Here is a 144,179-nt window from a genome sequence, read left to right as displayed (position 1 = left end):
TAGAACTGGTCCAACAAATCATTGTCTTCAACTAGTCACTGGTTATATCCTTTCCATCTCTTTATTTATTGTTAGTCCTTGTGAAGTCATTGCCTCTTTGCATTATATTTTGTCTTCACTGAGTGACTGCCTGTTCTGATTGGCTCCATACTATCTTCCATCCTCATCTATACTGCCTAGCTGCTATTAGTCTTTGCGCCTTCATTTCATTGAATAGTTGACTATGGCTTGCTTAGTGTGGTCTACCTTCGCTGCATGGTAATAGGTTTATTTCTATCTTTTGTCTTCGAAACTTCCATGTTTTGAAGACTTTCATAAAAATCGCCTATTCACCCCCCTCTAGTCGATCACTAACACTTTCAATTGGTATTAGAGCAAGGTACTCCCTTGTTCTATCTGATTCTATTTAACCACCTGGAGTTTTAGCTATGTCGACTGCATGGATAATCAAAGTCTCCGCTGCGTGCCCCGTCTTTGATGGAACTGAATATCCCTACTGGAAGAATAAGATGCGCACACATCTTGAAGCCATTGATGTCGACCTCTGGTACGTCATCAAGAATGGCGTCCCCAAGGCTGGTGAAGGTGTCACCGCTGCTGATGTCAAGAAGTTCGTTCAACTAGACTACACTGCCAAGAACATCATCTATGGTCATCTGACCAAAGGGCAGTATGGCCGTGTGAGTGCTCTAGGAACATCTAAGCTAGTCTAGGACTGGCTCTCCAAGGTGAACAAAGGCGTCTCAACCCAGAGAGATCAAAGAATCAGTGTCCTTCGCAACCTCTTCAACCGCTTCAAGAGAAACGACAATGAGAATGTTCAGCTCACATTTGATCAACTCACTGACATCACAAATGAGCTTCAAGCTCTCGGCGCTACTGAGATCACCAAGCAAGAAATCGTCAAGACACTCCTAAGATCACTTGACAGCTCGTTTGACACCCTAGCCCTGATGATTCAAGAACGCCCTGACTTCAAGATACTCGATCCGTCTGACATACTTGAAAGGCTCAACACACATGAGTTTCAGCTTTCTGAGACAAGAGACATCTATGGTCCCAACTATGGGCGAACTCGTGCTTTGAAGGCAAAAGATGTTTCCTCATCTGAAGAAGAATCTGACTGTAGTTCTGATGATCCTGAAGACATTGGAAAGGAGCTTGCTATGCTTGTGAAGAAGTTCCAGAAATTCACCAAGAAGAAAGGCTTCAGAAAGTCCTCACGATCCATCTCAAGGAATGATGAAGCTTCTTCTCATGACTACAAGAAGAGAACATGCCACAAGTGCAAGAAACCTGGTCACTACATCTTTGAGTGTCCATAGTGGGACAATGAGAACAACAAGAAGAAGAAGAGCAAGGAATATGATTCTGACAACAACAAGAAGAAGAAATACTCAAAGTCTTCTTCCAAGTCTTCCTCAAAGTCTTCACCACACAAGAAGAGCTCATCTGGCAAGGCTTGTGCTTTTGTTGGCAAGGAAATGGATTCAGAGGAGGAGTCCCTTCCGAGGAGGCGGAGGTGGAGTCTGAGGAGGAGTCCGATTCTGGCGTTGCAAGTCTGGCTATAGCCTACGTTGCCAAGTCCATCCTCAACACTGAAGACAATGACTTCATCACCGACGCCGATGCTAATGACAAGGACAACTCCGCTCCCACTTACTACTTCATGGCACGCGGTGCCAAGATAAACTCATGCACTACTCACTATCAAACATCCAGTGAAGATGACTCTGATTGTGGTTCCAAACCCAGCTACAAAACACTTGCTAAAATTGCAATTGAACAACAGAACGCTATGGAACATATTCAAAAACTGTTAGACAAAAGCGATGACCTGTTAGACGCTGAAATGACTTGATCTCAGTCCTTAATTGAAGACATAAAAAATCTTCATGTTAAGTATGAGGAACTTGATAGTCATCATGAAATGCTCTCAACAACTCATGAAAAGCTTTCCTATGATTATCTTCAAAGGAAGCAAGATCTTGAGAAATTGAGAGCGGCTCATGAAGATCTTCAAAAGGAAAACGAGTCACTTCGCGCCAAATAGATCAGTTCCGCTCAAGAAGGATTTGAACCACCATGTATTAAATGCATTGAGTGTGACAACGCTACTTCTGTTGCTGGATGTTCTACTGCTGCTACTATTGCAATATCTTCAACTGTTGATGTGGTAACTAACCCCTTTGCTGAGGATACCACTGCTATTGCTGATGAAAATGCTAGGTTGAAGACATTGCTCGAATCAGGGATGTACAAAAGTCTCAAATGGCATCAGACACTATGTGATGTCCTCAAAAGGCAGATCCTGAACCGAAACCCTAGGAAAGAGGGTGTTGGGTTCGAAAGGAAAATGAATGCTGATGGCTCTTACTGGAAACCTGAGCAGTACCCCGAAACCACATGGGTTGCTGCAAAGGAACCTTCAGTGGATCCATCCACCCTATCTGGCTTCACTTGTACTAATCCCATTGTCATCGATAAATCCTTTGATGCAAACTATAAACTGTTTAAGAATCAGAATGGTGAAGTGTTTGCCAGATATATTGGTACTAACTGCAGGAATGGGCCACCTATGAAGAAAGTCTGGGTACCGAAAAAGTGTCTGGAGAATCTTCCTGTGAATGTCGTCATGACACCACAAGTGAAGAAGACAAACCCTAGACCATAGGCTTCATATGGTCTAAAGGCTTCATACAGACAGAGGACTCACCTGAGTCGCACAAACGCAAATGTTTTGCAGGGTAAACATACTCGGGCCTATGAATATGAGCGCGTTTCATCAAACCGCCATGTTCATAAGACCAAGAACTACTCTTCTTATTCTAATGAGTACTATTGTCCACCTGCAAGACTATTTTCTAGGGCTCCAAAGCCAAAGTTCTCAGATGCTGCACTTAGACTCATTGCTTCGAAGCCACCCTTGAAAATGTGGGTGGCTAAGAAAGCTTAACTCTTTTTGCAGGGAAGGGTCTCCAGCCGAAAATCAAACGCGTCTGAAGCTATTGCTGGGGACCTTAAACATCTTGTAGGGCGCAAGATCAAATGCCCAAATGGTCTTATTATGTACTTTGTTCCTGAGTCTCTTGCTACTTGCCCTATCAGTCCTAACCTCGATCTAAGCTTTCATAATCCACTTGCTCGTCAAATGTTTATGCTTCACAATTCTCTTCGTGAAGCCTATCCCCCTAACTGCACTTTAGGGTATGACACCAGCTGCTTCAGAATGGATTATTGACAGTGGATGTACTAATCACATGACTGGCAAGCGAAGTCTTCTCATGGACTCAACCTTACGTCCATCTGACAAGAGTCACATCACATTTGCTGATACTGGTAAAAGCAAGGTATTGGGTCTAGGTAGAGTTGCAATCTCAAGGGACCAGCACATGGATAAAGTGATGCTTGTTGAATCCCTTGGTTTCAACTTAATGTCTGTCTCAATGCTTTGCGATTTGAATATGATTGTGATGTTTGGAAAATATAATTGCCTTGTTCTAATGGCATTTGACAAATCTCTAGTCTTTGAAGGGTATCGGAAAGATGATTTGTACATGGTAGATTTCTCAGCAGGACCACAACTCGCTGTATGTCTTCTTGGAAAAGCTTCAGAATGCTGGCTCTGGCATCAGAGGCTAGGACATGCTAGCATGAGGAACTTGCATACTCTTGCAAAGAAGAAGCACGTCATAGGCATCGAGGGCGTCAAGTTCAAGAAGGATCATTTATGCGGTGCCTGTGAAGCAGGAAAGATGACGAGGGCCAAGCATCCCTCGAAGACAATCATGACAACGACTCAACCCTTCGAACTACTACACATGGACCTCTTCGGTCCCACTCACTACTCAACTGTTACTATCACTGCTTGTCTCTATGGCTTCGTCATTGTTGATGATTATTCAAGATATACATGGGTGCATATAATCCTCTACAAGACTGAAGTGCAGGATGTCTACAGACGCTTCGCCAATCGAGCCATGAACAACTACGGTGTCAAGATCAAGCACATCAGAAGTGAAAATGGCCCTGAATTCAATAACACCAGCCTCAACACTTATCTTGATACTTTGGGCATCACTCATGAGTTCTCAGCTCCGTACACGCCGCAGCAGAATGGCATCGTGGAACACGAGAACAGAACACTCATTGAGATGGCCTGGACGATGCTCGATAAATACAAGACTCCAAGAAAGTTCTGGCCTGAAGCCATTGATACTGCATGTCATGTCATCAACCGTGTTTATCTTCACAAGCTTTTGAACAAAACATCCTATGAGCTCCTAACTGGTAAGAAGCCAAATGTCAGTTACTTCAGAGTATTTGGTGCCAGGTGCTGGATCAAGGATCCACATCACACTTCAAAATTTGCACCGAAAGCACATGAAGGTTTTATGATTGGTTACGGAAAGGATTCGCACTCCTACAGAGTCTTCAACCTCTTTCACTATAAAGTGGTTGAAACTGTGGATGTGCGGTTCGATGAGACTAACGGCTCGCAAAGAGAGCACCTGTCAAATGTGCTAGATGAAGTTCCATCCAGTGAATCTGTCAAGCTTATGGGAACTAGAGAAATCATACCGTCTGAAGCACAACCTGAAGAGGAACTTATCATCTCTACACCTGATTAACCTGAAGACAATGCTCAGCCTGAAGACAATCCTTCAAATGATGACAATGATCAGCAAGAGAAAAATCTTCGTCCTGTTCATCCTCGTGTTGCAAATGAAGTACAGATTGAGAAAATAATTGATAGCATCAATGCACCTGGTCCACTCACTCGTTCAAGGGCAACACAACTAGCAAATTTCTGTGGGCACATTGCATTCGTCTCAATATCTGAACCCAAGAAAGTTGATGAAGCCTTCATGGAACCTGAATGTATTCAAGCTATGCAAGAAGAGCTTCAACAGTTTGAGCGGAATAATGTATGGGAACTGGTCAAGCGTCCTAATCCTCGTAAACACAATATCATAGGCACTAAATGGATATCTCGCAACAAGCAAGATGAGCATGGTCAAGTTGTCAGAAACAAGGCTCGTCTCATTGCTCAAGGATACACTCATGTTGAAGGAATTGACTTCGATGAAACATTTGCTCCTGTGGCTAGGCTTGAAGCCATACGCATACTGCTAGCCTATGCAAATCATCATAACATCATTTTGTATCAAATGGACGTGAAGAGTGTTTTTCTCAATGGCAAGATTGAAGAAGTGTATGTTGCACAACCGCCTGGCTTTGAAGATCCAAAACATCCTCACATGGTTTCACTACTAGGGAAAACCTTATACACAGAAATTTAGCAACGACGTGGGTTAAAAAAGGGCGCTAGTGCTAGATAGCAGTAGCGGTTCAGAATAAACCGCGCTGCAGATACGATCCTAGCAGTAGCGCGTGTGCCCGTAAAAGCGCTACTACTAATATTCCCATTGCTGGAACGATGGGCTACGCATAGCAGTAGCGGCCTTGCAGGAAGCGTGCTACCGCTAGGGCATGAGTAGCAGCGCGTCTCCCTGTAACAGCGCTATTGTTAATGGAAATAAAATAAAACGAAAAACATATAGAAAAGTAAATGAAAATGAAAGAAACAGAAAAAGGAGAAAGCAAAAAAATAAAATGTAAAGCAAAATAAATGAAAAAGCGAAAAAACAGAGAAAAGCTTAGCTGTAGCATGTGTTAGTAAGAGGCGATGTAGCTAACGCAGCTGCAACGCGTTTCCAGGACCCCCGCTATAGAAACAGAAAAGGAAATAATAAAGAGAGAAAATTACATATGTATAGCAGTAGCACGTTTTGGAAAAAGCGCTATAGCTACCTTAGCTATAGCACGTTCTGCGAAACGCACTACCGCTAGTTTTGACTTAACCAAAAAACTGTCCCCCCGGCCACCACTTCCCCCCAAATCTCTCGACCCACCCCGCCGCCGTCTCCCCGATTCGCCGTCGGCCCACTTCGCCGCCGTCTCCTGCCGACGTCGACGCCCCCGGAGCCACTAGAGCCGTGCGCCGTCGACGCCACCGGAGCCGCCCCCAACGCCACAGAGCCGCGCGGTCTCATCAACGCCACCGGAGCCGCCATCGACGCCACCGGATCCTCCCTCGCCAGTACTGCCTCCCTCGCCGTCATCGGAGACGCCCCTGCCTCCCTCGCCACCACTGCCTCCCTCGCCAACACCGGAGCCATCCTCTGTAAGCCCCCACCCCTCCTCTCTCTCTCATGCATAGGTTCGCTAGTTTAATTATGTTAATTATCTATGTTAGGGCAAAAATTTAGTTAGGGCTTTGACAAAGAAGTAGTTAGGTTAACTAGTTGAATTAGGTTAATTACCTAGGTTAGTGCAAAAATTTAGTTAGGGCTTTGACAGAGAACTAGTCAGGTTAACTAGTTTAATTAGGTTAATTATCTAGGTTATTTAGGCAAGTTTTATTTTAAAGATGATCCCTTCCTAGACTTTTATTGTTGATTATATCTTTTCATTGAAGTGGTCATGTTGTTTGTGCCCAAGCGGCTTTGTTGTTTGAATGAAGCTGAGTGGCCTATATATGTTTTGCCGGAATGTTGATTCATTTCCGTTCTGGCAAATTTTAGGTTCTCGATTTGTCCACTTTTTAGCAAAGGTCATGCCGAAATTTTCCGTGAATTTCGGCATGACTTGTGATACAAACTAGGACATATCGAGTGCCCGGGATTTGCCGCACAAGGAAGGAGTCAATGTTCCTACAAAACATAGGCCTTTTGTATGTCATTATTCATTTTATTAGGTCTAGAATTGATTTACTAGATTTAATCATAGGAAACATGGCTAGCAACAATGAAGGACAGGGTTCTGGTGATTGCGACGACGTCTACTGGGCGGCTGACGAACTTTTTAGCCTTACCGACGATCAACCGGTGGCATCGGGGACTGAGACCAACACGCAGACCGGTGCTGAGACTGAGACCGGTGCTGAGACTCAGACCGGCATCGAGACCGGCGCTGAGACTGAGACCGGTGCTGAGACTGAGACCGGCGCTGAGTCTTAGACCAGCATCGAGACCGGCGCTGAGACTGAGACCGGCGCTGCCTCAGGGAGCGGAGCCGGTGTAGAACAGAAAGCAAAGAGGCAACGACTTCCTAACAAACTCGAGACTACTAGACTGGTGGTCACGGAGGTGGACGACGGCAATTTTGAGCCAAAGGCGTCCGAGGAAGCGCGTTGATGCTACGGCAATCAAATAGGCTACATCGTACGGACAACCGCCACCATCAACGATGATAAACTACCGAAGATAGAAAATATGAGGAGCTCCCTCCTAAAGAAGTTTCACCAGATATTCTTGTTCCCGAGCCAGAATGAGAAGGATTATGAAGATCTAGATGAGGACCCGACAATGAAGAAGATAAACAAACACACCATGACCAAGTTTAGCAATGCGTTGGCCGCCTGGAAAAATCGAGTGAAAGCAAAGATCATCGACAAGAAGGAACCCTACTCCGAGATTGTAAAGGATAATCTGGCAATCACGGAAGAGTAGTTTCAAATATTCAAGGAGGCTTGCGAGGCCGAAGATGCCAAAAAAAGTCTCAGTACATGAAGGGGCTTCAAGAGAGGAACATTGGGAGCCACCACCTTGGAAGCCGTGGTTACGGCGGAAAGAGGTCCAAATGGGCCCAGGAGGGCGCGGAAGCCGCGAGTCTTGGCATCCCAGACCCCTTGGCGGATTTCACCGTCCCGCACGAGCGTGACGTCCTCAGGGCCCGGCACCGTTGGGACCCAGTGAACAAGGTTTACGAGACAACACCGGTTATTACGGAGTTCATGAGACTGCTGGTAGTTTTAGTTTCTTATCAATTTGACTGCACACATTAGTCATATTTGTAAACGATTCTTATGCCTTTTGCAGAGAGAGCAGCACTGAATTGCGGCCGAAAGCGACTCGCCGTCTGAGGCATTGGCGAGGCCCAAGTGGGACACTCCATTCAACCGGGCATTCAACATATTGAAACGACAACCAGTGAATACTTGACTGTCGTATGGACGTGTGCACGGTGTCGGAGACGGCGCCACGTGGAAGAAGTACTGCCGTGAGACCACGATGGAGAGAAAGGAAAGACGGAGGTTAACTGAAGAAAACATCGACAAGAAGGTTGAGATTGCGATTGAGAAGAAATCATCTCAAACAGCCGCAACAGCGGTAGCTGCCACAAAACAGGTAGTTGCAGATTTGTCTACTTCCTTGGTGACGGGCGTTATCACTTGGACAAGGCAAAATCCAGAAAAAATGCAGAGGACTTTCCCCTTGCCAACTTCTTGGGGAGTAGCTCGACTAGCGTTGCACCAGCACCGGCTCCCGCACCGGCTCCCGCACCGGCTCCTGCACCGGACGTGCTCGGTGGTGCTTCATCTTTGGCTGAGCTCGACGCCCTCACGGTATCTGTCACACCGGCCCCCTTCAATATAAATGTATAATCTCCTGTTTTCATTGCCTTTCGGATGTCTCACATTGCAGACTTTTCTTTGCAGGTCAACGAAACCCCGTGCACCATATTGTACACCATCGGCGACCAGAAGGTGGACGTGGGGAAGGCGACGATAATGAAGCCGAAGGAACCATTGTTCCATAGCCGGCCGATCCCCTCGAACGTCTTCAAGGTTTCCGTGGCCAGTGTCAAACCGGGCCACGAGAATTTGCCTCCTCCAATACTAGCGGGGGATGACGACAAGACACCGCGGCAGCTTGGTGATTATTGCAATGGGTGGGTGATGTTGTGTCCAAAGAGTCTGCTTCGTCTGGAGGCGGCCGGGAGCACACCCACGAGCACGCAGCCTCAGCAAGGTATGAACATCAACACCCCACCTACCCAATTAGCGTCGGTTGTCGGGTTGGGTGATAGCAGACGGGGTAAGGAGGAGGCTCCATTAGTCACTGATGACGTCGCCATGGATGACTATGAGGACGAGGATGGTGCTGAACAATATGTCTATACTAGCGCCTCCTCAGGGTTTGAGCATCATGAGTCGGTGCCTGAATTGCCGTCTCAACATATTATGGACGACCTTCTGGTAGTAAAGAAGTCTAGGAAGAGAGCGAGGAAAGGCAAAAAAGCTGATTCTATGATCCAGCCGCCTCAGCAGCCTCGGCTTCAGGACCGTATAGATATCCCCGATGCGGATAAATGGCATATCCTCGGTCAACCAATCCTACCTGCAATAGCGCTATGGGCCAGATTCGGTGATCTAAGGAGACTTCATGATGATGTGTTGTGGGTAGAGAAAGGCCTCATCGCCTCGAAAGATCCAGGATACCCACTCTACGTGGTTAACATTCCGCGACAAATGTCGTACGTGGACAGCTTCCCCGTGGATAAGTTCTTCCTCCGACTCGATTACATATTCGACAAATGTCCGTTTAGTCCATACTTTCTGTATGACAAAACTTTGAGTTATGCACGGTGAAACTTTATTTGTGACGTAATTAAACCGTCCTCCTCCTCGACTAGCGAAAATCACTCTAGTTAGGGCATTTTGGGGTACGATGAACTTTGTTATTTATGCTTATGATATGTTGTTTCTATTTTTGCCAAGTCTGTGTCTTTCTGTTGCTCAACTATATATGTTGCATATCATCGACTCATGTGACGATGCAGGTGCATAGATCATAGATGGCGAAGAAGTGCTACGCCAGGAGTATATATACGACAAGTGGCCAGAGTGTCAGGCCCAGGTATACCGGTTTCCGGTTTCCGAGCGACAGGCAGTAGTTAGTTTAGGTTCACGCTAATGTGAGAGAGGGATACGAACTCATGTACTCAAAGTGATAGCTCTTCTCACGTATATCATTGTTTAGATGGATGATGATGTATTTGCAAGTAATCGAGACTTGTATCGCTATTTTTGAGATGATGACGAGAGACCACTTTGTGTTGGATGATGATTATGATGAGACTATTTGTATGTATATGCTATGATTACATCTGTGGTCTCGCAGGCATTTGTATGTGTATCATGATGACATTTGTATGTGCTAAAGATTCTTCTATAAAGCCTGTTCAAATACAAAACAAATATGCCGAAAAAACAAAAAACTACTAAAATTAGCAGTAGCGAGTGGAGAAAAGTTAGCAGCAGCGCGGTAGTAGCAGTAGCGCGCACGGAAGAAGCGCGCTATAGCTATTAGCAGTAGCGAGCTTCCACTAAGCGCACTTCTGCTACACTTGTGTAGCAGTATTGCTGGTGAGCACGCGCTACTGCTATGTGTTAGTTGTAGCGCCTTATTAGTAGCGCCGGTCCGCGTGCTACTGATACACCTAAAACCCGCGCTGCTGCTAGCCTTTTCCCTAGTAGTGTTTACAAGCTCAACAAGGCACTGTATGGCCTCAAAAAAGCCCCTCGTGCTTGGTATGACACACTCAAGGACTTCCTGAAGAGCAAAGGCTTCAAACCTGGTTCCCTAGATCCCACGCTCTTCACGACGACATATGATGGTGAACTGTTTGTGTGCCAAATATATGTGGATGACATTATCTTCCGCTGCACTAATTAGAAATATAGTGATGAGTTTGGATACATGATGCAAGAGCAATATTAGATGTCCATGATGGGTGAGCTGAAGTTCTTCCTTGGTCTTCAAAGGTTACACGATGCCAATGCCTTCCAAGAGCCATCTAGATTCTGACGCGAATGGTAAAGAGTTCAATCAAAAGGTATACCGCTCCATGATTGGTTCCTTGCTTTACTTATGTGCATCTAGGCCAGATATCATGCTTAGTGTTTGCATGTGTGCCCGATTCCAAGCGGCACCAAATGAATCGCATCACTTAGCTATGAATAGAATTCTTCGATATTTGGCTCACACCCCAACACTAGGATTATGGTATCCAAAGGGCTCAGAGTTTGATCTAGTTGGATTCTCGGATGCTCATTATGCTGGTGACAAGGTGGATCGCAAGTCTACATCAGGCACAAGTCACTTTCTGGGACGATCACTTGTGTGTTGGTCTTCAAAGAAGCAGAACTTTGTATTTCTCTCCACTGCTGAATCTGAATACATTGCTGCTGGATCTTGCTGTGCTCGGCTTCTATGGATGAAGCAAACACTCAAAGACTATTGCATTTATCTAAAGCAAGTGCCACTCTACTGCAACAATGAAAGCGCCATCAAGATCGCCAACAACCGAGTTCAGCACTCGAAGACAAAGCACATTCAGATCCTTCATCACTTTCTCAGAGATCATTTCATGAAGGAAGATATTGATATCATTCACGTCAGCATAGAAGAGCAACTGGAAGATATCTTCACAAAGCCATTGGATGAGAAAAGGTTTTGCAAGTTGCGGTGTGAGGTAAATATCTTGGAATCCTCAAATGTCCTATGATCATGCACACATCCTAACACTTAGGCATGTTAATGACTTAGATGTGAAAACACACGAAGTAACGTATATCTTCAACAAATGAAGACTTACACTCTAAGTGTGAATACATTAACGCGGAATTTGACTTCGGAGCACCACAAAAATTGTGCACCGTGTCTAGGTCTAATACTTCCTATACGGTGGGTAACGCCACCACCAAACTTTTGTTTGGAATAATTTCTGTTGGCGTTGCATTTGCAAAGTCTTCGCATTTGGTTTGTCTTCATTGTTAACATGGCTTCATGTTTATCTTCAATATACTGATTTGGTTTCTGTCCTCTATAGCATTCACTTATAGCTATGTCCTCTAGTTGAATCTTTTGAACTAACTGAATGTGATCAGACCCTGACCTTTCTATGCCCCCATCTTAAGTCTATCTATCCAAATCATATGCATTCTATTGAAAATATTGAATGTCTTTGCTGCGTCCTTGTCAGCAGAAGATACAAAGATAAACATTAAATCTTTTTAAATGCTCAATCCTTTTTACCAGAACCCCGGAGAAGCGGGAACAACCACCCAACAATCCATGCGTGTGTGGGAATGTGGAACAACCTCCAATGTGTTGCATGATCGCCACGTGTCCTTCAGATGTGAACCGCCAGGGGTACCTATGTAATAACACTATGTCGTCCCTGTCCCTATAAATACACGCCGCACACTAGTCATTATCTCTTCTTCTACTCTCGCACAAACCCTAGCGCCACCGCTAGCCCTCGATGAGGCCGGCAACAAAGCGCTTAGCTGCCGCGACCTCACCGACGTTGTCATCACGCCGGCCGCGGACATCTTCTTCTCTGCCATCGCCTTAGGTATCCTCCGTCGCCAAGTTAGGGCACGGAAGATCAAACTGCTCGGCCTCCTCTCCCACTCCGTCTAGCAGTTCCTCGTGTGGTAAATAAAACCTCTTTTTATAGTCTTTTTGATCTGATAGATTCATCCTTTCCAACCACAAGTGGTTTCTGTTGCTACAAAATTGGATCTATCCTATTCTGCATCTCATAGCATGCCTAGTATGTTCACTTATGCTTCACAAAGTAGTTAGATTCCTCACTTGTACTTATTTGTGGGTTCGTACAAATCTGGAACCAACTCACTACATATGAGTGAATGTCTTCTAAACTAGTTTATCTTCAAAATCTTCTAAGAATGCATATGACCTCTTACCCTTCCCTCGCGTCTCTAATGCTGTCACAGGTACATGTCTGTGGGAGAATCCCTTGGTTCTCATAGTCTGCATTCATTTGTAGAGTTCTTACAGCATCACATAAATTCTCCTGAAGCCAGTTCCTGTCTGACTAGTAGACGGAAGACTTCAACAATGTTGAAGCCTTTCAGTCTAAACTTCATGACAACTCAAAAATTAGTCAGGAAGGGCGGCAGACAACACCGTGGAAACACTGCTAAGGACCTGCCACCGGATCTCTATGAGTTATACAAGTCAGATCCAGAAGAAACCTATGGAGAACACAAGAACCGAATCCAATGGATTCGAAGACATTGGCAGAGGAATGGTTCAAGTACAGATTCGTCACCAAGGAGTATCCTGAGAAGAATGCCTTAAAGGGCCCGTGGGGAGATATAATATACAAAGCTCTTCAGCCCAAGTTGAAGTCCGAAGCTATTGCTCAAGGCTTCTACCCCTCCATGATTCATGGACCTCAGCCTGCTAATGCCGACCCATCCTCTCTGTTATGGTGTCGTGAAGATAATCTGTTCAAGCGCAACTATCAGGCTGCAAAGAACTCGGCCAAGGAAAACAAGAAGTCTTTGGGATTAGAGTTCAACCCAGGCCCCTCTGCACCACGAGCTGACGGCACACGCGAAGCTGAACCCAATATTATTGGGCCCTTCTACAACTTAGAAGGTCTCATCACTCACATTCAGGTTCAAGGGGCAGCCGTGGACCACTCTGCAGATGACACTGATTTTGACGAAGCACCTGCACCACTGAAGGTTGTGAAGCAAAAGAAACCAAAGGCTTCAAAGCCCTCTTCTGCACCAGAGGTCTCGGAGGCGAATCCTCTAACCACTGCACCTCCTGAAGTCAGTGTGTAGTCTTAAGATCCCTCACGCATCTCCAAGTCTGACAAGTTGAAAAAGCCCATGCAACCCACTGGTCAAGCACTAATGTGGAGATCTTCAATGATCTTCCTCTCTTTGATGTGGAGATCCTGTACAAGTTTATTGATGAGTGGTTTGACAGCCCAGATGTCAGTTTTGATGATGTTCAGCTTCCAATTGGCCTCGGTGTCTCCTTCCACGGAGCCATTGCTCCTGAGCTGGCTCTTGCTCAGAAAATTGTTGAGCTGAAGCATAAGATCGATTATGAAAAGGCTCAGTTCAAGAAGCACATGGCCAAGCTCAATGTTGAAGACATTCAGAACTTCAAGGCCATGATGCATGAGCTCAGCGAGGCATTCCACAAGAAACGAGAAGAAGCAAAAGGTTCTCGTGACCACATGAAGAATCTTGCTGCCAAATGTGTTCAAGGCTACAATGAAGCTGAAAAGCGCAAGGCTTTGGGGCGACCAGGCATCGACCCCAGAATGGCTGCCAAGAAGAAGAAGAAGCCAGATGTGGCCGAACCATAAGCATCAAGGCCAGAAGAACCTCGCATTGTCTTCCCAGCTAGTATGACAGGCTCGAAGCCTAAGGTCCCCACAGTGGCTTCAGAATTCAAGAAAACTAGAGCAGCTGAAGCCGAAGCCAGAAAGCGCAAGACCAAAGCCACCACTGATGATGCTCCCCAACCAAGAAAAGAAAAACAAAGAAGAGACACCGGGTTTCTTCCACAGAGCCCCTTGTTGTCGAGCCAATTTCTGTTGCTCGTCCTTCCTCTGCACATCGAGAACATCATTTGGTAGTTCATGAGCCTGCTTTCACAAAGGCTCCTGAAGCTGAAGAGAATCCAGCTGTTGACCCCACCACAGCTGAAGACATTGGTCCTCACGACAATGTTGAAGATGATGAAGTCCTTCCGCAGATCGAGCACAATTTGGTATCATCGCCTATTCTCAGAAACAGCGAACTCATCAGCATTGGTCGTCCATTGACGCCAATTGCTCGAGATGACTCACGGGCTGATCACCCTCAAGAATCCCCTCGTGCTGAAGAAACACCAGTCACTCCCCCACCACAGGTCGCCACTCCGATGATTGACAATGAAGACTTTGAGGCCCAACCAACTCCATCTCCATAGGTGTCGCCAGCATTTCGGAGGCTTCGCAAAGGACCTAGGCCACAGGTCACATTGTCAAGTGTTCCCGAAGGAGAAGAGTGCCAATCCATCTCACGCGAAGTCTTTCCTGAACCCTCTCCTACTATGAACATTCCTGAATCTGAAGCCAAAGCGGCTGAAGATATTCCGGCTGCATCAGCCGATGAAGAAGAAGAACCACGTGATGAAGAAAGAGTTGCTACACCCCCGTCCAACCCTGAAGTTGTTCTCGAGGAGAACGTGTTTGACCCTCCAGCTCCTGAAGTGGAGGTTACCAATACTGAGGCGGCCACCAACATCAACACTGAAGCCAATGATGTTGTCATGGCTGAAGCTAATGTGGTGCCTGAAGCTAATGTGGTGCTAGATGACGCTGCACCTGAAGCCAATGCAGCACGAGAAGCAAATCCGCTGCTTGAAGCCAATGCCTCTGCTCCTGTACCTCCTCCAAGGCCACACACCATCAAGCAAGCATATGATCATGGACAGCTTGTTACCGTCCGCTGGCCAATCCTGGTTCCTCCGCCTGCTCCCGGACCTTAGTTTGCCTATCATGTGAAGCACAGGCCTCAGGTCCAGAAGCCAAAGCCAAGGCTACCACGGTTTCCAGGTACTGCAACTTCACCAGGATCATTTAATCTGAATGGATTCAAGGCTCACAACACATTCTTCAACAGTGCCAAGAACCCCTACACAAGGCCAAGAATCTCTTCGGACCGATTCTGGAGTTATCACCAGCGAAGCTATTATTCATGCATCTTGTACAATCAGGGACGCATCTTCCCTCACATGCATCTTGACTGTGAAGCCATTGCTGGACTGCCATGCCTTGAAGAAGCCCTTAACTGCTTCCGTGATGCGGGTCTGCTTAATTTTGTGACTGCAAAGGAACACTGGAATGAAGAACTTCTGCTTCAATTCTATGCTACCCTCCACATTCGTGGATACAACAGGGATCCGAAGACTTGGATCCTTTAGTGGATGACAGGAGATGTTCATCATGAAGCTAAAGCTCAAGACATCATTGAGCTCACAGCCCTGCCCACTCCTAATGAATACTATGAACCAGGTTGTCAACAACACCAGACTGCTTTGGAGAGCATTTTCCAGAAGCCAGAACCCAACATGAGTCAAATTCTGAGCATGATGAAGCCTTTGCCACATGATGTTGAATACCCAACCGAATTCTTTGTTGAAGACCTAGAGTATCTGCCCCGCACCATTTATCATATCATCAGAAAGACTCTATGGCCTGCCAAAGGACATTCATCTGCAGCAAAGCTTGAAGGAGCAATGAAGACTTTGGTTTTCTATATCTTCAATGGCATAAGCTTCAATGCTCAAGACTTCTTTATCAGCCAATTGGCTGCATCTGGCTCCGACATTTTTGGTCTGAAGTTCTACGCTCCATGGGTAATGCGCCTTATCAAGATTCACTCTGCCTTCAACTATCAGCCGTCTACGCGCAATCATCTTGTATTCTTGCCAGAGGTTGATCTATCTGTTGAAGCTATTTACCCAGAGCTTGCTAAGGATCCAATCTATCTTCACAATGTTGGTCGTCAAAGCTTCATCCAGCCCATTGAAGGAGTTCATGCAGTCTCTCGTGTTTATCCCTTGGCTGGTAACACACGTGCCCCTCGCGCCCAAACTGACGCCACTGGAAGCACCATTGCCCAAAGGCCTCGGAAGCGATCTCGTGTTCTCAATGACCGAGAGCTTCTCGTCGCACTACATCAGAAACAGGATAAGCATCATGACTGGCTTAAGCGTCAAATGCAAAGCCTCTTGGTGGACATCAATCGCATTCGCGATCTTACCACCAAGAATGCCTTTGTTACACATGAAACCTGTCGAAGGTCCTGGAAGAGTTTGACTTTGCTCACTGCTAAAGAAGATCTTCAAGACGATGGCTTCACAGAAAGATTCAAGTTTGACTCCACTCCTCCAAGGAATGCTCACTTGCATCGGACTCCCTCCCTTGAAGACTCTGACTATTCTTCCTCAGCTGCCATGGTGAATGCCAGAGTTATCTATGATCAAGATGGTGCCACTTCACCACCTCCACCTTCAGAGCGTCTCGACACTGCACCAAGTTCTTCTGCCCACCGGACCTCAACAACGACCCTGCTGCTTCGCCTGCACCTCATGGGAACGAGTAGAAGCTCTATGTCTTCAAACCTTTTTGGTCATTACCGACAAAAGGGGGAGAAGCATACGAGTTGATAGTCTTCAAGCGGGTCCATATGGGTGGTTGCTTTACTTTTTGCTACTTTTGCCAAGTGCTTACAACTCTCGCTTTTGAAACATTTGGTTCGTTTTGAGTTGTAACACTTAAACTTGATGGTCATCTGCTACCTTTTTCAACACTATGTGATGCGATGATAAATTCCGCATGTGCGAAGATAAATTCCGCACGAAGTCATTTTGCAGATGTCCATTTTTCATTATGCATGTCAATATCTTCATTATATAATTTCATGCATGATGAATTGTCTTCATAAGTAGAAGTGGAGCTCCGCAAGTACAACCTGCTATGTGCATTTGCATTCAAAAGCAAAATACTTATATACAGATCTTCTGGGGGAGCCTTTCTGCTACTTACAAAGACAATACTTAAAACCTTTAAAATTTCACATATTTCTATCCCGTTGAAAACTTCAACCAATTTGTCATCAATCACCAAAAAGGGGGAGATTGTAAGTGCATCTAGTGCCACCCCTAGTTGGTTTTGGAGTATTGACGACAAACCTGGTTGAGGGACTAATGTGTTTGTGAGAATTGCAGGATAACACAGGTAGAAGTCCCTCATTAATTCTGTTTCCCTACCGCAGATGACCCCTAAAAATGTATGAAGACATTGAAGTCAAAGGTGGTATGTGAAGACATTCACATTGAAGACTATGACAAGAGAAGACATCACGTGAAGACTATGGAGCGCGAAGACTTAGTTGTTTCGTCGTTCTTTTTCTTCTTTGTTCAGTTATAGGAACCACCGTACTGTTAAGTGGGGTCCAAGTGAACCAGTCAGAATGATTGAAGTGATGCTTAACCAAAATCCTATGTCTTCAAGCGAAGACAATGAGAGCAAATCTTATCCAGAGCTGGATAAGTCATCTTTTCTTGTAGCTCAAGTAAAGTTGCCGTGTGTGTTTGAAATCTGACCGTTAGAACACATGTCAGTTCCTTAGTGACCCAGGGTCATTTCGGACAAATCAGGTCGGGTTGGCTAGTGGCTATGAATAGCCCACCCCCTACACCATAAATTGGTTGGCTGCTCAGAGTTAGTGCACGGCTTTTGTCGTTTGAGAGCAACCCACCTCGATGCCATTGAGAGAGAAATCCTTGCAAGGACAAAGCCCTAAACACCCAGAGCCAAAGAGTGTTAGGCATCACTTAAGTCTTCTTGTCTGTGTGATCTGAAGACTTATTACACTTGAGGACTATGAATCCTCCAGCCGGTTAGGCGTCGCGTTCTGAGCATCCAAGAGTCATTGTGGATCGCCGATGAACGAAGTCTGTGAAGGTTTGGAAGTCTACCTTGAAGACTTACCAGAGTAATTGGGCGAGGACTGGGTGTCCTTAGCTCAAGGGGAATAAGGTGAAGATGCGGTCTTCTGAGTTGAATCTCAGCCTCGCTAACCAGACGTACGGTTGTCACAGCAACTAGAACTGGTCCAACAAATATTGTCTTCAACAAGCCACTGGTTCTATCTTTTGCATCTCTTTATTTACTGTTTGTCCTTGTGAAGTCATTGCCTGTTGGCATTATCTTTTGTTTTCACTGAGTGACTGCTTGTTCTGATTGGCTTCATACTATCTTCCATCCTGATCTATACTGCCTAGCTGCTATTGGTCTTTGTGCCTTCATTTCATTGAATACTTGACTATGGCTTGCTTAGTGTAGCCTACCTTCCGCTTCATGGTAATAGGTTTATTTCTATCGTTTGTCTTCGAAACTTCCATGTTATGAAGACTTCCATAAAAATCACCTATTCACCCCCCCTCTAGTCTATCACTAGCACTTTCACAAAGTCCTATGGCTAGTCCGATTGCCTGGTTCGCTGTACGGTCACCTCCTTTATGGACCAAGACATTGGGTGAAGTGTGGTCATGTGCTATTTTGAACACCCCCGTAGTATCTACGTGGGGGCTGAAGCCGACGACTGGCAAGCTTTCAGATATAAAAATGGCCACACAGGAGGAAAATAATTTCAGATAAAGGCACAAATATATTATAAAAGCCTTGTTTCATAACACAAAGTCCGGGTAGCACGGATACATTCATTCAAAAATAATATCCTTCGAGCATTGACCCTCTATTAAATGGGCACCCTCTAGGACATCTTCGAAATATCGCTCCAGCTTGCGATAGTCCTTGCCTTCAGGTGGGCCCTCAACTGCCACGACGACAACCTTCATCTTCGCCCAATGCATCCTGACACAGGCAAAGGCCATCCGAGCACCCTCAATGCATGAAAAGCGCTTCACAGCTTCAATTCGGGGTAGGGCGTCGGCGAGCCACTTGACCAGGCCAAAGGAGCTGCTAGGAATAGGTTCGGTTGGCCATAGCCGGACTATGATGTCCTTCATAGCCAGGCCGGACATCCTATGCAGCTCCGCCAGCTGCATCATCTGGTCTCTCAACAGCGCTGGACGCTCCGGCGCCAGGTACTGCGACCAGAAGAGTTTCTCCGTCGTGTTACCCTCTTGAGCCTGGAAAAACTTCGCAGCATTGGTGGCGCTCTTTGGAAGATCCGCAAATGCATCTGGAGAACTCCATAGTCGAGTAAGCAGGGCATATTTTGACTGCCGAATTTACTCCGCAAAAGAAAGGGCTTACCAGCCGCTATCTGTTCAGCCTGCTTGATCTCCTCGCGAGCCGCCCCGGACTCAATCCGCGCCTCCTTGGCCTCTTGGAGAGCCTTGGAGAGTTCAACTGCTTGGGCCTTATTCTTCTCCTCCAAGGCCTGACACTTACCAACAGCGTTCTTGAGCTCTTGCTCGACTTCGGTCACCCTCTCCTCATACTGGCAGGTGGCCTGATCGGCCTTTAAGTCTGCAGCCTCTTTATCATCAGCCGCTTTACTCACCCTCATGAGCTCTTTGGCTTGCGACAGGGTTCCCTTGAGGGTCTCGACCTCGGCCGCACTGCCTGCAATCATTTACATGAAAAAGTGTGTGAGCTTAAACTCCGCATTCGCATATTATTTCAGTCGTACAAAACAACCTTTAAAAAACATACCTTGTGCCTCATCGAACCGCTTGTTAATGCGGTCGAGGTCATCATCGGCCAGCTTCAGCTTCCGCTTGAGTTCGCAAACTTCAGCGGCCTAGGCGGTCGCCGCCAACAGGGAAGCCTGTTCATTCACTAGATATCTACGTTACCTTCTGCGATAATCATTTGATCATCTGTTTGGCTTTTTTTCCAAAACCGAACAGAGTCACAGGGGCTACTATCTGTATAGAGACATATTTCCTTCATATGAAAAAGCGTCTTATGTCGCATACCTCAAAACCCGCCAGTAGGCTGGTGAAGGCTTCGTTCAGCCCGCTCTTGGTGGACTAAATCTTCTCAACCATCGTACCCATCAAGGTATGGTGCTCCTCCACGGTGGAAGCACGTCGATGTGCTTCCACCAAAGTGTCTGGCGCCTCCGGATTGATGGAGGTCGTCGGTGGAGTCGATGCTCCCCCTCCTTCAAAGGGGGTTGCTCGCTCGATTCCAGAGCTGATGTGGGTCTCCGGAATGGTGTTCGGTTGGGGGCCGGATTGGTCATGGCCCCCGTCGTCAGTCTCCATAGGGGTTGGTTCCCCCATGTTCTTGGCAGCTGAGGTGTTACCCTCTGGCGCCATCTTGGCGGCCTCCCACACCTCTCCATGGCCTGGAGAGGCTCTTCGGGACAACACTTCGGTGTCGTCCATAGCGGTTGGCGGGGAGGCTCGCTGAGGCGTCTCGCTCTCCACCATCCCCGGCTCCAGTGAGTTCCCCGAAGGTGATGATAATTGGGGGAGATCGCGGGCTGGACTAAAGCACACAATACAAATGTGTTAGAATTACAATCATAAAAACCGGGTATGCGTACAGTATCCTTGGATACTTACGATGCGGCCAGGGGCTTCAACCTGGGGCGCCACTCGGGGATGGCTTCAGCATCAGAATTCGAGTCGTCCGAGAGGAATATGTTCCCCCTCTTGGACTCCCCTGCCTCTAGGTCTATAGAGGCCGCCCTTTTCTTCTTCCTCCCGTTAAGGGGAGAATTGCTCTCTTCTTCCTCCTCCACTTCGTCTTCATCTACCTCGTGGGAGGAGAGAGAGCTTCGGTATCTCCGTACATAGCATTCGAAGTGCCTTTTAGGCGGAGGCCACCTTTGGCCTGCTTGCCCTTCTTCTTGGCCTTCTTCTTCGGCGCCTGATAAGGCGTCGGGACCAGCATCCTTGTTGATAGAGGAGTGGCTGGGTTTTCGGGTAGCGGCGCCGGACACCTGATCCGCTCCGCCTTCGCTGTCCAGCCCTGAATAAGGAATGGGCATCTCAGTATACCCTTTGACTTATGGACCGAAATTATGTTCGGAAGTAAGACGCTTACCTTAGTAGCCGGATTCGCGCTATCGAGATTGATGTCATCGGTCATCTCCGACCATGGCTTCTGGGCCTTAAAAAGTAGTTTGCAGATCTCTTCATGCGTTGTATCGAAGAAGCGCTGCAGGGTCCAGGGGCCATCCGGATTAATCTCCCACATGCGAAGAGGCCGACGTTGGCATGGGAGGATCCGGCGGAAGGGCATCACCTGAATCACGTCAGTGAGATGGTGTGCTTATTTATCATACTATTGATGCACTTTTGTAGCGTCATCACTTCGTCGGTCGACCCCCAGTCCAGACCCTTGTTGGTCCAAGACGTGAGCCGCATACGGGGCCCAAATCTAAATCCAGGAGCGGCCGCCCATTTAGTACCGCGGGGTTCGGTGATGTAGAACCACCCCTGCTGCCACACCTTCATGGTCTCCATGAAGGCTCCTTTGTGCCAAGTGGTGTTGGGGAGTTTGCTCACCATGGCGCCGCCGCAGTCGGCGTGCTGCCCGTCAACCACCTTCGGCTTCACATTGAAGACTTTGAGCCATAGGCCAAAATCGGGTGGAATGCGGAGGAGATCCTCGCCCATGACGATAAATGCCGAGATGTGGAGGAACGAGTTTGGGGCTAGATCTTGGAAATATAGCCCGTAATAGAACATGAGGCCGCGGACAAAAGGGTGAAGTGGAAACCCTTGTCCGCAGCGAAAGTGAGGGATGAACACAATGCTCTCGCCGGGATCTGGAGTGGGGATTACTTGCTCTTTGGCCGGGAGCCTGTGTGCGATTTTTGCGGTCAAGTGGTTCGCCTCCCGGAGGTCCTTAATGTCCTTCTCCGTGACGGAGGAGGCCATCCACTTGCCCTATGAGCCGGATCCGGACATGGCTAGAAAGGTTGGGCGATGGAAAAGATTGATGCTTGCGGGCTGGGGCTAGAGGATGGGAAGGCTGAGGATGGAAGAAGGCATGGGGTAAACAGATGGATCTTTATCCACTTATATAGGTAGTGAATATCAAGCGCCCCCCACAAGCTTTAAAACCCGCCTGTTCCCAAGGGGTTGTGCGAATGGCACAGTTGGATTACCCAAACCCGTATTGATGAAAATCCCGCAATAAAGGGACACGGTCTCTGCTTTGACAAGACGTGTCAATGAAGGCTTCGCCTCGAAACACGAAGCGGGAGGCCAAAAAACGGTTTAAAATAATAAAAAGGCCAGACATGACGTTTCGCCGAAAAAGCTGTTAGTAGACATACCTTATTTTTATTAAGTATTGTACCCCTGTGGTTGAGGGTTGTAACTATTATACAGAGCCGGACACAGTTCTCTTGCTCAGAAGACTGCTTTGTATGCAGAGAAGGAACCCGCCTTGCAATGCCAAAGACAATCTACGAGACAAACACATCATCATGGAAGACTGGTTCAGGGGCTACTGAGCGAGTGCTGGACGAAGGGGTCCTCAAGAGTCTGACCCGTGTGCTGTGAGACAGACTGATGGGCTATGAAGATACAAGGTAGATGGCGTTCCCCCGTGTCTGCATGGGACACTCCTTTGCGTGGATGGGAAGCTTAACGTCCGGATGTGTAGTTTCCTTTCTCTGTAAACCGAGTCTGTACAACCCTAGGCCCCTTCGGTGTCTATATAAACCAGAGGGTTTAGTCCGTAAAGGCTATCAGAATTCATACAGGCTAGACATCTAGGGTTTATCCATTACGATCTCGAGGTAGATCAACTCTTGTAACCCCTATACTCAGCAAATACAATCAAGCAGGACGTAGGGTTTTACCTCCATTAAGAGGGACCGAACCTGGGTAAACATTGTGTCCCCCTTTTCTCCTGTTACCTTCGATCCTCAAACACATAGTTTTCAGGACCCCTAGCCGAGATCGGCCGGTTTTGACATCGACAGTCTCTTAATCAACCCCCCCCCGGGCCAATGCTCCTCATGAGTGTTTGTCCAAACCGGGCGATGTCCGGCGCACCCTGGGCAACCAGGGTCTCAGCCAACCCGATGTCTGGCCCATTCGGTGTACCCTGAGAATGAGATACATGCGGCTCCTATCAGGCTAGGTCGGTGCATCGGGAGGTCTTACTGGTTTTGTTTTACCATTGTCGAAATGTCTTGTGAACCGGGATTCCAAGCTTGATCGGGTTGTTTCGAGAGGAGGATTTCCCTCCGTTGATCGTGAGAGCTTGTCATGGGCTAAGTTGGGACACCCCTGCAGGGTTTAAACTTTTGATAGCCATGCCCGCGGTTATGTGGCAGATGTGAGTTTTTAATATCAAGTTGTAGAGAAGTTGACACCAGATTCGAATTAAAATACATCAACCGCGTGTGTAACCGTGATTGTCACTTTTCGGTGAAGTTCGGTAAGAGAACACGGTTGGGTTATGCTTGAACGTAAGTAGTTCAGGATCACTTCTTGATCGTTACTAGTTTGCGACCGTCTGTGTAGTTTCTCATCTTATTCTTGTACACGTAGGTTAGCCACCATACAATGCTTAGTCGCTTGCTTCAACCTCACCAGTTATCCTTTCCATACCCATTAAGCTTTGCTAGTCTTGATACCCATTGTAATGGGATTGATGAGTCCTTGTGGCTCACAGTTTACTACAACAATAGTTGCAGGTACAGGTAATGCGATGGTCTAACGTGAGTGCGATGCTTACTTGTTTGGAGTTCTCCTTCTTCGTTCAAGGGATAGGTTCCGGGTCGGGGAGCCTGGGATTAGCAGGGTGGATGTCGTTCTTCTTTTTTGTTTGATTTCATCTGTTGTTGGATCATGCTCTTCTGGATGATGATTGCTATGTACTGATGAATTGTTGTATTCATGTTGTAGCTTGTGGCGAGTGTAAGCCTTTATCTTGTATTCTAATACATTCAGTAAATGGTATGTTGTAATGATATCCACCTTGATATGCGCTCGAAATGTGGTTGTGCCCCAATCATGAATTCATCATGTGATTGGGATAGAATCGCATCTTGGGCGCTATAGTTTGGCCCCTCACGGTGGAGGTGAAAGCCTACATCCTGCTTCACTGGTATTGATCATGGTGTTCACGATTACAAGGGTGCTCTTTGGCTACCTCTCTCTCGAGAGCTATTGACTTGTCTGTCTAAACTTGTAAGACTTGTCCAACCTGTCCCTCTTGGGGTGCCCTGTCCCTCCTTATATAAGTTGGAGGGGCGGGTTACATGTGGAGTCCTAGTAGGATTAGGATGTGGAATCCTAGTCTTGCTTCCTTTGTAAGGGAATATTCCTTATGCTCTCCTCTTAAGCTGGCCCATCGGACATGCACCTTGAGCCGGTCTTCTCATAAGCCACCTACTAGGCTTGGGCCTTGTTATTCCTCTGACCCGCTTGCTGGGTCACCAATGAGTCACCAGGCCCAGCCGGGTCATTAGTGAGTGGAGAGATCCGGGTGGGTCACTTTAGTGAATCGCCAGTCTTCGGGCAGGTCACTAGTGAGTCGCCAAGTCCGGCCGGGTCATACCGCGGGGTATATCCCCGACATTAGTCCCCAGTTTAATTTGGATTTATCCATGTTAAACTCACTGTGCAAAATAAACACAAGAACAATTTTGATAGGTTGTGCTCCAGGTTAAAGTTTTTCTGAACCGGCACCTGATCATCCTTAAGTCCTTATCATTTCCTTCTTGATATGTGTCCATGACTTCATAGAAAATCTCCTTTAGCAGATATGTTCAAACTTTGCCAATGCCAGAAAATCAAGGTACTTCTTCTGAAAAAGTCTGGGTCAATTGGCCAGCTTAAAAAATAATTTGCTGACACTAGTTTCTTGCAGAAAAATATTATAAAGAATAATCCATTTGATTCAGCTTTCAATGCTCCAGTTCGACAAAAATATTCGTCTTGAAATACTCATTTGATGTTCAAAACTTAGAATTTGAAGATGTTCCTCCCTTATATGCATATCACCTGTAGCCCCCAAGTCTTAAGAGGATAACGTAGTGATTGCTTTAAGACTTGCTTCAATATAAATACTGCAACTTTGGAGAAACCCGGATTGTTCATGTAAGTCGCCAATCATAAACTGCACCTTTTGAACCTCCCATGTGTAGCCCCCAAGTGCCGGGTCCTTATGTAATAATGAGCAGGCACTTTGTAGATTTGATTATGTAAACTTAAGCAGCAATGTGTAACCCTCAAGGGCCGGATCAGTAAGATAATATTGAGCTAGGACTTTACTTGTATTTCAAAAAATAACATCATATGATGTAGCTCCCAAGTTATGGGTTACCTTTGACAAGAGCAATTAGTAGCCCCCAAGGGCCGGCTAATCACTATGTGATGGGTCGGGTCTTCAATGAGGCGAGTTAAAATGGCTTTGCATTAGCCCCCAAGTGCCATGGTTCATGCTTGCGGTGACATGGGACTTGCATACTCAATGTAATCTTGATTTGAATAATGTAGCCCTCAAGTGCCGGGTCGTATGCCTGCAGCGAATCGGGACTAAAATCATATCCATTAGCCGGATGATGTTGCTCAAAGCCTTTGCATATCAATATTGAACCATGCTCTTGTTGTGAACTGGTACTCTGGATGAAGAAATAATAGCCATTGCTTTGAAGCGGCTTTGAAAACCTCAATCAAAAAAGTGGTTATTGATAACCATAATAAAAATCCAGCCATGTTGGCTATGCAATATTTGAATAATATAATCCGGTATGAAAACCTCAATCATTCAATGTCATAATGGAAATCCAGCCAAGTTTGGCTATTAAAGATTTGAATACTTTATTTGTTGACAAGTCAATCCGGAGTTAAATACCTGGCAGCTCTTGGCCGATGGTGACTTAATACGCATCCATTGAAACCCAAGATTTTTGTAACCTGGCAGCTTATGGCCTTTGTAAAAATCAAGAACTGATAACCCTTTTGAAACACCAATTTTAATCTTTGATGATGGGCTTGGACTTCATCATTTATGTAAGCCATAGCTCTGCATGTTCTGCACAAAGTTTAGACAACATATGCCCTGGCGACTTATCGTCAAAAGCCAGGGCGGGTAACAACCCAAACATAATATAGTCTTATGCAATTATGGAAAATACTAGAATTAAGTTCATTCATGCCTAAACTACGACTTAAAGTCAAAAGCCAGGGCAGGCTATCAAACCTCGCATATTTATATAACTAGGAAAAACATACCTATAGAATTGGCTCATACTGTCGGCTTACATCACAATATGTAGTGAGAGTGATAATCCAAAGATTAATAAGCACATTATTCCAATGGCGCAATCCAAAGTATACTGAAGACTTATCGTCCAAAGCCAGGGCGGGTTATCAGCCTCGCATATTTGAAAACATACCTGGAACATTGGCTCAAATTGCCGACTTACATCGCCACATCCAATGAGGGTGACAACCCAAGTACTCATAAGCGCATAATTTCCAATTGCGCAATCAACATATACTGGCGACTTAATGTCCAAAGCCAGGACGGGTTATCAAAACCCTAAATATGCTTAAATATGAGTCGTAGAAGTTAAGGCTACATGGCCTCAATTTGTTCGCACACGAACACGTCACCGTGTACCTCCAACACCGAGGGTGACGCATCGCAGCTCACGCCGAAGGATACTCATCCAGAAGCGCGGTACGCAAGCAATCCGGTGGGTGCTTTTCAGGACCCAAAACCCCACGCGCCCGGGAGGGACCCCGTCTGGACGTGCGGTGCTATGGGCTGCCCTAGGTCGGTTTGCCCGCCCCTAGAGCCTCGAGGATCGCTGCCCTTCTACATGAATAACGAACGAAGAACGAGAGAGAAAGAACAAAGGAGGGATGTAAAACTACGGTAAAAAGTAGATGTGTTTTGCGATTGTGTGTTGTTATTCAATCGGCCATCACCCCTTACATATATATGAGGCGGCTGGACTTCCCATACGAGAAAAGGACTCAAATCCCGTCCAAAACATCAAAAGATAACCTAACTTGGACTACGAGGGCCGGAACTTCCGGTCAGCCCGGAACTTCCGGGCTGAAATTACATCGAGTAGCCCTCTTGCACTGAATCTGCAGGTCTCATACTACTTCGGATGACGATGGTCCGAAAAGCAAAGTTGTAGATCTTGCAATGGACAAAAACTCTTCAGTTGATCACTTTTTCATCCGAGGTCATCTTGATGTCGAAATCGGCCCCGCAAATCTGCAAATAATGTTAAAATTCCAGTATTCGGGGTGCACCGCGTGCAATCTTTCGGTTTAGCCCGGAACTCCCCGGAAGTTTGCCCGGAACTTCCGGGGCAAACTTATGCAGCACACTGTTTTGGCTCTAACGTTTGCATACGAACTCCGATTTAGACGTTTTTATATCAAAATCGGTCGTCTCGACGAGACGAAGACAATTCGTGTAGAAACATTACTCATATGAGTCCATCCTAGGGGCATAATCAGCCGAATAGTGTTCTGAATTCAAAATCTCGGTACTTCAAACACAACTTCGGCCTAAGAGATTAGCTCGGATGGCTACGGCCCAAATATCGAAGTTTCTCCTTTTGACGATACGGAACTTTCTCACTTTGAGCACTTTTCCATTTGAAGCCTTCTTAATTATGTTTTTGACCATGCCGAAATCTGGTGTCAACACATGCCCCCCTGTTTTTCGGCAAAACTTGTGTGCCGAAAAATAACATGCACGATGATTTTCCTAAGGACGATGTCAACACTACATCGGCCATTTTATGTGCTTAGGGCGATAATTTCTATATCAGCCATGTTTAACTTCTTGTTTACATCATACCCTGGAACCAATTACCACCAATCGGCTTTAAAGAGATGGAATGAACCCGTTCCTCGTAGCACTATGGAAATCAAACTCTGAGAGGTCACGCCCTGTTAAGCAAGTAACATCCGGATGATTCCAATCCACCTGTGCATCGGCCAAAGCAACACAAGCCGAATTATCCGCGTGAATGACTTCTACCTCATCACCGACCCACTGTACTAAGAATTGATGCATGGTAGATGGCACACATTGGTTAGCATGAACCCAATCGCGGCCTAATATAACATTATAGTTACCTTGCACCCCGGCGATGAAGAATGTGGTGGCCAAAGTTTTGCTTCCCACGGTGAGTTCCATGCACATCACACCTTTGGCCTCTGTCTTTTCTTTACCCTCAAATCCATTAAGTACCATATTGGTCTTCCTCAATGCATCATTTTCTAATCCCAACTTCTTGAAGACCGAGTAGGGCATAAGATTTACCACAACACCACCATCAACGAGCATCCTAGCAACCGGCGATCCGTTAATATGACCTTTGAGATACAATGGCTGCAAGTGTTTCACCGGTTCTTTTGGCTTCTCGAAGATAGCGTTCTTTGGAACAAAATCCAGATGAGCCACCTCCCCTTCTTCACCTATAGCACGAAACTCGGCAGGTAAGTAATACACCATATTAATATCCATACCTTCCTGAACCTGCGTAGAGTCGTAATCCACCATCTCATCTTCATCCCCCAATGTGTATATTGGGCTCAAAGTTTCCTCAATTGAAGTGGATTTTTCAGGTGGTGTGGACGATGTAATAGGGGTCACATCATCCTCTTTTGGTGGTGAAGGTGTTGCTGCAGCTAATGTAGAAGCATCTGTGTTTTGTTTTTTAGGCCTCCACACTTGTTTTGTGAGTGCCATGGGCCGAATTTCACTTAACAATTCGTCCCTTTGCCTCTCCTCTTTGTGCTCTACTTTCTCGTGGTTCCTGGTTCCTCATGCGTTGTAATCTCATTTTCATGATCTTGGTTAAACCGGGAGGACACCACTTAGGTTGAGTATATTTGGGATCCCTTGGTTTGGCCTTGCTTGTGCCCGCCTCATGATCACTAACCATGGAACCCTGCTGAACAATAACAATATCACCTTTAGAAGTAGCCAGATTACCAACAACCTGCTTTTCGATCTCCTTTTGCTCGTCGCATTCTGAAATTTCTGCATTAGATGACTTAACACGCCACACTTTTTTTGTTGGCCTTACTTGGAGAAATTTTTGTTGGCCGATTAGCACCATAGCTCAAACGACCTTGTGTGGGATAATAAAGCCTCTCGCGAGCAGGCCTTCTAGGTGCTGCCCACCCCATATGGAAAGCATAAGGAGCCATTGGGGGCTGCCCCCATCCCCCACTGAAGCCTCTCATGTAATATGGCGCATAGGAGGGATGATACATCCATGGTGTCAGTGCCCATGACCCATATGTCCTTGCATATCGTCGAAACTCTTGCTCCGGAGGCAATCTTGAACGCTTTGAATGTGATGGCCGATTAGAGCTAGAACCGGCCACTTGACATGCATATTTGGATAGTAACATATTAAAAGTTGGCTTGATTCTCTTGTTCTTAGTTTCATTCTTCTTCCACTTGCCAACTTCTGAATTCTTGGGCTTGATCAATTTAACATGAGCATCTTCTTGTACTTGTGGTTGCCCCCCGAGTGTAGCATTTTTTATAGTGATCTTCAACACTTCCTTACCATCGGGTTGCTTCTCAAGCACAATCTTTATTCCCAAGACCTTGTCACCCTCCTTGCTATTCCTGGGTTCACCAATAACAACATTATCTTTATTAGCGGATTTGGCTATGTTAGGACGAATTAACATTTTCTTCCCTTCCAAGTCTATGTTGTTTATGGGGAAGGGCTGCTTATCAACTTGCATCTCAGCAAAATTCAATCGTCCGTCATTAATGGCCGATTGTATCTGTCGTCGAAAAACATTGCAACCGTTAGTAGCATGAGAAAATGAATTATGGTACTTGCAATAAGCACGCCGTTTTAGCTCTTCAAACGGCGGTACGGTGTGTGATATTCTAATCATCTTATCTTGCAAGAGAGCATCAAATATTTTATCACACTTTGATATATCAAAAGTAAACCTCATCTCCTCATCACGATTCTTGTGAATCGGCTTAAGAGCATTGCACATATAGGGTTTGTCCTTTGAGGACCAAACAAATTCAGTAGTATAGACATCAACCTCATCGTCCGAATTATCATCACTATGTTCAATCATATGCATTCTAGGACGATCGGTTGTTGACCTATGGACCTCTTTATTTCGACTCTCTTGGGCCAAAGCTTTTTGTAAGACTTGATTAATGCTCAAAAACTCAACTTTCTAGCCTCTCTTTAATGTGAGTTTTCAAACCATTAAGAACAAGATCTGCCAAGTCTCTCTCAGTTATCACTAAGCTATAACATCGGTTTTTTATATCTCTAAATCTCTTGACATAATCGGTGACCGATTCATCATGTTTTTGCCTAACCGATGTAAGATGTGACAACTTAAGCTCATTATCGCTGCTATAAAAGTGATCATGAAACTTTTGCTCTAATTGCGACCGTAAGAGAACTGAACCATGTCGTAAAGCAGTAAACCATGAAAATGCGGTGCTAGTTAAAGACAGGGGAAATAAACGCACTTTCAACTCTTCTATGGAACCCGCTTCACCCAACTGTGCTAGATACTGACTCACATGCTCCCAAGTCGTTTTCGTACCCTCACTTCTAAATTTAACAAAATCAGGAACCTTATAACCTTGAGGGTAAGAAATTGCATCAAAGTGTTCAGGATAAGGCTTTTGGTACACACGACTCTTTACTTTCGGCTCATTTTTGAAATTTCTAGAAACATCTTATGCAAATCCTCCCTTAATTTAGCTAAAATTGGATCCGAGGTAGATGACGATGTTTGTGGCAATGACATAGGAGCAACCTGAGTACTGGCTATTGGTGCCACTTGTGAGATGGGCGCCGAACCATAATTCACCGGAAGACCAAACATGCTTGCACCTATGGGTGGTGTGACAAAGTGATTTGGCGTTGACGCCGAATTGGGCACACTCATAATAGGATTAGGGTATGTAGGTGTAGCCACAAGCTGGTTGGTTTGTGTAGGGTAAAAACTGAACGGCATATTATATTGTTGTTGCATAGATGGTGCCGATGAAATAGGTAAAATTGGACTAAGGTTTTCTGATATACCAATAATACCATTAGATGATGGAGACATATTTTTCTGAGCATTAGCACTAGCCACAAAAGAATTGTATGCCCTCACAATACCCTTACCAACAAGACTTTCAATCACGGCCACTTGCTCTGGAGAAAAAACTTTACTCACGGTGATCACATCTTGTTCGTCGATGAGGGGAGGAAAATTGACGTTTCTAGCCGGAGTGATGTTGCCTTGACGGTCCTTCTTGAAACTTGAAAGAAACGCTTCCAAATCCTCCTCCTCGCGCTTCTTCTTGAGCGCCTCAAAAGCCTCTTCACGCTGCTTCTTGCGTGCTTCGTAGGCTTGGCGATGTTCATCCGATAGTTCATCAAGACTGGGCTTAATGATGTTATCGGCGTCAACTTCTGAGGGCTTGGGGAGATTAGACATGGTTGATGATGATTTTTGATCTTTCTTCTGCAGCGGAGTCCCCAAAAAGTGTGTTCGCACACGAACACGTCACCATGTACCTCCAACGCCGAGGGTGATGCACCGCAGCTCACGCCGAAGGAGACCCGTCCGGAAGCGCGGTACGCAAGCAATCCGGCGGGTGCTTTTCAGGAGCCCACGCGCCCGGGAGGGACCCCGTCTGGACGTGCGGCGGCTATGGGCTGCCCTAGGTCGGTTCGCCCGCCCCTAGAGCCTCGAGGATCGCTGCCCTTCAACACGAAGAATGAACGAAGAACGAGAGAGAAAGAACAAAGGAGGGATGTAAAACTAGGGTAAAAAGTAGATGTGTTTTGCGATTGTGTGTTGTTATTCAATCGGCCGTCATCACTTACATATATATGAGGCGGCTGGACTTCCCGTACAAGAAAAGGACTCAAATCCCGTCCAAAACATCAAAAGATAACCTAACTCGGACTACGAGGGTCGGAACATCCGGTCAGCCCGAAACTTCCGGGATGAAATTACATTGAGTAGCCCTCTTGCACTGAATCTGCAGGTCGCATACTACTTCGGATGACGATGGTCCCAAAATCAAAGTTGTAGATCTTGCAATGGACAAAAACTCTTCAGTTGATCACTGTTTCATCCGAGGCACCTTGATGCCGAAATCGGCCACGCAAATCTGCAAATAATGTTAAAATTCCAGTTTTCGGGGCGCGCCACGTGCAAACTTTCGGTTTAGCCCGGAACCTCCCCGGAAGTTTGCCCAGAACTTCCGAGGCAAACTTATGTAGCACACTGTTTTGGCTCTAACGTTTGCATACGAACTCCGATTTAGACGTTTTTATATCGAAATCAATCGTCTCGACGAGACGAAGACAATTCGTGTAGAAACATTACTAATATGAGTCCATCTTGGGGGCATAATCAGTCGAATAGTGTTCTGAATGCAAAATCTCAGTACTTCAAACACAAATTCGGCCTTAGAGATTAGCTCGGATGGATACGGCCCAAATATCAAATTTTCTCCTTTTGACAATACGGAACTTTCTCACTTTAGGCACTTTTCCATTTGAAGCCTTCTTAATTATGTTTTTGACCATGCCAAAATCTGGTGTCAACATAATTGTTTCAAACCATATATTAATATGGAACAAGTTATGAATCCGAACAATGTTGAGAAAAATAACAAATCAGAGAAACATGGCTTTTCATAGGCCGCCCAGCCGAAATTTCAAGTGCTTTCATGGGCAGGACAACCACTAAGTTAATCCTTCATTCAACTCTGTAAGCCGACCGTCACATGACCAACCGCCGCTTTAACCTCGACAAGTTCAGGGTCTTTTACAAGATTGGCTGTTGAGAGTATGCCGGGTCATTCCAGGATTACCTAGGCGGAGTGACAAGGACATACATGTCGGATAACCCGGAATTTGGTGAATACACCTGGCATCCAAGCCGACCACGAGGGTAAAAAAAGCTATGTTCATTAAACAGGAAGCCCAATTAACCCATAATAAGCCATCAAGGCAGGATACCTATGTTTGAACTGCGCACTGCATCGAGTTCTCTTTGGTAACCTTTTAACTTGGGTAGGAAGACCCCAAGTCATTTGCAACAAGGCGCATAAGCGGGATCAAAAGGGTAGTTACAGTTATGCTCAGTGAGCAGGAAGCCCCCATGTAATTTGTATCAAGGCGTGTAAGTCGGATCAAGAGGGTAGTCATAGCTATGCTCAATGAGCAGGAAGCCCCCAAGTGATTTGCAACAAGGCGTGTAAGCCGGATCAAGAGGGTAAGCACAACTATGTTCATTGAACAGGAAGCCCCCAGGTGACCAATAATGTGATATGCCAATAAGGCAGGATACCCATGTTTGAACCGCGCATCATGGCAGCAAGTTCTTTTTGGCAACCTTTAATTTTTTCTGAGAACTTGAACTTGCGAGAGATGGATTCTTCTTGAACTGGATGTTAAACTGGATATTGAGAGCTTCAAAGCTTTCTGGGAGACATATTTCCCTTCAGCCGGATATTGAACCAGAATTTCTTCTTATAATCCGGAAACTTTCTTTTGAGCTAGAACTTTCTGATTGCTCGGCATTTTTTTAAGCCAGGAATTTTTTGACAGCCTTTTGAATTTTTCACCAATATGGTAATAGCCTCCAGGACCGGGTTATTTTCTCTCCAATGACCCGGGGTCATGAATTTTCTGAGTCATGTCATTGTAGCCTCCGAGTCTTAAGATGACTCAAGGAGTTGCCTTGAGATTCTCCGTACTTGACCGTGATATAAAATGGTATATAATTGAACAACAGGACGCTATAATATGTTGAAGCTGGAGGCAAGGTGGCAAGTTGATGATCTTCGCAACACTCATTATATATCCCGACATGAGTTATTCAACAAACTTCGTGATATGACGGTCACCTTTGCAGTAGACAATTTGTCCCGCACATGAAAATATATAGACCAAAGTAATTGTTTTTTGACAAAAACAATATGTGATAATAAAATAGACTTTAGATGGATATCACCTGATTTACTTTTCGGACAAAGTGATTACACAACAATTTTACCAAATGATGGCCTTCACATCCAAACAGATAACCACACATCCATCAAGTTTTTAAGTGAGTCATGCCTCTCGAGCAGCGCATCGAACTTGGGTGTGCTTGTCAACTTGGTTCTCATGTAAAGAGTACTCAAGGAGTACTAGTCTATAACCGGATTTGCTTCGCTCAATTAGTACGAGATGACCAAACCACATAGTTGATGTCTGTTGGTTTGCATATTTGAACCGTCATGGTGAAAATTCTTCTAGACTTTGAAATGAGCTGATCCTTGGCAACTTGCAACGCCGCACAGACGTCGGTAGCCCGATGCGCTACAGAGCGGGCGACGCTCAAGGCAGGGGCAATGCCAGCGGAGGAAACGGCGGGAGGCGCTCGTCGGAAACTGCGGCTCGAGGCTGGAGCGGTGACCCGGCGCGGCAACGACACGCGACAAAGGCGAGTTGAGGTAGCAGGGCGACACCGTGAAGGCGGGTCGATGAGGCCTCAGCGACAGAGAGGCGCATGCGGACTCCAAGCAGCAGTGGCTCGAGGTCGCGGCGGCTTGGCGCGGCCGCGGCTGAGGAAAACTGCAGCGAGACGACTCAAGGCTGGAGCAAGGCGGCTTGTAGTACAAACGAGCGGCTCAAAACCGGAGTGAGATGCGGCGACGACAGCGGGCGGCGTGGGCATGTCGAGCACCACGTAGGCAAACCGCATAGGTCAAAGCAACTCTGAGGCGACCTCCCTGAAAACTTTGGTATCTCACACGATCATCAATCAAAGCTAGCTCGACCCAAACTTAGCTAGTAGGGTGTTGGTCAACTTGATTGACCAATTCTGGCTAGCGACACCATTCTTTTTCACGTTGACAACACAATAGCCTGATTTGTTGACGTCAACTTGATTCGGGCCATTTTGTTAACCATAGTACTGCTTCTGTTGGCCTCATCTTTGAACAGATCGTATTGTGTAATACCTCCGTAAGCTTCTTCATCCTAAACCATGGAATATGTACCCAAATTACTTAACGTAAGTGTTAATAAATTTTAAGCCTTGTACTCTACATGAGATTTTTGTCTAGCCCTGTAGCCTCCACGTGATGAACATGAGTACCAATTGAAAATGCTTGATGATTGGGTTGACTTTGACTCTTGAGCAGAAAGTTTTGGATCAAACTGAACGTTTCTGCTCCGGTGCTCCCCTCTGGGCTGAACGCGAGGGGGGGGAAACACAAGGACGGCCAGGATGAACCAAAAATGATTCATCACGAGGGGCACGGTTGTCTTTGTTGCCCCCGCGTATAGCCATCGAGGAGCCCTGGGAGGCCCGTATGGGCCCGGTTAGATCATATGCCCGGCCCTATACATATTTGTATACGGCAGGCGTTTCATTTTTGCGTGCAGCTGCCCGCGACCGTGGGGTAGCACGTGTCCATGGCAACAAGCCAAAACTGTCCCATCATATAAATGTGGACGGCAACCACCTCCAGCCTCATCGCCCACCATTTCCCCATGCCACATCTTCTCCCTCTCCACTCCCTCTCCTCTCCCACCTCATCGTCTCCCTCTCCCCAACCGCATCCTCTCCATCACCTCCATCGCCATGGAGGATGCAGGAGGCGAGCGCCCTGATTGGGGCACAGATCTGGTGGCGCAGGCACAGCAGGTCGCGGCGGGCACATGGGTGAGGGGAGGTGCCGGCATCCAGGCCGGTGCAGCAGATGCTACAGATCTGGAGAAGGTGGAGGCGGGCTCGAGTAGTGCAGTCCAGGCAGATGCGCCCGCTTTGGCGATCTCCGGTGAGGCGCAGAAGGTGGAGGCGGGCTCTGACGAGGCGCACAAGGTGGAGAAGGTGGAGGTCAGCTCTGGTGAGGAACAGGTGGAGCGCAAGGTATGTGCTTATCTCGTTTAGTTGGTAGTTTTTAGATTCTAGGGTTTTTGGCCAGAAGTTTCTTGGGTTATATTAGTTGGATGGAGGGTTTGCTCTGCATTAGGGTTTTTCTGTTTTTGATTCGTGCAAGAATGGTGGACCACATATGATTATTAGATTAGGTTAGAAGTAGCCGGATTGAGGGATCGTTTTGTTAGATGCTTATTAGATTAGTAGTGGAATTTTTGCTTGTTAGATTTTAATTAGTATGCGGTTGAACACCTTATTTAAGAGGGAATTTAAGCACAGATAGACCATATATGATTATTAGATTTGTAGTTCAATGCCGCAGACATATATTATTATTTGATTTGGTCTGTGGTTCAATGCTACTGGATGGAAACATATTGAAATTGGAATGCATTAATTTTGATGTGCCAATGAATTGATTTAGATGATAAAAGATTCGTCTACAGTATAATTTTGTGTTGTTTAGGTAAGTAAGGAAATTTTAGATGTTTGTTGGAGATGTATGCATTTATAGTTGAAGTTGTACATAAGTAACTACTACATTATGTTAATATGTATAGGAGCTTTGTTGCATTATCCCAAAAAATGCTTAGGTACATTTTAATTATTATTTTGTGTAGGTCTAATGTAGTTAGAAAGTTTTGCAGAATATTAGTTATATTAGCTATGTTGTTCAGATTGTGTGCATGAAAATGGAAAATGCAAGTATGATCATAGTTTGGATAAGCTGATCAATGTGTCATGTGTGCATATTTAAATTTTTAGTTGGCTTCAATAATTAGTAGTAATGGATGTAATTTTTTATTTAGGTGGATGGTTCAGTGGATAAGAAGAGGAAGCTAGACAAGACCGACTTCGAAGACCCGTATGCTGAATGCTATGGTGACGATGAAGTGTTTGAGGTAGGCCCACCCTGAAAATTAGGGTCTGTTGGGTGGCCATTTTTTGCCAAATGTTGCCACACTTATGGTGGCCATTTTGTTAGACACACTTTTTGTGGCATCTTGGTTGACATGAGTAGTGAGAGAAAGTTAGTGAAGGCTCTTTTGTACAATAGTGTATTCAAATCTATATGATTATAAGGAGATATAGGTCAGTGTAGCACACACCCAGAATTTGATTTACTCCTGCGAGGTCTCGCTGATCAGAATTCCATGTTACCATGTTAGAATATATATTGAGTGATCCAATGTACTTTCTTTCCTACAAGAAGATGAAACCTTGAGTGGTCAAAATGAAACTGGTTGTTGTAAAATTTAGGTTCCAGTTTCCACTATGTAGGTTTGAAGCTGATTGTTCTCATCACTAATTGCTCTCTCAGTTTCTCTTCTTGGCACCATTGAAATACATGTCTCACCACTTTAGTTAGCTATACTCTCACTTCCCTTATCCTTAGGTCCAATGTATAACTTGCTTGCTTTCATGATTCAAAGAGTGACATTGTTTCCTTTAAGGTTTATATGCAACACATGGAAAGATGATTTCCAAACCTTGAATAGAATCAATGTTGAATGACTAGGCCTGATTATGCAAGTAATTGAGCTGATAGTTTAAACAAACATCTAAAGTGAGTTTATGGAAAATTTCAAAAAATTGAGTTTATGTGTATCCTCCTTTGCTCCACAACTTAAATTAAAATATTTTAATGCTCACTATACATTTTTCTAATAACATTTGGCATAACCTTGCTTTCCTAATTGTATGGTAGGCTGAAGCCTATATTGTATTATTGGCACTAGTTTTATATTAGTAATAATGGAATTCATTAATGTGTGTAGTATTGTTGGGGAACGTAGTAATTTCAAAAAAATTCCTATGCACACGCAAGATCATGGTGATAAATAGCAACGAGAGGGGAGAGTGTATTCTACGTACCCTCGTAGACCGGCAACGGAAGCATTGACGCAACGTAGAGGAAGTAGTCGTACGTCTTCCCGACCTGACCGATCCAAGTACCAAACGTACGGCACCTCCGAGTTCTACACACGTTCAACTCGGTGACGTCCCTCGAGCTCTGATCCAGCAAAACATTGAGGGAGAGTTTCGTCAGCACGACGGCGTGATGACGGTGATGATGTTCTACCGATGCAGGGCTTCGCCTAAGCACCGCTACGATATGACCGAGGTGGAATATGGTGGAAGGGGGCACCGCACACGGCTAAGGAACGATCACGAGGATCAACTTCTGTGTCATGGGGTGTCCCCTTCCCTCAGTATATAAAGGAGGGAGAGGGGGAGGTGCGGACGTCCCTATGGGTGCGCCTGGAGGAGTCCTACTCCAACTGGGAGTAGGACTCCCCCCTCTTGCCTTGTTGGAAAAGGAAGGAGGAAGGGAGAAAGAGGAAAGGGGGGCGCCGCCCCCCCACCTTCCTTGTCCTATTCGGACTAGGGGGGGGAGGGGGCGCGTGCCCTGCCCTGGCCGGCCCTCCTCTTCTCCCTTATGGCCCATGTAGGCCAAATAACCCCCGGGGGGGGGGTCCGGTAACCCCCCGGTACTCCGGTAAAATCCCGATTTCACCTGGAACATTTCCGATATCCAAATATAGGCTTCCAATTAATCAATCTTTATGTCTCGACCATTTCGAGACTCCTCGTCATGTCCGTGATCACATCCGGGACTCCGAACAACCTTCAGTACATCAAAACACAAAAACCCTAATTACGATCGTCACCGAACTTTAAGCGTGCGGACCCAATGGGTTTGAGAACTATGTAGACATGACCGAGACATGTCTCCAGTCAATAACCAATAGCAGAACCTGGATGCTCATATTGGCTCCTACATATTCTATGAAGATCTTTATCGGTCAGACCGCATAACAACATATGTTGTTCCCTTTGTCATCGGTATGTTACTTGCCCGAGATTCAATCGTCGGTATCTCAATACCTAGTTCAATCTCGTTACCGGCAAGTCTCTTTACTCGTTTCGTAATACATCATCCCGCGACTAACTTATTAGTTGCAACGCTTGCAAGGCTTGAGTGATGTGCATTACCGAGAGGGCCAAGAGATACCTCTCCGACAATTGGAGTGACAAATCCTAATCTCGAAATACGCCAACCCAACAAGTACCTTCGGAGACACCTGTAGAGCACCTTTATAATCACCCAGTTACGTTGTGACATTTAGTAGCACACAAAGTGTTCCTCCGGTAAATGGGAGTTGCATAATCTCATAGTCATAGGAACATGTATGAGTTATGAAGAAAGAAATAGCAACAAACTAAACGATCAAGTGCTAAGCTAACGGAATGGGTCAAGTCAATCACATCATTCTCCTAATGATGTGATCCCGTTAATCAAATGACAACTCATGTCTATGGTTAGGAAACATAACCATCTTTGATCAATGAGCTAGTCATGTAGAGGCATACTAGTGACACTCTGTTTTGTCTATGTATTCACACATGTATTATGTTTCCGGTTAATATAATTCTAGCATGAATAATAAACATTTATCATGATATAATGAAATAAATAATAGCTTTATTATTTCCTCTAGGGCATATTTCCTTCAGTCTCCCACTTGCACTAGAGTCAATAATCTAGATTACACAGTAATGATTCTAACACCCATGGAGCCTTTGTGCTGATCATGTTTTGCTCGTGGAAGAGGCTTAGTCAGCGGGTCTGCAACATTCAGACCTGTATGTATCTTGCAAATTTCTATGTCTCCCACTTGGACTAAATCCAGAATGGAACTGAAGCGTCTCTTGATGTGCTTGGTTCTCTATTGAAATCTGGATTCCTTTGCCAAGGCAACTGCACCAGTATTGTCACAAAAGATTTTCATTGGACCTGATTCACTAGGTATGACACCTAGATCGGATATGAACTCCTTCATCCAGACTCCTTCATTTGCTGCTTCCGAAGCAGCTATGTACTCCGCTTCACATGTAGATCCCGCCATGACGCTTTGTCTAGAACTGCACCAACTGACAGCTCCACCGTTCAGTAAAAACACGTATCCGGTTTGCGATTTAGAATCGTCTGGATCAGTGTCAAAGCTTGCATTAATTCAACCATTTACGATGAGGTCTTTGTCACCTCCATATACGAGAAACATATCCTTAGTCCTTTTTAGGTATTTCAGGATGTTCTTGACCGCTGTCCAGTGATCCACTCCTGGATTACTTTGGTACCTCCCTGCTAGACTTATAGCAAGGCACACATCAGGTCTGTTACACAGCATTGCATACATGATAGAGCCTATGGCTGAAGCATAGGGAACATCTTTCATTTTCTCTCTATCTTCTGCGGTGGTCGGACATTGAGTCTTACTCAACTTCACACCTTGTAACACAGGCAAGAACCCTTTCTTTGCTTGATCCATTTTGAACTTCTTCAAAAGCTTGTCAAGGTATGTGCTTTGTCAAAGTCCAATTAAGCGTCTTGATCTATCTCTATAGATCTTAATGCCCAATATGTAAGCAGCTTCACCGAGGTCTTTCATTGAAAAACTCTTATTCAAGTATCCCTTTATGCTATCCAGAAATTCTATATCATTTCCAATCAATAATATGTCATCCACATATAATATCAGAAATGCTATAGAGCTCCCACTCACTTTCTTGTAAATACAGGCTTCTCCAAAAGTCTGTACAAAACCAAATGCTTTGATCACACTATCAAAGAGTTTATTCCAACTCCGAGAGGCTTGCACCAGTCCATAAATGGATCGCTGGAGCTTGCACACTTTTTTAGCTCCATTTGGATCGACAAAACATTCTGGTTGCATCATATACAACTCTTCTTCCAGAAATCCATTCAGGAATGCAGTTTTGACATCCATTTGCCAAATTTCATAATCATAAAATGCGGCAATTGCTAACATGATTCGGAAAGACTTAAGCATCGCTACGGGTGAGAAGGTCTCATCATAGTCAATCCCTTGAACTTGTCGAAAACCTTTTGCAATAAGTCGAGCTTTGTAGACAGTAACATTACCATCAGCATCAGTCTTCTTCTTGAAGATCCATTTATTCTCAATTGCTTGCCGATCAGCGGGCAAGTCAACCAAAGTCCACACTTTGTTCTCATACATGGATCCCATCTCAGATTTCATGGCTTCTAGCCATTTCGCGGAATCTGGGCTCACCATTGCTTCTTCATAGTTCGTAGGTTCATCATGATCTAGTAGCATGACTTCCAGAACAGGATTACCATACCACTCTGGTGCGGATCTTACTCTGGTTGATCTACGAGGTTCGGTAGTAACTTGATCTGAAGTTTCATGATCATTATCATTAGCTTCATCACTAATTGGTGTAGGTATCACAGAAACCGGTTTCTGTGATGTATTACTTTCCAATAAGGGAGCAGGTACAATTACCTCATCAAGTTCTACTTTTCTCCCACTCACTTCTTTCGAGAGAAACTCCTTCTCTAGAAAAACTCCGAATTTAGCAACAAAAGTCTTGCCTTCGGATCTGTGATAGAAGTTGTACCCAACAGTCTCCTTTGGGTATCCTATGAAGACACATTTCTCCGATTTGGGTTCGATCTTATCAGGTTGAAGCTTTTTCACATAAGCATCGCAGCCCCAAACTTTCAGAAACGACAACTTTGGTTTCTTGACAAACCACAGTTCATAAGGCGTCGTCTCAATGGATTTTGATGGTGTCCTATTTAACGTGAATGCAGCTGTCTCTAAAGCATAACCCCAAAACGATAGCGGTAAATCAGTAAGAGACATCATAGATCGCACCATATCTAATAAAGTACGATTACGATGTTCGGACACACCATTATGCAGTGGTGTTCCGGGTGGCGTGAGTTGCGAAACTATTCCGCATTGTTTCAAATGTAGACCAAACTTGTAACTCAAATATTCTCCTCCACGATCAGATCATAGAAACTTTATATTCTTGTTACGATGATTTTCAACTTCAGTCTGAAATTCTTTGAACTTTTCAAATGTTTCATACTTATGTTTCATTAAGTAGATATACCCATATCTGCTTAAATCATCTGTGAAGGTGAGAAAATAACGATATCTGCCACGAGCCTCAACATTCATTGGACCACATACATCTGTATGTATGATTTCCAACAAATCCGTTGCTCTCTCCATAGTACCGGAGAACGGCGTTTTAGTCATCTTACCCATGAGGCACGGTTCGCAAGTACCAAGTGATTCATAATCAAGTGGTTCCAAAAGTCCATCAGTATGGAGTTTCTTCATGCGCTTTACACCGATATGACCGAAACGGCAGTGGCACAAATAAGTTGCACTATCATTATCAACTCTGCATCTTTTGATTTCAACATTATGAATATGTGTATCACTACTATCGAGATTCATCAAAAATAGACCACTCTTCAAGGGTGCATGACCATAAAAGATATTACTCATATAAATAGAACAGCCATTATTCTCTAATTTAAATGAATAATCATCTCGCATCAAACAAGATCCAGATATAATGTTCATGCTCAACGCTGGCACCAAATAACAATTATTTAGGTCTAATACTAATCCCAAAGGTAGATGTGGATGTAGCATGCCGACCGCGATCACATTGACTTTGGAACCATTTCCCACGCGCATCGTCACCTCGTCCTTAGCCAATCTTCGATTACTCCGTAGCCCCTGTTTCGAGTTGCAAATGTTAGCAACAGAACCTGTATCAAATACCCAGGTGCTACTGCGAGCATTAGTAAGGTACACATCAATAACATGTATATCACATATACCTTTGTTCACTTTGCCATCCTTCTTATCCGCCAAATACTTGGGGCAGTTCCGCTTCCAATGACCAGTCTGCTTACAGTAGAAGCACTCAGTCTCAGGCTTAGGTCCAGACTTGGGTTTCTTCTCCTGAGCAGCAACTTGTTTGCTGTTCTTCTTGAAGTTCCCTTTCTTGTTCCATTTGCCCTTTTTCTTGAAACTGGTGGTCTTATTGACCATCAACACTTGATGCTCCTTCTTGATTTCTACCTCCGCGGCTTTTAGCATCACGAAGAGCTCAGGAATAGTTTTATTCATCCCTTGCATATTATAGTTCATCACGAAGCTTTTGTAGCTTGGTGGCAGTGATTGAAGAACTCTGTCAATGACACTATCAACAGGAAGATTAACCCCCAGTTGAGTCAAGTGATTATGATACCCAGACATTTTGAGTATATGTTCACTGACAGAACTATTCTCCTCCATCTTGCAGCTATAGAACTTATTGGAGACCTCGTATCTCAATCCGGGCATTTGCTTGAAATATTAACTTCAACTCCTGGAACATCTTATATGCTCCATGACGTTCAAAACGTCGTTGAAGACCCGGTTCTAAGCCGTAAAGTAGTCATCAGCTTGGCTCTGCCAAATGTTCATAACATCTGGTGTTGCTCCTGCAGCAGGCTTGGCACTTAGCGGTGCTTCTAGGACGTAATTCTTCTGTGCAGCAATGAGGATAATCCTCAAGTTACGGACCCAGTCCGTGTAATTGCTACCATCATCTTTCAACTTTGCTTTCTCAAGGAACGCATTAAAATTCAATGGAACAACATCACGAGCCATCTATCTACAATCAAACATAGACAAGCAAGATACTATCAGGTACTAAGTTCATGATAAATTTAAGTTCAATTAATCATATTACTTAAGAACTCCCACTTAGAAAGATATCCCTCTAATCCTCTAAGTGATCACGTGATCCAAATCAACTAAACCATGTCCGATCATCACGTGAGATGGAGTAGTATCAATGGTGAACATCAATATGTTGATCATATCTACTTATATGATTCACACTCGACCTTTCAGTCTCCGTGTTCCGAGGCCATATCTGTTATATGCTAGGCTCTTCAAGTTAAACCTGAGTATTCCGCGTGTGCAACTGTTTTGCACCCGTTGTATTTGAACGTAGAGCCTATCACACCCGATCATCACGTGGTGTCTCAGCACGAAGAACTTTCACAACGGTGCATACTCAGGGAGAACACTTATACTTTGATAATTTAGTGAGGGATCATCTTATAATGCTACCGTCAATCAAAGCAAGATAAGATGCATAAAAGATAAACATCACATGCAATCAATATAAGTGATATGATATGGCCATCATCATCTTGTGCTTGTGATCTCCATCTCCGAAGCACCTTCATGATCACCATCGTCACCGGCGCGACACCTTGATCACCATCGTAGCATCATTGTCGTCTCGCCAATCTTATGCTTCCACGACTATCGCTACCGCTTAGTGATAAAGTAAAGCATTACAGCGCAATTGCATTGCATACAATAAAGCGACAACCATATGCCTCCTACCAGTTGCCGATAACTCGGTTACAAAACATGATCATCTCATACAATAAAATTTAGCATCATGTCTTGACCATATCACATCACAACATGCCCTGCAAAAACAAGTTAGACGTCCTCTAGTTTGTTGCTGCAAGTTTTACGTGGCTGCTACGGGCTTAGCAAGAACCGTTCTTACCTACGCATCAAAACCACAACGATAGTTTGTCAAGTTGGTGCTGTTTTAACCTTCGCAAGGACTAGGCGTAGCCACACGTGGTTCAACTAAAGTTGGAGAAACTGACACCCGCCAGCCACCTGTGTGCAAAGCACGTCGGTAGAACCAGTCTCGCGTAAGTGTACGCGTAATGTCGGTCCGGGCCGCTTCATCCAACAATAAAGCCAAACCAAAGTATGACATGCTGGTAAGCAGTATGACTTATATCGCCCATAACTCACTTGTGTTCTACTCGTGCACAACATCAACGCATAAAACCTAGGCTCGGATGCCACAGTTGGGGAACGTAGTAATTTCAAAAAAATTCCTACGCACACGCAAGATCATGGTGATGCATAGCAATGAGAGGGGAGAGTGTTGTCTACGTACCCTCGTAGACCGGCAATGGAAGCGTTGACACAACATAGAGGAAGTAGTCGTACGTCTTCTCGATCTGACCAATCCAAGTACCGAACGTACGGCACCTCCGAGTTCTGCACACGTTCAACTCGGTGACGTCCCTCAAGCTCCGGTCCAGCAAAACATTGAGGGAGAGTTTCGTCAGCACGATGGTGTGATGATGGTGATGACGTTCTACCGACGCAGGGCTTCGCCTAAGCACCACTACGATATGACCAAGGTGGAATATGGTGGAAGGGGGCATCGCACACGGCTAAGGAACGATCACGAGAATCAACTTCTGTGTCATGGGGTGCCCCCTTGCCTCAGTATATAAAGGAGGGAGAGGGGGAGGTGCGGCTGGCCCTATGGGTGCGCCTGGAGGAGTCCTACTCCAACCGGGAGTAGGACTCCCCCCTCTTTCCTTGTTGGAAAAGGAAGGAAGAAGGGAGAAACAGGAAAGGGGGGCGCCGCCCCCACCCTTTCTTGTCCTATTCGGACTAGGGGGGAGGGGGCGTGCGGCCTGCCCTGGCCGGCCCTCCTCTTCTCCCTTATGGCTCATGTAGGCCCAATAACCCCAGGGGGGTTCCGGTAACCCCCCAGTACTCCGGTAAAATCCCCATTTCACCCGGAATGTATCCGATACCCAAATATAGGCTTCCAATATATCAATCTTTATGTCTCGACCATTTCGAGACTCCTCATCATGTCCGTGATCACATCCGGGACTTCGAACAACCTTCGGTACATCAAAACACAAAAACCCTAATTACGATCATCACCGAACTTTAAGTGTGCGGACCCTACGGGTTCGAGAACTATGTAGACATGACCGAGACATGTCTCCGGTCAATAACCAATAGCGGAACCTGGATGCTCATATCGGCTCCTATATATTCTATGAAGATCTTTATCGGTCAGACCGCATAACAACATACATTGTTCCCTTTGTCATCGGTATGTTACTTGCCCGAGATTCGATCATCGGTATATCAATACCTAGTTCAATATCGTTACCGGCAAGTCTCTTTACTCATTTCATAATACATCATCCCGAAACTAACTTATTAGTTGCAATGCTTGCAACGCTTGAGTGATGTGCATTACCAAGAGGGCCGAGAGATACCTCTCCGACAATCGGAGTGGCAAATCCTAATCTCAAAATACGCCAACCCAACAAGTACCTTCGGAGACACCTATAGAGCACCTTTATAATCACCCAGTTACGTTGTGACATTTGGTAGCACACAAAGTGTTCCTCTGGTAAACGGAAGTTGCATAATCTCATAGTCATAGGAACTTGGATAAGTTATGAAGAAAGCAATAGCAACAAACTAAATGATCAAGTGCTAAGCTAACGGAATGGGTCAAGTCAATAACATCATTCTCCTAATGATGTGATCCCGTTAATCAAATGACAACTCATGTCTATGGTTAGGAAACATAACCATCTTTGATCAACGAGCTAGTCAAGCAGAGGCATACTAGTGACACTCTGTTTTGTCTATGTATTCACACATGTATTATGTTTCCGGTTAATACAATTCTAACATGAATAATAAACATTTATCATGATATAAGGAAATAAATAATAACTTTATTATTGCCTCTAGGGCATATTTCCTTCAAGTATGCCTCGGGTGATGAGGTTGACCACACCAACGTCGAATCATTCATCGAGAAGGAGCTGCAGAAGATCCGGGACTAGGGTCTTTCTTGCTACTACAAGGGGGGAGTTCAAATGCCCGTATTGCTAGAGGATAAAGCCCAGGGATGGGCTCTATGAGCATCTTCTGGATCATGCACGGGCTTCATCGGTCAGCCGTGGCGACCCGAAGATCAGGGCGCAACATGCTGCCCTCGTGAAGGACCTGTATCCAGTGTAGTTGCCCTACTTTGTGCTGAACATCAGAAGCTAGAAGCCCTACTCATCATCAGTAGATTTGATGATATTTTACTTTTGGAAAGGTCCATCTGGGTGTGAACTATTGGGAACTAGCTTTACTAATCTAGTATGCTTATATTAATGTAATGTACTATGTGTCTGAACTGGATCTGTTGTGAACAGGATGGTACCTGTGGTGGTAATCTAGAATGCTATCTATATTTGTGTGGCCTTAACTTTATTTGTGGTGAATGGTACCTTCTGTTTAGATGTTGTTTCAATGTGTAGTTTATGAGTTTCAATGGTGCAATGATCACAAAAGCTGCTTCAGTGTTGCTTCAGACATTCTACCAGACTTATGCATGCTGTGGGAAAATGCAACATGGTGTGCCCATGTGCAAATCGCACGAAATTTATAATCTGGCAATGTTCGAAATTAGCTGTGTCATGAATTATGGTAAATGGGGTTTAGTAAAGTTACTGATAATTGTTCATCCTCACACATTCCATCATTGCATAATTTGAGTAAGAAAAAAGATGAAATGTTCCATCATTTGAACAACTATTGCAATAATAGAGCAAATATTCCATCATCAAAGTGTGAAGGAATTAAAATATAAATTTAGAAGAATAATGTAATACTAGTTAAAAATAGTGTGTGCAAAAAACGGAATTTGAAATAAGATGTATTATATTTTTTAATAAAGGTATTATCATACTTATTAGAATTTTGAAAATGTCACTTATTTATAAGAAAAGAAAATATAAATATTTAAAAAGATGTCTTTCATAAAAATACCTTTTGAATTCATAGGAAATAAATAAAAATTAGGTAATATATATATATATATATATATATATATTATTTTTTGAGGGGTCAGGTAATTTTTATGTAAACAAAAGGAAAAGGAAAAATTAAACAAAAGGAAAAGCATGGGCCAGCCTAGCCATCTATACCCACGTGTGGTCCAGCATGCGGGTTAGGCTGGCCTGTGAAAGCCCATCTAATCTGGCCCATCGCATGGCCGCACTAGGGCAGAACAGACAGTGGTGAGAGTTTAGTCCCACCTCGCCTAGCGAGAGGGAGTTGCACCCACTTATATACCTGGATGCGAGTCCTCACTCAAACTCCTCTCATATGCAGGCAGTACATTTCATAATCATCTGCCCTCTGCCCCGTGGGGCCTACCAGCAACAGAGAAATATGCACCACGGGCCTGCATCCTGGCCCATGAACTGTTGGGTTCCTAGTCATATGCAGGGAGTGGTGTATTGAAATCTCCTGCCTCTAGTAGGTGGGCATATTTTTTGCATATTGAAATTAGTTTAGATCTTCTTCAAATCACCAACAAAATTTTAAACATGCTCACTCACTTACATGTAATGCACATTTGTTTTGCATATATGTCTGTGTTGAAATCTACTGCTAGTAAGGGTGCGTTTATTTTCCATCTATCACATGTTTTTCATCCCAAATCAATTACTACTAATTTTACACTGTCACATGTTTTTCAACCCAAATCAATTACTACTTTGTTTCATCTGTCACATGTTACTTCATCCCGAATCAATTACTACTATTTTTTTATAAAATACACTTGCATTTTTACATAGGTTGCAAACTTAATTACATGGAGTTGAGGTTTTCATAAATTTGCATAATTAGGTTTCTATTTTAAAAATAACATAAAATATTGAAATATATCAAATTTTCATGGTGACCAACATCTGCCAAACATGGCTATTAAAGAAAATTTGAAATAAATAGTATTTTACAATGCCCCCTTGAGGTATAGGCTGATGTTTTGATCAGTCAGTCTAGAGGCAGTATAAATTCAAAACAATTCAAAAAAACCTTGGAAACCTAGATTTGTTTGTGCAAGAGACCATGTGTGCAAAAATTGAGGTGATTTGGAGGTGATCAGAAAAATCACCGCATTCTGGAGGGACCATTTGGTCCAACTTAAGCCAGTTTTTGAACAAAGGTCATTTTTTACACCACCTCCAAATCACCCCAATTTTATTTTACATGGTGACCTATGTGTGACAAACATGTCTATGAAAGAAAATCTGAAAAAAAAGTATTTTACAATGCCCCTTCAAGTATAGACCGATGTTTTGATAAGTCAGTCTGGAGGGCAGTATAAATTCAAAAAAATTCAAAAAATATAAAACCTTATAACCTAGCTTTGTTTGTGCAAGAGATCATGTGTGAAAAATTGAGGTGATTTGGAGGTGGTCGAAAAAATCACCGCATTCCGGAGGGACCATTCGGTCCAATTTAAGCCAGTTTTTGAACAAAGGTGATCACTTAGATGATTAGAGGGATGTCTCTCTAAGTGGGAGTTCTTAAGTAATATGATTAAATTGAACTTTAATTTATCATGAACTTAGTCCTGATAGTATTCGCATATCTATGTTGTAGATCAATAGCTCGCGTATAGCTCCTGTGTTTTATTTTTGATATGTTCCTAGAGAAAACTGAGTTGAAAGATAATAGAAGCAATGATGCGGACTAGATCCGTGATCTGAGGATTATCCTCATTGTTGCACAGAAGAATTATGTCCTTGATGCACCTCTAGGTGACGGACCTTTTGCAGGAGCAAATGCAGACGTTATGTACGTTTGACAAGCTCGTTATGATGATTACTTGATAGTTTAGTGCACCATACTTTACGGCTTTGAACCGGGACTTCAAAAACATTTTGAACGCCACGAAGCATATGAGATGTTCCAAGAGCTGAAATTGGTATTTTAGACTCATGCCCGTGTTAAGAGGTATGAGACCTCTGACAAGTACTTTGCCTACAAGATGGAGGAGAATAGCTCAGCTAGTGAGCATGTGCTCAGAATGTTTGAGTACTACAATCACTTGAATCAAGTGGGAGTTAATCTTCCATATAACATACTGATTGACAGAGTTCTCTAGTCACTATCACCAAGTTACTAGAACTTCGTGATGAACTATAATATGCAAGGGATAATGGAAACGATTCCCAATCTCTTCGCGATGCTGAAATTGGCGAAGGTAAAAATCAAGAAAAAGCATCAAATGTTGATGGTTGACAAGACCACTAGTTTCAAGTAAAAGGGATAGGGAAACAAAGGGAACTTCAAGAAGCATGGCAAGCAAGTTGCCACTCCCGTGAAGAAGGCCAAAGCTAGAGCTAAGCCTAAAACTGAGTGCTTCTACTGCAAAGGGATTGGTCACTGGAACCGGAACTACCCCAAATACTTGGCGGATAAGAAGGATGGAAAAGTGAACGAAAGTATATTTGATATACATGTTATTGATGTGTACTTTACTAGTGTTCATAGTAACCCCAGGGTATTTGATATCAGTTCAGTTGCTAAGATTAGTAACTCGAAACAGGATTTGCAAAATAACAGAGAGTAGTTAAGGGCAAGGTGACGATGTGTGTTGGAAATGATTCCAAGATTGATAACATCACCATCACACACTCCTTTTACCTTTGGGATTAGTGTTGAACCTAAAATAATGTTATTTGGTGTTTGCGTTAAGCATGAATATGATTGGATCATGTTTATTGCAATACGGTTATTCATTAGAGATAGCTGCATTCACGTTAAATAGGGCACCGTCTAAAATCCGTTGAGACGACACCGTATGAACTGTGGTTTAGAAAGAAACCTAAGATGTCTTTTCTTGAAGTTTGGGGTTGCGATGATTATGTGAAAAAGTTTCAGCCTGATAATCTCAAATCCAAATCGGACAAGTGCGTCTTCATAGGATACCTAAAAGAAACTGTTGGGTACACCTTCTATCACAGATCCAAAGGCAAGATCTTTGTTGCTAAGAGTGGATCCTTTCTAGAGAAGGAGTTTCTCTCGAAAGACATGAGTGGAAGGAAAGTAGAACTTGATGAGGTAATTGTACCTTCTCCCGAATTGGAAAGTAGTTTAGCATAGAAATCAGTTCCAGTGATGCCTTGATATGTCTCCAACGTATCTATAATTTTTGATTGTTCCATGCTATTATATTTTCAACCTTGGATGTTTTATACGCATTTATATGCTATTTTATATGATTTTTGGGACTAACCTATTAACTTAGAGCCAGTGACAATTTCTGTTTTTCCTTGTTTTTGAGTTTTGCAGAAAAGGAATACCAAACGGAGTGCAATTGACGTGCCAATTTTTGATGATTTTTTATGGACCAAAAGAAGACCCCGGAGTAAAAGAGTTGGGCCAGAAGAGTCCCAGTCCTTCCACGAGGGTCCCCCCCCCCCGACGCTTGGTCCTACCTCATGGATGACTCGGGCACCTTCTTTATGTGAGACCTACGCCAAAAATTCCTATAAATACAGAAACCTCCAGAAAATAACCTAGATCGGGAGTTCCGCCGCTAGAAGCCTCCGTAGCCACCAAAGACCCGTTCCGGCACCCTGCCGGAGGGGTGGAATCCCTCTCTGGTGGCGATCTTTGTCATCCCAGCGCTCTCCATGACGAGAAGGGAGTATTTAACCCTCGGGGCTGAGGGTATGTACCAGTAGCTGTGTGTTTGATCTCTCTCTCTCTCGCTCTCTCTCTCTCTCGTGTTCTTGAGTCGGCACGATCTTGATGTATCGCGAGCTTTGCTATTATATTTGGATCTTATGATGTTTCTCCCCCTCTACTCTCTTGTGATAAATTGAGTTTTCCCTTTGAAGTAGTCTTATCGGATTGAGTCTTTAAGGATTTGAGAACACTTGATGTATGTCTTGCATGTGCTTATCTGTGGTGACAATGGGATATCACGTGATCCACTTGATGTATGTTTGGTGATCAACTTGCGAGTTCCGTGACCCCGTGAACTTATGCATAGGGGTTGGCACACGTTTTCGTCTTGACTCTCCAGTAGAAACTTTGGGGCACTCTTTGAAGTTCTTTGTCTTGGTTGAATAGATGAATCTGAGATTGCGTGATGCATATCGTATAATCATACCCATGGATCTTGAGGTGGCATTGGATTATCTAGGTGACATTAGGGTTTTGGTTGATTTGTGTCTTAAGGTGTTATTTTACTACGAACTCTAGGGCTGTTTGTGACACTTATAGTAATAGCCCAACGGATTGATCGGTAAGAATAACTTTGAGGTGGTTTCGTACCCTACCATAATCTCTTCGTTTGTTCTCCACTATTAGTGACTTTGGAGTGACTCTTTGTTGCATGTTGAGGGATAGTTATATGATCCAATTATGTTATTATTGTTGAGAGAACTTGCACTGTAGAAAGTATGAACCCTAGGCCTTGTATCCTAGCATTGCAATACCGTTTATGCTCACTTTTACCACTTGCTACCTTGCTGTTTTTATATTTTCAGATTACAAAAACCAATATCTACCATCCATATTGCGCTTGTATCACCATCTCTTCGCCGAACTAGTGCACATATACAATTTACCATTGTATTGGGTGTGTTGGGGACACAAGAGACTCTTTGTTGTTTGGTTGCAAGGTTGTTTGAGAGAGACCATCTTCATCCTACGCCTCCCACAGATTGATAAACCTTAGGTCATCCACTTGAGGGAAATTTGCTACTATCCTACAAACCTCTGCACTTTGAGGCCCAACAACGTCTACAAGAAGAAGGTTGTGTAGTAGACATCAAGCTCTTTTCTGGTGCCGTTACCGGGGAGGTTAGCGCTTGAAGGTATACCTTTAGATCTTGCAATCGAATCTTTTAGTTTGTTGTTTTATCACTAGTTTAGTTTATAAAATAAAATTACAAAAAATGGAATTGAGGCTATCTCATATGCTTCATCTTTTTAATGTCTTCCATGAAACTAAGGATTCCGATAATTGTGCCAAAGTGTTAGAAGAAGAATGCATTAAAATGTTTGGCACTAAATCTTTGAATGATGAGCATGATTGCAATGTTGTTAGTATGAACTCTTTTTATATCCATAGTACAATTTATGATTGCACTCGTCATGATTAAAATATCTCATTATAAGCATGTCAATTTTTGTGGAGTGCATAGAGTTTGCAAGTACACACCAAATAAGGAATATAGATTTTGCAACAGGCATAAGTATTTAGAAACTAAATGGTTGCAAGAAAGGCTAGATGCTTGTGTTGAAGATTTAAAATTTCTTTGCCATCCTTGTGAACTTTGCAATGAACGTGATCATTTAAATATCCAATGAAAATTGTTTCATGATTGAATTGTGTCCAAAAATTGTGATGACTTGATTTCCCTTGCGCATCATAATGAACTTAGTTTGCTTCTGGGTTATGAAGAAATGAAACATATAACTAAGGATATTCCAGAATTTGCCCTTGATAAAGTTCTTGATTTTGATCTAGAGGAAATTTATGTGTATTGTGCGGTGAATTGCGTTGAAAATCCTTATATTACCAATTACATAAAGAGAAGAAAACAAATAGAAAATGAAGGGAATACTAATGAAAGGGAAGATACTTCCCCATATGCACCTATTATTTCTTATGATGAATCAGGTAATGAGGAGCCTTCTATCCAACCAATCTCATTAATAACAAGCTCCAAAAAGAGGACTAAACCCACACATGATGTGAAGAAGAAAAAGAAAATACAGAGAAGCAAAGGTAATAAGGTAATACTCCCAAATGATGTTGCTCCTATTACTCATTGTGATGATGATAATTGTTATACTATTGGTGCTATCCATACTATTAATGATGAGAGTGATTATGCCTATGATATGAAAAGGCCCAAGCTTGGGGATGCTATGTTTGATAAGAATGACATGTTTGAAAATGTATTTTTGCTGCAATTAATATTATTCCCAAGCTTGGGTATGATATGTTTAATGAAGATGATATTTGTAGGCTCCCATGTTTTGACATGCAAATTTATTATGATAATAGCATGCCTCCTGCTTATGATGATTATATTGATGAAAGTGGGTTTGGAAGAGTGTCAACTTTAGTAAGTAATGATCCAACTATTTTGGAGGATGTTGAATCTTATTGTGATAATTATGAAAGTGGATTTGGAGAGGTCATGTCTTTATTTAGTAATGATTCCACTATCTTGGAAGAGGTTTCAATTGGTCATGATGAGAACAAAGTTGCTACCTATGATGATTATTGTGATGACACTTATGCTATAAAAAGTAGTGATGATTATATTTATAAAACTTGTCATGATTATGATTACACTTTTTCTGAACATTACTCTTTTAATGTGGAAACAATTTATAGTATTCGAGTCTCTTATGATACTCCCACTATTCCGAATGAGAAGAATTTTGCTTATGTGGAGAGTAATAAAATTCCTATGCTTGTAGATCATGAAAAGAATGCTTTAGGTGCTGGTTATATTTTTGAACTCATTCATGATCCTACATGTAATTATTATGAGGGAGGAACATATGCTTGTAGGAATTGCAATAATATCAAGTTTCCTCTCTATGTGCTTAAAATCTTGAAGCTATGCTTGTTTTGCCTTCCTATGCTAGTTGATTATTGTTCCCATAAGTTGATTGCTCACAAAATCCCTATGCATAGGAAGTTGGTTAGACTTAAATGTGCTAATCATATTATTCATGCTTCTCTCTTTATGTTTGAATTCTTATCTTTTATGTGAGCATCATTGAAATCATCATGCCTAGCTAGGGGCGTTAAACGATAGCGCTTGTTGGGAGGCAACCCAATTTTATTTTTGTTCCTTGATTTTTGGTTCTGTTTAGTAATAAATAATTCATCTAGCCTCTGTTTAGATGTGGTTTTATTCTTTTACTTAGTGTTTGTGCCAAGTAGAACCTTTGGGAAGACTTGGGGAAAGTCTTTGCGATCTTTCTGTAAAAAACAGAAACTTTAGCGCTCACGAGATTTGATGCCATTATTTACTGGAGAGTGATATTTAGTTAATTCTTTTTGCAGATGATTAATAGATAAATTCCTCACGTCCAGAAATTTATTTTAGAATTTTTGGGGTTCCAGAAGTATTCAAAATCTACAGATTACTACAGACTGTTCTGTTTTTGACAGATTCTGTTTTTCGTGTGTTGTTTACTTATTTTGATGAACTATGGCTTGTAATAGTTTATGAACCATAGAAAAGTTGGAATAAGTAGGTTTAACACCAATATAAATAAATAATGAGTTCATTACAATACCTTGAAGTGGTGGTTTGTTTTCTTATACTAACGGAGCTTACGAGTTTTCTGTTAAGTTTTGTGTTGTGAAGTTTTCAAGTTTTGGGTAAAGATTCGATGGACTATGGAATAAGGAGTGGCAAGATCCTAAGCTTGGGGATGCCCAAGGCACCCCAAGGTAATATTCAAGGGCAACCAAGAGCCTAAGCTTGGGGATGCCCCGGAAGGCATCCCCTCTTTCGTCTTCGTCCATAGGTAACTTTACTTGGAGCTATATTTTTATTCACCACATGATATGTGTTTTGCTTGGAGCGTCATTTTATTTTATTTTATTTTTCTTTCTATTTGAATAAAATACTAAGATCTGAAATTATTAAATGTTATAGAGTCTTCACATAGTTGCATAATTATTCGACTACTCATTGATCTTCACTTATATCTTTCAGAGTAGTTTATCATTTGCTCTAGTGCTTCGCTTATATCTTTTAGAGCACGGCGATGGTTCTATTTTATAGAAATAATTGATCTCCCATGCTTCACTTATATCATTTTGAGAGTCCTTTAGAACAGCATGGTAATTTACTTTGGTTATAAATTTTAAATGCTAAGAGAAGTTGGATGCTTGATAGTTGTTTTGAGATATAAAGGTGGTAATATTAGAGGTGTGCTAGTTGAGTAATTGTGAAATTGATAAATACTTGTGTTGAAGTTGGCATGTCCCGCATGCACGTATGGTAAACATTGTGTGAAAATTTGAAGCATGGGGTGTTCTTTGATTGCTTTCCTTATGAGTGGCAGTCGGAGACGAGCGATGGTCTTTTCCTACCAAACTATCCCCCCTAGGAGCATGCGCATAGTGCTTGGTTTTGATGACTTGTAGATTTTTGCAATAAGTATGTGAGTTCTTTATGACTAATGTTGAGTCCATGGATTATACGCACTCTCATCCTTCCATCATTGCTAGCCTCTTCGGTACCATGCATTGCCCTTTCTCACCTTGAGAGTTGGTGCAAACTTTGCCAGTGCAGCCAAACCCCATGATATGACACGCTATATCACACATAAGCCTCCTTATATCTTCCTCAAAACAACCACCATACCTACCTATTATGGCATTTCCATAGCCATTTCGAGATATATTGCCATGCAACTTTCCACCGTTCCGTTTATTTTGACACGCTCCATCATTGTCATATTGCTTTGCATGATCATGTAGTTGACATCGTAGTTGTGGCAAAGCCACCATTCATAATTCTTTCATACATGTCACTCTCGATTCATTGCACATCCCGGTACACCGCCGGAGGCATTCACATAGAGTCGTATTTTGTTCTAAGTATCGAGTTGTAATTCTTGAGTTGTAAGTAAATAAAAGTGTGATGATCATCATTATTAGAGCATTGTCCCATGTGAGCAAAGGATGATGGAGACTATGATTCCCCCACAAGTCGGGATGAGACTCCGGACGAAAAAAAGAGGCCATCAAAAAATACCTAAAGAAAAAAAAGTAGAGAGAAAAAGAGAGAAGGGACAATGTTACTATCCTTTTTCCACACTTGTGCTTCAAAGTAGCACCATGATCTTCATGATAGAGAGTCTCTTATTTGGTCACTTTCATATACTAGTGGGACTTTTTCATTATAGAACTTGGCTTGTATATTCCAATGACGGGCTTCCTCAGATGCCCTAGGTCTTCGTGAGAAAGCAAGTTGGATGCACACCCACTTAGTTTCTTTGATGAGCTTTCATATATTTATAGCTCTAGTGCATCCGTTGCATGGCAATCCCTAGTCCTTGCATTGACATCAATCGGTGGGCATCTCCATGGCCCATTGATTAGCCGCGTCAATGTGAGACTTTCTCCATTTTTGTCTTCTCACACAACCTCAATCATCATATTCTATTCCACCCATAGTGCTATGTCCATGACTCGCGCTCATATATTGCATAAAAGTTGAAAGAGTTTGAAAAGGCTAAGTATGAAACAATTGCTTGGCTTGTCATCGGGGTGTGCATGATGAGAGCATTTTGTGTGACAAAAATGAAGCAGGGACAAACTATATGATTTTGTAGGGATAAGTTTTCTTTGGCTATTTTATTTTGATAAGACATAATTCCTTGATTAGCATACTTCGAGTATTACTATTTTTATGCGAAGAATAAACTTTTATCTTAAATCTTTCGGATCTGAACATTCTTACCACAATAGAGAAAAATACATTGAAGAACATGCTAGAAAGCATTCCACATCAAGAATTCTGTTTTTATCATTTACCTACTCGAGGACGAGCAGGAATTAAACTTGGGGATGCTTGATACGTCTCCAACGTATCTATAATTTTTTATTGTTCCATGCTATTATATTATCAACCTTGGATGTTTTATATGCATTTGCTATTTTATATGATTTTTGGGACTAACCTATTAACTTAGAGTCCAGTGCCAGTTTCTCTTTTTCCTTGTTTTTGAGTTTTGCAGAAAAGGAATACCAAACGGAGTCCAATTGTCGTCCCAATTTTTGATGATTTTTTGTGGACCAAAAGAAGACCCCGGAGTAAAAGAGTTGGGCCAGAAGAGTCCCGGGCCATCCACGAGGGTGCCCCCCCCCCCGGGCGCGTGGGCCTACCTCGTGGGTGACTCGGGCACCTTCTTGACATGAGACCTACACCAAAAATTCCTATAAATACAGAAACCTCCAGAAAATAACCTAGATCGGGAGTTCCACCACCAGAAGCTTCCGTAGGCACCAAAGACCCGTTCCGGCACCCTGCCGAAGGGGGGGGGATCCTTCTCCGGTGGCCATCTTTATCATCCCGGCTCTCTCCATGACGAGAAGGAGTAGTTAACCCTCGGGGCTCAGGGTATGTACCAGTAGCTGTGTGTTTGATCTCTCTCTCTCTCTCTCTCTCTCTCTCTCGTGTTCTTGAGTCGGCACGATCTTGATGTATTGCGAGATTTGCTATTATATTTGGATCTTATGATGTTTCTCCCCCTCTACTCTCTTGTGATGAATTGAGTTTTCCCTTTGAAGTTATATTATTGGATTGAGTCTTTAAGGATTTGAGAACACTTGATGTATGTCTTGCATGTGCTTATCTGTGGTGACAATGGGATATCACGTGATCCACTTGATGTATGTTTTGGTGATCAACTTGCGAGTTCCGTGACCTCGTGAACTTATGAATAGGGGTTGGCACACGTTTTCGTCTTGACTCTCCGGTAGAAACTTTGGGGCACTCTTTGAAGTTCTTTGTGTTGGTTGAATAGATGAATCTGAGATTGTGTGATGCATATCGTTTAATCATACCTATGGATACTTGAGGTGGCATTGGAGTATCCAGGTGACATTAGGGTTTTGGTTAATTTGCGTCTTAAGGTTTTATTTTACTACGAACTCTAGGGCTGTTTGTGACACTTGTAGGAATAGCCCAACGGATTGATCGGAAAGAATAACTTTGAGGTGGTTTCGTACCCTACCATAATCTCTTCGTTTGTTCTCCGCTATTAGTGACTTTGGAGTGACTCTTTGTTGCATGTTGAGGGATAGTTATATGATCCAATTATGTTATTATTGTTGAGAGAACTTGCACTATTGAAAGTATGTACCCTGGGCCTTGTTTCCTAGCATTGCAATACCGTTTATGCTCACTTTTACCACTTGCTACCTTGCTGTTTTTATATTTTCAGATTACAAAAACCTATATCTACCATCCATATTGCGCTTGTATCACCATCTCTTCGCCGAACTAGTGCACCTATACAATTTACCATTGTATTGGGTGTGTTGGGGACACAAGAGACTCTTTGTTATTTGGTTGCAAGGTTGTTTAAGAGAGACCATCTTCATCCTATGCCTCCCACGGATTAATAAACCTTAGGTCATCCACTTGAGGGAAATTTTCTACTATCCTAGAAACCACTACACTTGGAGGCCCAACAACGTCTTCAAGAAGAAGGTTCTGTAGTAGACATCATGCCTACACCAATTAGTGAGGAAGTTAATGATGATGATCATGGAACTTCAGATCAAGTTACTACCGAACTTTGGAGGTCAACCAGAGTATGTTCCGCACTAGAGTGGTACGGTAATCCTGTTCTGGAAGTCATGTTACTAGATCATGACAAACCTACGAACTATGAGGAAGCGATGATGAGCCAATATTCCGCGAAATGACTTAAGGCCATGAAATCTGAGATGGGATCCATGTATGTGAACAAAGTATGGACTTTGATTGACTTGCCCGATGATCGGTGAGCCATTCAGAATAAATGGATCTTCAAGAGGAAGATGGACGCTGATAGTAGTGTTACTATCTACGAAGCTCGAATTGTCCCAAAAGGTTTTCGACAAGTTCAAGGTGTTGACTACAATGAGATTTTCTCACTCGTATCGATGCTTAAAAGTCTGTCTGAATCATGTTAATAGTTGCTGCATTTTATGAAATCGGGCAAATGGATATCAAAACTACATTCCTTAATGGACTTATTAATGAAGAGTTGTATATGATGCAACCAGAAGGTCTTGTCAATCCTAAAGATGCTAACAATGTGTGCAAGCTCCAGCAATCCATCTATGGACTGGTGCAAGTATCTCAGAGTTGGAATATACGCTTTGATGAGTCGATCAAAGCATATAGTTTTATACAGACTTGCGGTGAAGCTTGTATTTACAAGAAAGTGAGTGGGGGCACTACAGCCTTTCTAATAAGTATATGTGAATGACATATTGTTGATCAGAAATGATGTAGAATCTTTTGGACAGCATAAAGGAGTGTTTGAAAGGATTTTTTCAAGGAAAGACCTCGGTAAAGCTACTTACATATTGAGCATCAATATTTATATATATAGATCAAGACACTTGATAAGTTGTTTCAATGAGTACATACATTGACAAGATTTCGAAGGAGTTCAAAATGGATCAGTCAAAGAAGGAGTTCTTGCCTGTGTTGCAAGGTGTGAAGTTGAGTAAAGACTCAAAAACCCGACCATGGTAGGAAATAGAAAGAGAATGAAAAGTCATTCCCTATGGTTGAGTCATAGCTTCTATAAAGTATGCTATGATGTATACCAGTCCTATTGTATACCTTAGCATGCTTTTGGCAAGGGAGTACAATAGTGATCTAGGAGTAGATCACTGGACAGTGGTCAAAATTATCCTTAGAGGACTCAAGAAATGTTTCTTGGTTATGGAGGTGATAAAAGAGTTCATCACAAAAAGTTACATCGATGCAAGATTTTGACACCTATCTAGATGACTCTAAGTCTCGATCTAGATACATATTGAAACTGGGAACAATTAGCTAGAGTAGGTCCGTGCAGAGTATTGTAGACATAGATATTTTCAAAATACATATGGATCTGAGTGTTACAGACCCGTAGACTAAAACTTCTCTCACAAGCAAAACATGATCACTCTTTGGGTGTTAATCACATAGTGACGTGAACTAGATTATTGACTCTAGTAAACCCTTTTGGGTATTAGTCACATGAAGATGTGAACTAATCACATGAAGATGTGAACTAATCGCATAAAGATGTGAACTATTGGTGTGAAATCACATGATGATGTGAACTAGATTATTGACTCTAGTGCAAATGGGAGACTGAAGGAAATATGCCCTAGAGGCAATAATAAAGTTGTTATTTATATTTCCTTATATCATGATAAATGTTTATTATTCATGCTAGAATTATATTAGCCGAAAACTTAGTACATGTGTGAATAAATAGACAAACAAAGTGCCCTAGTATGCCTCTACTTGACTAGCTCGTTAATCAAAGATGGTTAAGTTGGTTAAGTTTCCTACCCGTAGACAAGTGTTGTCATTTGATGAATGGGATCACATCATTAGAGAATGATGTGATGGACAAGACCCATCCGTTAGCTTAGCACTATGGTTGTTTAGTTTATTGCTATTGCTTTCTTCATGACTTATACATGTTCCTCAGACTGTGAGATTATGCAACTCCCGAATACCGGAGGAACACCTTGTGTGCTATCAAACATCACAACATAACTGGGTGATTGTAAAGATGCTCTATAGGTGTTTCGCATGGTGTTTGTTGAGTTGGCATAGATCAAGATTAGGATTTGTCACTCCGTGTATCGGAGAGGTATCTTTGGGCCCTCTCAATAATACTCATCACTATAAGCCTTGCAAGCAATGTGACTAATGAGTTAGTTGAGGAATGATACTGACGATCGAATCTCAGGCAAGTAACATACCGATGACAAAGGGAACAACATATGTTGTTATGTGGTTTTGACCGATAAAGATCTTCGTAGAATATGTAGGAACAAATATGAGCATCCAGGTTCCTCTATTGGTTATTGACCAGAAGTGAGTCTCGGTCATGTCTACATAGTTCTCGAACCCGTAGGCTCCGCACGCTTAATGTTCGATGACGATCGATATTATGAGTTTATGTGTTTTGATGTACCGACGGTATTTTGGAGTCCTAGATGTGATCACGGACATGAAGAGGAGGCTCGAAATGGTTGAGAGATAAAGATCGATATATTGGAAGGCTATGTTTGGACATCGGAATTGTCTCGGATGAGTTCGGGCATTTACCAGAGTACCGGGAGGTTACCGGAACCCCCCGGGGGCTTAATGGGCCTACATGGGCTTTAGAGGAAGAGAGAGGAGAAGGACAAGAGGAGGCGCGCCCCCCAAGCCCAATCCGAATTGGGAGGGGGCGGGCCTCCTTTCCTTCCTCCCCTCTCTCCCTTCCTGCCCCCTCCTAGTAGGACTAGGAAAGGGGGAACCTACTCCTAGGGGGTGCGCCCTAGCCGGCCGGCCCCCTCCTCTACCCCTTTATATACGGGGGAGGGGGGCACCCCATAGACACACAAGTTGATTGTTTAGCCGTGTGCGGTGCCCCCCTCCACAGCATTCCACTTCGGTCATATCGTTGTAGTGCTTAGGCGAAGCCCTGCGTCGGTAACTTCATCATCATCGTCATCACGCCGTCATGCTGATGAAAATATCTCTCGGCCTCAACTGGATCAAGAGTACAAGGGACGTCACCGAGCTGAACGTGTGCAGATCGCGGAGGTGTCGTGCGTCCGGTACTTGATCGGTTGGATCGCAAAGACGTTCGACTACATCGACCGTGTTTCATAACGCTTCCACTTTCAGTCTACGAGGGTACATAGACATACTCTCCCCTCTCCTTGCTATGCATCTCCTAGATAGATCTTGCGTGATCGTAGGAATTTTTTTGAAATACTGTGTTCCCCAACAGTGGCATCCGAGCCAGGTCTATGCGTAGATGTTATACGCTCGAGTAGAAGACAAAGGAGTTGTGGGAGTGGGTATATACATATTGCTTATCGTCACTAGTTGATTCTTGATTCAGCGGTATTGCTGGATGAAGCGGCTCAGACCGACATTACGCGTACGCTTACGGGAGACTGGTTCTACCGACGTGCTTCGCACACAGGTGGCTAGTGGGTGTTTGTTTCTCCAACTTTAGTTGAATCAGATTTAATGAACAGGATTCTTTCTATAGATCAAAAAGCAATCACTATACCGCGTTGTGGTTTTTGATGCGTAGGTAAGAACGGTTCTAGCTAAGCCCGTAGCAGCCACGTAAAACTTGCAATAACAAAGTAGAGGACGTCTAACTTGTTTTTGCAGGGCATGTTGTGATGTGATATGGTCAAGACGTGATTATATAAATTGTTCTATGAGATGATCATGTTTTGTAACACGGTTATCGGCAAATGGCAGGAGCCATATGGTTGTCGCTTTATTGTATGAAATGCAATCGCCATGTAATTACTTTACTTTATCACTAAGCGGTAGCGATATTCGTTGAAGCAATAGTTGGCGAGACGACAACGATGCTCCGAGATCAAGATGTCAAGCCGATGACGATGGTGATCATGATGGTGCTATGGAGATGGATATCAAAGGCACAAGATGATGATGGCCATATCATATCACTTATTTGATTGCATGTGATGCTTATCCTTTATGCATGTTATTTTGCTTAGTACGGTGGTAGCATTATAAGATGATCCCTCACTAAATTTCAAGGTACAATCCCTCACTAAATTTCAAGGTACAAGTGTTCTCCCTGAGTATGCACCGCTGCTACAGTTCGTCGTGCCGAGACACCACGTGATGATTGGCTGTGATAAGCTCTACGTTCACATACAACGGGTGCAAGCCAGTTTTGCATAAGCAGAATACTCAGGTTAAACTTGACGAGCCTAGCATATGCAGATATGGCCTCGGAACACTGAGACCGAAAGGTCAAGCATGAATCATATAGTAGATATGATCAACATAGTGATGTTCACCATTTAAAACTACTCCATCTCATGTGATGACCGGACATGGTTTAGTTGATATGGATCACGTGATCACTTAGATGATTAGAGGGATGTCTATCTAAGTGGGAGTTCTTAAGTAATATGATTAAATTGAACTTTAATTTATCATGAACTTAGTCCTGATAGTATTTGCATATCTATGTTGTAGATCAATAGCTCGCGTATAGCTCGCCTATTTTATTTTTGATATGTTCCTTGAGAAAACTGAGTTAAAAGATAATAGTAGCAAGGATGCGGACTAGATCCGTGATCTGAGGATTATCCTCATTGCTGCATAGAAGAATTATGTCCTTGATGCATCGCTAGGTGACAGACCTTTTACAGGAGCAGATGCAGACGTTATGAACGTTTGACAAGATCGGTATGATGACTACTTGATAGTTTAGTGCACCATACTTTACGGCTTAGAACCGGGACTTCAAAAACATTTTGAACGCCACTAAGCATATGAGATGTTCCAAGAGCTAAAATTGGTATTTCAAACTCATGCCCGTGTTAAGAGGTATGAGACATTTGACAAGTACTTTGCCTACAATATGGAGGAGAATAGCTCAGCTAGTGAGCATGTGCTCAGAATGTCTGAGTACTACAATCACTTGAATCAAGTGGGAGTTAATCTTCCATATAACATAGTGATTGACAGAGTTCTCTAGTCACTATCACCAAGTTACTAGAACTTCGTGATGAACTATAATATGCAAGAGATAACGGAAACGATTCCCCAGCTCTTCGTGATGCTGAAATTGGCGAAGGTAGAAATCAAGAAAAAGCATCAAGTGTTGATGATTGACAAGACCACTAGTTTCAAGTAAAAGGGCAAGGGAAAGAAAGGGAACTTCAAGAAGAATGGCAAGCAAGTTGCCACTCCCGTGAAGAAGCCCAAAGCTAGACCTAAGCCTAAAACTGAGTGCTTCTAATGCAAAGGGAATGGTCACTGGAACCGGAACTACCTGAAATACTTGGAGGATAAGAAGGATGGCAAAGTGAACAAAAGTATATTTGATATACATGTTATTGATGTGTACTTTACTAGTGTTCATAGTAACCCAGGGTATTTGATATCGGTTCAGTTGCTAAGATTAGCAACTCGAAACAGGAGTTGCAAAATGAACAGAGACTAGTTAAGGGCAAGGTGACGATGTGTGTTGGAAATGATTCCAAGATTGATAAGATCACCATCGCACGCTCCTTTTACCTTTGGGATTAGTGTTGAACCTAAAATAAATGTTATTTGGTGTTTGCGTTGAGCATGAATTTGATTGGATCATGTTTATAGCATGTAACGCCCTCGATGCGGCTATATCTCCTACGTGTCAAAGCACGACTTACAGGCATAACCGCATTGAAAGCAATGTCGCAAGTAAGGTACTCTTTACAACATCCCATGTAAATAGATAAATAAGGGGAAAGGTACATAGTTCGCTTACACTCGCCATGTCAAACAAAGTACATAAATAGCATTACATCATCCAATCACTCATGGTCCGACTATGGTACCAAAATAAAAGATCAACCCAACATGCGACACGGTCCCCGATCGACCCCAACTGGGCTCCACTACTGATCAACTAGAATGGAACAACACACAAAGGACAAGATCTTCATCGAGCTCCTCCTGAGCTTGGTTGCATCATCTGCACAGACTCATCGGCACCTGCAAGCTGGTTTTGGAAGTATCTGTGAGTCACGGGGACTCAGCAATCTCACACCCTCGCGATCAAGACTATTTAAGCTTATAGGTAAGATAAAAGGTATGAGGTGGAGCTGCAGCAAATGACTAGCATGTATGGTGGCTAACATACGCAAATGAGAGCGAGAAGAAGGCAAAGCACGGTCGAACAACTATGATCAAGAAGTGATCCTAGAACAACCTACGTCAAGCATAACTCCAACACCGTGTTCACTTCCCGGACTCCGCCGGAAATAGACCATCACGGTTACACACACGGTTGGTGCATTTTAATTAAGGTCAACTTCAGGTTTTCTACAACCGGACATTAACAAATTCCCATCTGCCCATAACCGCGGGCACGGCTTTCAAAAGTTCAAATCCCTGCAAGGGAGTCCCAACTTAGCCCATCACAAGCTCTCACGGTCAACGAAGGATAAACCTTCTCCCGAGACATTCCGATCAGACTCGGCATCCCGGTTCTACAAGACAACTTCGACAAGTTAAAACATATCCAGCAACACCGCCCGAATGTGTCGACAAATCCCGATAGGAGCTGCACATATCTCGTTCTCAGGGCACACTCAGATAGGTCAAGCTACGAGTAAAACTAACCCTCAAGTTGCCCCGAGGTGGCCCCGCAGGCTGCCCAGTTCGGACCAATACTCAGAGGAGCACTGGCCCGGGGGGGTTAAAAATAAAGATGACCATTGAGTCTGCAGAACCCAAGGGAAAGAAAAGGCTAGGTGGTGAATGGTAAAACCAATGTTGGGCATTGCTGGAGAAGTTTTATTCAAGGCGAACTGTCAAGGGGTTCCCATTATAACCCAACCGCGTAAGGAACGCAAAATCCGGGAACATAACACCGATATGACGGAAACTAGGGCGGCGAGAGTGGAAGAAAACACCAGGCATAAGGCCGAGCCTTCCACCCTTTACCCAGTATATAGATGCATTAATTAAATAAGAGATATTGTGATATCCCAACAGGTAAACATGTTCCAACAAGGAACAACATCTCCATGTTCCAACAAGGAACAAACTTCAATCTTCACCTGCAACTAACAACGCTATAAGAGGGGCTAAGCAAAGCGGTAACATAGCCAAACAACGGTTTGCTAAGACAAGGTGGGTTAGAGGCTTGGTTTAACAACATGGGAGGCATGATAAGCAAGTGGTAGGTATCGCAGCATAGGCATAGCAAAAGAGCGAGCATCTAGCAAGCAAAGATAGAAGTGATTTCGAGGGTATGGTCATCTTGCCTGAAATCTCGCAAGGAAGAAGAACGAGTCCATGAAGAAGAAAAACGGACGTAGACGAACGGGTCCTCACAAACGCGACGTTACCGGAACCAATCCGAAGAAGCAAACACCGGAAAGAAGCACACAACATAGTAAACAACCAACACATGAACATGGTATGATATGCGGGATGCGGTACGCGATGCATATGCATGATTTGCAAGGGAATGAAAGAACTTGGCCTCAACTTGGGAATTCAAGAGTGCCACTGGAAAGGTGAGATGATTTCGGTTGAAATCGATATAAAGATCACTGGAATCGGATGCACGGTTTGGAAATGGCAAGCAAAACAAATATGGCACCGGTCTGCGATAAACAACAAGTAGCCATCTAGATGCAACAAGATAATTATGCTACAACACTCAAACATGGCAACAAAATACATGGCAGGGATCCACTCATAATACTTGACAAAATATGAACACTGAGCTACGGCCAATTCATCAATTAATAGGTTCAAACAAGCATGGAAAAAGTGCAATTGGTAAACAGATTTCAGACTTAGTGAAATTAACACAAGCCTGGAATTTCAGATCAGGTAGCACAATTTGAAGCATGAAATCTAGATGTTAAAGGAACCTAACATGGCAAATAAAGGCATGGCATGGAGCTAGTCAAAGAGCTTAACAAAAGTCCCTTAGTGACCTTGAGCCAAAAGGGATCATAAAATACAATTGCAAGCATGTGAACATGGCAAAAACATAATCAGATTACAGACTTAGAGAAAAACTGGAACATGCAAATCTGTTAACGAGTAGGCATGTTTACGAGCTCGATGCACTCACTGCAGAGCAAGGCATGACAATATAAGCATACACCCATCAATAATACACATTATGTAAGCTAGACATGGCAAGAACAACAACATAGAATGCACGGATCAACTACGACATCCTCGGCAAAATCGCTAACAAGTAGACAATCTGCCTAGATTCACGAAATAGCAAAAGTCGAGCTCGATAGACTCAAGCTAGGTTGCTCCATAATTGCAAGCAAAGACATGGATCGATAGAGCACCACAAGATTAACAAATCATCCTTACTGATCATCCTCAAAAGAGGCATGGATCACTAGGAAACAACATGAACATATGGCATATTGATAAAAACAGATCAAGGACTTATTGAAATTGCTAAGTCTCTGAAATCAGCATTAACGAATGCACTACTTTGCAAGCTTGTGCTAGTCACCACACATATCACAAAAAAATACATGGATAGCACCTTTGTAAAGATGGCAAAGCATATAACAAAACTCATGTAGAGCTCAGGGGCATATCATGCACACATTAATCATGGCAAAAATGACAAATAGCTATTTGGTGCAGCAGATCTGACAATTAACTCAAATAGCACTCTTCTAACAGCATTTCGGGCCTCAAGAAGAGCTCAAATAAAAATTATGCAATGAGATGAAATGATGTACTCTCTGAGACGAACATTTTGATATGCTACACGCGCGAAATGGAGTTATGGATGCAAAGTTACGGCATGATGAACATAGCGAAATAATTAGGGAGAGAGGGGGAAAAGTCAACCGACGTTTTCGGATCCAGATCTAGGGTTTCGCCGGGTATTGTAGCAGCTCGAGCTCGCCTGAGAAAATGGCCGCGGCAGAGGGGAACGAGGCCGGCCGGGTCGCCGGAGTTGGGCCTCGGGCCGCGGGGAGGCGCCGACGACGAGGTCTTGGGGCGGCGCCGGACGGAGAGGCGGCGAGGCGAGGTGGTCGGCGTTGAGGCGACCGGTGGCGGAGCTCGCCGGAACGGGAGGCCGCCGCAGCTGGCGTCCGGTGGCGGAGCTCGCTGGAACGGGAGGCCGGCGCGGCGCGCGGCAGGAGGAAGGAGGCGGCGCGCGGGCGTGGGGCGCGGCCCGGATCGGCGCGGGGAGAGGGCCCGCCTTGGGCCCGGGCGGGCCGGTGGCGCTGGTCGGCGAAGTGGGGCGCGCGGGCCACATGGCAAGCCCCGGTTGGCCGGAGGCGCAGCGGACGCTGTCCGGCCGGACCGGACGTGTCCGGTGCGGCGAGGAGCGGGGAATTAGGGTTTCGGGGGAGAAGAACCCGTGGATTTCGGAGGGGGGTCTATAAATAGGCATAGGAGGAGCTAGGAGAGTCCAAATGAGGTGTGGTTTGCGGCCACACGATTGTGATTGAACGACCGAGATGATGGAGGGTGTTTAGGTGGGTTTTGGGCCACTTTGGAGGGGTGTTGGGCTGCAACACACACGGGGCCTTTTCGGTCCCTCGGTTAACCGTTGGAGTATCAAACGAAGTCCAAATGGCACGAAACTTGACAGGCGGTCTACCGGTAGTAAACCAAGGCCGCATGACAAGTCTCGGTCCAATCCGAAAACATTTAACACCCGCACACGAAAAGAGGTAGAAATGGGCACCGAGTGACATAGGAGCGCCGGATTGCAAAACGGACAACGGGGAAAATGCTCGGATGCATGAGACGAACATGTATGCAAATGAAATGCACATGATGACATGATATGCAATGCATGACATGCAAGCAATGACAAGGAAACAACAGCGAATAACTGGAGGACACCTGGCACATCGGTCTCGGGGCGTTACATTGCAATACGGTTATTCATTTAAGTCAAAGAATAATTGTTGTTCTGTTTACATGAATACAACCTTCTATGGTCATACACTTAATATAAATGGTTTATTGAATCTCAACCGTAGTGATACACATATTCATAATATTGATGCCAAAAGATGCAAAGTTGATAATGATATGCAACATACTTGTGGCACTGCCATTTAGGTCATATTGGTGTAAAGCAAATGAAGAAACTCCATGCAGATAGACTTTTGGAATCACTTGATTTTTAATCATTTGATGCTTGCGAATTATGCCTCATGGGAAATATGACTAAGACTCCATTCTCTGGAACAATGGAGTGAGCCACTGAGTTATTGGAAATAATACATACCAATGTATGCGACCCGATGAGTGTTGAGGCTCACGGCGGGTATCGTTATTTTCTGACCTTGATAGATGATTTGAGCAGATATGAGTATATCTACTTAATAAAACACATGTCTAAAACATTTGAAAAGTTCAAAGAATTTCAGAATGAAGTGGAAAATCATTGTAACAAGAAAATAAAGTTTCTACGATCTGATCGCAGAGACGAAATATTTGAGTTACGAGTTTGGCCTTCAGTTGAAACAATGTCAAATAGTTTCACAACTCACGCCACCTGGAACACCACAGTGTAATGGTGTGTCCAAATGTCATAACCGTACTTTATTAGATATGGTGCGATCTATGATGTCTCTTATCGACTTACCACTATCGTTTTGGGGTTATGCATTAGAGACATCTGCATTCACGTTAAATAGGGCGCCGTCTATAAATCCGTTGAGACGACACCGTATGAACTGTGGTTTAGCAAGAAACCTAAGATGTCATTTCTTAAAGTTTGGGGTTGCGATGCTTATGTGAAAAAGTTTCATTCTGATAAGCTCAAACCCAAATCAAAGAAGTGTGTCTTCATAGGATACCCAAAAGAAACTGTTGGGTACACCTTCTATTACAAATCCAAAGGAAAGATATTTGTTGCTAAGAGTGGATCCTTTGTAGAGAAGGAGTTTCTCTCGAAATAAGTGAGTGGGAGGAAAGTAGAACTTGATGAGGTAATTGTACCTTCTCCCGAATTGGAAAGTAGTTCATCACATAAATCAGTTCCAGTGATGCCTACACCAATTAGTGAGGAAGTTAATGATGATGATCATGAAACTTCAGATCAAGTTACTACTGAACTTTGTGGGTTAACTAGAGTACGTTCCACACCAGAGTACGGTAATCATGTTCTGGAAGTCATGTTACTAGACCATAACGAACCTAAGAACTATGAGGAAGCGATGATGAGCCCAGATTCCGCGAAATGGCTTAAGGCCATGAAATCTGAGATGGGATCCATGTATGAGAACAAAGTATGGACTTTGATTGACTTGCCCCATGATCGATGAGCCATTCAGAATAAATGGATCTTCAAGAGGACGACGGACGTTGATAGTAGTGTTACTATCTACAAAGCTCAAATTGTCGCAAAAGGTTTTCGACAAGTTCAAGTTGTTGACCACGATGAGATTTTCTCACTCGTGTCGATGCTTGAAAGTCTGTCCGAATCATGTTAGAAGTCGCTGCATTTTATGAAGTCTGGCAAATGGATATCAAAACTACATTCCTTAATGGATTTAATAAATAAGAGTTGTATATGATGCAAGCAGAAGGTTTTGTCAATCCTAAAGATGCTAACAAAGTGTGCAAGCTCCAGCGATCCATCTATGGACTAGTGCAAGCATCTTGGAGTTAGAATATACGCTTTGATGAGTCGATCAAATCACATAGTTTTATACAGACTTGCGGTGAAGCTTGTATTTACAAGAAAGTGAGTGGGAGCACTACAGCCTTTCTGATAAGTATATGTGAATGGCATTATGTGAATGATATAGACTTTTCTAGAAAGCATAAAGGAGTGTTTGAAAGGCCTTTTTCAAGGAAAGACCTCAGTAAAGCTGCTTACATACTGAGCATCAATATTTATAGATATAGATCAAGACACTTGATAAGTTGTTTCAATGAGTACATACCTTGACAAGATTTTGAAGGAGTTCAAAATGGATCAGTCAAAGAAGGAGTTCTTGCCTGTGTTGCAAGGTGTGAAGTTGACTAAAGAATCAACAACCCGACCATGGTAGAAAATAGAAAGAGAATGAAAAGTCATTCCCTATGGTTGAGTCATAGGTTCTATAAAGTATGCTATGATGTATACCAGTCCTATTGTATACCTTAGCATGCTTTTGGCAAGGGAGTACAATAGTGATTTAGGAGTAGATCACTGGACAGTGTTCAAAATTATCCTTAGAGGACTCAAGAAATATTTCTTGGTTATGGAGGTGATAAAAGAGTTCATCATAAAAAGTTATGTCGATGCAAGCTTTTGACACCGATCTAGATGACTCTAAGTATCGAGCTAGATACATACTGAAAGTGGGAACAATTAGCTAGATTAGCTCCGTGCAGAGTATTGTAGACATAGAAATTTGCAAAATACATATGGATCTGAGTGTTACAGACCCATAGACTAAAACTTCTCTCACAAGCAAAACATGATCACTCTTTGGGTGTTAATCACATAGCGACGTGAACTAGATTGTTAACTCTAGTAAACCCTTTTGGGTATTAGTCACATGAAGATGTGAACTAATCACATAAAGATGTGAACTATTAGTGTGAAATCACATGATGATGTGAACTAGATTATTGACTCTAGTGCAAATGGGAGACTGAAGGAAATATGCCCTAGAGGCAATAATAAAGTTGTTATTTATATTTCCTTATATCATGATAAATGTTTATTATTCATGCTAGAATTGTATTAACCGGAAACTTAGTACATGTGTGAATACATAGACAAACAAAGTGCCCTAGTATGCTTGACTAGCTCATTAATCAAAGATGGTTAAGTTTCCTAGCCATAGACATGTGTTGTCATTTGATGAATGGGATCACATCATTAGAGAATGATGTGATGGACAAGACCCATCCGTTAGCTTAGCACTATGATTGTTTAGTTTATTGCTATTGCTTTCTTCATGACTTATACATGTTCCTTAGACTATGAGAGTATGCAACTCCCGAATATCGGAGGAACACCTTGTGTTCTATTGTCGGTGTCAAAACCGGCGGATCTCGGGTAGGGGGTCCCGTACTGTGCGTCTAGGGTCGATGCTAATAGGAGAGAGGGCACACGATGTTTACCTAGGTTCGGGCCCTCTTTATGGAGGTAATACCCTACTCCTTCTTGATTGATCTTGATGAATATGAGTATTACAAGAGTTGATCTACCTCGAGATCATGATGGCTAAAACCCTAGAAGTCTTGCCTATGTGATTATGATTGTCTCTACGGACTAAGCCCTCCGGTTTATATAGATACCAGAGGGGACTAGGGTTGTACAAAGTCGATCACATAGAAAGGAAATAGTACATCCGGCCGCCTAGTTTGCCTTGCACGCAAAGGAGAGTCCTATCCGGACACAGGAGAAAGTCTTCTATCTTGTATATTCATGGCCCAATAGCCCGGCCCATGTCCAACAGGCCGGATGCCCGAGGACCCCTTAGTCCAGGACTCCCTCAGTAGCCCTCGGACCAGGCTTCAATGACAAGGTGTCCGGCGCGCAGATTGTCTTCGGCATTGCAAGGTGGGTTCCTCCTCCGATCACTTCAAAGTATCTGACTTAAAGGGCTACATTCAGCCTCCATTTAATGTCGCATCCATCGGCTTCTGTGCCTCCACACCTTCTGCTCCACGCCTCGAGCGAATACGAGAGGTCGGGCCATTTTTGCATAACCCCCATCCGGCCATACAAGAAAGGCCTCTATTTAAAGGGTTTGGATTCAGATCCATTCCACACCCAGCGGAAAATCTCCAGAGTCTTGCCAAGGGAAACCATTAAAAAATGGCTAGCATCCGTAGTTCTTCCTACCACCCCCACGGCTCTGAAAAAGGTGATTGGGAGAGATGCTCTGTATCCCACAACCAGTTGGTTAAGTTCCAAACACAGGGATTCCTTCCCCTGCAGATCTGGTCCCTGTTCGAGCAGGATTGACTACCTTTATAGGCGAGGTCCTGGCGGAAAATTTCCCCAATCCAACTAGAGGGGAACGGGTGTGCTTCGTATCTTATTTCTTGAGAGGTGTTGGGTTTCCAATCCACCCTTTCCTCCGCGGACTCCTGGAGTATTACGGCCCCCAACTGCACAACCTCACGCCGGCCTCCATCCTGCACATCACAGGTTTTGTTGCCCTTTGCGAGCTTTTCCTGAGCTGTGAAGCCCACTTTGACTTTTGGAGGAAGTTATTCTGCCTCGTCCCTCGCAACTGAGAAGGGTCGATATTCGAGGTGGGCGGTGCCGAAGTATGGCATATAGCTGGGACTGGATACTTGTCCGGCACACCGAAGAAGGCACCCAAAGAATGGCCCTCATAATGGTTTTATATTGAGGACGTCGCTCTTCCCGACACAGTTCGAATGGTCCTTACCGAATTTTCAAATGCTTTGCCAAAGAAACGCCATAGCTAGCGTCCTCGGAGCCTCGAGGAGGAAGATAGCATAGAAGTCCGCAAACTGATGGGCAAGATAAACACACTTGCGCAATCCGGATTATCAATAATTGAGGTGATGGTGACTTCCATAGTGCGGGGGGTCCAGCCACTCCAGTACCAAGGGCTTCCCATGTGGCACTATAATGGGGAGGATGACGCCTCATGTTGCGGTCGAAAAGGTCTGGACTCCCCCGCCGCATTGGTCAAAATATTGGCGGAACTGTACAAAGGGGAGGAAGAGGAGTTTGGTCGTCTTAAACGCCGAGATGGGTTTTCCATGTACAATCCTCCAAGCTGGGTGAGTTCTAGTCCCACCACTTTACTCAATCTTCTCCCCCAATCACTTTTAATGGAAATTAACCCATTTACTTATATCAGGAATGGCGGAGGGTTACCGAGGGGATCCATAATCCCGCCCCACAGCCAGAGGATCATAACCAGGATCTTGACCCCGGATTCGAAGAGGATCCGGACATATTTGTAGACTTCGGGGCGGGAGTATTCTACCAGGTGAGCTATGATGGCACAGTTGTGCCAATCGTGGCCGACTATCCTGGCCTTCTTCCTGCCTCACACGTAAGTAATCAAGAGAAACCTTCTTCTTGGAGAGTTTCCTTATTATGCCTCACCCACCGCACTATTTCGTGATCCAAAGGGGAGGTGCTCGACGTCATAGAGGGCACCAGGAGCATCTCCGAGGAGATTGGTGCACATGCCGAGCACATCTTTGAAGAGAAAGGCAAACGATAATACGGTAGAACCTTCATCAAAGAGGTAAGATGTTCTTTAAAATATGCTTCCTGGTCATCACATCAAATTGTGACATCATTCCCTACATTTTATCAGGAAGAGCGTATGCCAGACTATGTCTGGTAATCCTGCCAGTCGTGCCTCCACTAGTCAGGTTCCAGACCATGCCCTAAGGATGGGGGCTGACACAGGAGTGGTACCGGAATGTTCTTCCATAGAGGATTCAGACGATATGTCCGTCACGAACTCTGAAGTGGAGAGCGCCATGAATCATCGTCGTCGGAGGGCCGCTCTCTGTGACCCCGGCTTTTCAAAGGAGGCATTCAATGCCTTCAGCTCGATCGATGCGTACGTCCAAGCTGCTCAGGATGGACTTGCCAGAGCCACGGACCAACATCTAAAAGATATGCAGGTAAGTGTAAATTTGATAATCATATACCAGTAGCCCTCGAGACTTAAAGTAGTTGATACAACTGATTTAAGGATCATTTTATAATCAGGCGCTTATAGAGAAGAATAGCCTGCTGTCTCAAGACTATAAAAGTGTCAGACTTAGCTAACTATGGCTACCACCAAATTGGAAAAATCCAAGGAGGCACCGCCTGGTAATGTTTCTCCCCATCAGAAAAAGTATGATCGTATATCAGTAATATTAATACTATTGCGTTTCTGCTAACAGAATCAGTAGAGCAACTAAGATAGAAACTGAAGGTCGCCCAGGCTGGTGAGCAAGAGTCCAAAAGGCAACATGCGGCAGGCGAACGTGTGCTAACGCGGGTCAGGGGAAAAGAACAAGCTGCAAGATTGCCATACCCAACTGGGCGAAGAACCAAAATATGTTAGAGCCCAGCTAGCTAACGCCGTCAAGGAGAATAGGAGGCTAAAAGGCGGCATATTCAGTATGCTTTTCAAACTCGCCTCCCGATATTTCAGCGAGGGAAGGAACTGACAGATTTATGTCTGCAGGTATGCTGACTGGCCGTCCCAAAGAGGAAATGTCCAGATCTCAAGGCAACTGATAACCCACAAGTATAGGCGATCAATTGTAGCCTCTTGCGATAAGTAAGAGTGTCGAACCCAACGAGGAGGTAAAGGTAGAACAAATATTCCCTCAAGTTCTATCGACCACTGATACAACTCTACGCACGCTTAATGTTCGCTTTACCTAGAACAAGTATGAAACTAGAAGTACTTTGTAGTGTGATGGGATAGGTTTGCAACAATATAAAGAGCACGTAAATAAAAACTAGGGGCTGTTTTATGTAAATAAGCAATATAGGTAGTATAGTGAGTGTGGAAAAGTGGTGGTAGGAGTTGCGAAATTGTCCCTAAGCAATTGACTACGTTACTAGACTGATAGCAAGTTTTATGTGGGAGAGGCCACTGCTAGCATGTCATCCCTGGCTTGGAATTCTATGCACTTATGATTGGAACTATTAGCAAGCATCCACAACTACTAACGTTCATTAAGGTAAAATCCAACCATAGCATTAAGATATATTGGTCCCCCTTCAATCCCATTTGCATCAATTTCTATGCTAGGTTGAAGCTTCTGTCACTGTTGCCCTCCAATACATAGTCCTATCAACATACAACTAACCCTATGGTGTGATACACACGCACGCTCATATGATGGGCACCAGAGGTAAGAAACATAACCACAAGCAAATTAAACCAATCATAGCAATTCACCAATTACCGATAGGACAACGAAAATCTACTCAGACATCATAGGATGGCAACACATCATAGGATAACAATATGAAGCATAAAGCACCATGTTCAAGTAGAGGGTACAGCGGGTTGCGGGAGAGTGGACTGCTGTAGATAGATGGGGGAAGGTGATGAAGATGTTGGTGAAGATGACGGAGGTGTTGGTGTAGATCACCGTCACACGATGATGGCCCCGACGGCGTTCCGGCGCCACTGGGAGACAGGGGGAGAGAGCCCCCCTTCTTAATATTCTTCTTCTTCCTTGACCTTATCTCTAGATGGGAGAAGGGTTTCCCCTCTGGTCCCACTACAAAAAAATACACATCTGTGACATTTTGGGCCGAACGAAATTTTTTTCTGTCATACATATGACACTTCTATGACGATAATTGTGACAAAACCCGGTATCATCATAGATGTGGTGGGCTCCTACTTCTATGACAAAAAATCATGACAGAAAATGGGCTTTTCGTCCTGGGCGAGCCGGAGACGCAGCTGCATGACATTCTTTGGGCCGTCCATGACGGAAAAAACCATGGTAGAAGTGAGGGGGAGGAAAATTTCGGGGAGTTCCCGGTTACGGTGGGAGGTCGGGGGCCGAGCGGTGCGCATTTCTCTCATACACGTACACACGTGTGTGCGAGGCGTTGGCTCTAACTGAACCCGAGCGAGGCATTGGGCTCTAACTGAACCCGAGCGATTGCACTGCAGGCTACGCGTTACTGAACCCGAGCGATCGATTGATGGATGTAAATTGAACCCGATCGAGCGATTCCTTGGCTACTGCTGCTAACTGAAGCCGATTGATGCTGCCTCTAGATGAACAGTGAGCGTTGCGGGGGGGGGGGGATGAACAGTTCCCGGTGGGGGTGGATGAACAGGACCCCGTGGTGTTGCCTCTGGATGAATAGGACCCTGATCGATCAAGCCGGTTGGGGCTGGATGAACAGGACCTCGTGGAGGGCTGGATGAACAGGACCACCCCGTGTAGGGCAGGATGAACAGTAGACGGTGGCACGACCGGCGCTGCTTTGGGCGGCTGGAGCAAGAAGACCGGAGGTTGAAGAAGCACTACAGCCGTTGGATGGACATCGTACGGTCACTAGAGCTAGAATCGTGCATATTGACTAAGTTGACAAAGCCTTCCGTCCCCATCAACTTAGTAGGCCCACAAGTCAGCCTCCCACCAAGGTGGGTCCCAGCTAGCAGGGGGTATTCATTTTTTTGTGCGTAATAAGGAGGAACTTCTGGTGGGTCCGAGCTGACAGTAGGGGGAACGTTTTTTCACGAAATACGGTGGCCCGTCGGGTAGGTCCCAGCAGTCAGGGGCAAACGTTTTTTTCGTGATATACTAGTGGGCGTCCGGTGGGTCCCTGCTGTCAGGTGGAGGAATAATTATTTTCCGCGTAATAAGGAGGCACTTCCTTGCGGCTGCCGTGGACCCAGCTGTCAGCCTCTCCACGTACAGTATTCTTCCGATGGAATTCGGTCGTTGACCACATTGACCACGCCGCGTTGACAGCACCACGATGGTGGACGACGGCGAGGCCTAGGAAGGGGACAACGCGGAGCTGAGGAAGACGCGGCAGTGGATGCCCACGCGGAGAGGAGTACGAGGGTTCACTGGTTCGGTTGCGCTGCCGTCGCCGCAGAATAATAGGGGGTGTGGGTGAGTGGAGTGGAGGGATGGCCTGGCTAGCGGTGGGAGTAGTATGGGGGCGGTGAGGCCTCTGCGGCAGCACAGCCAGCCATGGGAGGCAGGAGCAGGCAACACGACCGGTGCTGCTTTGGGCGGCTGGAGCAAGAAGGCCAGAGGTTGAAGAAGCACTACGGCCGTTGGATGGACATCGTACGGTCAGTCGAGCTAGAATAATACATATTGACTAAGTTGACAAAGCCCTTCATCGCCGTCAACTTAGTAGGCCCACTATACTGGGTCCCAGCTAGCAGGGGGAGTATTCATTTTTTTGTGCGTAATAAGGAGGCACTTCCTTGCGTACGAAGATATAGCTGGTGGGTCTGAGCTGTCAACGGCGGTAACGTTTTTTTCGCGAAATACAGAGCCTGTTTCGGTGGGTCCCAGATGTCAGGTGGAGGAAATCATTATTTTGCATGTAATAAGGAGGCATTTCCTTGCGTGCGGCCATGGACCCAGCTATCAGCCTCTCCATGTACAGTCCACTTCAGATGCATGTCGGTCGTTGACCACGTTGACCACGCCACGCCGAGAGCACCAGGGCGGTGGACGACGGCGAGGCCTAGGAAGGGAACGACACGGAGGCAGGGAAGACTCGGCCGTTGTTTTTGTTTCCCACGCGGAGGGGAGTACGAATGTACGAGGGTTTACTGGTTCGTCTACCGTCGCCGGAGAATAATAGCATGTGTGGGTGAGTAGAGGGATGGCTAAGCCAGCGATGGGAGTACGGTGAGGCAGTGAGGCCTGCGCAGTAGCACAGCCGGCCGCGGGGAGGAGGGAGCAGGCAGTCCCGCCGGCGCTTGTTTGACTAGCTGGAGCAGGAAGAGCAGAGATTGAAGAAGCACGACGGCCGTTGGATGGACATCCAATAGTCACTGCTTGTGCGTCAACCTTTTTTTTAGGAAAGCCTCAAATCTGTGGAAAACAGCATACAACCCATCTGCCAATATTTCTAATAATTTTCAGCCCATTTGCTAATTCTTAAGGTTTTTTGGAGCCCATATTCTTTTTGTTAGCATTACAGCCCAAATTGTGGCCACGGTTAAAAAATTATACGAAATTTTGCATATTTCGGTGCGGTCCGAACTGTTTTTGATCTCGAAATTTCGACTCACATTCAAACTGATTTTAAAAATAAATGTATATCTATATAAAATCCAACAAATTCTCCATGCATAAAAATTAATGTAATTTAAAATCTTGAAATGAAAAAAAAAATATTTGAAACAAATTGTCGGTTTCATGTGTTTTAAAAATGTACATCCCATTTCTCATTACTGATGGGTCATTTTCTCGGCCAGCCGAATGAAAGCTCTCCCCTCTTGAAAGATTTGCAGCCCAACAGGCCTGACAAAGCGACTTGCTTGGCAAATCACAAAAAAACTGGGGTGTGGCCGTGGACCCAGCTGTCGTTCCTTGACCATGTTGACCACGCCGCGCGGAGAGCACCACGGCGGTGGACGACGGCGAGGCCTAGGAAGGGGACGACGCGGTAGTAGAAGCCCGCGCGGAGAGGAGTACGAGGGTTCACTGGTTCGGCTGCGGTGTGAGGCTGTCGTCGCCGCAGGGTCTGGCCAGCGGTGGGAATAGTAGGGGGCGGTGAGGCCTCCGCGGCAGCACAGCCGGCCACGGGAGGCAGGAGCATGCAGCACGACCGGCGCTGCTTTGGGCAGCTGGAGCAAGAAGACTAGAGGTTGAAGAAGCACTACGGCCGTTGGATGGACATCGTTATTTTGCGCGTAATAAGGAGGCACTTCCTTGCGTGCGAAGATATAGCTGGTGGGTCCGACCTGTCAGCGGGGGGGGGGGGGGGACATTTTTTTAGTCCATTTGGTGGGCTGGGTGAAACAATGATGTAGCATCTATGCAGCCCGTTTAAATCCCATTTGCATTTTTCTTGAAATCCGCAAACTTACTGGGCTGGGTGAAAATATCATGTTGGGCTAGATAGAGAAATGTTATAAAAACATAAACACATGATTGCACATCAGTAAAATCTTTGCAAGCTTATGTACGCAATCACTAGGAGTTAACTTGCCAAGTTATATATAAACAATTATTATTATTATTTTGTAAGAACTTTCAACTTACGAAATAAAATATCATTTTAATTTGATGAGTTAATAGTACGTGGGGTATTATTATTTTTTAGGCTAGACGTGGGACAATTGAGTTGGTTCTAGGGGAAAGTACTGGGAGAAAACTCAGTTTACATCGAAAAAGAAAGTGGGAGAAAATTCAGAGACCTGTTGGGTCCACTTGAGGAGGGGAATATGTTGGGAGGAAGGAGATTCAAAGCACGGCAGCCGAGTGAACTAGTTTTTTTACGGACAAGTGAACTAGTTTACATACATAAGCAAATAGCCACTAAAAAAGCAATCAGGTTAATGGGTTCTTAAAAGAAATATTTCGGACAAAACAGATAATTACGACACATAGGCTAATGCATGAAACACTCAGATGATAAAGGTGCTTATAAACAGATAAAGTACAACATCTAGACCTTCCTGGCACGCTTGATCATGACGCTGCGGCTGTCCGTGTACTCGTCGGTTACGGGAAGCAGACACGCCCTCATGTCCAAGATCTGCCTGTACATGTCGTAGCATGCGTATGCGTCCTTGGCCGCGTAGGTTATGTAGGCTAGATTCAGAGGTACCTCCCACGTGTTCAGGTCGTCTTCTTTCATGTTGGCGTATCAGGGGTCGATGATGGTCTCAGCGAGGTCAACCACGGAGTCCTTCTCCTGCCCGTTGCTGATGATCTTGTATTGCTTCTGGATGTCGACAAGCTTGTTGCACCAGATGGCCGAATCGTCGCGTTCTTCCTTCTCTCCACCGTAGCGAAGGTGCAGTCGGCGCTGCCGATGAAACGGGCGAATGCTCCAGAACCTGGTGCAGCCATAGGACTGAGGCGAGGCAGAGCTTCACCGAGTCCGTATCGTTGGTGTACATCACATTCAACTTGGTGCAGCCATAGGACTGAACGGCGAACTCAAAGGGGAACTCCTTGCTGAAGTCCATATCCAGCAGGCTCACCCCTCGGATCGCCATTGGAGTCTCTTCGAGTGAACGAGTGTGTAGGCGGCGGCAGCAGTTCGTTTTTCAGCTCCTGGGGAACTGGATTCAACAGTAAGCTGAGTGTGTACAGGCGACAACAGTTACTACCCCTCCCTCGTCCGCTGCACGCCCGGCAGAAGATGCACCCTCGGCCACACGTCGGTTCACGAGCGGGTCTGTATTGGTACTGTAATAACAGGAGTTAGTGGTCACTTTACTTAAATTTAATTAGCTCTAATAGAAATTTATACTTAAAACAAGCAATGCATTCGCTCGTTCTATCAGTGCCACAGGATCAACATGCACAACAATTAGAATTATTATTCTCAGGACGCACACGATCAGCACATTTGTCGCACTTTCACAAAGATAATACTACCAAGTTTGAACTGTTTGTTATGGTTGTTGTCCTCTGCATCATCATGCCGTGTTTCCCAGCTTGCAAGATTCAGAACCAACAAATAAGATCCAAATAATAAGTACAACAAAGATGCCTACACATCTCATTGATTCCCAGCTTGCAAGATTCAGAACCAACAAATAAGATCCAAATAATAAGTACAACAAAGATGCCTACACATCTCATTGATTCCCAGCTTGCAAGATTCAGAACCAACAAATAAGATTCAAATAATAAGTACAACAAAGATGCCTACACATCTCACTGATTCCCAGCTTGCAAGATTCAGAACCAACCCATTAGAGCCTTTTGATAAAGTGAATATCGGGATTAAATCCATCTTCGCTAGCCATGTCATACAATCGAAGAACTTGGCGAATGCTCTTGACCGTCACAACATCTGTAGTTGAGTATTCCTGTTTGCATAGCACAAACCAGGAGAGCATGATTTCACTTTAATAGTGGCCTCCTTTACTCAACCTGCAGCTCCACTCGGATGAAGCCTGCCTGGACTTCCATGATTCAATTCATGCGCCTTTTTCTGCAGTTCACCTGAAATGAAGCAAAGATTGCATCATTCAGCTAGCAAGAAGTACTTGCTCTCGTGAGCTGGCAGGTTCTTCTTTAGTAGTTGCACTAAAATTGAGGAACATTAAGGTTGGCTGTCCGGCTCATGTAAGGTGCAACTATAATTTTGTTATCCTTTTGTGCAGTTCCACTAAAATAAAGTGCCATTGTGGTGACAGTGACGGCTCATCTTGCAAAGGCTAATAAAATGTTGCACGAGATTACCAGCAGAACTAGACGGAGATTTTGGAAACTCCAATCACCATTTTGTGCAGTTCCACCAAAATTGAGAGATGTTGCCCACGTGACATTTTAGTTGAACTGCACAAGACACTCATTCCAAAAAAAGTGTTTTGTGCAGTTCACCAAAAGGTCACAATAGCAACAAGGTGAAATGGATATCCCTATCTGCACAAAAAGATAGAAAGTAAACAGTTGCTGGTCAATAAGAATATACGAAACATATACAAAATGAAAAGAAGCATCTTAATTATGTTCATGGCAATCACGCAAGGACAGTAGAAATTTTAAAACGTCAGCAATGCTTCATGTTACCAGAAGCATTACGATCAACAATGAGATTCCTCAAATATGGGATTACTTTAATGGTGGCATTGCTTGTTTACCAGACACAGTAAATCAACAACAGCTAAAGAGTTGGTTTAAGGGCATGGGACCGTGGGGACACCAGGACACTCAGCAGCGTAAAGGAGCAACTTACTTATCATACTGGGGAAAACAGCAGGAGTGCCATTTGTAACACAGTTTAATTGCATCTTATCACTGGAGGCATTAGATTAACAATAACACTGGTTAGACATGTCCCTAAGGTAACAGTGTGATCGCTTCATTTTACATGCGCCCTTACATTAACAACAGCAAAAGGTTGGTATAAGGACATGCGACAGTGGACGCATCAGCACAATGTACCTACAAGGAGGCATAAAGTGGTGATGCCGAGTTTGTTCATGCTATGTGAGGGCAGCAAACCTAATCCTGGAGACCTTGTACTATGTGAGGGCAGCAAATCTAATCCTGGAGACCTTTTACTATGTGAGGGCAGCAAATCTAATCCTGGAGACCTTTTACTATGTGAGGGCAGCAAATCTAATCCTGAGACCTTTTACTATGTGAGGGCAGCAAATCTAATCCTGAGACCTTTTACTATGTGAGGGCAGCAAATCTAATCCTGGAGACCTTTTACTATGTGATGGCAGCAAATCTAATCCTGGACATACTCTGTTGACTTGTCCACCAGCCGCCACTTCCTATCCTTTTTCAACCAATAATAGATCTGTTCCTTATCCAGTTTGTACTGCGTTTTCCCATTATTTCCCTTTTCAGCCAAGAGACCGGTTGGGTATCCGGTCTCTACTACTTTCACCATATTATTTCCTCTTTGAATCAAGTGCTAGATTCATGCTACAACTTTCCCCCTTTCTTCGTTGTTTGAACAAAGCCCTAGATTCGAATGCATGAAGTAGCTTTACCTCTAATAATACTAAAAATTTAGGTGGCTTTGGAAGAGCTGATGGGAGTAGAAAAAGATGCACATGCAGACACGTGGGGAGCTGGGGCAGTAGAGCAAGGCCGCTTTCGAAGAACTTATACCTGAGGGTCGCCGGGATGTCGGCGGCGGCAGGTCGGATCTGCGGACAATACGGCAGGGAGGAAGAAGGGTCGGAGGACCTCCCGAGCCGGCGCTGTGTCGGAGAGAACGGCACGGGCAGAGGATCGGGCCCCTCCGGCAGCTGTGGGTTTCCTCCCTCGGCGGCGATGACCGCGTGAACGATGCACCTTTTAGTCCTCTACACACACCGGCCGAAGGGATCCGGCCGGATCTGTGACCAGCGGTGAGCAGAGAGAAAATGTCGCTACCGCTGTCTTGTTTATATCTGGAGAGGATGAGAGAATGAAGAGAGCAACCCTAGTAAAGCAAGCGCTCAGGCCCCTGCGTCCATATATAGTGGAGTGATTATCTTTTTTCTCTCCACAACAAGCGTTTCAATTTGTGTACGTGGCATTAAAGAAAAGAAACTCTCTATTTAAGGTGACTACTGTACGACTCCTACTTACTACTACTAGTAGTACTACAGTATTGTTCACTTGTGCTCCCCGCCCCTCCATTCATTGAACAACCCCACGGGTGAATAAACATACAGTACTTACTGTATTTATATAGAACGAACAAGCTCGAACTATTTTCGCGTAGTTAAAAGTTGAGGGCGGGGCTTTTCCCGGGCAGTACGCGCGGCAGTTTTCGGTTAGGCGGTTTGACAGAGGCGAGGAGGGTGAGCGAGTGGGGCTGTGCGATTTGATGGCGTGTTACTGCTGGAAAGACGTGTGATATGACCACTCACTATAGTCATGAATTACTGGCGCTCCGATAGGGGTGATGCCCCCCTTCCGTTCCGCGCTCTAATCTGGTGCATGACACGTCGATCCGGATGCTGGCTCTCCCACATGTCGGAGTAGTAAGAAGGAGCAAAGAATGATGCGGTATATACTAGTACCATACTACTCCCTCCGTTCCTAAATATAAGTCTTTGGAGAGATTTCACTATGGACCACATACGGAGAAAAATGAATGAATCTACACATAAAATGCATCTATATACATCCGTATGTGGTCCACAGTGAAATGTCTATGAAGAATTATATTTAGGAACGAAGGGAGTACTACTCAGGTCAGAGGAGTGTGAATCACGCAGCCCAGTGAACCAACAGTGCGAACCACGGTAGCCCAGTGAACCAGCAGTAGAAAACAATGTGCTGATATGGCCATAAAAAACAATGTGCTATGGTCCACACTATAGCAAGTACAGTAACACTCCTCTTTGTTTGGATCCCTGAGTTAGAGCTAGTTTGGGTTGAAATAGCCTCAAATTATCGAAACAAGAGGGGTTAGTTTGAGCTAGTTTTCTCTAACCCAGCTAAAAAAACTAGCCCGGTGGAGAGGTTCTAATTGGGTTAGTTATCCTCGGGCCCACTAGAAGAGAACTAAAAAATCTCCCCTACCCGCACCAGATCGCTCCCCCCACCTACCACACGACTCCTCTTTGGTCCCCATAGGGTCGCTCGCCCTCTCTCTCCTCCGGCCGCCCTCTCCTTCCGGCCTCCGCCGCCCTACTCCGGCCGCCCTCTCCCTCCGGTCTTCGAAGGTCGCCCCGCTCCCCCTTCACCAGTCGTTTTTCTCCCTCTTTCGTGCGCGGCGGCGGCGCATCTACCAGGGAGGTCGCGAGAGGGGTGAGTTTGTTCGTTCCTTCTCTGTCTCATGGCCATATCAGTGATCTTGCTTGCTCTAGCGCTAATTCTGATTTGGAAAAGTAGATCCTGATCAAACATGGTATAGATTTGTGGTGCACGCATGGAATTGTTTGATGCTGCTTGAGGAGGTAATAAATCTTTCTAGAGGCCCAAAGATTCAGGTCACCTTTCTAGGTATTTCAATTTCAGGCTTGCATTATTTCTAGAGGCCCAAAGATTCAGTTCACCTTTCTAGGTATTTCAATTTCAGGCTTGCATTATTTCTAGAGGCCCAAAGATTAATTTCACCTTTCTAGGTATTTCAGTTTCAGGCTTGCATTATTTCTAGAGGCCCAAAGATTCAGTTCACCTTTCTAGGTATTTTAGTTACAGGCTTGCATTATTTCTAGAGGCCCAAAGATTAAGTTCCCAGTCGGCGGCAAGCGGCCCTGCTACCCATGTCGGTGTCGACCTCAACTCGCAAGGGCCGGCGTCGGAGGGGTTCCCGGGGCTTGGGCAATACAGAGCCTTCCTCCAGAGCGACAATGGAGAGCTCCTCCCTCGGTGCCTGAGGGGCTCCGGGGTCCCTCCCTATCGTGAATGACTTCCGTGATGAGTTAGCTCATTCTTTGTTTCATGAAGTGTTTTTTTATTTTGTGAAGCTTGATTGACGACTTGTATGTTTAAGTGGGATATCTCATTTGTATGGACAAAGTAAAAATTATCATGTTTTGCATGCTTGATTTGTATAGATGGTTCGTTTATGTCAATTGTGAGCGGGAGGAGGCCACAGAAGAGCCGGCCACACCAAGAGGGTGCCTAGATCCAAGGGACTTATTTTAGTCTGACTAAAAATAGTCTCTTTAAGAGGCTAAAAGTTCCAAGCACCCCTGACTAAAGAGGGGCTAAAACTAGTCTTGAGACTAAAAAAATTTAGTCAGGGGTACCCCTACTAAAATGTGGATTAGTCATCTCTCTCCTCATTTAACTCCTCTCCTTTAACACAGGCGAGTTCTGGATTGGAGGGTTTGGAGGATAATAAATGCTCATTAACTTGATTTTAGTCTCTTTAGTATTTGGATCCAAGCATGGGTGAGGCTAGCAAGTTTTAGTCTCACTACTTTTAGTCATGGAACTAAAACGTATCCAAGCACCCTCCAAATCCGGCAGGAAATAGGGTCCAAAGTAGTCAAATGATTGAGATAGAGCATTTATTGTCAATCTAACCCTGCCATCCATACACCTCTTTGGTTTAGAGTTAGTTCAGGGTTAGAATCTAACTCTAACCTCTAACTGAGTTAGAGTTCTCCTCGTCTCGGTTCATCGCCATCATACTTTCCCCATTCCTGTGTTTTCAGTATCCTGCGAATCAAAGAGGCCCTTTTTTGCCGAAAAATCAAAGAGGCCCTTAGACTGGTTTCGGTCCGGTCATTTTTTATAAACGTGTTATGTCCAAAATTTAATGAACGTGCTCCGGTTTCCACGAAAATAATCCGGTTTCATGTAGTAATTCATTCATTTATTTATTCTTCTGCGGGGGTTTGCATGAAATTCGTGAGGTCTGAAATGTAAAGTACCCCGGCATATGCTCCGAGTCGTGCATGCACTACGACCCAGATGCTCTATGTCCCACATGTCGGCGAATGGGAGCACGTGGAAATAGCCTAGGAGTACATATAGGAGGATAAATGCGTGAAATAATATGTACTGTGAAGCGTAGCCGCGGTTCGAAAAGGAGACCTAAAGTGATGACAGCTATAGGTCGCACGCACCCAACTAGTGGTACTAGATATACGACTAATTTTTCCCTCAAAAAAGAAAAAAAAGAGGCACGAGTGCTCAGTACTCCTATTCTATAAACACGAGTCCCATCTGACAACAGCGTCCGTGCTACAGCTAGCTCTCCTCCCTCGTTTCTCTCTTCTAATTCTAAACTCGGCCGACGCCCGGTGGGCGGGGTGGGTTTGCTCAACTGCGGCCCCACCCTCACAGTGAAAATGTTACGACTGGAATAAAAATGCCATATGCTCCCTCCGTTCATAAATATAAGCATTTTTAGATACTATTTCAAATGGAATACAGCGTACAGATGTATGTAGACATAGTTTAGAGTGTAGATTCACTCATTTTGCTCCGTATGTAGTAGTCACTTGCTGGAATCTTTAGAAAGACTTATATTTGGGAACGAAGGGAGTACTATACTAATAAAACATTAAGGCCACGAGGCGATGCTGTGCTGGTTATAGGAGGCAAGAAGAAGAGATGCATCCATCGACGATGTCCACCTCCTTGACTCAGGGCGCCGGCCCACCGAACGGCGCCTAAGTAGCAGCGGCTTTCGTGGCCAGGTCGACGTGCTTCTGAACAATGGCGTCCAAAGATTCCAGCCACTGGAAGAAGGCCAACATATTTCTATCCTCTCTTGCCTTGTAGTGGCCTATGTAGACGATTTCCTCGTAGACGTGGATGTGCAGGTCGACTGTTTCTTGCATGGCGAGGCGCTGCGCGGCGAGCGCGGCCTCTAGGTGCACATTCTTCGTCGCGACCTCCGGCACCTGCAGGGCCACCAGGGCTTGAAAGAGTTCGTCACCACGGAGGGCGATGAGGGTGGCAGGCAATAAGGAGCCTGGGCGCGCGGGCTGGAGCAGTACGGCAAGGTCGTCCGCGCGCTTCTTGACGGCGGTGAACTTGCGGATGGAGTTGACCATCATGTCATCCATGCGAGAGGCGAAGCCGGTGTCGGCGAGAGCTATGATGCCTGCGGTCGCCAGCACCGTCTGGAAATGCTGCGCGGTGCGGGGCCGCAGGCCGACGCCTTGGATGATTTGGCACAGCCGACTGCCGCTCGCGTCCATCGCCTCCATAGGTGCTTGTGGCTTCTGGTCACTTGGTCTTGGATTGGAGTGAGCAGTGTTGCGTAGAGACTTGGGAGTCGATGGATTGGAGTGGTGAGGCGCCTTTATTATATGAGAGTCCAAACTCTATTGCATCACATCGTGCTGGCTCTATTCTTCTTCTCCAATTAATTCCCTCTGCATGTAATTGAGGATGCATCATTGACCGTTCAACGTCTCGGGAACCGCTACCCTCTCCCTCCTTGGCATTGGAGCACCTATGGACCCGTCGACGACGAGGTGCCTATGGTGACTTCGTAAATTTCAAGATGATAGTGCCGTGCGTGTGTGCGTTCACAGGGGTGAGTGTATGCGCGTGTATATGAGCGCTTGCGTCTGTATTGAGTAAAAAAACGTAAATGCGTGTCAAAAAGAGACTTGTCAATATACTCAATATTGTGCACCTCGGAGAGGAAAACGGTAGAACTAGTATGTACTCCCTCTATCCATAATATAAGAACGTTTTTGACACTAGTGTAGTGTCAAAAACGCTCTTATATCATGGGACAGAGGGAGTATTTATTTATGGTGCAGATTCACTCATTTTGCTCCATATGTACTCCGTCTCGGTGTAGTCTAGTCACTTGTTGAAATCTCTAGAAGGGCAAATACTCCATTCTGGTTTACAGGGCTATAGTAGCAAGTAGTTGTACGTACTAGTACAATAGTGGGCTCACATAGCAATTTTGTCTGATGCAAGAGCCTGGCTATATGCGTGCTCCAATGTTCGCAACTGCAACGTTCAGTTTGTGGTTGGCTCTTTGCCTCTTCGAGAAGACGAACAATGATGTTAGTACTGCTTCTATAGTGTTGAATCCACTGCTGCATGTCCGTCCACCGCGAGCGGGATGGATAGCTTGTTGTATAAGTACTACTAAGTAAAAGCATGTCCTCGTTTGCGAGCAACCGCGCGCATGGGTGAGAGAGAAGGCGTGTAGTAAAATCAAGCTTCTCCTTGTTGTACGAGTTGACGCGACACAGCATAGCACTGGCCCCACATGCTTGCCTCTAAACTTGGCTGAAAGACCCGCAGTGTACAATATACTTGCTGCAACCTCTAACATTTACCCACCACAAATTAAAATATATGTGGTCGTATGCATCGTTCTGATGCAGAGGCCGGGGAGTCCCCCCTTTTCGAAGAAAAAAAGAAATTAAAATATATATTCCTGTCTTGACCAGATGAGCGTGCAAACTACAATCACCAGGGTGTCAGGTAGGGCCAGAAGACTATTTTAAATTTTCTTAAAAAAACTTCGAGACGGCCACATAGCATGGAGCCGACCCCAACGATTTTAAGCTTATACGCATGGTACACGCTATCCTAGACTAGTCTACACATGAAACTGCCACACGAGCGTCTGGGCTGCGCTTGGCTCTTCGCGTCTTTGGGAAGTCAAACAATGATGGAGTACTACTGCACTGGAGGACTACTATAGTACGCTTCTGGCCATATGACACCGATTGAACTGCTGTGTAGCGACCCGACCTCAGATGGTCAAGTCTCTGTGCTTCAGTGTCATCCCTAGATCGGTAATGCTGACACACACAGTACTCGAAGGATTTATAATAGAGTAGCAATCACACACTATTACATCGAATGTCTCCAATGAGAACTTATTACAATAATATGGATTAAGGCCATCTAATGCGATAACAGCGGAAGGCTTGGAAGATAAAGTGAGTCCATCAACTCCAACGGCATAGCTGAGCTGCACGGCAATGACCTAACGCACCTAACTCCTCGTCTGAAAAGTCTGCAACATGATACGTTGCAGCCCAAAAACAGGTCAGCACATGGAATATGCTGGCAATATAACACAGTAGAGCAGAAACAGAATATTGCTATAACTACATGCATATATGGCTGGTGGAAAGCTCTATGGTTATAGTTTTTGCGAAAAGCCAATTTTTCCCTACAACAAAGGAATAGATTTTAATTTACTATCATGGTGGTTGAAACATCATTGAGAAGGTACCCCCAACTCAATCCCAATTAAAGTGATTAACAACCCGACAGTATTAATTAAACATGGTGAGATACATGTGATAACCAAAGTACTAGATACTCAAGAGTTGTCCATAACCGGGGACACGACTAACCATGATTAGATTGTACACTCTGCAGAGGTTTGCACACTTTTCCCCACAAGATTCGATCGCCTCCGTTGGATTTCTCGCACTACATGGTGTTTGAGAAACGGATGACTGAGACACAGTCTTTTAGAAACGTTAACTCTCTACTCCGGGTAGACCATACCAAACCTACAAAACCCACTACCTGTTGATCTACCTCTTCAAGAGCTTCACGTAACTTACTCAACTATGCTAGAGCCCATAATAGCTTGTGGCTGCACACGGAAGTTTCTAGCATGAATCATCTCAGTTCCCTTTGAGCCTGGGTGGCGGTCCATAGGAAGATCACACGGGTACCCCGGGATTTCCAAAAAAATAGACAACACTGGGTTCCCCAGTTGCCTCAATCCACCCAGTTGTTTGATTAAGTTGCCACCTTAAGTTGAACCATTAATTAACAATCTCACATTTGCCATGAATTTCACTCAAACCCAAACCACGTCTACGAGCATAGCATGGAAATATAAGCAATACGTAGAAGTAACTCCCAAGGGTTTGAATATAACAGGGCAATAGGTTCTACCTCGACAACTACTTCCCAACCCAGAAGTTAATGACATCCTAATCATGCAATGTTTGAGGATTAGAACTAATGCATAAAAACTAGGTAATAATGGGATATGATCAAAGTGTTACTTGCCTTGCTGACGATCCGCGAATCCTAGAGACTCGTAGTAACACGCTTCGCACTCCAGGAACTCTATCACAAGCAAACAATAACGTACATAAGTAACAAGCAATGATGCACAAGGGAAACTCAAATAAGAGAGGTTGACCAGAAAGTTCAACTTAAGAACTCTCGTACGCAAAAAGAATCAAGTCAAACGAAGCTAGAAAGTCAAACGGCGAAAGAAAGAAGCTTCATTTACTAATCTGAAACTAGGTCAAATTTTACAGTAACAAAAACTTGTTTGAGTTGATTAACCGGAGAGAGGGTTTCGAGACGAAACTCTAGGCGCTTGAATCGCCTGATTCCGATAAAGGAGCGAAAAGACAAACAGAAACTAAGATCGGATCAGATATCGCTATCAGAAAAAATCACGGAATAAATCCGATAAAAAGAAAAACGACGAACATGTGAACGAACGAACGTTCGTTATCTGGATCTAAACAAAGAACGCGGTCGTTAAAACGTACGAATGAGCGAACACTCGCTAAATAAATAAACCGGAGAAAAACCGATCTATTTATTAAAAAAAACGCAAACTAGGGTTTTAAAAAAAATAAAACCGAATGTTTTTTTTAGAAAAACCGGTGGTTGGAACCGGCGGCTACCTCCGGCGAGGGCTTGGCGGCGGGGCGGCGGCTCGTGGGGCGGCGGGGTGTGGCGGCGCGGGCGGCAGGCGGCGGCGGCGCGGTGTGGTGGTGGGGGGGGGGCGGGGGGCGCGTATATATAGGAGGGGGTGCGACTTGGAGTAGGGGGCAAGGCGCGGCGGCGACTCTGTCCGAGTCAGCGGCGGCGGCGCTCGCGCGCCGGGAGGCGGCGGCGCCTCCTGGCGCGGCTGGGCCTTAGGCCCAGTCGACGCGGAATTTTTTTTTAAAAAAAACTTCGCCGACCGAAATAAAATCCTAAAAAAATAAATAAATACCTAAAAATGCCAAAACAAATTTTCACTGTCTAAATAAAATATTTAGGACAAGTTGAACATTTTCTTGGCCCTAAAATGCAATTTTGAAAACATGCAATTTTTCTAATGCAAATAAAATCCGAATAAAACCAAATAAAATCCAATAAATGATTTTAATATTTTTCCTCCAATATTTCAATTATTTTGGAGAAGTCATATTATCTCCACTCATTTGATTTAATATGAAATATTTTTCGGAGAGAAAAATTATTAAAATCAAAATCCTCGTTTCATTATTTGATAAAAATCAAATATGAAAACCGGAAAATCCCCAACTCTCTCCGTGGGTCCTTGAGTTGCTTAGGATTTCGAGGATTGCGGAACGGAAATGCAATAAATCATGATATGCATGGATGATCTATGTATAACATTCCAAATTGAAAATTTGGGATGTTACAAACCTACCCCCCTTAAGATGAATCTCGCCCTTGAGATTCGGGTTGGCTAGAAAATAGGTATGGGTGGTCCTTGCGGAGATCATCCTCTTGTTCCCAGGTGGCTTCATCCTCGGTATGGTGGCTCCACTAAACTTTGCAAAACTTGATAACCTTACTGCGGGTGACTCTACTGGCAAACTCAAGAATCTTAACTGGCTTCTCCTCATAAGTCAAATCACTGTCCAACTGAATCGCCTCTAAGGGTATTGTATCTCTTAATGGTATATCAACCATCTCAGCATGACACTTCTTTAGCTGTGAAACGTGGAACACATCATGGACTCCTGACAATCCCTCAGGTAACTCCAACTTGTAGGCAACTTCTCCCATCCGTTCCAAAATGCGGTACGGTCCTACAAATCTCGGGGCTAACTTTCCCTTAACTCCAAAATATTTCACTCCTCGCAAGGGCGATACTCGCAGATATGCTCTGTCTCCAATTTCGTAGGTTTCCTCCTTGCATTTTGAGTCTGCATAACTCTTCTGCCTGGACTGAGCAATCTTCAGTCGGTCTCGGATCAGTTTTACCTTCTCCTCAGATTCTTTAATCAAGGCTGGTCCAAACAACTGTCAGTCTCCTACCTCATCCCACATCAACGGTGTTCTGCACCTGCGTCCATACAGGGCTTCAAATGGTGCCATCTTCAAACTGGCTTGGTAGCTATTGTTGTATGAGAACTCTGCATACGGCAAATTGTCATCCCAACTAGATCCATAATCTAGCGCACAGGCTCTCAACGTGTCCTCCAAAATTTGATTGACTCTCTCAGTCTGCCCATCCGTCTGCGGGTGAAACGCTGTACTAAACTCCAATCTCGTTCCCAAGGTCTGGTGTAACTAATGCCAAAACTTTGAGGTAAACTATGTTCCTCGATCCGATACGATGGTCCTCGGAAATCCATGCAGACATACGATCCAGGACATATAGATCTTGGCCAACCTTGCACTTGTATAGGTGGTTTTCACTGGGATGAAGTGAGCTACTTTGGTCAAACGATCAACTACTACCCATATGGAATCATATCCTGCTTTAGTCCTAGGTAACCCGGTGATAAAGTCCATGCCAAGTTTATCCCACTTCCATTCGGGTATCGGCATAGGCTGTAACAGTCATGCTGGCTTCTGATGTTCTGCCTTAACTCTCTGACATACATCACATACGGATACATACTCGGCAATATCCTTTTTCATACCAGTCCACCAGAAACGTTCCTTCAAGTCCAAATACATCTTGGTGTTTCTGGGGTGTATCGAGTATGGTGAGTCATGGGCCTCTTGAAGTATTAACTTTCTGATCTCCTGATTATTGGGCACGTAAATTCGGTCCTCAAACCATAGGGTATCATGCTCATCCTCACGAAAACCTTTGGCCTTTCCTTTGCCCATCTTCTCCTTTATCTCGGCAATCTCTTTATCATCTTTCTGAGCTTCCCGAATCTTGTCCATCAATGTCGACTGAGCCTCTACGGTGGAAATGAACCTTCTAGGTACAATCTCTAATCGAAGTCCCATGATGTCCTTGGCTAATTCCTTCGGCAGTCCTTTACTTTCAAGGATATTAGCATAACTCTTCTGACTCAATGCGTCTGCTACGACATTGGCCTTTCCTGGATGATAGTGTAGCTTTATGTCATAATCCTTTATAAGCTCCAACCATCTCCTCTGCCTAAGGTTCAGCTCCTTCTGGGTGAAGATGTACTTCAAACTCTTGTGATCCGTGTACACATCACAACAGTTTCCAATAAGGTAATGTCTCCAAGTCTTCAACGCATGCACTACGACTGCTAGCTACAAATCATGTGTAGCATAATTCAACTCATGAGGTTTTAGTTGTCGTGAGGCATAAGAAACAACTCTTCCGTCCTGCATAAGCACACATCCAAGTCCTAAGCGAGAGGCGTCGCAATACACTTGGAACTCCTTATGTATATCTGGCAGTACTAGCACTGGGGCTGTAGTCAAACGTTTCTTCAACTCCTGGAAACTTGCTTCACAATCTTCTGTCCATTTAAACTTGGTATCCTTCTTCAATAGTTCAGTCATTGGTTTTGCAATCTTGGAAAAATTCTCAATGAATCTCCGGTAGTATCCTGCGAGTCCAAGAAAACTGCGGATCTCGCTAACTGAGGTGGGTGCCAACCATTCAGTGACTGACTGAACCTTGCTGGGGTCTACTGCTATACCTTCTCCTGATATAACATGTCCAAGGAATCCGACTTCCTTCAGCCAAAACTCGCATTTGCTAAACTTAGCATACAACTGGTGTTCCCTGAGCTTCTCGAGAACTAAACGCAAATGCTCTTTGTGCTCCTCCTCGTTCTTCGAGTATACCATGATATCATCAATAAACACCACAACAAACTTGTCCAAATACTCCATGAACACCTTGTTCATCATGCTCATGAAATAGGCAGGGGTGTTAGTCAGTCCAAATGACATGACGTGTACTCGTATAATCCATATCGCGTTGTGAACGTCGTCTTTGGTATGTCCTTCTCTCGTATCTTCAACTGATGATACCCTGATCGTAAATCGATCTTTGAGAACACTTTAGCTCCTTGCAACTGATCAAACAGATCGTTGATCATCGGCAGTGGGTACTTGTTCTTTATCGTCACTTCATTCAAGGCTCGATAATCAACAACCATCCTTAGGGATTTATCTTTCTTCTCAACCAAAAGTACTGGGGCTCCCCAAGGTGATGAACTCCTTCGGATGTATCCTTTCTCCAATAACTCCTTGATCTGTTTCTTAATTTCCTCCAGATCATTCGCGGGCATCCGATAGGGTCTCTTGGATATTGGTCCTGTTCCTGGTAACAGCTCTATCAAAAACTCAATATCTCTGTCCGGTGGCATGCCTGGTAACTCCTCTGGGAAAACATCTGGGTAATCCTTTACTACCGGCACTTCCTCCTGAACAACTCCCGTAAGGGCATTCACTTGGCTCCTTTTAGGCACATGCCTAGACACATACTTAATCCTTTTTCCCTCCGGGGTGGTGAGATAAATCGACTTACTCGCACAGTCAATGCTTCCTCCATACTTTGACATCCAGTCCATACCCAATATCACATCCAATCCTTGCGACTCCAAGATAATTAGGTCGGACGGAAACACATGTGTGCCAATGGTTAAGGGTATCTGGTCACACCATCGGCTAGCCATATATTCTGCTCCGGGTGAACTCACTAAAAGGGGGGTCCTAAGGGTTTGGTTTGGTAGTTTAAACTTATCCACGAACCCCCTTGATATGTATGAATGCGATGCACCAGTATCGAAAAGAACAAGAGCGGTAAATGACTTAACCAAAAACTTACCTATTACCGCATCCGGCTGCTCTTCAACCTCCTCCACGTTAACGTGGTTCACTTGTCCTTTGTTGAATGGATTGGGCTTCTTCCCAGCGCTTCCATTTCCGTTTCCATTCCTTCCTTCGGGGCAATCATTGGCATAGTGCCCTGTATTCCCGCACTTAAAACAAGTAACCTGACTTAAGTCTCTTTTGGCGGGAGTGGACGGGTTGGAGCGGTTCTGATTGTTGTTAGCTTCGTTCCCATTCCCATTCTTAGCACCACTGTGGTTATGTGATCCTCCTCCAGTGTGGTTGTGACCTCCATGGTTATGAACAAGTCCTCCCGAGTTCGGGGTTAGGCGAGGCTTCTGCTGAGCTCCTGAGTTATACTTCCCTTGTCCATACTTTCTCTTGCGGCTCTCAATCTGCTGCTGTTTCCCTTCAATCATAAGAGCCTTATCTACCAACTCCTGGTAGTTGTTGAAGGTTGCTACCATCAACTGCATGCTCATCTCATCATTCAACCCTTCCATAAACTTCTCCTGCTTCGCGGCATCTGTGGCCACATCATCAGGGTCATAGCGTGATAACTTGCTAAACTCATCCACGTACTGAGCCACAGTACGGTTCCCCTGGCGTAGGTTGCGAAACTCCCGCTTCTTCATCTGCATAGCTCCAGTTGAGACATGGGCGGTGCGGAAAGCTTGCTGTAACTGGTCCCAAGTGACACTGGCTACAGGAAAAGATGCTGTGTAATTCTCCCACCATGAGGCTGCTGGTCCATCCAATTGATGTGCGGCAAAGCGCACCTTCTCAGCATCTTGCAACCTGCGGTGTTCAACTCCCTTCCAATTCGACGTAGCCAATCATCAGCAACTATAGGCTCGGTGCTACTGGAAAACATCGGTGGCTGTAACCTTAGAAAACGGGCTAGGTTGTCCACTGGCGGTGGGTTGTTGTTGCCCTGATTCTGAACTAGCAATTGCATCAACGTATTTTGCTGTTGGATCAACTGGGTGAGCTCCGGCGGAAAGGCAAAACCGGTGTCATGTCTCGGAGGCATCTGATGGGTTTAGATGGAAGAGATTAGAATAGAAAAGGGGTCTAATGAGAAGGCACTACCCATATGCACATGAGACAAGCACAATCATTTCACTCAATCAATCAAGCAAGAGCATACAAACGGTCTAGAACTATCGCAAAAGTGCTCACTACTACTATATACATGGGGAAATAATACTAATAGTTGGTGGTCATCTAGAAGTTTTGATCGGTGGAAGACTCCATGATGTCTGCTCCAACTTCGTCTTCAAAGTCATCATCACTAGGGTCAGAGTCGGTGTCGTCGATGATGATGTAGTCCTCGGGGCGTATTTCCTTGGGTTCTTCTTCTTCTTCTATTGGTACTGGTCCTCCCATGAATACTCCGATCTTCTTGACTAAGTCGTCATTCTTCGCCAGTAGGGTCTTGATTTCCTCCTCATATCCATCGCGGGTAAACTTGAGTTCTTCCTCCAGCTCAATGATCCTAGTCTTCGCCTTCTTCAAGTCCATCATGTCCACACACATCTGGTTCTCCTGACGTCGAATGTGCTAGTTTAACTCCAGGATGAAAGTTGCAATGGATCTATCCTTTTTAGTGTTGATTACTTCCCATTGCTCGTCTCGGTGCCCACATATTTGGTAGATAGTGTCCTTAAGCTCCCTATTGTAAACTTCTCCAATGCGTCCCATGGTGATGTGAGCGGCCATACTCTTTCCTAAAGTCTAGGTTGGTGCGTCGAAGGAAATTCTATGGGTTTAGAAGATGGCGAGAACGTCCTTCCTGGAACTTGTACTTGAATCATCCAGCACTCCTCTTCAGGTAAAGTGGCGTTGTACGTCCCGGTGAAGCTTTGTATTCCAATGTTCAAGTACCTAGTGACTTCCTTCAAGTGGCGTCCAAAAGGTGTGTCTTCATCCGGTTGTGCAAACTTGTTCTTCATCTCCGTCATCCTAAAGAGTAGAAAATGGAGAGGAGTCAGAAATGAGAAGAGAAGTGTGACCTAGGGTTTATCTTAGTGGTCGTGTCCTACACATAGTGTGTGCTCTGATACCATCTTGTAGCGACCCGACCTCAGATGGTCAAGTCTTTGTGCTTCAGTGTCATCCCTGGATCGGTAATGCTGACACACACAGTACTCGAAGGATTTATAACAGAGTAGCAATCACACACTATTACATCGAATGTCTCCAAAGAGAACTTATTACAATCATATGGATTAAGGCTATCTAATGCGATAACAGCGGAAGGCTTGGAAGATAAAGTGAGTCCATCAACTCCAACAGCATAGCTGAGCTGCACAGCAACGACCTAACGAACCTTAATCCTCGTCTGAAAAGTCTGCAACATGATACGTTGCAGCCCGAAAATGGGTCAGCACATTTGTTGTTGCAGACTTTTCAGATGAGGAGTAAGGTTCGTTAGGTCGTTGCCGTGCAGCTCAGCTATGCCGTTGGATTTGATGGACTCACTTTATCTTCCAAGCCTTCCGCTATTATCGCATTAGATGGCCTTAAGCCATATTATTGTAATAAGTTCTCTTTGGAGACATTCGATGTAATAGTGTGTGATTGCTACTCTGTTATAAATCCTTCAAGTACTGTGTGTGTCAGCATTACCAATCCAGGGATGACACTGAAGCACGGAGACTTGACCATCTGAGGTTGGGTCGCTACATGCTGCATGTCCATCGCGTGTGGGAGGGAGAGCGTGTAGCGAAAGCTTCTCCTAGTCTTGCCAGCCACCACGCTCATGGGCGAGGGAGGGACGCTCCTGCCTTTGCTTGTATGACAGGTGGGCCCGACAGGTGTGTGGCCAACCTATCGTACAGCCAAAGGCAGGTGCAGTTAAGTCGGCGAGGGAGAGGATAATCAAACTTCTTGTTGATGTACGAGTTGACGCGACACATCAAAGCACTACAATCGATATATTTCAATAATTTGCGTTTACCGATGCATTAATTACAACGCATGCATGCATGCATGCCGTGACTCTCCTTTTGATACTTGCATGTGTTGATTTAATGCACCTTGAAGTAGTATAAAATATGTGACGGTAAAGCTTTCTAATACCCCGGCCCAAGTCGAGAGATGGTTGTGCACGAGGAGGGCGAGATCATGCAGACTGAACAGGACCCGACGATGGAGCTCTCTAAGGTCTCGATGGACCTCACCGTGCTCCACTGCCCCTTGTGCCTCCACCCCTTGACGCCTCCAGTGTATGAGGTTCGAATACACCTTGTCCGTTCGGCTGATTGAGCAAGGTGCAGGTTTCTTGATTGATGTGTTGTTCGATTGATTTCTGTAGTGCAAGGGAGGGCACCTAGCCTGCGTGGACTGCCGTGTCGAGCGCCCCGGGAATTAGCGGCAGTGCCAGAAATCCGAGCGCGGCGGTGGCTTCGACGTGCGGAACACGGCGGTGGACTCCGTCCTTTCGTCGGTGAGGGTGGAGTGCCCGCACGAAGGCTGTGGGCTCTACGTCACATACCACAAGCTCGCCGATCACCAGAGCGTGTGTCCGCTCACGCCCTGCAAATGCCTCGGGCCCGTCTGCGGCTATGAAGGCCCGCCGCCGGCGCTCTACCACCACATCAGCATCGCGCATCCCATGCCCGTGCACAGGATCCAGTACTGCAAGGTGCTCCAGCTGCAAGTGCCACTGTCAGAGCCACGACTCTTGCTGTTCGCGGAGGAGGACCGCCGCGCGTTTTTCTTGGTCGGCAGCGTGCTCGACATCGGCATGCCTATCGTCGTATCGGTCGTCTGCATTAGAGCGGGGGCGTCCCCACTGCCGCACTACGTGGCCAAGCTGTGGGCGAACGGCCTGCCGGGGGAGCCCAAAGGCACGACCGACTCCATCAAGGTGGAAATGGAGGTGACAAGCAGCAAGGATCCCGGCAACGTCGACGTGCAGGAGCTGACCTTCTTGACAGTTCCGTCCAAGCTGCAGGCCGGGGCTAAGCTTGTGTCCCTCCACATTCAGATTGACAAGATCACGTCCTAAATGTTTCTACAGTGCCTTCTACTTATCTTAGTAATATGCTAATATAGGGATTACCTCGGTCTACTTTAGCTTAAGAAATGGTGGGTTTTGGTGGCGATAAAAATTATGTTTATCAATGCATTAATTGCAATGCATGCATGCATAAAGTACATGCATTGGTCAATTTTCTCTTAATGCTTGCATGTAATGATTTAATGCACCTTGGAATCTGAACATGTGTTGGGGAACAACCAAATTGAGCCTTATAAAATGGAAAAACTAAAATTTTGAGATAAGCCTTATAAAACAGGAAAGGAGAGAGTAGAAAAAGAAGTACTCCATTCAGGAATAGTGCCGCACTTCAAAACTTGAACCGTCAATAAATTTTGAGCTTGCGTCTCGTCACATTCCAAATTACTCCATGCTATATTTAATTGCAAACATGTTCACACCGATCACAACCTAAACGGTTTCCTACTTAGGAGCGTATTAGTACTCGGTTATAAGTACTAGTATGCCAAGATAACTGTGCATTCCACCTCAACTCCTCATCCACACAAAAAACAAGCCATTCAGCATCCTTCCCTTGCGTCTGACATGGCCATCATGAGCTCTGGGTCGAGAGATTGCCACCAGGGAGAGGCGAGCATGGAAGCGGAAGCACGAGAGATGTCCCGCCTTGCTACGAGAGCAGCCGACATGTCCCGCCGCGCGGAAGTAGGAGCACAGAGGTCCTGCCGCGCCGCTAAAGCAGCACGAAGGTCCCACCGCGCCGTCGATGCAGCAGACTGGTCCGGCCACGCCCCGGAAGCAGCAGAGATGTCCCGCCACGCCATGAATGCTGCAGAGATGTCCCGCCGTGCCGCGGCGGCCTGGGAAAATTTCTCGCGTGTAGGCGACGACTGTTACAGGTGCATGCATGCGATCGTCCATGGCTAGATGGATCAGATCTCCCGTTTGCGAGGTTGCAGGATGACATGAAAGCCTCGTTTGAACAGGCTATCAGCGCACTAAGGGAGGGCAATGAGAGGCTCCGGGCCGAGCGCGACCTGCTGTGGGAGAAGATCGTCCGAAGTGCAGACTAGCAGGAGGAGACCAGTGCCTTGTTGAAGAGGACCGGCGTCATCGTCAAGAAACTTATGGACGAGAATGACGTGCTCCACAATGAGCGCCAAAGGCTGGTGGAGGAATCCATGGATGTTCTCAAGCAGCGTCTTGAGAACACGAAAGAGCTCATCGCCGCTCGCCGTGGAGACTAGTTCTCACGGCCTGCAGTAACGCATCAAGAAAGTAGAGATCAGCGAGCCAGATCCTTTTCTTCCTTCTTCTTTTGCCCTTCTGTATTTCGGGCATAGCCGCATGTGGCTTTTTTAATTATCTTTCTAATTATGTAAGACAATTAATCGTCCTTATCTTTCTGTGGAAGATCAATGTTGCAAGGCTGGGATGAAGAAAACTCTTGTTGTGGCGACCCTGACGTTACTGTTCTTCTAGTTGCTGCTGGGCTTCCTTCAGTTTCCTAGTTTCTTTTGATGTAATAATCGGTTTAGGATGTGGATTGTGTCGTCGGTTGTAATGTTGGGTTCTAGTGCGGATGTTTGGCCTTTGTTGGCCTCTTGGGATGTTTCGATTTCAATCTAGTAGCTTTTAGTCCTTCGTGTTAGGCTGGAGTTGTGCTGAACTTGTTGTGAATTGTGGTGGTTTTTAGTAATGAAAATCGGAAGGGACAAGCCCTTCTTTGATAAAAGAAAATTAATCGTCCTTATATATTCATCAGACTTGCTATAAGTCACAGTAGATGCTATATAGGTCCGTCAGATCTTACATCAAGATCCGTGCTTTCAGATTTTCTTTTTTCTCTCTTAAATCGCAGTCGAGTGAGACATAGACACGCCATTAAACAGAGGCTCGGGCACCATTAATGGAGACCTTGGGAGAGAGGTGGACGGCAGATGGAGGTCAAAGGGCTCTCCTCCCGATAAGCACACGCAGGGGTCTGATCGCACGCCTCTCGTACTACTCAAATAGCTACCCTGCATGGCGCCTCCTAGCTAATAAAAAATGGGGACACGTGGCGGCACGTAAATGGTACTAGTAAGTAGAATGCCCATGGTTTCAACAATACTTGTGTTTCCGATTGTAACGTGACAACACTTGTTCCAAAATGACTTTGTTGATTGTTAATGTGTGCGCCTTCGCAAATCGTACTACAAATTTACCACAGCATGTTGGTGCCATGTCATGGCACCAAGCCAAGTTTCATTATTTTCATGCGTGTTTTGGATTTACAGGAATTAAAAAACTAAGTTTCTCAATGTTTCCAACTCAGCCACGACGCCCAGAATTTTGAATGTATTCCCATTTCTTGCATGTAACCTAGAAATTTACCTGAGGATATACATGTGATTTTTCAACCAACTTTGGTGCACTGGAACATGTGCTTGTATTTCAAATTTGAATTATGCACACAAAGGTGACACATTCCCTCCCAGAACCACGAGCCTTCTTGAGAGAAGCTCCGATTTGCAAGAAGCTTATACCAAAATTTGTTCCTATTCGGCCAATTTTTTTACCACGGCATGGTACTACCATCACATGACACCATGCCAAGTTTCATTATTTTAAAACCAAGTTTCTCAATGTTCTCGACCGAGCCATGATGCCTAGATGTTTGAATTTGATTCTCGTTTTTTGCATGGGACCTAGAAATTCACCCGAGGACACAAATGTGATTTTTCAACCAACTTTGGTGCACGGGAGCATGTGCTTGTAGTTCAAATTTGAATTATGCACATTAAATGACCAAAAACTCAATTAATGCGTAAATAAGGCCAAACAAAGCCAGAATAATTCCAAAATTTAACAGGGCACTCATGTAGTTCTACGTTGCCTTTGTAAATAAACTCAAGGGGGACAATGTATATCGTTTCGCACTCAAAGGTGGCACGTTCCCTCTCAGAACCACGAGCCTTCTTGAGAGAAGCTTGGGTTTGCAAGAAGCTTATACCAAAATCTATTCCTATTCGGCCAATTTTTTTACCACAACATGGTAGTACCATGACATGACATCCACGCCAAGTTTCATGATTTTCAGACGTGTTTTGGATTTACAAGAATTTTAAAACCAAGTTTCTCAATGTTCTCGGCCGAGCCACGATGCCCAGATGTTTGAATTTGATTCTCATTTCTTGCATGGGACCTAGAAATTCACCCGAGGACACAAATGTGATTTTTCAACCAACTTTGGTGCACGAGAGCATGTGCTTGTAGTTCAAATTTGACTTATGCACATTAAATGACCAGAAACTCAATTAATGTATAAAAAATGACAAATGAACCTGGAATAATTCCAAAATTTAATAGGGCACTAATGTAGTTCTATGTTGCCTTTGTTAAACTCAAAGGGGGGCAGCGTATATCATTTCACACTCAAAGGTGGCACGTTCCCTCTTAGAACCACGAGCTTCCAAATCGGCCCAATTTTTTACCACAACATGTTAGTGCCATGACATGACACCATGCCAAGTTTCATGATTTCCAGGCGAGTTTTGGATTTACATGAATTTAAAATCAAAGTTTCTCGATGTTATCAGCCGAGTCATGACGCCCAGATGTTTGAATTTCATTCTCATTTCTTCCATGGGACCTAGAAATTCAACCAAGGACACACATGTGATTTTTCAACCCACTTTGGTGCACCGGAGCATGTGCATGCAATTCATATTTAGATTATGCACATTAAAAGTCCAGAAACTCAATTAATGTATAAAAAGGCCAAATGAACCCGAAATAATTCCAAAATTTAACAGGGCACTCATATAGTTCTATGTTGCCTATGTAAATAAAATCAAGGGGAGGCAGCGTATATCGTTTTGCACACAAAGGTGACACGTTCCCTCTCGGAACCACGAGGCTTGTTGAGAGAATCTCCGGTTTTGCAAGAGGCTTATACGAAAACTTGTCCCAATTCAGCCAAAAATTATACGTATGAAAACAGGGTTTAGATTATCCCAAACATCTCGCTACCTAGACCAATAATGTACTATGATTTGAATTCAACATAAAATGGATACAAATATTTGAATTGGAGAGCGTATGGTACATGTAGTTCATAGTGAAATATGATTACTGCTATATGTATGTTTTTTGTTATCAAGATAATATTTAAATTATTGTATAACTTGACAACAATCGTATTCAAATAAGGAAAATTGATTCAAATTTAGTCCATATGGTAGACGACAATATATATGTTCACATGGTGGAGTAAAATGTTCATATATGATGGAAGATCAAAATGTACGACTACATCAATTATAAACCGCAAGGTCACCTAACGATATATTCGAATTCAACATAACGTGGATTCAAAAATTGAAATTCGAGATCATGGCATCTGTAATCATATAAAAAGGGACATTACTCTTTCTTTGGTGGGAATTGATTTGTTTTTTGTTCTTGTTGAGGGAAGTGCGAATCGATTTGGTACTGTGCAGGGTAATCTTGTTCTCCCGATTTTTTTACATTTTTCTTGTAGTTTTTTCAATGGCATCTATAGCAATATAGTAAAAGGGGACATGACTCTCTTGTGTCTTGTATGAATTGTTTTTTTACATGTTAAGTTTGTTCTGCCGAACAAGGAATCCGCACCTTGTTATCCCGAAATTTTCAAGCTCGAGTATCTTTTGTCTCACCTGCTTTGAAACTCCCGCTTCTACAACCCGCGCCGCGCCTTGTTATCCCGAAATTTGGACGTGCGCGAGAACTCCCTCCTCATCCGAAATCGCTCCCGCAGCCCAGACACGCGAAATCCCCCTTCTACCCCTCAACCGGAAATGAAGCTCCACGTCGCGATGTCAAAACCGGTGGGGGTACGCTGGTAACTTATCCTACATTTTGGACAAGCGCGTCCCTAAGCTTGGCTCCCCCCTCCCCCTTTGCCCCCCCCATTCATACACCGAGGCCGCCAAAACCCACGAAACCCACGCTCCTCAGTCGGCCTCCCGACCGTCGCCCAGCCGGAGACTCTTCCCCGACTACGTCATCCATCGCAACAGCTCGCCGTCCCTCATCCACCGCACTGGACGAGGATCCGTTGTCGATCTTGTCGTCCCGCCAGATCAGCCGCCCCATCCCCACCTCCAAGGAGCTGCCCCGACGTTCGCCTCGTCTATCGCGCCACCTCAATCCCCACAGCGCCGTCTTGAGCTGCCCCACCGGAACCACAACACCCTCACCAATTCCTCCGATGAAGTTGAGGCCAACTCGGCGCAACCAAGGAGGTTCTGCAGTCACCGCTGCATTTTATCTTTTATTCGATCTCACGGGGCTGTCGGTGCTCGATACCGAGCAGACATGGCGTGTCTCCATCGACGGTGCCGTCACCGGCCGCATCATCCACGGCGTCTCTCCCCCATGTTGTTGCTTCCTCGGCGGAGACTTCCACAACGGCACTAGCTGCAGCTGCTCTAGCTATCGCTCGTGCTGCGGCTCTGTTCTTGATGTCGGTCGCGCTGCTGCACTGCTCCTGCTTTGATTCGTGCCGCTGCTCTGCTCTTGCTCTCGCTTGCGCTGCTGCTACTGCACGACCTCCGGCAGCTACAGGAGTTGCTTCTTTAGCACTCGCTCGCGGTGCTACTACACGACTTGCTCTCTGCTAGTGCGTTCCCTGCTCGAGCGTCTGCTGATTTAGATCACTGCTTCTCTGCTACTAGTGCTCGAACGCCCTAAACATCTATTGCAATGCTCTGTTACTAGTTCAATTAGTTTCGATAGTAAAATTCAGTTTCGACTTTGAAGTTCATTTTCTTCAGTTAAGTTCAGAGTGAATAGTACTTACAGCATCTGTCGGATCGGCCGTGGCGCAGCTGATGCGTTTTACATCTAGCACTTTTTGGTGATGTATTTTACATCATCTATTGCAGATGATATTAGGGTCCCACTTCAGATTAACGTTGTCTATCTTGTCATGCTTCAGCCTCGTCACCATACACCTTAGCGGAGCTGCTCCAACAACAGAACCGTCCATCACAGCGGAGCAGTACCCTCGGTGCCGTTTCCGGAGGCCTCGGATCTTCTTCCCCGCCTCCGACAGTCACACCAGCATCATCACCATCCTCGACGTCCAACCCAATGATGCTAAGGTCCACAAGTCTATGCCAAAGAGGTTGTACACTCATCGCATCACTTTGTTTCTCCATTCCTCTGTTCTTCCAATTCATGTGAGCCAAACACACAGGTTGACTGAAATCCTATGTTTCCAAATGCTTTGTTTTGCACGTGCATTCCTATCCTATTCCTGTGTTTTTCCTTTCCCTGCATTTATAGAATCCTCCAATTCTAAGGAGCCCTTACAGATTTACTTCATTTTCAGATAGGCGTCAAAGAAAACTCTGTGTGTTATGTCCTGCTCCTGCCGTGCCGTCATCCACCCCACCTGAGGTGCACCATCGACAGAAGCGTTCACTGCAGCAGAGATCCCCCCTGCAGACTTCCTTTCGCCGCCTCAGATCATCTTCCCCGTTGCCGGCAGCCACGCCAACCGCATTACCATCACCGACTGAGCAGATGAACCTGAGGACTACACAGTTCCGGAAGAGAGGTCGCAGTCTTTCGTGTTTGCTTACGTTATACATCGGTTATTATTACCTGCTACTTTATCGTTCAATCTTGAGTTTTGAATTGCCCATGGGTCTCATATCGAGCCAGCAACGAATAGTATCTGTCTACTATCTGGTTCATCTGGGGTCTTCTATGTGGTTCATGTTGGGTGGGCAACAAACAATAGATGATCCATTGTCTATCTTTTTAAACTGAAGCTATAATCTACCTGGTATCATTAGTTTTGGATCCATCCACTCGTTTGCTACCATCAGTCTTGATTTTTGCATGCACCCCTTAGGCCTTACAAAATCTAACTATTTTTTATTATGCATGTCAGATATTGTACACAATCGTACTGAACATGTAGAGAAAAAGAGAAGACCGTTGCGTGCGAATATAATGTCATGCAGACGCCGCTCCATGGTGGGCGAAGTGCCCCCCCCCCTCCTGCATTTCCAGATTGTATTCCAGAGGAAGATAACTGTTCAGATGGAGATTCAGAAGGAGCCGACCACGCCTGTTTACCACCTGAGGTGTTTGCTCTAACTTGGCATGCTGATGTTGGTCATATCATGCATATGGCGCCTTGCATTGCTTACATTATACATCTTATATGTCATCAGCTTAGTTTAGATTTGCTTTGTGTGAATGCCACCTGTTTGGTTTCTATATCATACTCCCACCATTCCTAAATATTTGTCTTTTTAGAGATTTCAACAAGTGACTACATACGGAACAAAATGAGTGAATCTACACTCTAAAATATGTCTTTATACATCCGTATGTGGTAGTCCATTTGAAATCTCTAAAAAGACAATTATTTAGGAACGGGGGGAGTATATGGGAATTATGCAATGCCATCTTCTTTAGCCAGGCATCATATACGTGAATCATGCAATGCCATCCTGTTTAGCCAGTCATCGTATATGTGAATTGTATCGTGCCATATTTTTTTCCATAATGTATTCCATTTGTCAACAATGTTTATACATTCATCTACTCTTCCTGTGCATCAGCCATTTGAGTCGGTCATTGGAAAATCTGGAGTGAAAACAAGGTCTTCTGAGCAGTCAGTGCTACCTGTCGATGCAGATTTCTTGCTGGTTACAGATAGCTCCTCAGAGGAGGATTCAGAGAGAGATGACCAGTCGTATTCCCCTCCCCCCGAGGTGCATGCTCTAACTTGGCTGGGTTATATTGCTCATATCTTGCATATCTTGCATTGCCATGCCATCTGCTTAGATTAGACATGCTTTGTGTGAATGCCTCCTGTTTGCTTTCTATATCAGATATGTGAATTATGCAATGCCATGTTTTTCAGCCAGTTATCATATATGTGAATTATGCACCGCCATGGAGCCAGGCATCATATATGTGAATTATCTCATGCCATCTTTTTTTCATTACGTATTCCATTTGTCGACAATCTGTGTATATTGAACTACTCTTCATGTGTATCAGCCATTTGAGCCGGTTATGGAAAAATCTGGAGTGAAAACAAGGTCTTTAGAGCAGGTAATGGTACTTGTTGAAGCATATATCTCGATGGTTACAGGGAGCTCCTCAGAGGAGGATTCAGAGACAGATGACCAGTCCTATATCCCACCTGAGGTGTATGCTCTAAGTTGCAATATTTATATTTCTCATATGATGCATATGGTGTCTTGCATTGCTTAGTTTAGACATCATATGCACACTATTGAATTCTATCTGCTTAGTTTAGAGATCATACATGCGAGTGCCAGTTGCTTAGTATATGAATCAATTATGTGAATTATATCATGCCATCTTGTATACTTAGACAACATGTATGTGAATTATTTCATCCCAACTTATTTTAGAAAGACATCATATAGTTTTGTCATGTCATCCTGTTTAGGTACTCATCATATGTTGAATTATGCCATTATATCCTGTTAAGTTATCCATCATATATCTGAAACTATGTCATGCTATCCTGTTTAGTTAGGCATCATATATGTGAAATTGTGTCATGCTGTCCTGTTTGGTTAGACAACATACATGTGAATTACCACATCTGTCTATCATACAATGTCTGTACGTTCAATTCCTTTCTTGTTTATCAGTGATTTGAATTGGAGGGGGTGATGGCAGTATCTAAGGGAGCAAAAACCCGTTCTTCACAAAAGACAGTGCTACCCGTTGATGCAGATAGAACCATGGTTGTACTGGCCCACAAACTAGCCCCACCACACATAATCAAGATTCTTCTAGATTGCACACTTACATTGTTGGGCAGAGAACTAGCTACAACCCATCTAACCGCAACCCCAGCGGATAGTAACCCACTTATAGTTGACAAAGCACCATGTCCACCACAGAGTACCCCCACACGAGCAGTTTGTAAAGCTATTGCAGTGCCCAAAGCACGAAGACCACCACAGCTAACCCAAACTCCACGTTTAAAGCAGAAGAGCAACTATTCTCAGGTCAGATTCCGTAGCTATGGTCCATACTCCTTTGCTGTTGCATCACTGTATTTACTCATACCAACTACTTTCGAATTTGAAGGATCCAATTGAAACTCCAATGGTGCAACAGGTATGTTTTAAACCTATTTCTTTAACTAGATTGTTGTTCTAACTTCTTGCTCTATGTTGATTTCAGTTTAAGTTGCATAAATAGTTATGTTCTCATGTGATGCACATTACAAGTGCTGCCAATGTTGTGTAGTTTCTCACACTTATATTCTGTCTATGCTGCTGTGTCTTAAAAATATATGAGTTGAACTGTGTCTCTATCTTGATTAGGGAACATAAACTAGAATGATATGGACAATACAGTGACCATAGTACATAGATATATGTTTGTTTCATGTTGTTATCCTGTCCTTTCCCTTTGAATTATACAAACTAGAATGATATGGCCAACCACTTTACCCTTTGAATTATCACCAAAGGTGACATATTTTCGAGGGCCGTTGTTTTCAGCAAGCTCATGAAACATCTCTTCATCTCCGGTCATATGATCAGTACATCCACTTATCAAGAACCCATTCCTTTCCTCCTGATTCATATCCCCAAAGATTTGCCTTAAGACCAAAATGTCTCATTGCATCATCAAGATCGAAGTCACTATCATCATTATCATAATATTCATGTTCATCATGATCTTGTGACTCATCATTTCCTAGAGAGGGTAATTCATTAGATAAATGATCAAAGTGGTTACTTTTATGAATTCTTATAGCTTTGAATATGATATCATTAATGATTCCAACATCTCCTTTAGCATGCTTAAGATTGGCAAGTTCAAAAAGACATTTACCAAAACTAGGATCACTAGAGTTCATCATACTCAAGGCAATAGATTTATGGAGAATTTCATCCAAAGTTTTCAAGGAATAATCGGGAAATCGTTCCTCAAGTAATTTCCATATGGTATAGGCACAATTGTGAGTAGGCAAACTAGCAATCAAATTTTTGGGCAATCCTCTAATGATGAGATCAATAGTTCTAAGATTGCGAATCATGTCAATATCTTCATCTAGGGTAGGATGCAAAGGATCAATATGAGGTGCACAAGGGCTAGCAATATACTGGTTCAAATGATATTGATTGAAGATTACAAGCATCTCATTTTTCCACTCATGGAAATACTCTCCATCAAGAATAGGCACTCTATGTCTAAGACTCCCTAATGTAGACACATCCATCTTCCTCCAATGGTGATTAAACCAAGGCAATGGAGACCAAAGCTCTGATACCACTTGTAGGATCTAGAAGTAGATGTGTCTAGAGGGGGGTGATTAGACACATAATGCTCAAGTTGCAATTTTTAAGCTTTTTGGTTTAAGTGGAGTTTAGGCACAATTTCAACACACACAAAACATATCAAGCAAGCATGCAAAGAGTATATGAGCAGCGGAATGTAAAGCATGCAACTTGCAAGGTTGTAAATGGAAGGGTTTGGAGAGATCAAACGCAATTGGAGACACGGATGTTTTTCCCGTGGTTCGGATAGGTGGTGCTATCCTACATCCACGTTGATGGAGACTTCAACCCACGAAGGGTAACGGTTGCGCGAGTCCACACAGGGCTCCACCCAAGGGTAACGGTTGCGCGAGTCCACACAGGGCTCCACCCACGAAGGGTCCACGAAGAAGCAACCACCCACAAAGGGTCCATGAAGAAGAAACCTTGTCTATCCCACCATGGCCATCGCCCACACAGGACTTGCCTCACTAGCGGTAGATCTTCACGAAGCAGGCGATCTCCTTGCCCTTACAAACTCCTTGGTTCAACTCCACAATCTTGTCGGAGGCTCCCAAGTGACACCTAGCAAATCTAGGAGACACCACTCTCCAAGAAGTAACAAATGGTGTGTAGGTAATGAACTCCTTGCTCTTGTGCTTCAAATGATAGTCTCCCCAACACTCAACTCTCTCTCATAGGATTTGGATTTGGTGGAAAGAAGATTTGAGTGGAAAGCAACTTGGGAAAGGCTAGAGATCAAGATTCATATGGTAGGAATGGAATATCTTTGTCTCAACACATGAGTAGGTGGTTCTCTCTCAAAACATATGAGTTGGAATGGTGTATGCATTCTGATGGCTCTCTTCTTGAATGAAGAGGGGGTGGAGGGGTATATATAGCCTCCACACAAAATCCAACCGTTACACACAGTTTTCCAATCTCGGTGGGACCGAATCAACAAACTCGGTCGGACCGAAAATGTAAACCTAGTGACCGTTAGAGATTTTCGGTGGGACTAACATGCAACTCGGTAGGACCGATATGGTTAGGGTTTGGGCATAACGTAATCTCGGTGATACCAATTACACAAACTCGGTAAGACCGAATTTGGTAATTAGCTAACCAGAGAGTTGGTCAGGCAAACTCGGTGGGACCGATTTGTTCTTTCGGTGAGACCGAAAAGTTACAAAGGGGAAACACTGAATTTACATTGCAATCTCGGTGGGACCGATTCGCTCTTTCGGTGAGACCGGAAAGTTACGAAAGGGAAACAGAGAGTTTGCAACCCCATCTCGGTGAGACCGAGATCCCTATCGGTAGAACTGAATTGCTAGGGTTTGGCAGTGGCTTATGACAAATGAAAACTCGGTGGCGCCGGATAGAAAGAATCGGTATGACCGAGTTTGGCTTAGGGTTTAGGTCATTTGTGGAAGTGGGAAAGTAGCTGAGGATTTTGGAGCATATCATTAAGCACATGAAGCAAGAGGCTCATTAAGCAACACCTCATCCCTCCTTAATAGTATTGGCTTTCCCTATGGACTCAGTGTGATCTTGGATCACTAAAATGTAAAATGAAGAGTCCCGAGCTTGAAGCTTTAGCCAATCCTTTGTCCTTAGCATCTTGAAGGAGTTCCCACAACCTTTAGTCCATGCCACTCCATTGTTGAACTTATCTGAAACATGCTAGATAGAAATGTTAGTCCAACAAGAGATATGTTGTCATCAATTATCAAAACCACCTAGGGAGCACTTGTGCTTTCAATCTCCCCCTTTTTGGTAATTGATGGCAACATACATCAAAGCTTTAGATAAGGATATAAAGAACAGCAAGTAAAGCTTTGGAAGGACATGTAACAAGCATAGGCTCCTCCTACATGTATGCACTCATGTAAATATGAAATATAGAGGCATGTGAGAGCATAACCATGACAGAGTAGGCAATGTGTTACATGTATCTTGGCCATATGCATCAAAGCAAAAGATTATCAAGGAAAATACCTTCATGCTCATGAGTCCTTCTTGCAAACAGTATGTACATAAGCAAGAACTCCTCATACTCATGATTTTGATGCATATACTTACCTTGTGGTCTTGAGTTGGCTTAGGATGGAATGGACCTGCACAAACAAGGTTAGATTAACACAGGTACGTCCACTAGCCAGAGCAAACAAAAGAAACCACAAGAATACCAAGACTGGGATGACATGTAGAGAGTGAGTACAAGGTACCACATTGAATTCAACATGTCCCCAAGAATAAAGATATGCAATGAATTTGACTGATTTCTTTTCCTTAGGTGTCTTGCTCCCCCTGAATCGTACATGGGATATTGGGAGAAGATAGGAAACAGAAAATCAGAGCTGAAAGATATGAATAGAACTTAAGTATGAACATGTCTTTCCCCCAAACAGACATGTGGCATCTCTCCTCTTGAACATCAAGCATCTGGGATCCTTGAGTATTCTCTCCCCCTTGGAGATTTCTTTCTCCCCCTTAATATATGGGATCCTTGAGTATTCTCTCCCCCTTAGTACTTTCTCCTTTGTAGGTGATAAGCTTTTGATGTGATCTCTCTCTCCCTGATGATAAGCTTTGATGTGATCTCTCTCTCCCCCTTTGACATCAATTTCCAAGAAGGTTTTTCCTGGAATCCGTCGAATAGGTTTGGTCCTTGAGATTCAGTACAAAGCAGGGAATAAAACTGTGATGCTTGTAGAGGACAAGATTCATTGAGTGGAGCTGGATCAGAAGAAATATAGAATATGTGGCAAATTGTTTTTCCTGTTGCGAAATCGGTGGCACCGAGTGGCATGTTTCGGTAGTACCGAAGGGATTCGGTTGGACCGAAAATGGCAATTCGGTGAAACCGAGTTCATCACAGAGAAAAACACTTGTCACCTCAGCTCACTAGTCAAGTAAGATCTCACAAAGATTTGCAATGAATTTGATGCAGAAATATGCAGAACAAGAACCAAAAAAAAGAGTGAAAGTTTCTAGATGAAGTTTTTGTTTTTGTTTTGTTTGAAAAAGAAGGAAACAAATATGCAAGGGATAAATGAAATAACTCAGAAAAGAACACAAGAGAACTTCATCTAGAATTGGGCGGTGACATAGTCACCTATGTTAGAGTATATTGACTTAGGAGTCAAGTGAGAACACTTGATCATAGGTCATACTCATCGTTTAAGCTCAAAATGGGGTTACCATTTTTTGTTTAAGCATCTTGATGTATTCACATCTTGTTGAGTTGCTTTGACTCATGTCTTGGAGTAAAGCTTCTCTAAGATGGAATAACATACCTTGGGTGGTGATGTGGTTCTTGCTCATGTAGTTGAACTTGTGTGGGTGCTCAAGGTTGATGTAGTTCATCAAGAGTTGGGAGCACCACTTGGAGTTTGAGTTCATCTACCTACATGGGTTAGTTCTTGCAAGGAAGAGCACTTGTGTATCCAAAAATGAAAATCATGAAGCTTAACATAGAATTTGTCAAAGGATATGTTTGAGTGGTTTTGTGCTTCCCTGTCTTCAACCACTATTGTGTAGAGTCTTGGTGATGTAGAGATTGCTCAAGATATGAGTGAGTCGCAATCTCATGGAATTAGATTCAACCAAGCACCTACATGGGTTAGACAACATGCAAGGTGCAAATATATCCAAGACATAAGATAGTTATCATAAGAGATATATCATGGATTAGTCATAAGCTCATGTCTTGCATGTATCCAATGGAGTTCCTACTCCAAGTTCGAAGCATCAATGATGTTCAATTCTCCTCTCAACCTACAAAACACTTTCTCATCAAGTGGTTTAGTAAATATATCTGCTAATTGCTTGTCGGTGCGAACATGCTTAAGATTGATGTCACCCTTAGCAACATGATCTCGAATGAAATGATGACGAACTTCAATATGCTTAGTGCGAGAATGTTGTACAGGATTATGACCAATTTTGATAGCACTTTCATTGTCACAAAGCAGTGGAACATGTTTCACATAAATCCCATAATCTTTAAGAGTTTGGGTCATCCAAAGTAATTGAGCGCAACATGAACCAGCGGCAATGTATTCCGCTTCGGCGGTGGATAAGGATACCGAGTTTTGTTTCTTGGAAGACCAAGACACAAGAGATCTGCCAAGAAATTGACAAGTACCCGAAGTGGACTTTCTGTCAACCTTGTCTCCGGCATAATCCGAGTCAGAATAGCCAACAGGATCAAAAGAAGACCTCTTAGGATACCAAATGCCAAAATTTGGTGTATGGATTAAATATCTCACTATCCTTTCCACAACCTTAAGATGACAATCTTTAGGAGCAGCTTGATATCGTGCACACATGCACACACTTAGCATAATATCGGGACGTGAAGCACATAGGTATAACAATGAACCAATCGTAGAGCGATAAACCTTTTGATCAACAGGTTCACCATCTTTGGACAAATCATTATGTCCACTAGTAGGCATGGGTGTAGACATACCTTTGCATTCTTGCATATTGAACTTCTTGAATAAGTCCTTGGTGTACTTTGTTTGAGAGACAAATGTACCTTCCTTAGTTTGCTTGATTTGCAACCCGAGAAAGAATTTGAGTTCACTCATCATAGACATCTCAAACTTCTCTGACATTAGCTTTCCAAACTTTTCACTAAAGAGAGGGTTAGTTGAACCAAATATGATATCATCAACATAAATTTGGCATAAAAATAGTTCTCCATTAACCCTTTTAGTAAAAAGAGTAGAATCAATTTTACCAATTTCAAAACCACTTGTAGTAAGGAACTTGGTCAAGCATTTATACCATGCTCTAGGAGCTTGTTTAAGACCATAAAGAGCTTTGTGAAGTTTGTAAACATGATTTGGTTTCTTAGGATTGACAAAGCCGGGAGGTTGTTTGACATAAACTTCCTCCTCTATTTCACCATTTAGAAAAGCACTTCTAATGTCCATTTGGTACAAGGTGATATTATGGTGATTAGCATAGGCAAGTAAGATGCGAATGGACTCAAGTCTAGCAACGGGAGCATACGTCTCACCATAGTCCATACCTTCGACTTGTGTGTACCCTTGGGCAACGAGACGTGCTTTGTTGCGAACCACTTGTCCATCTTCATCTTGCTTGTTGTGAAACACCCATTTGGTACCAATGATGTTGTGGTTGTTGTCGGGCTTCTCAACCAATGTCCAAACTTGGTTTCTCTCAAAATTATGTAGCTCTTCATGCATAGCGTTTATCCAATCCGGATCTTCCAATGCTTCTTCAACCTTCATTGGTTCAATGCTAGAGATGAATGAATAGTTTTCACAAAAAGTTAGCTAAATGAGTTTTTGAGCGAGTGATTCTCCCGGTTTGTATATCATTGAGGATTTGCTCGAGGGGATGATCTTTGGCAATTCTTGCTCGAACTCGTGAGAGCTTTTGCTTGTGTCTTCGTTGAACATCTTCTTCATCTTGTTCTTCTTCTTGGCCTTCTTCATTGTTGACGTCGTCATTCTCTTGTCATGGTGGAGAAGGAGGTTGTTGATGTTCATCTTGACGTACTTCCTCGTTTTCTTCATCTTGGTGTGTCCCACTTGTGGATGCTTCCGTGTCGATTCTTGGTTCACCTTGTCGTGAAGTAGAAGCTTCCACTTGGACGGATGAAGTACTCTCCTTCACCTCCGTTGGACGAATTTTGCCGATGGACAAGTCTTGAATTGCTTCTGAAGAGTCTTTGTCTCCTACATCAATTGGCAATTGCTCTACTTGCGAGCCATTAGATTCATCAAACTTCACATCTACCGTCTCTTCAACCTTTCGGGTGAAATTGTTGTAGACATGGTAAGTGTGAGAGTTTGAGCCATAACCAAGTAGAAAACCTTCATGAGTTTTAGGAGCAAACTTTGAACGACGATGCTTATCAAGAATGTAGCACTTTGAGCCGAATACTCGAAAGTATCCAACTTGGGGTTTGTTACCGGTGAGAAGCTCGTATGCCGTCTTGCCGAGTAGCTTGTGAAGATATAAGCGATTTGTTGTGTGACAAGCTGTCTCAACTGCTTCTGCCCAAAAGTGACCTACTGTGACAAACACGTTTCATCACGGAAGTGTAATTTTTTTGTAGTGTCCATGGCCTCCATGGCAGCGGACGGGTGAGAGTCCCTCCGATATTGGATCTTTCTCTCTATCCCTCTCTATTTCTGCATTCTAGATTTTGCCCTTTCACCGTTTCTTATATTCCTGGAGATCCGTAACTCCGATTGGATTGAAATTCGAACACGATTTTTATCCGGATATTAGCTTTCTTGCAGCGAAAGAAGGGCAACAACCTCCTTACGGGGTGTACACGAGGGTCAGGGGCGCGCCTGCCCCCTGGGGCGCCCCCTGCGTCGTGGCCCCCTCGGGCATCGTGTCACGTTGATTCCACTTCCCAAAATTCATATATATTTGTCACATCCCTGGTCCTGTTATGCACTAGGCCAGACCTCATGTGAGCATCATGTTTTAATTCAAATGAAATTTGAATTGAGGGATTTTCTAAGCCTCAGAAACCTTCTAAAAATGATGATCAACATTAAAAATTGCTTCAAATGCTTCCAAGGAAATGTTCCTTTTCAGCTTTGAAAAATATTGGCAAGAATAAAATGCAAACCAATATTTTTGGAGTGACTGAAACATTTATTTTGGGGCCTTTGAATTAATTCAATAACTATTTGCATTGGATATATATTTGATATATAAATAATATATGTCCAATAATACTGGAACATTTTTATGTGGTTTGGTATATTTTAGCTCTAGCCACATAACTATTTTCAGGATTTTATAAAATGGTTTAGTATTTTACTAAACTAAAACAACACAGAACAAAATAGATAAATAAAAACAGAAATAGAAAGAGTAGAGGACTACCTGGCGCTCACCTCAGCCCACTTACCTGGCCCAGCTCCTCCAGCACGGCCCAGCCCACCCTTTTCCTGTCGTCTTCCTCCCCTCGCACCGAAGCAGCTCGGTGGCGAGCGCTGGCGATGCCCCAGCCACCTCCTGCTTGCCGCCTTCCCCTCGTCGCCCTGGACTCCGTCCGCGACGCCACGCAGCCCCTGGCCCTTCTCACTCCCTCTGTACTCCTCCCCCCCTTCTCTGCTCTCTCCTGCAGCACCACCGACACGCCACCATCGCCGCCGACGCCGATTGCCGCAGCCACCGGCCACCCCTCGCCCTCCCGCTGAGCTCAGGAGCTCCGCCACTCCGTCCTTGACCCACCTCACCGAGCCACACCCCCCCTAGAAGCCCCCGAACGACCTCACCGGGCTCGTCTTCTACCTCGGACCCGCCGGCCATCACCGTCAAATTCGTCGGCTCCGGACCCTCCCCGACCTCGCCGAGCATTCCGTTGTCATCGCGGTGAGCCCCGTCGTGTTTCCCCTCTCTCCATTCGCTCGCCCCTATGCTGCACCCGCCGTCTCACCGCAACCGGAGCTCGCTGCCGCCGGCCATGTTGCCGTCGCGGCCATGGCTTGTTTCGGTCGCGTCCAAGCACGGCTTTGAGCTCGTGGGGCTCACAGGAAGCCCATGCGCAGCTCAGCTTGTCCAAAACCCCACCAGGGCCTCGCGCCCGTTACCACCCGAACTCCGGCGCCGCCGCGAGCTCCGTTCCGACGAGCCCCGGCGTCCCCGCAGCCTCCCACCTACCCCATCAGATGCGGGAGAGCCCGGGCTACGCCCCGGTGCCCTCAGCGCGCGAATCCGATGCCCTAGCGCAAGTCCGGCATGCCCCCTCCGTGCTCCGTGGTCGTCGCCGGCGAAACTCCGGTGGGAGCTGATGTGGCTCCGTCATTAGGAGCTAATCCAACTAACTAAACCACCTACAGCCACTGACAGTAGGCCCCACCCCAGGTCAAACCCCATTCAGCACTGGGTTTGACCGGGATTAGTTCCTGAGTCACTGACCAGTGGACCCCACTGGTCAGGTTTGACCTGGGGCGCCCAGTTGACTCTGCTGACGTCACCGTGACGTGGTGCTGACGCCATAAATCATTTCTGGATTTATTATTATTTCAGGAAATTTCAGAAAATGCCCTAAACTTCAATAAATCATAGAAATTCAACCGTAACCCCAAATTAAATAATTTATATATGAAAAATTATCAGAAAAATTCAAGGAATCCATCTGTACCATTTTCATGCATGTTAGAACAACTTATAGCTGCTGTATAGCACAAATCAATTAAATGACATTTGAATAATCACATATTGAGTTTGAATTTGAATCTTGTATTCAAACCAACCCCATTTAATCTGTTGCTAGTTGCATTAGCTCAAAACACATTCATATTGCCATGTCATAAGCATGCATCATATTGTGCATTGCATTGATCGTGTTTCTTCTGTGTTTGCCGGTGTTGTTCTCCCTCGGTAGACGTTGTACCGACGATGTGATCGTTGACACTGATGAAGACTCAATGTTATCTTCAAAAGTGTCAGGCAAGCAAAACCCCCTTGTTCATTCCGATACAATCCCACTCTCTCGCTCCTGCTCTCTTTTACTGCATTAGGACAACAACGATTCATCTGTTACTTGCTGCGGTAGCTGAACCCCTTTATCCTTTGCATGACCTGTCATTCCACAGTAAATAGATGAAACCCACTAGTATGAGTAGGAGTTGTTTGAGCCCTGTTGTGCCTACTCATTCATGTTTGTTTGTCATGCCTGCTACTGCTTAGAGTTGAGTCAGGTCTGATTCATCGGGGATGAATTAGAGGTGTGTGAACATGTCCTACTATGTGTGAGCTAAGTGTGTGAACACGATTTGGTAAAAGGTATCGGTGAGAGGCCATGTAGGAGTACATGGTGGGTTGTCTCATTGAAGCCGTCCTCAGGAACTGAGTTCTGTGTTTGTGATCCATGATTCAGCTACTACCATACATTGGGCCCTGAAATATGACCCCACTCGACTTCTTATTCACCCTTGTCCTCTGTCCAGGAGTTGCAAGTAGTTTCTGGTGTTTGTAGTATGCTGGAGGCCGTGGACAGCGCTGACCGTAGGGGTGGGCTGTGATGCGGTAGGCACGTGGCCGGGTATACCGGCCGCCCGTTTGGTGTCACGGAACCCTGTTCACATCGTTTGGGGCTGTGAGCGAAACTACGGCCGGATCTCCTCATGGATGGAACCCGAATAGGCGATAAACCTGGACTAGAGACTTGAGTGTTTAGGTAGGTCGTGGTCTACACCCACGTCGGCTTTCGCTTGAAGTCTGCCGAGCACATGTCGTGTGCAGACGCTAAGTGGTGGAAACATGTATGAAGAAGTACACCCCTGCAGGGTTAACATCATCTATTCGAATAGACATGTCCGCGGTAAAGGACTTCTAGGTTGCTTATATCAGTTCATAGACAAGTGAAAGTGGATACTCTAAAATACGCAAGATAAGCGTGAGTGCTATGGATGGCGCTCTCGTAGGGAGACAGGAGTGGATCCATAGTGGTGTATTGATATGGTGAATATGTGGACTCGTGTGCGCCACCTCAAAAGAGTTGCTTGCAGTCGTAGTTTAGGATAGCCACCGAGTCAAAGCTGGCTTGCTGCAGTTAAACCCCACCATCCCCTTGTTGATAATGATGCATATGTAGTTAGTTCTGATGTAAGTCTTGCTGGGTACATTTGTACTCACGTTTGCCTATTTTATGTTTTTGCAGAGAGACTTCAGTCTCACTAGTAGTTCCACATGGACTTCGACGTTTAGCTTGTTACCTCAGCTACGATCTTGTGCCCTCGGCAGGATTTGGTAGATAGTCAGGCTTCTCAGCCTTTTTCATTTATAGATGTCTGTACTCAGACATGATAGCTTCCGCTTGTGCTTTGATTTGTATGCTCTGAATGTTGGGTCATGAGACCCATGTTTGTAATATCTCGTTCCTCGGAGCCTATTGAATAAATTACTTGAGTCGTAGAGTCATGTTGTGATGCCATGTTGTATTTGCACATATCGAGCATATTGTGTGTATGTTATTGAAATGCTTGGTATGTGTGGGTTCTGACCATCTAGTTGTTTATCTTTAGTAGCCTCTCTTACCGGGAAATGTCTCCTAGTGTTTCCACCGAGCCATGGTAGCTTGCTACTGCTCCGGAACACTTAGGCTGGCCGGCATGTGTCCTTCTTCGTTCCTGTGTCTGTCCCTTCGGGGAAATGTCACGCGATGAATACCGGAGTCCTGTTAGCCCGCTACAGCCCGGTTCACCGGAGTCCTGCTAGCCCAGTGCTACAGTCTGGATTCACTCGCTGATGACCGACACGTTCGATGCTGGGTCATGGATGCCTGTCCCTGTAAGTCTGTGCCACTTTGGGTTTACGACTAGCCATGTCAGCCCGGGCTCCTTATCATATGGATGCTAGCGACACTATCATATACGTGTGCCAAAAGGCGCAAACGGTCCCGGGCAAAGGTAAGGCGACACCCGTGGGAATACCGTGCGTGAGGCCGCAAAGTGATATGAGGTGTTACATGCTAGATCGATGTGGCATTGAGTCGGGTTCCTGACAATATTCCAAAAAAAATCTCCATAAATTTTTATCACGTTTGGACTCCGTTTGATATGTATTTTCTGTGAAACAAAAAACTTGCAACAAACAGGAACTGGCACTGGGCACTGGATCAATATGTTAGTCCCAAAAATAGTATAAAAAGTTGCCAAAATTATATGAAAGTTGTATAATATTAGCATGAAACAATAAAAAATTATAGATACGACGGAGACGTATCAGCATCCCCAAGCTTAATTCCTACTCGTCCTCGAGTAGGTAAATGATAAAAAAGATATTTTTTGATGTGGAATGCTACCTAGCATAATCTTGATCATGTAATCTAATCATGGCATGAATATTAAGACACGAGCGATTCAAAGCAATAGTCTATCATTTGACATTAAGACAATAATACTTCAAGCATACTAATAAAGCAATCATGTCTTTTCAAAATAACATGGCCAAAGAAAGTTATCCCTACAAAATCATATAGTCTGGCTATGCTCCATCTTCACCACACAAAATATTCAAATCATGCACAACCCCGATGACAAGGCAAGCAATTGTTTCATACTTTTGACATTCTCAAACCTTTTCAACTTTCACACAATACATGAGCGCGAGCCATGGATATAGCACTATAGGTGGAATAGAATATGATGGTGGAGGTTGTGTGGAGAAGACAAAAAGGAAGAAAGTCTCACATCGACGCGGCTAATCAACGGGCTATGGAGATGCCCATCAATTGATGTCAATGCAAGGAGTAGGGATTGCCATGCAACGGATGCACTAGAGCTATAAGTGTATGAAAGCTCAAACTGAAACTAAGTGGGTGTGCATCCAACTTGCTTGCTCATGAAGACCTCGGGCATTTGAGGAGGCCCATCATCGGAATATACAAGCCATATTCTGTAATGAAAATTCCCACTAGTATATGAAAGTGTAACTCAAGAGACTCTCTATATGAAGAACATGGTTCTACTCTGAAGCACAAGTGTGGTAAAAGGATAGTAACATTGCCCCTTCTCTCTTTTCTCTCATTTTTTTACTTTTCTTCTTCTTTTTTCTTATTTTTTTTCTTTTTTTGTAGGCTTCTTTGCCTCTCTCTCTTTTTTGGGGCTTCTCTGGCCACTTTTATTTTGATAACCTCACATGGGACAATGTTATAATAATGATGATCATCACACTTTTATTTATTTACAACTCGATCTTAGAACAAAATATGACTCTATATGAATGACTCCGGCGGTGTACCGGGATGTGCAATGATCTAGCATATCAATGACATCAAAAAACGGACAAGCCATGAAAACATCATGCTAGCTATCTTACAATCATGCAAAGCAATATGACAATGAATGCTCAAGTCATATATATGATGATTATGGAAGTTGCATGGCAATATATCTCGGAATGGCTATGGAAATGCCATGATAGGTAGGTGCGGTGGCTGTTTTGAGGAAGATATAAGGAGGCTTATGTGTGATAGAGCATATCATATCATGGGGTTTGGATGCACCGGCGAAGTTTGCACCAACTCTCGAGGTGAGAAAGGGCAATGCATGGTACCGAAGAGGCTAGCAATGATGGAAGGGTGAGAGTGTGTATAATCCACGAACTCAATATTAGTCATAAAGAACTCACATACTTATTGCAAAAATCTATTAGTCATCGAAACAAAGTACTATGAACATGCTCCTAGGGGGATAGATTGGTAGGAAAAGACCATCGCTCGTCCCCGACCGCCACTCATAAGGAAGACAACCAATAAATACCTCATGCTCCAACTTCATTACATAACGGTTCACAATACGTGCATGCTACGGGAATCACAAACTTCAACACAAGTATTTCTACAATCCACAACTACCCACTAGCATGACTATATATCACCATCTTTATATCGCAAAACTAATGCAAGGAATCAAACATATCATATTCAGTGATTTACAAGTTTTATGTAGGATTTTATGACTAATCGTGTGAATAGCCAATTCCTGTCATCTCTCTAAATAGATATAAGTGAAGCAAGAGAGTTTAATTATTTCTACAAAAGATATGCCCACGTTCTAACAAATATAAGTGACTCAAAAGAGCATTCTACAAATGGAGGTTTTCTATGTGAAGAGAAACTGGCAATCCAAACTTCAAATGATATAAGTGAAGCACATGAAGCATTCTATAAAGCCATACTCAAAAGATATAAGTGAAGTGCAATGAGCATTCTATAAATCAACCAAGGACTATCTCATACCAGCATGGTGCATAAAATAAAAGTGAAAACTAAATGCAGAAGATGCTCCAAGATTTGGACATATCGCATGAACGAAACGAATTCGAAAACATATAGATACTTGTTGAAGAAAGATGGGATGCCTTCCGGGGCATCCCCAAGCTTAGACGCTTGAGTCTCCTTGAATATTTACTTGGGGTGCCTTGGGCATCCCAAGCTTAAGCTCTTGCCTCTCCTCCTTATCCTCATATCGAGACATCATCGATCTTCGAACACTTCATCCACACAAAACTCAACAAAAAGCTCAGTAAGAACCGTTAGTATAATAAAGCAAATCACTACTCTAAGTACTATTTCAAACCAATTCATATTTTGTTTTTGCATTGTAGCTACTGTAATATAACTTCTCCATGGCTTAATCCACTGATAGAAATTGATAGTTTCATCAAAACAAGGAAACAATGCATCAAAAACATAATCTGTCTTAAACATGATAGTCTGTAATAATCTGAACATTCACCATACCTCTGGTACTACAAAAATTCTGAACAAAATTATAAAAAATAAAAAAATTGTATAGAAAGACAGTGCAAAAAGTTTCAGAACCGTTTGAAGTTCTAGTGAAAAATGTAAAATCGCGCACTACAGCCAAGGTTTCTGTCTTGTACCGCACAAACCAACAAGCAATGTAAACATCCTAAAGGAAAATCTTGGCACATTATTCTTGTTTTTAAACTTTATAAAATCACAAAATAGAAATAAATGACTCTCTAAAACTTCTGGGTTGTCTCCCTGGCAGTTCTTTCTTTAAAGCCATTAAGCTAGGCATATAGTGCTCAAGTAATGGATCCACCTAGATCCCAAGGTATATCAAAGCCAATTTTAATTAACAATGATTTGTGATTTAGTAGTGAGCACAAAGTAACATATATAATGCAACAACGAAGTCTAACTCTCTTCCTATGCATCGGCATCTGATAAAAGAACAATTCATGCACACACAGTAAAGGCCAGTGCATAGTATAAACAGTTTCTTGCAATTTTATCATATTGGAAACATGGAGAGGCGGAGATGTAGTTCCTCTATCATAATAATTGCAAGTAGGAGCATCAAGCACATGCATATTATATTCATCAAAATTATCATGTGTAGTAGTGAAACGCAACCCATAAATATAATCCTTAATAAGGGCAAACTTCTCCGATATAGTGTAGTTGGGAGAATTCAAAAAGATAATAGAACAATCATGTGTGGGTGCAATAGCAACAACTTTATGTTTAATATAAGGAACTATAGCAAGTTCATATCCATAAGCATAATTCATATTGGCATCTTGGCCACAAGAATAGCAAGCATCAAGTTCATCAAAACGGGATATTTCAAACGAATCAACGGGATCATAGCAATCATCCTTCGTTAACACGAAGGGAAATTAAACAATGTATGAGTTGAAGAGTTACTCTCATTAGAAGGTGGGCACGAGTAGCTAATCCACTCTTCCTCCTTTTGTTCTTCGCTCTCCTCATCATCTTTTTCATCCAATGCGCTCACAGTTTCATCAATTTCTTCTTCCATAGACTCCTCCAAAATATTAGTCTCTTCTTGGACAGCAGAGGAGTCCTCAATATAAGGTTTAACATAGGCATTAGAAGCATAATTATCATAACAATATTTAAGTATGGCAAAAAATTAGATTTGTAAAGAGTAGCATCATACTTTCGAATTAAAGAGGCAATTTCATAAGCACCCTTAAAAGCAACAAATTCTTCAATTTGTTGAACATCATAGTAATTATAAACACCCTTAGTATACGAAGATATGATTCCATTATCACTAAACTCACATTGGTAGGAAAGGAGTTTCTTAGCGTCTTCAGAACAACAAGTAAAATCATATATTTCACATAAATTCCAAGCATAGCATTGCAAACGATGAATTTGATCTAGTAAAAGTTTCCCTTTTTGAGATAAGCGGTGTCACACATAACAAGCATGCTCATCTAAAGATTTGCCCTCAACTAAGCTAGTTGGGGTTTCAGCACAAGCACAAAGGGATCGAAGATGATCCAAGTAAAAAGCTTCAGGAGTGTCATAGATTTTGAGTGGTTCTTCAACCATTGGTGTAGTAGGTACAACTAATTTTTTTGGTATTCTGCGTTTCCTACCCATAACTAAGATAGAAAACAAGAGCACAAAATAAAAACTACTTAGTGATAAAGCAAACAAGCACACACGAGAATATTCACCCCACACTATGACTCCCCAGCAACGGCGCCAGAAAAAGGTCTTGATAACCCACAAGTATAGGGGATCAATTTTAGCCTCTTTCTATAAGTAAGAGTGTCGAACCCAACGAGGAGCTAAAGGTAGAACAAATATTCCCTCAAGTTCTATCGACCGCCGATACAACTCTACGCACGCTTAACGTTCGCTTTACCTAGAACAAGTATGAAACTAGAAGTACCTTGTAGGTGTAACGGGACAGGTTTGCAAGAATATAAAGAGCACATAAATAAAAACTAGGGGCTCTTTTAGGTAAAGAAGCAATAAAGTTAGTATAGCGAGTGTGGAAAAGTGGTGGTAGGAGTTGCGAAATTGTCCCTAAGCAATTGACTACGTTACTAGACCGATAGCAAGTTTTATGTCGGAGAGGCCACTGCTAGCATGTCATCCCCTACTTGGAATTCTATGCACTTATGATAGGAACCATTAGCAGGCATCCGCAACTACTAACGTTCATTAAGGTAAAACCCGACCATAGCATTAAGATATATTGGTCCCTCTTCAATCCCATATGCATCAATTTCTATGCTAGGTTGAAGCTTCTGTTACTCTTGCCCTCCAATACATAGTCCTATCAACATACAACTGACCCTATGGTGTGATCCACGCGCGCGCTCATATGATGGGCACCATAGGACAACAACATACCACAAGCAAATTAAACCAATCATAGCAATTCACCAATTACCGATAGGACAAAGAAAATCTACTCAGACATCATAGGATGACAACACATCACTGGATAACAATATGAAGCATAAAGCACCATATTCAAGTAGGGGGTACAGTGGGTTGCGGGAGAGGGGACCGCTGTAGATAGATGGGGGAAGGTGATGAAGATGTTGGTGAAGATGACAGAGGTGTTCGTGTTGGTCGCCGTCACATGATGATGGCCCCGGCGGCGTTCCGGCGCCACCGGAAGAGAGGGAGAGAGAGCCCCCTTCTTCTTATTCCTTGACCTTCTCTCTAGATGGGAGAAGGGTTTCCCCTCTAGTCCATGGCCTCCATGGCGGCGGAGGGGCGAGAGCCCCTCCGAGATTGGATCTTTCTCTCTGTCTCTCTCTGTTTCTGCATTCCTGATTCTACCCTTTCACTTTTTCTTATATTCCCGGAGATCCGTAACTCCGATGGGATTGAAATTCCACCACGATTTTTATCTGGATATTAGAATTCTTGCGGCGAAGAAGGTCAACAACCGCCTTACGGGGTGTCCACGAGGGTCAGTGGCATGCCTGCCCCCCTAGGGCGCGCACCTGCCTCGTGGCCCACTCGGGCATCGTCTCACGTTGATTCCACTTCCCAAAATTCACATATATTCCTAAAAAAATCTCCGTCAATTTTTACCCCGTTTGGACTCCGTTTGATATGGATTTTCTGCAAATCAAAAAAACGTGCAACAAACAGGAACTGGCACTGGATCAATATGTTAGTCCCAAAAATAGTGTAGAAAGTTGCCAAAAGTATATGAAAGTTGTTAATATTGGCATGGAAAAATAAAAAATTATAGATACGATGGAGACGTATCAGCGACCTGCTACAAGAGCTGCCCCGGATGAATGAGCAAGTTCGGCAAGCAATGCGGAGTGTTGCCAAGGCTTTATGGCCATCCGCCTCTCGTCTAGGAGGTATGGCGAAGCTCGTGGATCTATTCAAAGGGGCACGGCGGCGGATTCGATTATGGAACATATCAGCCTGCCGAGAAGGTGCGCGAGAGGCCTAGGCCATGGTGAAGACACGGTACACCAAGCTCGATCCTAATCATATGGCCCGGGTCGGGCCTAAAGGGTCAGATGGAAAATAAATTCCCCTTAGTTTAGTATATGACCAAGTAGAAGTAGCCGCCAAATATTCCCAACATGATTGTACGCTAGACAGCCTGTTAGATGGTATAGAGGAGGAAATTTTTGAGTCCAAGTGACTATGTATTTTCCTTGACATATTTTCCCCTACCTAGATGGTAAAACGATTGTCATGGCCGACCTTTTCGCTTCGACCTCTGGACCCGAAGGTGCGGAGTGTTTCCAAATACCTGAGCGGCAAAATAGACCGGGGTATGCGTGGAAACCAGGCATAGGGGTCATAGTTGGTTGAATAGACAAGTTGTATCCGGCTAGCTATGTTATATTACATTGTGATTGTAAGAAACGTCTTCCAGAGATAATAGTTCCGTTAAGGGTTCCTTTCCCTGGGTGTACATGCGTTAATGTGCATGTCCGAACTATGATTGAAAACACCGCAGTATACATAACATCTGGGGGTTCGTAGTGGAAGGAATGTAAAAACATCTTTAGTCCGCCGACATAATATTCCCTTAAGAATGCTAGCTTTCGGCTTCACCCAGTCTAAGGTACACATCCGGATGACCCGACAGTAATAATCGCAGAGGTGCTCCCTTTATGCCCTACCCGAACTAACGAGAACGTAGGGCATAAGCACAGGAGCCAGGCAACCCAGCCTGGCCAAAACTTAAGTCATATCGATGCATATAATGAAGAAGAAAAGGTACATATGAGGAAAAAACGCATATGTGATGAGCTTGATGCTCGAAAAATAACAATAATAAGGTTCTGTGCAAGAAGCCCCCAGGCATAATGGACGTACATATTTGAGGATGTGTATGTCATAGGTGCATGTTTTAGCCGCACGAAAGCTTTAAGGCTAAAAAAAGAAGAAGCGAAAAGAGGGGAGAAAAAATAATGGAAACAATAGGGAGAAGGAGATGAACAAAGAGTTCGGCGCTAGGCATAGAATCTTCAGAGCCTGGCCATGTTCCAGGGGTTCGGCTCTAGGCGATTGTCTGATGCATCACGCAGGCGGTACGCTCCTCCAGTGAGAACTTCGTCAATGATGAAGGGACCATCCCACTTGTGCTTGAGTTTGTCCTTTTTCTTCTCCGGCAAGCGTAGGACGAGTTCGCCAACATTATAAGTCTTGGCCCACACTTCTCTACTTTGAGATCTGCGGGCTTGCTGTTGATAAAATGCGGAACGGGCTTTTGGGACGTCGCGCTCCTCCTCCAGGGAATCTAAGTTGTCCTGCTGATCAAGCTTGGCCTCTCTCTCTCTTCGTACATGCGCACTCAAGGTGAGTCATGAATAATGTCGCAGGGTAACACATCCTCTGCGCGGTACACCATGAATAAAGGTGTATATCTGGTAGTGTGAATGGGCGTGCTCCGCAGCCCCCAAAGTACAGAGTCGAGATCCTCAACCCAGAGCTTGTCTGATTCTCTCAAAGACCGCACTAGTCTAGGTTTGATGCCTCTCATAATAAGACCATTGGCTCATTTGACTTGACCGTTTGTTTGCGGATGATAGACGGAGGCGTAATCAAGCTTAATGCCTAGCTTAGCACACCAGGCCTTTACCTCATCGGCCATAAATTGGAGCCGTTGTCGGTGATGATGCTGTGTGGGACACGATAATGGTGCAGGTCACCGGATATAAAGTCTATCATTGGTCCGGCTTCCGCCGTTTTAACTGGTTTTGCCTCTATCCACTTAGTGAACTTATCTACCATGACCAAGAAATATTTTTTCTTATGGCTGCCCCTTTAAGGGGTCCGACCATATCCAGCCCCCAGACCGCAAAAGGCCATGTAATGGGGATTGTTTGTAGAGCGGTGGGTGGCATGTGGCTTTGGTTGGTGAAAAGCTGGCATCCCACACAATGTTGGACGAGGTCCTATGCATTTGCTCGGGCCGTCGGCCAAAAAAAACATATATGGAAGGCTTTACTTACAAGGGCCCGAGCTATGGCGTGGTGACCACCGAGGCCAGCATGGATTTCAGCCAAGAGTTGCCTTCCCTCATCTTCGGAGATACATCTTTGAAGTATTCCAGTAGCGCTTTTCTTGTAGAGCTCTCCTTCGTGGACCTTGTAGTCTTTCGAACGCCGAACATTGCAGCGAGCCTCATTGTTATCCTCAAGGAGCTCTCGCCTATTAAGGTAGGCCAGGAAGGGTTCGTTCCATGGGGCGATGACTGCCATGATGAGATGGGCCGACGGTGTTATTTCGGTGGCTGAGCCTCCGATGATATCGGTGTGTTCGGAATCTAGGGTCATGGTCGGATCCGGACAGGTGTTGCCGCTCTCCCCTTGCCACACAACTGATGGCTTGAAAAGCCTTTCCAAAAATATGTTAGGTGGGACGTGGTCGCGCTTGGCGCTGATGCGAGCAAGGACATCCGCCGCTTGATTACTTTCTCAAGCCACATGATGAAACTCGAGCACCTCAAACTGAGCCGACATTTTGAGAACAGCATTACGGTAAGCCACCATCTTCGGATCTTTGGCATCGAAATCTCCATTTATCTGGGATATTGCGGGATTTGAGTCTCCGCGTACTTCTAGGCGTTGTATGCCCATGGAGGTAGCCATCCGAAGACCGTGCAATAAGGCCTCGTATTCGGCTGCTGTGTTGGAGTCTGTGTATAATATTGGGAGTAAGTATTGAACTATGTCTCCAGTGGGGGATGTTAAGACAACGCCCACCCCTAAGCCCGCCAACATTTTGGAACCATCGAAGTGCATGACCTAGTTGGAATATGTGCCGTACTCTTTAGGGAGTTCGGTCTCTGTCCATTCGGCGACGAAGTCTGCCCGTACTTGGGATTTGATGGCCCGGCGAGGCTTATATGTTATGTAGAATGGAAGGAGCTCAATGGCCCACTTGGAAATCCGGCTCGTGGCGCTGTGGTTGTTTATTATGTCATTTAGTGGTACTTCGGAAGCCACCGTGATCGAACACACTTGGAAATAGTGTCGTAGCTTTTGGGATGCCATGAAGACTGACACGTCTTCATCATATCTACTTTTCCAAACACCTTTGCCCTTGTTTTGGACTCTAACTTGCATGATTTGAATGGAACTAACCCGGACTAACGCTGTTTTCAGCAGAATTGTCATGGTGTTATTTACGTGCAGAAATAGAAGTTCTCGGAATGACCTAGAACTTCACGGAGATTATTTTTCGAAGTAATATAAAATACTGGCAAAAGATCAAGACCAGGGGGCGCACACCCTAGCCACGAGGGTGGGGACGCGCCTGCCCCCCTGGGCGCGCCCCCTACCTCTCGGGCCCCTTGGAGCTCCTCCGACCTCAACTCCAACTCTATATATTCGTGTTCGGAGAGAAAAAATCAAAGAGAAAGATTCATCTCGTTTTACGATACGGAGCCGCCACCAAGCCCTAAACTCTCTCGGGAGGGCTGATCTGGAGGCCGTTCGGGGCTCTGGAGAGGGGAACTCATCGCCATCATCATCATCAACCATCCTCCATCACCAATTTCATGATGCTCACTGCCATGCGTGAGTAACTCCATCACAGGCTTGCTGGACGGTGATGGACTGGATGAGATTTATCATGTAATCGAGTTAGTTTTGTTAGGGTTTGATCCCTAGAATCCACTATGTTCTGAGATTGATGTTGCTATGACTTTGCTATGCTTAATGCTTGTCACTAGGGCCCGATTGCCATGATTTCAGATCTGAACCTATTATGTTTTCATGAATATATTTGAGTTCTTGATCCTATCTTGCAAGTCTATAGTCACCTACTATGTGTTATGATCCGGCAACCCCGAAGTGACAATAATCGGGACCACTCTCGGTGATGACCATAGTTTGAGGAGTTCATGTATTCACTATGTGTTAATGCTTTGGTCCGATACTATATTAAAAGGAGTCCTTAATATCCCTTAGTTTTCGCTAGGACCCCGATGCCACGGGAGGGTAGGACAAAAGATGTCATGCAAGCTCTTTTCCATAAGCACGTATGACTATATTCGGAATACATGCCTACATTACATTGATGAATTGGAGCTAGTTCTGGGTCACCCTAGGTTATGACTGTTACATGATGAACCACATCCGGCATAATTCTCCATCACCGATCCAATGTCTACGAGCTTTCCATTTGTTGTTCTTCGTTTATTTACTTTTCCGTTGCTATTGTTACGATCTCTACAAAATACCAAAAACATTAATTTTGCTATCGTTACCTTTTGCTACCATTACCACTACTATCATATTACTTTGCTACTAAATACCTTGCTGCAGATATTAAGTTTCCAGGTGTGGTTGAATTGACAACTCAGCTGCTAATACTTGAGAATATTCTTTGGCACCCCTTGTGTCGAATTAATAAATTTGGGTTGAATATTCTACCTTTGAAAACTGTTGCGATCCCCTATACTTGTGGGTTATCAAGACTATTTTCTTGCGCCGTTGCCGGGGAGCATAGCTCTATTCTTTGAGTCACTTGGGATTTATATCTGCTTATCATTATGAAGAACTTGAAAGATCCAACAACCAAGATTTATCCCTCAACTACGAGGGGAGGTAAGGAACTACCATCTAGCTCTGCACTTGATTCACCTTCTGTTTTGAGTAAGCTTGCGACACCAAAACCTGCTTCTGCTATTAATTCTGATATGTCGCATATTATTGATGATGCCACTTCTACTATGCATGATACTTATGATGAAACTACTTCTATGCCTGATACTACTGTGCCACTTGGTGAAATTCTTAATGAACAACTCGCTAGGGCTAGAGAAAATGAAATTATTGAAACTAGTAATACTGATGAAAGTGATTATGAAGGCTCTCCTAATAAATAGGAATTACCTGTTGTGCCTGAGGGCTATGTTATGGACGAAGAAACTAAAAGAGATTTTCTTGCTTGCAATGATAGAAGTGATCTTAAGAAATTATTAGCTAAGCTTAAATAAAAAACTCTGAATGGTAGAATGAAATATGATCCTGCTTATGCTACTTCACCTATCTTTGCTACTGATAAATATTATAAATTCTATATTGATCCTGAGATAATTACTTTGGTTGAATCTGATCCTTTTTATGGCTATGAATCTGAAACTGTTGTGGCACATCTTACTAAATTAAATGATATAGCCACCCTATTCACTAATGATGAGAGAACTCGCTACTTTTATATCATTAAAATATTTCCATTCTCATTAAAGGGTGATGCTAAGATATGGTTTAATTCTCTTGATCATGGTTGTGTGCGTAGTCTCCAGGATATGATTTATTACTTCTCTGCAAAATATTTCCCTGCTCATAAGAAACAAGCTGCCTTAAGGGATATATATATAATGTTGTGCAAATTGAAGAAGAGAGTCTCCCACAAGCTTGGGGGAGGCTTCTCCAATTACTTAATGCTTTTCCTGATCATCTTCTTAAGAAAAATGAAATACTTGATATCTTTTATATTGGACTAACCGATGCTTCCAGAGATTACCTGGATAGTTGTGCTGGTTCTGTTTTGAGGGAAAGAACACCGGATGAAGCTGAAATTTTATTGAATAATATGTTGACAAATGAAAATAATTGGACACTTCCTGAGCCAGCCCCTGAGCCTATTCCTAAACCAACTCCGAAGTAAAGGGGTGTTCTATTTCTTAGTCCTGAAGATATGCAAGAGGCAAAGAAATCCATGACAAAAAAGGGTATTAAAGCTGAAGATGTTAATAATTTACCTCCAATTGAAGAAATACATGATCTTAATTTCCTGCCTACTGAAGAAATACATGGTCTTTATAACCCGACACAGGTAGTAAAGGTAAATTCTCTCTATAGATATGATAAAGCTGAAATCCCATTCTCCAAGTTTGCTAGCCCATGCTTAGATGAGTTTGATAAATTTATGGTTAAGAAAGAAGACTTCAATGCTTATTTTTGTAGAGAATTAAAATGTAGTGTTGATATGCTTGAACACTTGGGTGATTATATGGCTAATGTCAAAGGTGAACTTAAACTTATTAGTAAACATGCTTCTATGGTTACCACTCAGGTAGAACAAGTACTTAAAGCTCGAAATGATTTTCTTAATGAATTGAATAGTAAGAATAAGGACTATGATGTTAGAGTGGCTACTAGAACTGGTAAAATGACTCAGGAACCTTTGTATCCTGAAGGCCACCCTAAGAGAATTGAGAAAGATTCTCAGAGAAATAATATAGATGCACCTAGTCCTTCTAAAAGGAATAACAAGAAAAATGATAGGACTTTGCATGCTTCCAGTGAACCTATTGCTGAAACACCTGAGAATCCAAATGATATTTCTATTTCTGATGCTTAAACACAATCTGGTAATGAACCTAAAACTAGTGATAATGTTAATGATAATGTTCATGATGATGCTCAACCTAGCAATGATAATGATATAGAAATTGAACCTACTGTTGATCTTGGTAACCCACAATCAAAGAATCAAGGTTATAATAAGAGAGACTTTGTTGCTCCGAAACATGGTAAAGAAAGAGAACCATGGGTTCAAAAACCCATGCCTTTTCCTCCCAAACCATCCAGGAAAAAGGATGATGAGGATTTTGAGCGTTTTGCTGAAATGATTAGACCTATCTTTTTGCGTATGCGATTAACTGATATGCTCAAAATGAATCCTTATGCTAAGTACATGAAAGAAATTGTTACTAATAAAAGAAAGATACCGAAAGATGAAATTTCCACCATGCTTGCTAATTACACTTTTAAGGGTGGAATACCTAAGAAGTTAGGAGATCCAGGAGTACCCACTATACCATGCTCCATTAAAAGAAATTATGTTAAAACTGCTTTATGTGACCTTGGAGCCGGTGTTAGTGTTATGCCTCTCTCTTTATATTGTAGACTTGATTTGAATAAGTTGACACCAACTGAAATATCTTTGCAAATGGCTGATAAATCAACGGTTGTACCTGTCGGTATTTGTGAGGATGTGCCTGTTGTGGTTGCAAACGTTACTATTTTAACGGACTTTGTTATTCTTGATATTCCCGAGGACGATAGTATGTTTATTATTCTTGGAAGACCCTTTTTGAATACTGCAGGAGCTGTTATTCTTGGAAGACCCTTTTTAAAGGCAATGTCACTTTTCATGTTAATGGTAATGAGCATACGGTACACTTTCCGAGGAAACAACCTCAAGTTCATAGTATTAATTCTATTGGAAAAGTTCCATCAATTATTTTTGGAGGTTTTGAATTTCCTCTTCCTACTGTCAAGAAGAAATATGATATTCTAATTATTGGGGTTGTCCATATCCCCGTTGAGGTAACATAGTGTTATTCAAAGTTTCTCCAGTTCCATGTTATTCGGAATGAGTTTGTTAACAAGACTTGATCAACCTTGCTAATGGATTCCTTTTGATGATCATGAGATGGATGAAGTTAGAAAGCACAACCTTCTGTGCCCTCCTTTTACTTTCTGTTATTTATATTAAATAAAGTAAAAATAGTATTTTCTATCTGTTATCTGAATTATACGTGCAATATAAAAATACCCCGAAAATAAAAGTTCTCCAAATGCCCTGAAATTCAAATATGATTTTTTCTGAAATATTTGAGAATATTTGGCACTGAGAACACAGTAGGGGGGCATCCACCTGGCCACGACGGTGGAGGGCACGTCCACCCCCTGGGTGCGCCCCCTGCCTCATGGGCCCATGGTGTCCCTCCTCCACTTATTCCTGCACCCACACACTCCTTCTTCCTCCCACAAACACCATTATCCAGCTCAAGCACGAGTTCTATCCCCTTTTGCTGCGATTTTCGATCTCCTTGCTCAGGGCACCTCTCACAAAACTTCTTTGTGGGATTGTTCCTTGGTATGTGACTCCTCCAATGGTCCAATTAATTTTTGTTCTAGTGCTTTATTCATTGCATATTTTTTCTACTTAGGTGACCCTGTTCTTGACTTGCATGTCAAATGTATATGGTTCCAAGTAGTTTTGATGCATGATATAGGCTCTAGGCACTTGTAGGAGTAGTTGCTATCAATTTTGTTGAGTTTGGTTCATTTTATTTTGAAGTTACTAAACATTTCAGAAATTTTTCAGAGGAAGAAATATGTTTAGGAAAATGTACCAAGGTAGTTCTTCAAGGAAACAGACCCAGGCTTGCAATGCGTGATGCTGATGATGAGCCACCAAGGGACGCTCCAGTGCGGCCTTGTGAATGGCCTTCAGAGGACTTCATGGATCAAGCAGGAATTAAGGAAGAATTTAATGCATATTTGCGTAATGCTGATCTTGTGAGCTTCGAGGCAGAAAAGTGTCGTCAGTACCACTATCTCACTAGTTCCTTTGTGAGGAGGTTTGAATTTTCATCTTCACGCAATTCTCAAACTGTCCTTTTTGATCTTTATGAAAATTCTTATACTATGGACTTAGAGGATTTTACCACTGCCTGCAAACTTCCACAATGGGGTAGTACTAATGAAACCCGCAAATCTGAGTTTAGATATTTTCTTGCTAGTATAACTGTGGGAGAGTCCAGAGATATAACACAAGCTACGTAGGGAGCATTCACTTTCCTGCTATACATTATTTTGCTCTCTTCATAGGTAGATGCATTAATGGTAAACATGAAGCATGTCACATCTGTGTCCCTGACCTCAGTATTCTTTGGAGTGCTATGTTAGGAGATAAATCTTATAATTTGGGAGCCATTGTTGCATGTAGGTTGCATCTTAATAGATTTAACGGAGATTTCTTTGGTGGAATTTATGCAACCCGCATAGCTAATTTTCTTGGTATAACCATACATGAGGATGATATTGAGTTGCCTCCTGCTTATTTCGATTATGAGGCTATGGTTCGTCGTCATTTTGTTGAGAAGAACGATCAGTTCCTCCAGTACCGACTAATCTTGGACAGACGACGCACCTATCACGCCGCTCTCCCTGCTTCTACTTTCTTTGACTTTCAGGAAAAGGGAGATATTTTATAACCAGAGAGGAGGCGGAAGAGTATAAGAGGAGATCTGAGATAGCTCGCCTCCAAGCTGCAGCCAACGATGCAATGACTGCTACATCACAGTACGACCCTAACTATTACTTTGGATATCCAGCAGGCTAGCCGTGGCCATAGACCAACTTAGGCCAAAAGCCTAAGCTTGGGGGAGTACATATTTCTCATCGACATTACATTCATGTTCACACACTCATTGCTAGATGTCGGTGCTCATACTTTTCCACTATATTATCCATGCTAGTTTATTTCCTTTTATTGCTTTCTTCTCGTGTGTTTAATAAACCTTAATAAAAAATTAGTTGTAGCTTTTCATTAGTTTACTTTCCATGCTTGTAGTAGTAATTAAAAAGAAAACCCAAAAAGATTTCTTATTCTTCTTTTGCTTGTTGGGAGCTTTCCTGTGTATATAGTTTTATATCTTTTCTTTTCTTTGGGGGTCGATAGGAGAAGATCATGATTAAATTGTTGAAGTGGCTCTTATATGCATTATTGTTGATCTGACAAAAGAGCCCATATTGCCTTGTCTTCTCCTGTTTATTGAATGCTTGTAGATTCCAGCTTAGTCCAATGCACGTGCACTATTATTATTATCCACATCATTTGGTCATGCAAGTGAAAGGCAATTATGACGATATATGATGAACTGATCGAGATGGGAGAAGCTGGTATGAACCCGACCTCTCTTGTTTTTGTAAATACAATTAGTTCATTGTTCCTGATTCAGCCTATTATGAATAAACATGTTTGCGATGACAATTAGAGATCATAGTTTCTTATGCCATGCTTAATTATCTAGGAGCTTATAATGGTTTACCTTGCGTGCCAACATGCTATTAAAATGGTTGTGATGTGGTATGATAGGGTGGTATCCTCCTCTGAATGATTTAAGTGACTTGACTTGGCACATGTTCACGCATGTAGTTGAAACAAAATCAACATAGCCTTCACGATATTTATGTTCATGGTGGATTATACCCTACTAATGATTGCACTCAATGTTCATTAACTTTAATGCATGTTCATGGTTGTTGTCACTCTCTAGTTGGTTGCTTCCCAGTCTTTTGCTAGCCTTCACTTGTACTAAGCGGGAATACTCCTTGTGCATCCAATTCCATAAACCCCAAAGTTGTTCCATATGAGTCCACCATACCTACCTATATACGGTATCTACCTGCCGTTCCAAGTAAATTTGTATGTGCCAAACTCTAAACCTTCAAATAAATATCCCATTTTGTATGCTCGAATAGCTCATGTATCAACTAGGGCTGTCTGTATCTTCCATGTTAGGCGGGCTATTCTCAAGAGGAGTGGACTCCGCTCCTCACTCACGAGAAAATGGCTGGACACCGGGATGCCCAGTCCCATGCTTTATGCAAATCAAATCAAAATAATTGCAAACAAAAATCCCACTGGGACTCTTGTTAGTTGGAGGCACTCGTTGTTTCGAGCAAGCCATGGATTGATGCTTGTTGGTGGAGGGGGAGTATAAACTTTACCATTCTGTTTGGGAAACGCCTATAATGTGTGTAGCATGGAAGATATCGCCATCTCTTGGTTGTTATGTTGACAATGAAAGTATACCGCTCAAAATATTATTCATCTCTATTTCAAAACCGAGCTCTGGCACCTCTACAAATCCATGCTTCCCTCTATGAAGGGCCTATCTATTTACTTTTATGCTGAGTCATCCTCCTCTTATTAAAAAGCACCCATTGGAGAGCACCTCTGTCATTTGCATTCATTTTTGATTAGTTTACATCGAGTATGACTTGACTGGATCTCTTTTACCATGAATTACAATGTCTAGTCAGTCCTTGATCTTTAAAGGTGCTCTGCATTTATGTTTTGCGGTCTCAGAAAGGGCTAGCGAGATACCATCTTGTTATATCATATTATGATTTTTTTGAGAAAGTGTTGTCACCCGAGATTTATTATTATTGCTCGCTAGTTGATTATGCCATTGATATGAGTAAACATGAGACATGAGCGTTATTGTGAATATGGTTAGTTTATAATCTTTGCTGAAAACTTGAATGCTAGCTTTACATATTTACAACAACAAGAGCAAACAGAGTTTGTAAAAGTTTTTCTTTATCACTTTCAGTTTGTCGACTGAATTGCTTGAGGACAAGCAAAGGTTTAAGCTTGGGGGAGTTGATACATCTCCTTCGTATCTACTTTTCCAAACACTTTTGCCCTTGTTTTGGACTCTAAATTGCATGATTTGAATGGAACTAACTCGGACTGACGATGTTTTCATCAGAATTGCCATGGTGCTATTTATGTGTAGAAACACTAGTTCTCGGAATGACCTGAAACTTCATGGAGATTATTTTTGGAAATAATAAAAAATACTAGCAAAAGATCAAGACCAGGGGCCCACACCCTGGCCACGAGGGTGGGGGCACACCTGCCCCCTGGGCGCGCCCCTACCTCGTGGACCCCCTGGAGCTCCTCCGACCTCAACTCCAACTCTATATATTCGTGTTCGGAGAGAAAAAATCAGAGAGAAAGATTCATTGCGTTTTACGATATGGAGCCACCGCTAAGCCCTAAACTCTCTCAGGAGGGCTGACCTGGAGGCCGTTCGGGGCACCAAAGAGGGGAATCCGTCGCCATCGTTGTCATCAACCATCCTCCATCACCAATTCCATGATGCTCACCACCGTGCGTGAGTAAGTCCATCATAGGCTTGCTGGACGGTGATGGGTTGGATGATATTTATCATGTAATCAAGTTAGTTTTGTTATGGTTTGATCCCTAGTATCCACTATGTTCTGAGATTGATGTTTCTATGATTTTGCTATGCTTCATGCTTGTCACTAGGGCCCGAGTGCCATGATATCAGATCTGAACCTATTATGTTGTCATGAATATATGTGAGTTCTTGATCCTATCTTGCAAGTCTATAGTCACCTACTATGTGTTATGATCCGGCAACCCTGAAGTGACAATAATCGGGACCACTCCCGGTGATGACCATAGTTTGAGGAGTTCATGTATTCACTATGTGTTAATGCTTTGGTATGGTACTCTATTAAAAGGAGGCCTTAATATCCCTTAGTTTCCGCTAGGACCCCGCTGCCACAGGAGGGTAGGACAAAAGATGTCATGCAAGTTCTTTTCCATAAGCACGTATGACTATATTCGGAATACATGCCTACATTACATTGATGAATTGGAGTTGGTTCTATGTCACCCTAGGTTATGACTGTTACATGATGAACCACATCCGGCATAATTCTCCATCGCCGATCCAATGCCTACGAGCTTTCCATATATTTTTCTTCATTTATTTAATTTTCCGTTGCTATTGTTCTGATCACTACAAAATACCAAAACCATTACTTTTGCTATCGTACCTTTTGCTACCATTACCACTACTATCATATTACTTTGCTACTAAATACCTTGCTGTTGATATTAAGTTTCCAGGTGTGATTGAATTGACAACTCAGCTGCTAATACTTGAAAATATTCTTTGGCTCCCCTTGTGTCGAATCAATAAATTTGGGTTGAATACTCTACCCTCGGAAACTGTTGTGATCCCCTATACTTGTGGGTTATCAAAGACCGCTATGCTATCTTTTGATAATGAGGGTACTGGGATTTGCATGGATTTAGGACAGTGGATACATAGTATAATAGTTTTTGAAGTGGGAATTTATGTCCGTCCTCCTCTCGTTCGACGATGAGCACCGCACTCACCACCTGGTGTGTTGCAGAGATGTATAATAACATGGGTTCACCGACGTTCGGCGCGGCCATGATTGGGTTGCTCTCTAAAAGAGATTTTATTTCTTCTAGTCTCGTCGTTGCCGCGTCCGTCCACTCGAAGTGGTCGGTGTGTCGGAGTAGGCGGTATAGTGGCAATGGTTTTTCTCCTGATCTGGAGATAAAGCGGCTTAAAGCTGCCACGCATCCGGCTAGTTTTTGGACCTGTTTAAGGTCTGTTGGTGTAGCCAATTGTGACAAAGCTCGGATTTTGGCTCGGTCTGCCTCAATTCCTCTATTGGAAACGATGAAGCACAGCAGTTTTCCGGCGGGGACACCGAAGACACACTTTTCCGGATTGAGCCTGGTGTCATATGCACGGATGTTGTCGAATGTGAGACGCAAGTCTTCTATTAATAACTCAACGTGTTTAGTCTTGATGACGATGTCGTCCACATATGCTTCAACTGTCTTGCCGATTTGTTTCTCCAAGCATGTTTGAATCATGCATTGGTAGGTGGCGCCGATGTTTTTAAACCCAAAAGGGCATAGTGTTGAAGCAGAAAGTCTCGTATGGGGTAATAAATGTCATTGCGGCTTGGTCAGATTCCTTCATTTTAATTTGATGGTATCCGGAATATGCGTCGAGGAAACATAGTGAGTCGTGTCCTGCAGTGGCATCAATAATTTGATCGATGCGGGGGAGGGGGAAGGGATCCTTAGGGAAATCTTTGTTGAGGTCTTCGAAATCGATGCACAGGCGCCAGGATTTATCCTTTTTGGCACCATCACCAGGTTTGCTAGCCAGTCCGAGTGTTTTATTTCTCTGATGAATCTGGCTTCAATTATCTTGGCTAGCTCCTCCCCCATAGCTTTTCGTTTGGGTTCAGAAAAGCGCCGCAGTGTTTGCTTAACCGGCTTATATCCCTTCAATATGTTGAGGCTATGCTCGGCCAACCTGCATGGGATTCCTGGCATATCAGAAGAGTGCTAGGCGAATATGTCCCAGTTCTCGCGTAGGAACGCTCGTAGTGCGGCATCCACCATTGGGTCCAATTGCGCCCCGATGGAGGCTGTCTTCTTTGGGTCCGTCGGGTGGACTTGAAATTTGACTATTTCGTCTGCTGGTTTGAAGGAGGTGGATTTGGAGCGCTTATCAAGGATTACATCATCCCTATCCACCGTCGAGCGGAACGCGGTTAACACTACGGTCGTGAGGGCCTCAGATAGTGCCTCGAGGGCCAGGGATGTTGTTTTGTTTTCGGCACGGAGGGCTATATCCGGATCACTAGTGAGAGTGATAATGCCGTTGGGCCCGGGCATCTTGAGCTTCATATACCCGTGATGAGGTATGGCTTGAAAGCGTGTGAATGCATCTCGCCCCAATAGGGCGTGGTATCCACTGTTGAACGGGGCCACTTGGAAGGTTATCTCTTCGGACCGAAAGTTCTCTGGTGTGCCGAATACCACATCAAGTGTTATTTTTCCCGTGCATCGTGCCTCCCAACTGGGAATGATTCCTTGGAAGGTTGTGCTGCTTTGCTCGATACAGCTCCTGTCTATTTCCATTTTATTGAGTGTATCCTCATAGATGAGGATTAATCCGCCGCCGCCGTCCATGAGCACTTTGGTGAGCCGAAAGCCGTCCACAATTGGATTGAGGACCAAGGCGGCTAGTGCCCGGGCTGTCCGCACTGTTGGTTCATGACTGGCATTGAAAGTTATGGCCGTGTCATTCCATGGGTTTATTGCCGTGACTTGGCAGACTTCGGCGAGGTCGCGGAGGGCCCTTTTGCGCCGATTGTTTGAAGCGGAAGTCTCAAAGACCATCAATACCCTAAGGTCGTTGTCTTCCGGGGGGTGTTGCTCTGAGGTATTTTTGGTGAGGATATCCTCACCACTCTTGGCCACTTGCCGAAGTATCCAACATGCTCTAAGGCTGTGGGTAGGTATGGTATCCGGTGTTGTATGTATTTTGCATGGCCTATTGAGCCATCCCTCCAGAACGGTTCCGTGTCCCGTAATGGGTTTAGATTTTTTTACTGCTATGTCGGGCGCCCCGTGAGGGTGCATCCTTTTTGCCTGGATGGGGGGTTGAGTGGAAACTGGTGGTTCCCAGTGAGCTGCCTGAGTTTTCCAGGCGCTTTCCATTGTGCAGTACTTCTGTACTATGGTTGCCAAGTCAGCGAAGTGTAATACGTGACGGCGGTTGATGGCGTTGAGGATTCCTTCGTCCATACAGTTACTGCAGAATATTGAGATCGCGTCTTCATTGCGGCAATCTTTAACCTTGTCCTAGACAAGGAGGAATCTAGCCCAGAAGTGATGGACTGTTTCCCGAGACTTCTGCTGTAGGTATGTGAGATCGCGTATATCTGGGTGGGTGCATGGATTTAAATCCAAACCCTGACCCAATTTGGGATCCGGAGTTGAGAAATTTCCGAGCTTGGTAGTTCAGGCTCTGGGAGATCGACCGATTTTTTAGGTCTACCGTCTGATTCCGGGTTCGGAGGACAAGGCATGTCGTTCCATGGACAGGTATCCTAGCTCGAAGATCCGAACATAGTTCGTCCTCGGGATAGAGGGAGAGTTGTTGTTTTGCTCCTCTACTACCGCTATCTGATGGGTGATCGGTGGAGATTTGATTTCTCTCTGATCGGGTTTAAGCCCAATCCGATCATAGTCTATAGTGACCTCCAAGGCGGCGATGCGATCCAGGAGTTTGTTTAAGGACGACAATTCCGTTGGATCCATCCGTTTGGAGTATTCGGAGTCAATTCGGAGGCGATTTTCGGTGAACTAAGAAGTCATCATCGGCTCACCGTCCGAACGGGTGGTCATGACAAAGCCACCCAGCCGAAGGGTTTGGCCTAAGGCCAGAGCTCCTCCGGCAGTGATATTTTCTTTGATTACAAGGCGAGCCATCAACCCTAACTTCAACATCACAGTGGAACTCTCAATGAAAGCACCAATGTCGGTGTCAAAACCGATGGATCTAGGGTCGATGGTAGCAGGAGACAGGGGACACGATGTTTACCTAGGTTCGGGCCCTCTCTATGGAGGTAATACCCTACTTCCTGCTTGATTGATCTTGATGAATATGAGTATTACAAGAGTTGATCTACCTCGAGATCGTGATGGCTAAAACCCTAGAAGTCTAGCCTATGTGATTATGATTGTCTCTACGGACTAAGCCCTTCGGTTTATATAGATACCGGAGGGGACTAGGGTTGCACAAAGTCGGTTACATAGAAAGGAAATAGTACATCCGGCCACTTTTTCCTCCCACACAAAGGAGAGTCCTATCCGGACATGGGAGAAAGTCTTCTATCTTATATCTTCACGGCCCAATAGTCTGGCCCATGTCCAATAGGCCGGACGCCCGAGGACCACTTAGTCGAGGACTCCCTCAGCTATCAAATGTCAAAACCGGGACCAAAGGCCTTTGGTCCCGGTTGGTGCCACCAACCGGGACCAAAGGTCTCTTTTCAGCAGCCCAAAGGGCGGGAAGCGGAGGCCTTTGGTCCCGGTTGGTGCCACCAACCGGTACTAAAGGGGGGCATTGGTCCCGGCGGGTGCCACGAACTGTGACCAATGCACCCCTTTAGTCCTGGTTGGTGGCACCAACCGGGACCAAAGGCATTGTGCTGCCCCGCGTCAAAAGTTTAGTACCACCTCGCTAGCTGAGAGAGCTCGAGAGTGGTTTATAAGCCCCACAGCGGCTGCCCTCTCGAGCTCCTCTCAAATGCAGGCTTTTGGCCCGAATCTCACACTATGCTGTCTGTGGGCCTATTGGACCTTCTGCGGGCCTAAATCCTGGCCCAGGTTGGGTTTCTAGTCGTATTCAGGCCGTGGTGGCCCAATAGGTGGCATTTTTTTATTTTTTCCCAGTTTTTTGTTTTGTTTTTTGCAGTATTTATTTTCTTTTGTTTCTTGCTTTATTTTTTTATTCTTTTTGCTTTTAGTTTTAGAAAAATTATAAACTTTCTATTAGTGCCATTAGTTTTCAAATTTGAATAGTTAAAATTTGAATTCTTTGAAATTTATGTGAATCACAAGTTTGTGATTAACTTTACTAGAAAAATAGTTTTTCTTCCAGTTCTTTTGTTTTTTTTCTACATTATTTATTTTCTTTTATTTTTTTGCTTTATTTTTAATTATTTTTGCTTTTTGGTCAACAAAATTATAAACTTTCTGTTAGTGCCATTAGTTTTCAAATTTGAATAGTTAAAATTTGTATTCTTTAAAATTTATGTGAATCACAAGTTTGAGATTAACTTTACTAGAAAAATAGTTTTTTCCTTTTTTTTGTTTTGATTTTTCATTATTTATTTTCTTTTGTTTTTTGCTTTATTTTGTAAATCTTTTTGCTTTTAGGTCAGCAAAATTATAAACTTTCTCTTAGTGCCATTAGTTTTCAAATTTGAACAGTTAAAATTTGAATTCTTTGAAATTTATGTGAATCACAAGTTTGTGATTAACTTTACTAGAAGAATAGTTTTTTTCTAGTTTTTCTGTTTTGTTTTCTGCATTATTTATTTTCTTTTGTTTTTTGCTTTATTTTTTAATTCTTTTTGCTTTTAAGTCAACAAAATTATAAACTTTCTGTTAGTGCCCTTAGTTTTCAAATTTGAATAGTTAAAATTTGAATTCTTTGAAATTTATGTGAATCACAAGTTTGTGATTAACTTTACTAGAAAAATAGTTTTTTCCTGTTTTTTTGTTTTGTTTTTTGCATTATTTATTTTCTTTTGTTTTTTGCTTTATTTTTTAATTCTTTTTGCTTTTAGGTCAGCCAAATTATAAACTTTCTGTTAGTGCCATTAGTTTTCAAATTTGGATAGTTAAAATTTGAATTCTTTGAAATTTGTGTGTTTGTGATTAACTTACTAAAAAATGAGAATAAATGCGCTTATAGAGAAAATTAAACCTAAATTCATAGTAAATTTCTATGAATTTCAGAGAAATTCACTCTGAATTTAGGTTAAACTTTTCTCTATTAGGGCATCTATTTTCACTCTGAGAGGAGCTCAACAAGGCAGAGAGGGAAGGGCTTATAAACCGGTGTGAGCCCCCTTTGGTTGGCGAGGTGGGACTAAACTTTGCCCGCAACGAGGACCAACCCTTTAGTCCCGGTTTGTGGCACAAACCGGGACTAATGGTCATGGACAAGGGCGAGGAGCATTGGTCCCGGTTGGTGCCA

This window comes from Triticum aestivum, chromosome 4A (genome assembly GCF_018294505.1).
Source record: "Triticum aestivum cultivar Chinese Spring chromosome 4A, IWGSC CS RefSeq v2.1, whole genome shotgun sequence".
NCBI classification, from domain to species: Eukaryota; Viridiplantae; Streptophyta; class Magnoliopsida; order Poales; family Poaceae; genus Triticum; species Triticum aestivum.
The sequence above is the reverse complement of the archived record's forward strand: the minus strand, read 5'-3'. Positions refer to the sequence as shown.